Below are 144,179 nucleotides of genomic sequence, written 5' to 3'. Positions count from 1 at the left end.
GATGCATTAGTGGGTGGTAGGTATAAGAAGGTTGACTACCCCTGCTCTAAAAAGTGTTGAATTAGTGAAGAGAGAATTGACTTGGATAAATAAATGGAAAGAGTTCACAGAAGGTAAGTTCCCTGTCTCCTTCACTCCCCTGAAACTGCCTGTACCTTTCTTCCAACAAAAAAGTGCCCCTTTATGGATTTTCCCAAAGGTAGGGTGGAATGGGGAGTGCTGTTGGTGGAAGGGGGAATTCCTACAAATGGGGTGGAAGCATCTTTTGTAAATATTACAGACAGAGCCTCCAGGTTCAGCTCTGCTATGAGACAGAGCCTGGTGTCTGCCTTAGGTAGCAGATGCTGGGGAGCAACAACAGAACCCCCCCCCAGCTGTTCCTTTCAAGCCCCTCAGCTATTTTGCTCTGTTGTCACATGGGTATGGTAAACTGACCTCCTGTTTTAAGCAAAGTAGGATACAGAATCACATTACAAGTGCTGAACCAAGATTCAGTCATTGTTCAGAATGCCTGGTTTTTTGAATGAGAAAGGGATGCCATCTTGTTTTCTGTCCCAAGGGGCAAAATCCCTTGGGATGGCCCTGAGTGCCTCTGCCAAAAACCATACTGTTCAAAGTCCTCATGCTCCAGAAACATTTTTGGGGGTGTGTGGGGGGAAGTGGCAAGAAAGAGGGAAATATAAGGAGTTTCCTTAAACAAACTTCCTTCTGTTGATTTGTCTTAGGAGCCAAATTTAAGTACTGATAAGAAAGAAACTATCATAACATAATTAAAATAAAGAGCAGCAGCCCAAACAACCACATGCTTGCCAAAAAAGAAGCATTATGCATCATCTTCTGAATCCCAACAAAGATGGAGATTTGTATACCTCCCCAGGGAGTAAGTTTCAAAATTTACAGGCCTCTGCTGTAACTGCCCTTATTCCATCTGCTTGAGGCTTCCAGGCTTCCTGTTCTACTCTCTTTGCACATTAAATTAAAATTCATTTTAAAATATGCATTTATATACAAAATTCAAAACACACATTATCCAAAAGCATGCCTTTCCGAAAATGTGAACTACAGTGTGAAAGTGTGAAATCTGGTGGATAACTAAGTTCCAAATCTACACATAGTTCTTAGAGGTGCAGATCAGGTCTATTCAGATTGGAATTTGCAAAGATTGAGTTCTTCAAACATCCCTTTGATGCAAGTATGGGGAACTTTTAGCCCTCTGTATGTTGCTGAGCTACAACTACCATAACCCCTGGCCACTAGCCATGCCGGCTGGGGCTGATAGAAGCTATAGTTCAGCTGTTTCTAGGGGCCAAAGGTTCCCTGCACCACAATGATGCTACTGGGATTCTGTCAACCTGTCTTGAAAAAAACAGAAAAGGTCCTAGCTGATTTGAACTCTCAAAACTGACGCCAAATAAATTAATAACCTTATATGTTATTGTTTAAATTATTTTCAGTTATATAATTTTCAGTATGTTTATATAACTTATACTTTCTACATGCTATCAAACTAAGCCATACTTGGAGGAGATGCAACAAAAATAATGAGAGGAAGTCAAGAGATGCTAATGGGTCCAGTCTGAGTATGACTTAGCCTTGGAGATCATCTTTTGTTCTTCCCTTTATTTGCAAAATATTTTCTGGAAGAAAGCCTTCTCTACAGTTAGTATCCTCCTCTCCTTTTTTTGAAAAAAAGAAACTTTGAGAAAATCTTATAAGTTCCTGCTCAGCTGTTGTGCGGGAAAGAGAAATGTCTAAAGCAGCAATGAAAGCATTTTAATATCAGTAGATCAATAGCTCTGGGATATACCACACAAATCAATATAGTTAATAATATAACCACTTTGCTTTGCATAATTTCTGTACTGAGTACTTACATAATACATTGTTCCTTTGTGACACCCAGAAGCCACATCTGTATTTATGATGCTCCATTAAGCAATGTCCCCACCCCCACCCCCCATGCGTGCTCCACATTTTCCTTTCTGCATTACCTGTCTCTGCTGCTGCTATCTGGTATCAACGTCCTGGTCATTCATGAAGGTTATTTATTATTTCATAACATATACTGCTTCGGTTTTTCCAAAGGTGCTGAAGTTTTTCTCCTGCTCTGGAGAGTAGGACTCAAACCAATGGTTTCAAGATATGAGTAAGGAGATTCTGACTAAGCATCAGAAGAACTATCTGACAGTAAGAGCTGTTCAACAATGTAACAGACTCACTCTGGAGGTTCATTGGGAGTTTTTAAGCAGAGGTTGGATAACCATCTGTCATGAGTGCTTTATTGGGATTCCTTCATTGCAGGGGATTGGGCTTCGATGACCCTTGTGGTCCCGTCAAACTCTCTGATTCTGGGATTCTAAGTTGCCTTATAACGTTGCAATCTGCATAGCCTCTTGGGTTTAGAGTAGGGAGGGAGCAGCAGCTCACTGCTGCTGCAAGATCTCAGAACATTTTCTTTGTTTTTATGGGTCTGACTTCAACAACATTTCCCCCTCCCTCTCCTCCTACCTGCACCCTGTTCCCCCACAAATCGCTCTGATGGTTCCAACAACCCCCTGGGGCATATCTGTTGGAGTGGGGGTGGCCACAGCAAGAAGGAAATTTTGCATGAGGAGAACTTGTGTAATTATTTCCCTGGATTAAGGCCATGACAAATGACCAGTGGAGTTACTATTCTTTTTTGTCTGTTTGTTTTGTTTTCTGAGGAGCAATGCAGAAAGAAAGACATATATTCATTTGTAGGAGGTGATGGGGGAGGGAACCAGTAACTAAATATCAGGTTAGGATAAAGTTTGGAAATAAAACATGGAATTGAAAGATTTTTGCACATTTGAATCTGTGTACACTGTCAAGTGCTGCAGGGTTTTGCACCCTCTTCTGCTTTCTTTGGTTGCTAGCACCAAGGAGGAAGGGCTGTGATGTAGACAATAGAGCAGATTTGTTTTCTGTTGCTCCAGAGGGCAGGATTAGAATCAAGGAATTAGAAATTGCAAGGAAGCAGATTTCAGCTACACATTAGAAAAGCTAAGAATGGAACAGACTGCCTTGGGAGATGGTGAGAGCTTGTATTTTAGCAGTTTCATTGCAGTTTCACTGCATTGAGCAGAAAGTTGAATTAGATGACATCCAAAGTCCTTTCTAGCTCTAACTCCGTGCACATTAGAAGGTAAGAAGAGCCTGCTGGTGCAGACCAATGGCTCATCTAATGCAACATCTTTTTCTCACACTGGCCAACAGATGTCTCCAGGAATCCCACAAATATGAGGGAGTAGTAGGGATGAGTACCTATTCTGGAGTTATGGAGGAGCCTACAACACAACAGAGCAAGGCAGACAGCTGCAACACTGAGAACAGCCCTTGGGGGCCTACTTGCTTTGATAAAGGAAGGATGTGGGGCCACCAGGTGGCGCGTTGGAAGATGGCCGACAATAACATCTCTCTGACCCATACGAGGTAATTAAGGGGCTGCTATGGGAAGTATGCAGTCTTCCTACCCCCCCCCCAGGAGACGGGGGCGCTGCCTTGCCAGCGGTGTTCACAATGCACCCCCTGATCTGAGAGATGGGGGTGCCGAACACTTGGCACGAGCACCTCGGTGAAGTCAGATCTTCCTGACGCCGATTCCAATTAGCGCGTGCTGGTTCCTTCAGCTCGGAATTATAATTGGAAACATATGATTGGAATGAAGCTGAAGCACATACATCAAATAATGTTCGAGAGATAAGACTGCTGATTAATGGATCTCTGTGACCGGGAGTGACGGATGGATAAGTAAATCTTCTGATGAATCACCACTAGGAGACTGTATGTTTGGAATGAAGGGAGGGTGGAGGAAAAAACTTTTTTTTCCTTTGCACGATGTGATATTAATAACCCTTCACCCCAGATAGAAATAAGATCATTGCGTTTTTATTAATCACAAGCAGGAATTCAAGAACTGTGGGGGATGGAATATAACAGGAGAGAGGATTGGTGAACGGTGAGAAAGAGGGAAATTTTTATGACGCAGTTAAAAACTGGCGTCTCGCCAAGACAGGCTTGCCAGAGAAAGAAGGACAGGGGGAGGAGAATCAGGATCGTTTGAAAGAGAAGGAATGTTGGAACGCAAGCTTGACCCAACAGAGCCTCCTGATTCATTTGATTTATTTGACAAGCCTGAGAAAAGTAAAGGACAGACCGAAGATTAAATTTTTTTTTATGGAAGCGTTGAACAGAGGCTGTCCCTGAGCGATATGATCTTTGAAGAGTACAAAACCCACACAGAGGATGCCTGTTTTCAATCTGCTTGTGAAAATTATCAGAGATTGCAAAGAAAGGAATATACGATAACAAGAAGAAGAGAAAGAAGGTAATAAAGTACTATCTGGATTGAACTGGATAGAACTGTCTAATTAAAGCAGTAATATAAGTGATGTATGGAGTCGTTCGGAGTTTTGGACTCGTGCGGAGCTTGATGTATGGGTACCCCCAACAAAATTTAAAATTTGGCTGTATAATTTGGAACTAATGTGATTTGGATAATGTGATGTGATTGGCCTGTTAATAAAAATTATTTTTTTTTAAAAAAAAAAAGATAAAGGAAGGATGTGAAGCCCTTTTAAGCCTCTGGCAGCAGTCCGCTTTTCATAGGTTATGCGTCCTTGAGAAGAAGTAGAGTCTCAACTTCCGGGTTAGCGCCATCGACTAATGGCGGATTCCCTCCGAGCTCCGGAGGGAATCGGCTCCACAGGATTTGGGTCTTGCCGCTGCGGCGACGCGGGGACCCTCAGAAATCACAGGCGCTGAAGCCTGTGAACCTGGTGACTCGGCGGGCACCATTTGCGCCCCCCCGACCCGCGAAGGAGCCTTTTTAAAGGCTTCGGAACGGGGGACGGGGCGAGCGGCGCGGTGCTGAGAGTTGACTGCTTCTCCTGTGGAGTGAAGCCGCATGCCATGGTCGGAGAGCACTGACTTCTTCTTGTGAACAATTGGACTTTAAGAGCAACAACCCGTGAGTAGTACGGAAATTGGATTTGCAAAGAAATTTTTTTTTTGAATTAGGCACGATTGGGGAAGGCGCAAACAGGAAGTCCGTCTCCCCGTCTTGTAAATAATTTAAAGCAAGGACTAGTTAACTAAGGTCGAGAGAACTTCTTCTTCTTTATTGGGTAAAATACATTAATTTCACGATTTGGCAGTATAAGTAATTTTACTGGAGGATAAGAGCTAATTTTGAGAGCTGAAGTGCCACCCCCCCCGGACCCGGGAGTGATCCGCGAGAGAGCCTGTTGAGGAGATATAGAAGAGTTTGACAGCTGTCAAATTAGCTGTCAAGAAGGAAAAAGAGAACTTTGTTTCTGCTGTCTCTGCTGGATATATTTGTTACAATTTGGTTATATTTTGTTGAAAACAAGGAAGAACTGATACAAACTAACTTGATTTTTGGATTTGAACTGGAAGGAAGATTAAGTAACCAAAATCCCTCTAGAGGGGTTTTTGGGACATTACAAGAATGGCTGAAGGAGGAAAAATTCAAGCTAAATTGGACAGAGTTTTTCTTCTCTTGGGAAAGTTACAAGGCCAAATTGATGTTTTGGCTACCAATGTTGCAACTCTGGACTTAACAGTAAACAAATTCATTGAATTTGATAAGGATTTGACTCAGGAAGTTCATGCAGCTGGACAAGAAGAGAAACTTGAGAGATTTGAGAGTGTGGAGAAAGAGATATATGTTGTTTCTGAGGAAAAGGAAGGAGGAGATGTAATGTTGCAGATGACAAAAGAGAGCCAGAGGCCTGACATGATGGTTACAAAGGAAAATAAGTACTGGATGATGAAAATCTGGTCTGAATTGGAGATTGAAGAATGGAGAGATCTCCTTATGTGGAGATCTGAAGACCTATGGATTACAAATTTGATTAAGGTGGAAGTTGGAGCTTTTGGGACATTTGGACTTAAAAGGAGTAAGAAACAAGATTCGGGCTCCACTTTTAAGTATGGAAGTCTGGCTGGAAGAAACATGGACCCTATTGGGACAGAGCTTCTCCGAGATCTGGTGTTTAATACTAAGGACTACCAAAAAAACCGGCAGAGAGGAATTGAGAGAGAATTAAGAGCCTCGGACGTGAGGTCTCCAGGCTGATAGTAGACTAAGACTGATGGACATTTGTTGGGGATCGAAACCGGGAAAGGGTGGGGTGGGGTTTGGGAATCCAAAGGGTGTACAATTATAATCTTTTTTTATTTTGTTTTGTTATTAGTATGAAAATTGGGGAATTCGTGGAAGGGAATTTGGGCCGACTTTAGAAAAAAGTTTTAAGAATGAGCACTGATGTACAAATATTGATGTTTATAAGTTAAAATTGGTTTTTCTAAAATGAATTAAATATAAAAAGGTCAAAAATTGGGGATAAGAACTTGTTGAACTAACAATTTGAATTGGAATATAAGAAGGGGAGGTGTGGGGAAGTCAGGGAAATATGTTATTGAAAATACGGATTGTAAACTTTATGTGTTTTTAACTTGTTTTTTCTTTTTTGATTTTTTAATGTATTAAGGTGGAAAATCTCAATAAATATCTTTTTAAAAAAAAAAAAGAGAGAAGAAGTAGAGTCTCCTAAACAGTCATCCCTCTGGCCTGAAAATAGATCCTTCTGAATTATGTATCCTCCAAGTAGGTGTACTTTGTGCACCTCTGCTGAGGTAATGTAGGAGGCACTTGGTTCCTCAAGCCCATGAAGATTCTGTCTCCAATCCTGGTGCTGTGTGCCTGCTTGCCAGACAGTTTCAGGGCCAATAGTTTCCTGACCACCAGCATCAGGCTTAGAGCAGGAACTAGATTTATCTGTCTGCTCAGCTGGTAGAACTGTAGACTCCAGTTCTGTGTCCTAGTCACCACAGGACTCTGAAGTCATGACAGTGTGCACACTGGCTCTGCCACCAACCTCCCATCACCAACCTGTTGTTTTCCAACCAGTGGTGGATGGTGGGGCAGTGGCACTTGCCTAATTTCCCAGCAGGTAGGTCACTGCTGCTTACTATGTGGGATGGCGGAAGGATCAAGGTGATTGGGAGGTCAACATTGTGCAAACACACTGGCAGGATCACCACTTGCTAGGAGGTCACATAAGCATCATCACTTAACCCCATAATCCACTGGTACTTCCAATTTATGGAAGGTGACTGCTTGCATTTGAATCTATGGAACCTCATGCATGCTTTAGAACCATGGAAAATCAGGGGACTTCAGAAATGATTGCCAGAGAGTGATATCTTCCTAAATGGGATTCTTCAAAGAGCACACCACAGACGCTTCATTTCTAATTTAAAGGTAAGCTATGTAAGTAAGTGAAATCCATCCTGTATTCAGACAAAAAAACCCTCACTTTAATGTGATAGATATGGTAGAATCAATAACAGGTACAAAATACACATTCCATCACCATGATTCCTTGTTGCTTGAAGATTAAGAGAGGCATTTTGAGATTCGCAGTATGTTTTCTTCTTATGTAACAAGCAGATGAGTTTTAAAATGCTGAAGAAAAAAATTAAGTCACAACATTACCTGAGTAAATTCAATTTGCTAAATCCCATTTAGTCAACTCGGAGAGCTGTTTTCTGCCAACATCAGCTGCTTGGCTTGCAGTCAGTAATGAGATTACTACAGCAGATAATGGTTGTGACTAGTTACATTATGACTGGTGGGGTATTAGCAGCTACTGCAAATGTGTTCTTTAAGCAAAATGGCTCTTGAGTAGATTGAGGTAGCTCTTAATTCTTGAGCAAAAAGGAAGCAATGAAATGGACATGTGTCAAGAACACCCAATCTCTTTGCTCAGTTTCATTGCCACCTTTCATTCTTCTTCGCCTGTACCCTGTTAATATCATTGCCTTGAGGAACGCAAGTGAGTGTTCTTCTACATTTTGTTTGTCTGGCACATTTCTCACCCTTCTTAGCTTAAGCAGCTGGTGTAGTGTAGTGGTTAGAGTGTTGGACTAGGGCCTGTGAAAACAGGGTTCGAGTCGCACTCAGCCACAGAGCCTACTGACTGGCCTTGGAACAGCCACCAGCTCTCATCCAGACTGACTGCGTAGGGAGGGGGTTGTGAAGGTAAGATGTGGAAAGAGAGAAGCAGGCACACCACCTTAAGTTTATTGGAGAAAATATGAGATATAATAATAATAATAATAGATAAATAAGCAACAGTCCTCTAAGAATAATTTAGACACTGAAATACTGACTTGCTCAAGGCCACTCAACAAGCTGCATAACTGGATGCATATTTGGAATGCAGCTCCTAAGAACAGCACAGTGGCCCATCTAGTCCGGGATCATGTTCCTGCAGGCATCTGGTTGACCACTGTGAGATACAAGCATGACCAGAGCACAAGGGCAGTTTCCCCTGCTGCGGTATCCAGCAAGTGGTATTCAGAAGCAATACTGCCCCCAACTGTGGTGGCAGAGTGTGAGTCATAAAGGCTAGTAGCCATTGATAGCCCTATCACCCATGAATTTGTCTGATCCTATTCTAAAGCCAGAAGCAAGACTGGGAGTTCACACCTCCTATCATTATGGAAAGCCATAATTTTGTCACTCAGGGAATGTACATTTCCAGGATTGACTTTATATAAATACTCTCCTCTGCAGCAATTCTCATTTATATATAATAATATATAATAATTGTTGTAATATATATAAATGGAATATATATATATATATATATATATATATATATATATATATATATATATACACACACACACACACACACACACATATATATATATATATATATGTATATATGACAATTATTCAATCATAATTTTAAGATTTAAAACTCTAACTCTCTTCCCCCTCTTATGTGGTTCTTTACATTTCTTTTCATCTTCCTGCATACTCCAAATTACCTCTATATCTATTCCCATTTGCATCCTATATGTATATTGAAACTGCAAGTTTTTACATTATTCCTGCCAATGTCTTAATCTGTTTACAGTTTGTTTGTAAATACTCAATAAACCATTTCCATTCCTTTCTTTAAAAATTGTTATCTTGATTTCTTATTCTCCCAATAAGTTTCACCATTTCTGCATAGCCCATTAACTTCTGTATCCATTTTTTTTCTTCTTTCCATTTTTGGGCAAATAACATTCTTGCAGCTGTGGTTGCATACATAAATACATTTCTATACTGTTTAGGTGGTTCTGATCTTATAATTCCCCCCCAAAAAAAGCTTCTGGTTTTTAAAATAAATATGACCTTAAACATATTTTTCAGTTCATAATATATCATTTCCCAGTAAACTTTAACCTCATTATAAGTCATATGAAAAAAGATACCTTCTTTCTCTTTACATTTCCAGCACATATTCAATTTGGATTTATATATTTTAGCCAATCTACTAGGTGTTAGGTACCGTCTATACAACATTTCCATATAGTTTTCTCTTAAACTATAACATTCTGTAAATTTTATATTCACATTCCATAAATGTTCCCATGCATCCATTTCTATATTATGCACTGGCGGAGGAAGAGGCGTGCAGGGGGAGTGCACCACCCCCGGCAGCGCAATCCTGGTGGGGTGCCATTGCAGCTGCCCCCCCCCGCACTGGGCGCCACACCCCTACTGGGGGTGCGCCTCACCCTTGGGACACATGCCAGACCCACCCCCACATGCTCTCTGTCCCCCAGTGCTGGAGCATGAAGCTCCACCACTGATATTATGACCAATATCTATTGCCCAGTGTATCACTAAAGATTTCACATGTTCATTCTTTGTCTCCCATTCCAATAACATCTTATATATTTTAGATATCACTTTAACATTACAGTTTAACAGGTCACTTTCTAGTTGTGATGTTTGTTCCCCAAACCCTCGCTTTATATCCTTTTTAAATACTTCATTTAGATGATGATATTGTAGCCATGTTGTTAACTTCTCTGATAAATCCTTAAATTCTTTTAATTTAAATTCTCCACCTTCTTCTCTCAAGAAATTTCTATAAGTTGCCCAGTTTTCCATCATATTTTCCCCTTTCACTGCTATGGCTTCCAAAGGTCACCATCAATCTGAAGATTTTTCTGATAATGCATTTTTATTCCTCTGTCTTTAACTCTTTTTGAATTAAATGTTACCTGGCAGCTTTTTTGTTTTTGTTTTTTGCTTTTGCTTACTTTGCTTTTACTCAAAAAAATTGTTGCCACCTGTACTGATCTCATCTTCTCTCAATTCAATCAAATTAGTAGGTCCTTTTATTATTGTTGTTTCACTCAATTCTACTGTCAAATCTTCTAGAACGCCTCTCAATCAAAGAACCAGTTCCTTTGGATTTAATTCTAAAATGGCCATTGCATCCAGTGTCTGTTCATGAAGTACCTACCGCTTCCATATCTTCTTTCATGCTTTCTTGCTCTCTATTTGCTTCTCTTACCTCAATGTGTACGTTCTTAGAATATTCTTCTAAAGGTGAGGTTTCGAGCTTTAATTCTTGCACTGTTTTCTCCAATTCTAATGTTTTATGAAACAATTATTTAATATCTGTTGTTATATTTTCAACTTCTGTGGTGGTACCATCTTTTTTTATTCCAATCTCTGTATTCCAGCTTTCATTTCTTTCCTCATTTCCAATAAAATTGTTGTTAAATCAGACTTTGTGTCCCCTTCTGTAATTGAACCCTTTATCTGATCTGGAGTTGTTGTTGGACCAGAAGGTTGCTTTTTTGCTGTGTTTCCCATAATGTTTCAAATAAAATTCTTAGAATTTTACAAAATGAAGTTTTACTTCCTTTTTTATGTACTTGTAGTTTCAGCAGATAGTGGTATTACTTCCTTCTGAATATAGGATATATTAAAGGCTGAAATAAAAAAAAACACAAATTCCCCGTGTGGTTATTTTTTCCACCACACTGTGTCGTAGTTCCTTAGTTTATGACCTTTTATTTATCACTTGTTCTTTTGCTTATCTTTCCTGCTTCCTGTTATTCCTCCTTCACCCAAACACAGTCACAAGCTTTATACAGTATCTCAGAAACTTCCAGCAGATTCCACATTTTACACAAATATAAATTGTAATCCAATTAAAAGAAAAGCTGATGTAAAACCATACAAATCCACAATCATTTTATTTCTTCAGCTCCTTGCACAACTTCTTCATTATCCAATCTAGGGAGAATTAAAATGTTTGACCAACAAAACTCTCCTTCCTTCTTCAGCCCACCCATCAAATAATCCAATTAATTTAGCTTTTAACAATTGTTCACAAAGCCATATAATCCAAACCCACACAAATCCAAAAAGAGAGGGAAAACAACACAAAATGTATCCACCAAAAAGAAAAATCACAGTTTCAAAAGCTTTCTTTAGATAGTGTCAGCCCCCCCCCAAAAAAAGTTCTAATCCTGGCACTTCCCAATATTAAAGTTCTAAAATCTATATTTGTGATATCTGTCTCTTCAATCACATGGAAATGGAAAGCAAAGGGAAAGGGGGGGGAGATATTCATAAACCTCAGTTCTATAAATCATAAAATCCAGGTCGTCTTTTCATCTCCCCATTGCTCAAAATAACTTTTCCAATTGCAGTTTGGTGGACTTACAAGACGATACTTTCAAAAATAAAATGGGGGGGGGCATCAAATTTTGTACAGTCTTAACTCAGTTCATTTACTGGTATTCTTGTGTTCAAACACATTAGCGGGTAGATATTTATTCTTTATTCTTTTGTTTCCCCAGAAGATTTTATTTCATGCAGTTCTATACCCACGTCCGGGGAGGGGGGCTCCTTTTTTCCTCCCTGGTGCAGCTCAAATTATCCCATAATCAAAAAATTATATCCTTTTAACCTTTCGAATTGGTTCCTGATCCTTTTATTTTACAGAGGTCACCGCTTTGATGACGGATCTCAAAGCTTTTTGCTGTGTGGTCTCGTACTCAGCGTGTGTCTGCGTTCAATCCTGGAGCCCATTCACCTCCCTTCAGAGCTTTGAGAACTTCGTGAGAAGCTTCACCAACACTCCTGGACCCTCCAGAACCCAAACTAAAACCTTCAGGGAAGGTTTAGTAGGTGTGTTGCCTTCACCACCTTCCCTTCTCCTCACAGCAAATGGGTCGCTCGAGACAACCGATCCTTGCCGTCCACCATTGCCTGCAGCAGACCCTGAAGTCCCACTGGGGCACTTCAGACCATTGTGTGGAAATTTTGTCTAATATGTCCAAAGAATCATCAATATGTCTGCTGGTATAGCCCAAAGTTTTCTGAATGCGTTCTCTCCCTCATACACACACTCATCAACATGGCAAAATAAAAACAACAACAAAATGTGAAATGTACACTTCTCATTTAAAGATAGATAGATAAACACCCACACACCATTTTCCCCCATCTTATTTTAACTATACTGGCTGCATTGAATACTTTCTGGTTAAAGAGATAACATCAAACAAACATCAAAGTTATTCCTTTCTTTTAATAAGAAATTTTATTTCACTAGAAACAAAATGGTCAATTATCTTGCATATGAGTACAAGTTATTTTTGCACAAGACAAATGCCTTGCTTGATGAACGTTTCCCAAGATAGCAGTATATTTGTTTCCAGGAGAACAGTTGATACATGAGAAATTGCATTCCTTTTTTAAAAATAGTGTTTTATGTGATATAACAAAAAATATTACATAAAAATAACCACACCATAATCCTTATATCAACTATATATACAATCCATAACAACTCTCAAAGATGAGATTTCTAAAATTCCCTGACTTCCCTCCACTCCCCTTCTTGTTTCTTTTGTTTTACATTTGTTCATGCATGTCCATAATATCTTCAATTCACAATAATTTCCAATTTTATACCTTATTCATCATATTACAAGTGTTTTTCAAAATCCTGCTAATGTATAATAGTATACACAGTGCTTTGGAAATATGCAATAAATATTTCTCATTTTTCAAATTATTGTCCTCTTATTTTGTTGGGTTTCTAATTAATTAATCAATTCTGCATAGTCCATTAATTTGCTTTACCAATCTTCTTTATCTTCTTTGGTGGGAGCTTCTTCTCTTTCAAATTCTGGGATGATCATGGCCGAGCAGCTGCTATCAGATACAGGAGGAAATTCTTTTGCTCTATGAAAACACTTAATCCTGGATAAACCAGTGTCAAGGCTTCCATTTTTTTTAACAAAGGTTATTTTAAGCATTTTCTTCAAATCATTATATATCATTATCCAAGCTTTTAAAATAACCTTACATTGCCACCACATATAGTAAGTAGCCTCTCAAATGAGTCACCCTCCTTTTCTGTTTCATTTCCAAAATAGCCATAGCGCCCCAGAGCAATTCCCACGAGGTGTTGGTTTCATCTACCACCACCTTTTGTTCCCCCTGTATTTTCCTCAAACCTCGTACCTCTTCTTGTTCCACCTCAGTGGTTTTAACATTCAGTTCTTTAAATTGTCCCATCACCTGTGTCAGTGAATTCACATTTTTCTCCATTTGAGAGGCTGCCATACTCACAGTTTTTATTATCTGTTTAGTATGTTTTTCTTCTTCTTACACAGATGCTGTCTGCCTCATGTCAGATTTTTCTGCCTGGCTGGGACAAAAAGAGCAACCCAGAGCCTTGGAACAAGGTGGGACCCAATGACCAGCACAAGGTATGGTACAAAATTCATAACCCTAGTTAATTGTATCGTAATTTGGAATGTTTTAATGTGGTTCTTTTTGGATTATTAAAACAGAAAACTTAATAAATATTATATTCATAAATAAATAAATAAAATAAATACTCAATGACCTGCCTTTCAAATAAGTGGAAATGAAGCAGCTGGTTGCCATGGTGAAATTATGATGACACTGTCACTCTGTAGTGGCAGTGCTGAAGTCCTAAGTCAGATTCAAGGGGAAATTTCCCCCCAAGGCCCTGCCCACCAGCTAACAGTGACCTAAAGTTTTCCAGTAAAACATGAAATGGTGCACACACTACATCTTTTTCGTGCACTTAGTTCATAGCTTTTCTCTTAGTTAAATAATAACAATATTTATTACTTATCCCCATCTACTATGGGTGGCTTCCAGCAAAATATATAAAATAATGTCAAACATAAAAAACTTCCTGAAACAGGCTGCCTTCATGTATCTTCTAAAAGTTCTGTACTTCTTTATCTCATTGACATCTGACCGGGGGGGGGGGTTCCACAGGGAGGGTGCCACTACCAAGAAGGCCCTCTGCCTGGTTCCCTGTAACTTGGCTTCTTGCAGTGAAAGAACCGCCAGAAGGCCCTCGGCACTGGACTTCAGTGTCCAGGCTGAACAATAGGGGTGGAGACGCCCCTTCAGGTATACTGGGCTTAGGCCTTTTAGGGCTTTAAAGGTCAGCACCAACACTTTGAGTTGTGCTCGGAAACGTACTGGGAGCCTTTAGGACTGGTGCTATATGGTCCCGGTGGCCACTCCCAGTCACCAGTCCAGCTGTCGCATTCTGGATTAGTTGTGGTTTCCGAGTCACATTCAAAGGTAGCCCCACGTAGATCGCATGGCAGTAGTCCAAGAGGGAGATAACGCTTGTCATCCTAAGAGCTGTGTTTCCCTCTTCCAGTTCTATGTGGTGAACGCGAACTATGATAAGCTTGTAGTTTTTACACAGGTCAGTTTAATCCGGCCCCTGTGGCAGTTTATTTCCTGGGACTTCCAAGAGAGAGCCTTGAAGCACTGTTGCACTCATGTACATTGGCAGAAGCCTAAGCAGCCACGAGCTTGCTATTCAGACACAAGGATATTGTTTCAGTCATTTATTCTTATTTTTAATTACTTGGCACCACAGGCAGCTCTCTCCACCGGGACCATATAGCACCAATGTAGCGGTCCTCTTCTGGTCTCCCTACAGTGAAAGGCACACCAGCCAGTGAGCGCTTGGTAGGCAGGGCAGAGGAGTCAGACCCTTAAGTCAGGGACACTGAGAACTACGAATGTTTTTGTTCCTTCCTCAGAAAGGGAGAAATGGCTACCAAATAAAAATAAATTGGAAAAAAACATACTCAAAGAAACTGCAAGTACATAGTTCAGATAAGAGATGCAGGGGGAAAGTAAAATGACACAGGCCTGAAATGGTTTCAAAATTTCTGATTTTGGAATGCATTATTTGACTTTCTGAAACTTGCAGCATTTCTTGGAGTGCTACATTAAAAGTATTCTCTTGGAAGTCTTCCTTTGTAACATAAGAAAGCTGCCTGGATCAGGCCAGTGGCCCAGGTTCAGCATCCCATTCTCACAGATGCCTTTGCAAAAAACTGAAAGCAGAATCTGACCACAACAGCCCTCGTGATTCCCAGGAACTGATATACAGAAATATGCCGCCTCTGAACCTGGAGGTAGTATGTAGCCATCAATTGACACATCGCTGAGTTCACATGGCATCCACCTGGCTCCCCCCCCCCAAGAATCTGGGAGCCATAGTTTGGGTCATTGGGTTTGGTGCTTTTGTAACTGGATTTATAATGGGTTTTAGTCAAATACAATAAATGATTGATTGATTGATTGACTGATGAAAAAGTGTTTTTTTCCTGAGATGCTAACTTTCTCTCTGCATGTCATTCCTTGAAGAGCTTCCTGTGCAAAGATAAGGCTTGCTTTCATTGCTCTGTTCATTTGTGTATTGGACTAGTGTTGTGTGGAGGGAAATGTAACCACTGGGCTGAAAAATGTCCCCCTCCTGCCCCTTTGGGTTTCCGGTGTGGCCTTCACAGATATTGGCACAACTTGTGTGTGTGTGTGTGTGTGTGTGTGTGTGTGTTGGCTGCTGAGCTGTGCTCACCATTGTGAGGGCTGAGGGAGTGATGGTAATGCCTCCCCAGCTGCTGCCATTGTCCGTGGGTTGATTGTGATGTGACAAAAACATTTGGCTGCTGAGCGGGTATAAATGTGGGCCAAGGTGCAAGCCTCAGCAGTTGCCCTCCCCAGAGAGAAATGGGCAGCTCGGTGGCACTCAGCCCAAGTGGTCTCCTGTCCCGTGGCGGCAAGCTGGCAAGCGGAAGGAGGCAATTGCCCGGTGCTGGGATGCTGTGGCCCTGGTGGTCTCCTGCCCTGTGGTGGCAAGCTGGCAAGTGGAAGGAGGCAATCACCCGGTGCTGGGATGCTGTGGAGCAAGGAGAAGGCAAGTACAAAGATTACTTGCTGGTGGGATCGCTACTTGAAGGTGACTGACACTCAGCTCTGAAGCTGGTTGATGTCTGGCAATGGACCTGATGAGGTTGCAGCTGGTGGATGGTTGTTGGAAGAATTTGCATTCAGGCTAGTGGATGTTGCGAGGCTATGCTGGCTGAGATGGGTGCAAACTGGTTTGGAAGCCTTGTTTGTTAACAGGCAGCCAAACAGAGGAGGAATCTGGGGGGACGCTGTCGGGTGTTGGCCATCCCACTCACCTGTTTGCCTTTGCCTTACAGGGATGTCTGGAGCCGGTGAGGTTTTCCCCAAGTCCCGTCTTAAAAGTCATCAAGAGAACCGCAGGACATCCCTATTTACATCGGAGAAGTGAACGTGAAATACTGGCAGTGAGGAATGGACAAGGCCTTGGCCATACTTGAGAGAAGGAGCTTTGAAGGGAGACTGCAGGCAGACATCTGCTGCATTGCAAGTGATGGGGCAGTGGGGAGAGAGAAGAAAATGAGGGAGGGAACATTAGGCCACATTAGGTGCACCACTGGAACTGCTATGAAGTCACTTTAAACAGGCATGGCTTCCCCTCAGGGATTCTGGGAACTGTAGGTGATTAAGGGGACGGAGACTTGTTACGGTGGTTAAGTACCGTCTTTTTCGCCCTATAGGACACACTTTTTCCCCTCCAAAAAGGAAGGGGAAATCTGTGTGCGTCCTATTGGGCGAATACAGGCTTTCGCTGAAGCTTGGAGAGCGAGAGGGGTCGGTGTGCACTGACCCCTCTCGCTTTCCAGGCTTCAGGAAGCTATCAGCAAGCCTGGGGAGCCCGCGGGAGTTCCCGCAGGGCTCCCTAGGCTGCAGATAGCAGCCTGCCGTCCGGCACGTGGGAGCCCTGAAGCAGAGCGCCCCTCGCGCCGGGCAGATATCCGCAGCCTGGGGAACCCTGCGGGAGTTCCCGCAGGGCTCCCTAGGCTGCGGATAGTAGCCTGCTGCACGGAGCGCGGGGCACGCTGAAGCAGAGCGCCCCACGCTTCGGGCAGACATCGGCCAGCCCCACAAGCTCGGGGGACAGCGGGGAGGCGCAGCGCCGCCATACCGCTGTTCCCCACTCTGGTTTGGTTTCCCTGACCTGGTTTTGGGGGGGAAATAAAGGGAAAAATTTTTTCCTTTATTTCCCCCCAAAAAAACTAGGTGCGTCCTATGGGATGGAGCGTCCTATGGGACGAAAAATATGGTATTAGGATTAGGATTAGGGGTAGGGGTAGGATTAGGGGTAGGGTAGGGGTAGGGGTAGGGTAGGGGTAGGGTTCCCTTCTTGCCAGGGAACTCTGGGAATTGTAGCTCTAGTTCAGGGTTAAGGGTTAGAGTTAGGGTTAGCGTCAGGGGCAGGGGTAGGGTTGGGGTTCCCTTGGCAGGGAACTCTGGGAATGTAGCTCTAGTTAGGGGGCAGGGTTAGGGTTAGGGTTCCCTTTTTGCCAGGGAACTCTGGGAATTGTAGCTCTAGTTAGGGGGCAGGGTTAGGGTTCCCTTCTTGCCAGGGAACTCTGGGAATTGTAGCTCTAGTTAAGGCTTAAGGGTTAGCGTTAGGGGTAGAGTTAGGGTTAGCGTGAGGGGTAGGGGTGGGGGTAGGGGTAGAGGTAGGGTTCCCTTCTTGGCAGGGAACAGGGGGTCCCCTAACAACTCTTGGCACCCTTTTCCAACTATAGCTCCCAGAGTCTTTGGGGGTGTTTAAGCCATGAGTGTTTAAAGCGGCTTCATAGCGCGTTAAATGGTGTGGATGTGGCCGTGGCCTCCCTCACCCCACTGCCTCTTATTAATGAAGAATCGGAAGGATTTCCCAATTCAAATCTCTTAGAAACAGGAAACAGAAAGAAGAAAGACTTTGTATCTCAAGCCATTTTGGAAGGTCTTAACTTTCCCCAGAGAGAAATGGGCAGCTCGGTGGCACTCAGCCCAGGTGGTCTCCTGTCCCGTGGCGGCAAGCTGGCAAGTGGAAGGAGGCAATTGCCCGGTACTGGGATGCTATGGCCCTGGTGGTCTCCTGCCCCGTGGTGGCAAGCTGGCTAGCGGAAATGGGCAGCTCGGTGGCACTCAGCCCAAGTGGTCTCCTGCCCCGTGGCGGCAAGCTGGCAAGCGGAAGGAGGCAATCACCCGGTGCTGGGATGCTGTGGAGCAAGGAGAAGGCAAGTACAAAGATTACTTGCTGGTGGGATCGCTACTTGAAGGTGACTGACACTCAGCTCTGAAGCTGGTTGATGTCTGGCAATGGACTTGATGAGGTTGCAGCTGGTGGATGGTTGTCGGAAGAATTTGCATTCAGGCTAGTGGATGTTGCGAGGCTACGCTGGCTGAGATGGGTGCAAACTGGTTTGGAAGCCTTGTTTGTTAACAGGCAGCCAAACAGAGGAGGAATCTGGGGGGACGCTGTCGGGTGTTGGCCATCCCACTCACCTGTTTGCCTTTGCCTTACAGGGATGTCTGGAGCCGGTGAGGTTTCCCCCAAGTCCCGTCTTAAAAGTCATCAAGAGAACCGCAGGACATCCCTATTTACATCGGAGAAGTGAACGTGAAATACTGGCAGTGAGGAATGGACAAGGCCTTGGCCATACTTGAGAGAAGGAGCTTTGAAGGGAGACTGCAGGCAGACATCTGCTGCATTGCAAGTGATGGGGCAGTGGGGAGAGAGAAGAAAATGAGGGAGGGAACATTAGGCCACATTAGGTGCACCACTGGAACTGCTATGAAGTCACTTTAAACAGGCATGGCTTCCCCTCAGGGATTCTGGGAACTGTAGGTGGTTAAGGGGACGGAGACTTGTTACGGTGGTTAAGTACCGTCTTTTTCGCCCTATAGGACACACTTTTTCCCCTCCAAAAAGGAAGGGGAAATCTGTGTGCGTCCTATTGGGCGAATACAGGCTTTCGCTGAAGCTTGGAGAGAGAGAGGGGTCGGTGTGCACTGACCCCTCTCGCTCTCCAGGCTTCAGGAAGCTATCAGCAAGCCTGGGGAGCCCGCGGGAGTTCCCGCAGGGCTCCCTAGGCTGCAGATAGCAGCCTGCCGTCCGGCACGCGGGAGCCCTGAAGCAGAGCGCCCCTCGCGCCGGGCAGATATCTGCAGCCTGGGGAACCCTGCGGGAGTTCCCGCAGGGCTCCCTAGGCTGCGGATAGCAGCCTGCTGCACGGAGCGCGGGGCGCGCTGAAGCAGAGCGCCCCACGCTTCGGGCAGACATCGGCCAGCCCCACAAGCTCGGGGGACAGCGGGGAGGCGCAGCGCCGCCATACCGCTGTTCCCCGCCCTGGTTTGGTTTCCCCGACCTGGTTTTGGGGGGGAAATAAAGGGGGGGGGGAAATTCCTTTATTTCCCCCCAAAAAAACTAGGTGCGTCCTATGGGATGGAGCATCCTATGGGGCGAAAAATATGGTATTAGGATTAGGGGTAGGATTAGGGGTAGGGTAGGGGTAGGGGTAGGGGTAGGGTTCCCTTCTTGCCAGGGAACTCTGGGAATTGTAGCTCTAGAAGGGTTAAGGGTTAGAGTTAGGGTTAGCGTCAGGGGCAGGGGTAGGGTTGGAGTTCCCTTGGCAGGGAACTCTGGGAATGTAGCTCTAGTTAGGGGGCAGGGTTAGGGTTAGGGTTCCCTTTTTGCCAGGGAACTCTGGGAATTGTAGCTCTAGTTAGGGGGCAGGGTTAGGGTTAGGGTTCCCTTTTTGCCAGGGAACTCTGGGAATTGTAGCTCTAGTTAGGGGGCAGGGTTAGGGTTCCCTTCTTGCCAGGGAACTCTGGGAATTGTAGCTCTAGTTAAGGCTTAAGGGTTAGCGTTAGGGCTAGAGTTAGGGTTAGCGTGAGGGGTAGGGGTGGGGGTAGGGGTAGAGGTAGGGTTCCCTTCTTGGCAGGGAACAGGGACTCCCCTAACAACTCTTGGCACCCTTTTCCAACTATAGCTCCCAGAGTCTTTGGGGGTGTTTAAGCCATGCGTGTTTAAAGCGGCTTCATAGTGCGTTAAATGATGTGGATGTGGCCGTGACCTCCCTCACCCCACTGCCTCTTATTAATGAAGAATCGAAAGGATCTCCTAATTCAAATCTCTTGGAAACAGGAAACAGAAAGAAGAAAGACTTTGTATCTCAAGCCATTTTGGAAGGTCTTAACTTGAAATGCCAATAAAGGTATTTTTATTGTATTGTGTTGTATAGTGTTGTGATTAACATGGGAAGTAGGGTGGTAAAATACGTTTGTCTTTCTGCATGCGTTTATAGTAGGCATTTTGCACTCACCCGAACCCTTGCAGGGAAAGGGACAGGGCACAATGGGAAAGGGTGGGGCAACCGGGCTGCTTAAACCACACCCCTTTTCCAACGGAAGCACCATGGGGGGTGGGCCCTCCGAGAGAGAACAGCAGAACAGAACACAGAACAAAGAAGACGGAAGTGGCGCACAGTTCCTTCTGTTCCCTCGCTTCCAAAGAATGGAATGTCAACACACAGAGTATGTGATCCAGTAGTCACACACACTCTGCAGCATGGGAGAGAATAAAACTCCGGACACCCAGCACCCGCTTCTCTGCTTCTCTTGAACTCTTTGACTGTAACCCTGTCCAATCTTTTTTCAAAGAGGGCCAGATTTGATGAAGTGAAGGGCCGTGAGGGCCGCCGAAACAGCCAACCCAAGTGGTTAACCTTTTTTTAGGGTTGAATTTGTTTGGGGTTTGTTTTTTTAGGATTTTACCCCAGGAAATAAACTGCCACAGGGGCCGGATTAAACTGACCGGTGGGCTGGATTAGGCCCCCAAAATGGACTTTGGACATGCCTGATAAGCGCACAAACAAGATGTAGCGTGTGCACCATTTCATGTCTTACTGGAAAACTTAAGGTCACTGTTAGCTGGTAGGCTTGGCCTTGGGAGGAAATCCCCCCTTGAATCTGACTTAGGATGAGGCTACAGTGTCATCATAATTTCACCATGGCAACCAGCTGCTTCGTTTCCACTTATCTGAAAGGCAGGTCATTGAGTATTTATTTATTTATTTTATTTATTTATTTTTGTATATAATATTTATTAAGTTTTCCATTTTAATAATCCAAAAAGAACCACATTAAAACATACACCATTGGAAGTGCTATGAAGACGCTTTAAACAGGAATGGCTTCCCACCAAGGATTCTGGGAACTGTAGGTGGTTAAGGGAATGGAGGGTTGTTAGAGTGGTTTAGGATTAGGATTAGAGTTAGGATTAGATTTAGGGTTAGGGTTACGGTTGTGTTAGGGTTAGGCTAGGGTAGGGTAGGGGTAGGGGTAAGGGTGGGGTAGGGTTACGGGTGGGATAGGGGTAGGGTTTCCTTCTTGCCAGGGAACTCTGGGAATTGTAGCTCTAGTTAAGGGTTAAGTGTTAGGGTTAGGGGCAGGGGTAGGGGTAGGGTTTCCTTCTTTGCAGGGAACTCTGGGAATTGTAGCTCTAGTTAACGGTTAAGGGTTAGCATTAGGGTTAGAGTTAGGGTTAGGGTTAGTGTCAGGGGTAGGGGTAGGGGTAGGGTTCCCTTCTTGGCAGGGAACAGGGGGTCTCCTAACAACTCTCAGCACCCTTTTCCAACTATAGCTCCCAGATTCTTGGGGGGAAGAAGCCATGAGTGTTTAAAGCGGCTTCATAGCGCTTTAAATGGTGTGGATGTGGCCCTGGCCTCCCTCACCCCACTGCCTCTTATTCATGAAGAATCGAAAGGATTTCCCCATTCAAATCTCTCAGAAACAGGAAACAGGAAGAAGACAGACTTTGTAGCTCAAGCCATTTTGAAATGTCTTAACTTGAAATGCCAATAAAGGTATTTGTATTGTATTGTATTGTATTCTGATTAACATGGGAAGTGGAATGGTAAAATGTTAATGAGGTATACATAATACTTCTGTAAACTGGTATGCCCCTTCTTGTGGGTGTGGAAGGAGTGAAGCAACTTTATAAGATGTGTTTTTCCTGAAGAAGATGTGCCTGATCTTGGGTTACCCCACTTGGAAGTGTGTATAATAAAAAGCTTTCCTAATTTGACCCATTTTGTCCAGATCACTTTATTTAAAAATAATCCAGAGACCTTAAATCAAAGGAACCAGTTTATTTATCTCTCACAAAGGGCAAAATAAATAAATAAATAATACCAATCCTCTGCAAGGCTCTCCCCTTCCTTCTCCTGCAACATAAAAGATGGGCATGTACCCCAATAAATTCTCTTTATGCTGAAGATCAGCAAAACTATGCAAATCCTGCTATTTTCCAACCCAAGCTACACCTGAAATATGGTTTCCCTGCTCTCTAGTAAATGCATTTCAGAAAAATAGAACATGAGCGTGCTTATTTTTAACTGAGGATTTCACATCAGGCAAAGCTGCATTGTGTCTTTGTATCTGTGCTTCATACATAGCTTTTTTATTTTTTAGGCAGTGGCATACGGCTACAAGCCACAAATATTTATGATAAATTATTTCAAGTCTGCCTTCACATTGAGTTCATGCAGCTGCCCATGTCAGGAAATTCTTGCGCCACATAAAGAAAACAGTGTTGAGATTTCAAGCTTTAGGTTTTATTAGGTCCCAACAAGCTCTGTTGCAAAACATGATTTGGTGTATGCTTTTCTTACAAAGATGTACTCCTTGCTGTCTGCCTCTTGTTACGTTTCTCTGCCTGGCTGGGACAAAAAGAGCAACCCAGAGCCTTGGAACAAGCTGGGACCCAATGACCAATACAAGGATGGCTGCAATACAAGCTAATGGTGTCTTTTTGTCTGGGACTGTGGTGTATTATGGCTCCTGTTGAAAATGGAATTGCTGGAATGTGAACAACCGGGAGGAAAATATTTCACACAGAACTATGAAGACGAAAGTTTGAACAGACCAGTGGTTGTAAAAATAAATGAAAATTAAGTGAACGATTAAAATCGGAATGGTTTATTGACTAATTAAGAAATGCAATGTGATATTAGATTATTAGAAATCCATGAAATTCAGAGCTTGGGAAGCCACCCAAAGATATATAATTTGGCATTTATATTTGGTTTTTTTTGGTTGTATTGTAATCTGATATGTTTTAATGTGGTTCTTTTTGGATTATTAAAATGGAAAACTTAATAAATATTATATACAAAAATAAATAAATAAAATAAATAAATACTCAATGACCTGCCTTTCAGATAAGTGGAAATGAAGCAGCTGGTTGCCATGGTGAAATTATGATGACACTGTAGTCTCAGTGCTGAAGTCCTAAGTCAGATTCAAGGGGGGATTTCCTCCCAAGGCCAAGCCTACCAGCTAACAGTGACCTTAAGTTTTCCAGTAAAATATGAAATGGTGCACACGCTACATCTTGTTTGTGCGCTTAGTTCATAACTTTTCTGTTAGTTTGTTAGTTAAATAAATAATAATAATATTGTATTAATTATCCTCAGCTACCATGGGCAGCTTCCAGCAAAATATAAAAAATAATGTCAAACATAAAAAACTTCCTGATACAGGCTGCCTTCAAGTATCTTCTTAAAGAGACCCTCCCCCCCAAAAAATGAAGGGAGGTGGGTGTGCATCTGAGGTCCCTCCCCTGCATTTTGAGTATTCCAAATGGCAATATGGATACTTTAAACACATGCAGAAAGACAAACTTTTCCTCAATTTCAGCTGAGTTTCTTGCATTCCAGGGGGTTGGACAACCTATTTTTTAATAGGTTTAATTGGGTTTAGTGCTTTCTTTCTGCATGTCATTCCTTGAACAGCTTCCTGTGCAAAGATAAGGCTTTCTTTCATTGCTCCATTCATTTGTACATTGGACTAGTGTTGTGTGAAGGGAAATGCAGCCCCTGGGCTGAAAAATGTCCCCCTCCTGCCCTCTTGTGTTTGAAATTCTAGAATAAGAAACTGCCTCTTTCCCCTCAGCTGCTATGTCTGTTTGTGACATCACAGGAGACCATACATAGACAGGGCTGGGGAAACTAGGTCTCAAGGGGGGCATTTATTAATAAAGAAATGATGACTGACGAGCCCCTCCCCCTCGTGACACGTGTGGCATGTGGACTCCATGGCACCCTCAGAAGCCCTCCTTAGCACCCACCAAGGCCACCTGACCCTACCATTTAAAAAAAGTTTTCCCCAAATCTGTTAGTTTTACACTGCTGCAAGACCTTTGGTTTTGGTAGTTGAGGGATTGGTATTATTTATTTATTTTGCCCTTTGTGAGAGATAAATAAACTGTTTACTTTGACTTAGGTCTATGGATCCTTTTAAATAAAGTGATCTGGACAAAATGGGTGAATTAGGAAAGTTTTTTATTATACACATTTGCAAATGGGGTAAGCCAAGGTCAGGCACATCTTCATCAGGAAAAAACATATTATAAATTTGCTTGTCCAGCCGCAAGTCCCTCCTTCCACGCCCACAAGAAGGGGCGTGCCAGTTTACAGAAGTATCGTGTTCGTCTCATTAACATTTTACCATTCCACTTCCCATGTTAATCATAATATAATACAACACAGCACAACACAACACAATACCTTTATTGGCATTTCAAGTTAATGGCAATTGTGAATTCACATGATGTGAATTGTGAATTGTGAATTATGATTCACAATAATTATGAATTATGATTTACGATATATGATTCATGATATTTATGAATTATGGATTCCGATTCATGATTTACAAAGCATGATATTTATGAACTATGAATTATGAATTACAATTCATAATTTACGATTCATGATATTTATGAATTATGAATTGTGATTCATGATTATGATTCATGATATTTATGAATTACGAATCATGAATTAGGAATCACAATTTATGATTTGTGATTCATGATTCACGATTCATGATATTTATGAATTATGATTTAGGATGCATGATTTAGGATTCATGATATTTATGAATTATGAATTGTGATTTATGAATTATGAGAAAACGTCTTTTTTCTTCCTGTACTGTTTCCAAGTGATTTGAATGGGGAAATCCTTTCGATTCCTCAATAATAAGAGGCAGTGAGGTGAGGGACGCCAGGGCCACATCTACACCATTTAACGCGCTGTCAAGCCACTTTAAACACTCATGGCTTTTTCTCGCAAAGAATCTGGGAGCTATAGTTTGAAAAGGGTGCCGAGAGTTGTTAGAAGACCCCCTGTTCCCTGCCAAGGGAATACGTCCGCCTCATTAACATTTTACCATTCCACTTCCCATGTTAATCAGAATACAATACAATACAAATATCTTTATTGGCATTTCAAGTTAAGACATGGCATGAAATACGAAGTCTTTCTTCTTCCTGTTTCGTGTTTCCAAGCGATTTGAATGGGAAATCCTTTTGATTCCTCAATAATAAGAGGCAGTGGGATGAGGGAGGCCAGGGCCACATCCACACCATTTAACGTACTATGAAGCTGCTTTAAACACTCATGGCTTCTTCCCCCAAAGAATCTGGGAGCTATAGTTGGAAAAGGGTGCGGAGAGTTGTTAGGGGACCCCCTGTTCCCTGCCAAGAAGGGAACCCTACCTCTGCCCCTACCCCTACCCCCACCCCTGACGCTAACCCTAACTCTAACCCTAACACTAACCCTTAAGCCTTAACTAGAGCTACAATTCCCAGAGTTCCCTGGCAAGAAGGGAACCCTACCCCTACCCCTGACGCTAACCCTAACTCTAACCCTAACTCTAACCCTTAACCAGAGCTACAATTCCCAAACTTCCCTGGTAAGAAGGGAACCCTTCCCCCACCCCTAACTCTACCCCAACCCTACCCCTAACGCTAACTCTAGCCCTAATCCTGAACAACCCTAGCAACTCTCCATCCCCTTAACCACCTACAGTTCCCAGAATCCCTGAGGGGAAGCTATTCCTGTTCAAAGCTTCTTCATAGCACTTTCATTGGACGGTGCACATGATGTGGCCTAATGTTGCCTCCCTCATTTTCTTCTCTCTCCCCACTGCCCCATCACTTGCAATGCAGCAGTTGTCCACCTGCAGTCTCCCTTCAAAGCTCCTTCTCTCAGGTATGGCCACGGCCTTGTCCATTGCTCACTGCCATTATTTCACGTTCATTTCTCCGGTGTAAATAGGGACGTCCTGCAGTTCTCTTCATGACTTTGAAGGCTGGACTTGAGAAAAACCTCACCAGCTCCGGACATCCCTGTAAGAGAAAGGCAAACAGGTGAGTAAGATGGCCCCCACCCGACAGCGTCCCCTCAGACTCCTCCTGTTTGGCTGCCTGTTCACAAACAAGGCTTCCAAACCAGTTTGCATCCATCTCAGCCGGCGCAGCCTCATGGCATCTACTAGCCTGAATGCAAACTCTTCCGACAACCATCCACCAGCTGCTGCCTAGCCAGGTCCATTGCCAGAAGTCAACCAACTTCAGAGCTGAATATCAGTCGCCTTCAAGTAGCGATCCCACCAGCAAGTAATCTTTGTACTTGCCTTCTCCTTGCTCCACAGCATCCCAGCACCGGGCGATTGCCTCCTTCCGCTTGCCAGCTTCCCGCCATGGGGCAGGGGACCACCTGGGCTGAGTGCCACCGAGCTGCCCATTTCTCTCTGGGGAGGGCAACTGCTGAGGCTTGCGCCTTGGCCCACATTTATACCCGCTCAGCTGCCAAATGTTTTTGTCACATCACAGTCAACCCACAGACAGCAGCTGGGGAGGCATCACCATCACCCCCTCAGCCCTCACAATGGTGAGCGCAGCTCAGCAGCCAAAATACACACACACACAAGTTGTGCCAATATCTGTGAAGGCCATACAGGGGCTGAATTAAACCAAATAGCGGGCCGGAATAAGGACTTGAAATTTACTTTGTACATGCCTGCTAGTCAATTCTTTTTTAAATTCTGAGAACAAATCATGAAGTTCAAATCTCATGGCTTCTTGTATAAAGACCTTTTTGGCTTGCTTTAATATTAGAATTTTTTCCTCTGCCATTTCAAATCTATTGAAAAGAGGGGCCTATTGTACACTTCTTAAATACTTCCCCAGTTTCCCAATTTCCTGTATAGAAATTAGGTTCCAAAACAAAGTGACCTTTCCTACCAAGAACAATGTTGTTTTTACCCTTATCACCACTTTGTCAAGGCTACTTTGCTAAGCTTGGGAAAGAACAAGATTTTAGTAGCCTTCCATCACTCCCCCCCCCCATTTACTAAGGTTAGTCTCAAATACAATTTTAGGAAGGAAAAAAAATTATGTTCAAATCTTTACATCAATATAAATCAATATAGTTTTAGTGTCCAATACAAGTAAAAGTTATAACCATCAACTTAATTTAAATCTAAATTTTTGTTTTTGTTTTTGCAGACAGATATTGTAATCCTCTTCTTTCAATCTTGAAGCTTGACCAGCTAAAATATATAATCATTCCCCAATTATGTATTTTCAATGCTCTCTAAGATCAGAGGTTCTTCTTCAAGAATATAGTCTCAGAGAGTCAATCTTGTCTCTCTTACAGAGAGGGAATTCAAAGCACTCCTCTGTATATTAAAGTTGTAATCTGTCTCCAGTTCAAATTCAAGTTCAAGTCAAGTTAAAATCATATCTCAAGTTCAGTTCTAGTTCATGTCAAGTTCATTATTAAAGGGAAAATGTTGAAAATCAAGATTGGTTTTAAAGAAACCAAAAAGCTGTGTAAAGCTGTGTAGAATCATTTAATCCTTGTTACTCATTAGACTTCAGTTACACAGTAGACTTCAGTCACTTCCCTTGTAAGAGTTCGCATGCATAATACAATGCCCATAGACGGGAGCGAACTTCCTTTTTAAACTCCCATTTTTGTCAAATTGGTAAAATTGAGTATTCCTCACCTTTGCTGTCAACTTGGAATCTTTTGGAGAAGTCAACCGCTGTAAGGCTGATTCAGAGACTTCACTTTCACAGTCGCGTTGTTGTCTAATCTGCCAGCTTTCACCTCTTCCCCTCCACTCCCAGCACCTTTCAGCACTAAGGCAGGGATCGGAACTTTGAAGATGCCCTTTCATGGATAGCAGGACCCCTCAACACCTCAGATTGCCTTCCGAGTTTTTTTGGGGGGGCTGCGCTTCATCTTAGCACTTCCCCCCAATGCTCTGTGAAGTCGTATCTGATGGAGCTATCAGACCCACCATAGCGTGGCTACCCGGAAGTCCAGAAATTGCATTCCTTGTATCTATCATTTTTATATATTTCAAATAAGGCAATCTAATTGACTGCAGAAAACATCAAGGCAGTTTACAAAAAGAAAAAAAAGTACAATTATTAGTAAAAACAATTAAAACATTTTAAAAATTAAAACCAGCAATATGCTAAAAACTAAACTATGCAGTTTATTTAGTACCACCAGAAATTATGTTCTAAGCCTGACCAATCTTAGAACCCAGCTTCCCAAATATTTCCAGGCATTTCGGACACTGTCTAATCACATCATTTTTCTAAAAAAAAATGAACCAAAATTCATGAAAAGGGCCCTTGTTTTCATTGCCTCTTGAAGATCACACTGCACGTGTTATTTTCCCCCCCCCCCACACCGCCACCAATTCTGTACCCCAAGCCCTTTGTACTGCAACTTGATACTCTTTCAGTACCTTCAGATTAGGAAGTGTGGATAGCAGAGTTGGCTGCAGTTTACTGGTGAGTTGTTTAATGGAAAGAACAACATGCACAGCACTCTTGCCCATCTCTCAGTGGTAAAATAATCTCAATCCCATAAAGAGGCAACTGGTGCCCATTGGGACTGTTAGAGCAGAAGGCCAATTGCCCAACAAGATGTGGAGCCAGAACCAATGACAGCCAGAGCCAACTAATTCCAGTTTTGCCCCATCCTCCTCCCTGGTGAGTTCATAAGGGCAACACCAAGGCTAAGTAGGCAGAAGCTGGCAGGTAGTCTCATTCTCTGGATGTGGCTAGATGTAAAAATGCAAGCATTGGGGGGGGCTGGCTGGCTGAAGGTAGATTTTCTCTTTTGGACCAGCCTCCACTGATTCCACACCCACCAAAACTATAAAGAAATTCTAAAGCACCTGCAAAGAAAAATGAAGGAAGAAGGAAAATGAAGGAAAATAAAGTTGCGTTAATAGTTTGGTTGAGATTCCTGCACTGCAGCGGGTTGGACTGGGTGACCCTTGGGGTCCCTTCAAACTCTGCAATTCTATGGTTCTATGACAGGAATCCCCACCCCTACCCCAGTGGATGAAATTGTAGATAAAATTGGTGGAAAAGTTTCAGAACAACAGAGCCAGGATGTCAGGAGGCTATCCTTATGGGACAAAAGCTAACATGTATTTTACTGAGTGCTGTGCCATCTGGTGAAATAAATATTAAGTTGATTAATTGTATGAGTTTTAGCCGATTAATTGATTAAATGTGCATACATTCAAATATGCCTAAAAGCAATAGCTTTGAAGCATAAAGCACACTTCCTTCATTTTGATGATGCATGTGTGTGCTGGAGCACACATCATCTTAAGAGAGGCATTTCCTCTGATGTGAGACAGATGCTGCTTGCTATCTGCAGTTTTGTAAGTGCATGTATTAAAAATTATACGCACACAAATACACACAATCTGTCGCCTGATTAATTGAGACATTTTCTTATAGTCAGGCAGGCCTTGGACCATACCCACACCCCAGCTGTATCCACTCAGCCAGCAACCAAACACTGCAATATTCCAATAAGGTCTCTTACCTGCAGGCAGGCAGGCAGGCAGGCATTACATCAGTACAGATGGATGCAGGCAGAACACACACACTCTTGCTAGCTGGGAGAGCAGATAAAGCAGGGGCCAAAGTGGTGCAAATGGGCCCTTCTCCATTGAGTCCTCTGTAGGTCTGCTCCCTAATGTGATGTAATGTAGCCTGATGTAAAATTCATATATTTGTGCATAGCTTTTGCATACCGAAGCTGCACTGCAAAATACAAAGGCGTGTATATTCAGACTCAGAGGTGCATTCCAATCCACAAACAAGTTTGAGAGCATTGGACTGGGTTGGCCCACTGCGAAAAGTGGACCAAACACATTCCTCCCCTATCCCTAGTGCTTGTTCAAACAAGAACAATGGCAGATGCATTTATCCAGCATTAAAAATGAGCTATGCTAAAATGAAGTATCATTTCTGTTTGTAACTCAATCCACAGTGAATGAAGCAATTCCTGAGACACAGAAATGAATTTATAAAAACCAACTGTAAATAATGGTTACATTCTGTGCTCACTGATGATCATTTTAGTTAGTTAGGGTTTTTTGTTTTGTCTTAACACTTTTCATGTATCATGGTACTGGGTTGATCAGAGCCAGATGGAGCCTGTTCAAATGTTCATGACTTCTACTCATCATGAACATATGTTCTCAGAATAATGGGATGGTTTCTCAACAAACACTAATCCAGATTTAAAACAACAACAACAAAACTATGATGAGACTCATAACACAAGAGAGACATAAACAGTGAGATAAGCACAGCTGGATGAGAAGACTCCATGTACAGAAGCCCTGTAGCATGTTATGATCAGTAATTAGGACTCTATGTATCACCCAACTAGAGAAATTAGCAAAATGGGATTTTGATATGTCCCAACAGGTGCAGAAAGAGTTCCTACAGCCTAAAGCAATTAATTTTCCACAAATATTAGTTAACATCTCTCTCTCTCTCTCTCTCTCTCTCTCTCTCTCTGTGTGTGTGTGTGTGTGTAATAATGGAATACCATAGGTTCCCTTCCTCTCTGTATGCTAGACTATCATAGTGCAGTTACCCAAAAGAAAACCAAGAAGCAATCTTTCACTAAGAGCAATGCAGACCATTGTACATCTTTATAACAGCATTATGGTAATAGAGGAGCCATCTTTTTTATATCCATGATAGATGTGCTATGCATCAGGCTGCCTATGAAAAACGTTCAAAAGCTTTAGCTGGCCCACAATAAAAGAGCAAGGCTGCCAATATGTTTAAGAAAAAGTAAGCAAGGGCCACCCAGCCCGGGGGGGGGGGTGATTGCAACAGTAGAGCCAGCACCCCTGCCAGCTGCTGCAGGTCAGGGTGGGAAGACGGGGGCAGTTTTTAGGGGGGTTTTGTTGTTGTTGTTGTTTTGTTTGTTTGCTGTTGTTTTGCTGCTCTAGATCCAGACTGAGCAGCAGAAGGACACAAATAAAATCCCTCATCTGTCAATATGGCATCTTGGGAGCTAGTCGATCCTCGGTGGGCTGTGCTCTGTCCTTGAATTGCCTGGTTTCAGCTACCCGCAGGTTCAGAACAACCTTCCCTTTTTTTGCGGGAAATTCCCTTATTCCAGCGCCATTCCCCACTGCTTCCCGCTGCTATCCCGGATTGTTAGATATCCCGTAGACTGTCCCCCGGACAGGTGTGGCTGCTGATCCCTTATTTTTGAGGCTGCTGATCCCTTATTTTCAAATCTGAAAGTTGGCAGCTATGGTTCAGAACCATGCATCAGCTGCTGCTTTGGTGAACCCAGTGGGAGCTTTCACAATTGTGGAGCTCTCTACAAGTGGACCCAAGTGGGGGGACAAGTCTGTCCAATCCAATCTCTCACCAGGGGATAGATTTTTTTTCCTTTTCAAGTAATTTTTATTAAGTTTCATATTACCAAATTAAACATATCAAACCAATTAATCCAAATTATAACAATACATATCATATAATCCAATTATTTGCCAAATCATAAATTCTTTTTGTGGGGGGTACCCATGCTTCTCGATCGGCAGGAGTCTAATCCTCAACTGTTTTCTGCTGCCTTCATGTTAAGAATGATATTTCCAGTCTCCTCTTCTCAATCCTTGTCGTTACACATTTTCCGTTTCCTTCGCCTCCGAATTACTCCACAAGTGGGTTGGGAAAAAAAAGTCTTATTTGTATTTCTGTGTGGACTTTGTACTGCTCTCTCGTAAATCCCAATAATCTAGGCACCAGGGGATAGATTAAGGGTTAGGGTTGCTCCCTAAATTGAATTATATGAGTTGAATACTATTCATCACGTCCCGATTGTTCTGGTGCAGGTCTCAGGTCAGAAGAAGAAGAAGAAGAAGAAGAAGAAGAAGAAGAGAAGAAGAAGGAAGTGCATTATAAAACATTCTAAAATGCGTATTAGTAACATGTATGTCAATTCACATTTTCATATAGAAACTTTTAAATAAACAGGATGGAATAACCTAATTGAGTAAACACACACAAAAGCACCACAGACTAAAAAACAGGCAGTTTTGTCTTTAGGAACATAGGAAGCTGCCTTTTCCAAAGTCAAACTATTGGTCCATCTAGCTCATCACTGTCCATGTTGACTACCTGCAGCTGTGGACTGAACCTGACATCTTCTGCATGCAAAGCAGATACTCTGTTACTGAGCTATTTCCCTTTCTTTCTTCTACATTCCTACTGCTTATTACTCAAAATTACTTCTACTTCACACATGCCCATTTCTTACTGCCTCAAATTATGCAACTCTAGCAACAATGTGTTTTATAGACCTTTAGTTCAACTACAATTTTCATATTCAAGTAACATTCCCACTTTCAGGAGACAGGATACAACCCATCCAGAAAATTACTGTATATTTTGGAGAAGTGTATTGCCACCAAGCTGCTGCAGCACCAAGCAGATAGTAATAATAGTTGTAGCGCACTGCCAGTTCCAATGCTTGCTTATTTCCTTTCTGGCAACTGAAAATAATAATAATAAAAAACACTGAATGAGATAATAGAACATGTGTGTTTTCTGTGTGATAGCGGTAGTCCTGGTGATAATCTTGAGAATGCCCCAAATATATCCTGAACCGAAGCAGAGGAGACACAGCATTACACCTTAAACCCTGTAAAATTATGCACAAGAAACCACACGCAGATAAATAGAAAACACTTTTCAAAATAATAATTATCTGAAAGAAAGTATCCTACTGCTTCCAAGGTAACCTATGAAAAGACCTGTAGGAAAATCCTCCCCCTCCATCAAATACAACAAAGCTCCAGAAAACTGCGGCATTGTGTTCAGTGAATGGTTGTCAGAAGAAGAAAAAAAAAGATAGCATAGCATTGAATAAACTTCAAACAATGACAAAACAATGTCATAACTGACCCTGCAATTAGGTCCTTTGGAAGGGTGCCTCTGAGGCCACTGAAAGCATTGGCTCTCTTTCTCCAATGGTGGGGAGGAAGAGCTCAGATATAAGTGAGGGGAATTCAGAGGGCCATAACCAATGTTCTTTGTCTACTAGCACAACAGTCCTTTGCAGTAGCAGATAGCAGAATGTTTAATGGTTGAGCAATGAAAAAATCCAAGGGAACAGAATGTTTTGCAACAATCTTTAGCAAACGACTTGTGTTATCCCTTGTGAAACAACGTTCTGCCAGCACAAGAAGTATACTGCTAACTGAGTGCTACAGCCCAATGTCAGACTTCCTGCTTTCTGCTGCATGGAATCTTGAGGACCTACTAACACCAGAGTCCTGTCATCAATAGGGCCTAAGAGGGTGTGTACGGGTGGTGGATTGGAGACGTGCTGGAGGATGACAAATGGAAGTTTTGGATACAAAGGCTCCAACTCACCTCAAACACACCACTAAGCTGGAAATTAGGGGTAGGTGGGAGCACTGCGGCAAGAGGGAATTCAGAAAACCTGAGAAGGAATATGGATGACAGAATTCCCAGATGCATCCCTAATTTTTACTTTTTAGCTTGAAGAAAAAACACAACTTGGATCCCTGGCTAACATAAAACGATGATGATGACACCACTACTAACTCATCAGAAACCCCATAAGCAGTTTACAAAGAACAAACTACAATATCATTAAATACTGACAAAAGCAAACATTAAAAACAAACCAACATAATTTTAAACCAAAATATCATTATTGATAATAATTCAGAATGCTAAAAAAGGAGCATATGATTAAAAATTGGTCAGTTACACCTTGTACATAGTCAACAATGCATAAAGGAAGGTGCTTTGAAGAATAACAACCGATACTTTTAACTATCTTGTTTTCCATGTGACATTTGCATTCATTCAGTCACTTGCACAGCAGAAGCATGCTTTACTGCACCACTTGTCTTCTTTAATAATGTCTCAATCTAAAGTACTTGTTATATAAAACCACATTTCCCATAAAAAGAAGGAAATGGGACTGCAGGATGTTAATTAGCCTTTTGACTTTGCATTGCCACTCTGTATACAAGGCATTATTGCATTACCTGTGCTTGTTCAATTCGCATGGTCACATAGATATATGTGCATATTGTTATGAGTTGTGGGGTGGGGGTGAGGGAGAGGAAGTAGGTTGTATGTAGGCTGTATGTGTCCGCCTAACCCCCTGGACCCAACAAGTGTTAAAATATAAGCCAGGCTAGCTTTCTGTGTTGAGGTGATCACCTGGGTGATGGACCATTAAGAGAACAAAGGAAAGGGGCCACTGTGTGAGACAACAAATGGGTGGGGGCCCTCCTTCAAAAAGATAGCGTTCAAAGTGGTAGTGATGTGGCCTAGAGGTAAAGTAGCAAGCTGGAGAGAAAGTCAGAGCAATGCTTGAGAGCAATGCTTGATTTTTGTCTGAATCCAAGGCTGCAGCTATGGGAGAAATAAGATCTTTTGGAGGTGTTTAATTCTGTGAAACACTGCATCAAAGGCTCAGGTTGTTTATGTGTGTAAATAAACCATAACTCATAAAGACACCACAGTCTCTGCTGTGCCTCATTCCAAAATGAAACAGGAACTGTCTCCCTCAGGAGGTTGTGGACTTTCCTTCCTTGCAGGTTTTTAAGCAGAGGTTGGATGGCCACCTGTCATGGATGCTTTAGCTGAGATTCCTGCACTGCAGGGGGTTGGACTAGATGACCCTTGTGTCCCTTCCAACTCTACAATTCTATGATTCCATGAACCCTGGGTAAGTACCTGGAGCCCCTGGATTCTCACACCACCTAGAGATTTGGATGGCATGCAGCAATATTTTGCATGCAGCACATTAAAAGAGTGCATTGCTTTCATATAAGGGGAGAAGAGGGGGAGACTAATGCTGGGTAATAATAGCTAGAAGATAGTAACACTAAAACATTTATGCCTCATTCTTTAAATAGGCTTTTCTTGTATACTCTTTTTATTCTAATGTTTGGTAAAATAACACAAGGAATCTGCATGTCTATTTTATTTCAATAAGCTCTACTTCCCCACCTGTCGAATCCGAAGATTTTTGTTGAGCTAAAACCAGACTTGCCCCAAATAGCTTATCAGACATAGGTGCCAACTCCCTGGGGCTGTGGTTGCCCAAGCACCCACAAAATTTCCCTTGAATGGGCCAGGCACCCACAAATTTCAGTGCCAGGGCCATGCACACTGCACCCATGCCATGCACCCATGGTTAAGTTGGCACTCTTGTCATCAGGTATGGAACCATTGCCCAGGCAAGCACAAGCTGCAGCCCTGAGAAAATGGTGAATTAACTAAGCAGGACCAGCCCAAAGTGTTTTGGTACCTAAGGTACGCCCCCTCCCTGCCAGGAAAGAACGGGTGAGTGAAGATATACATCAGCAACAAGCAGGCTGGGGGGGAATAAAGATTGACATCAGGATCTGCTGCCTGTGTGGTTCCTGCTGCCTGAGGCAGCCTCCTCACCTTGCCGCATGGGTGGACTTACCCTGTAACTGAGAGATGGCACCTGTGTTGGATGAAATCAGGCATTTTTAAATTATTATTGATTACAGTGGAAAGTGGGGTTGGCATTGCAATCGGGCAAGGATTATATTCTCATTCTACTCAGTCCCTAGGGTGGAATGGCATTCCATAAGGGTTGGGGAAGCATCCAACCCCAATCCATGAGAATCACCAAGGATCTCATTGGGCAATCAGAAGCATTCCAGCCAGGTAACAGCCCTAACCCAATCTTAAGCCCTGCCTTAGCCAGTCCTCCCCTTGAGCCCTTACACGGCTCTCTTCTCTGTGCTGATCCTGCCCAGTGCCATTTCTGCCAGATTATCAGTGCTTAACATAACCGAGCCTTTTTCCACTGAAGGAAAGGCAAACACACACATCCCACCCAACAGGGGAGCCAACTGAGGTTGGGAGGGAAACAAATAATTTCCAGCCTTGTCAACCAGCAATCCAATAGCTTACAGAGGCTGGTGTGGGGCAAGCTCATGGGGCAAAATGGCCCCAGGACCTTGATACCATCCTATTTTCATGAGAACTCATGGGAGGATCCCTATCCCACAAGATCTTGCATAAGCACTATGGGGGAAGCTGTAACTCCACCTCCCTCACTGCTCTCCAGGGCCACACATTGCCAGGCAAAGTCTCCCAATATGCAGATCGTGCCCAGAATGAGGCTTGTCAACACACACTGGTGACTTGCAGTGTGTCTGGACTGCCTGGCAGTGAGCATCGCATATCAGTTGTTATCAACAAGAGATATGTTTCATCTCCAACTGCAGTGGCAGCTGGTCCCTGGGGACTGGTAGGGCAGAAGACATGGAGACCAAGAGTAGGTGGAGCCATAACCAACAACACAGAGAATTAACTGATTTTGTTCTCATCCTCTTTCCTGCTGCGTTCTACATTAGCAACACCAAAACTGAAGAGGATGAAGCACACAAGCTATATTTTGTACTAGTTGGAATATTTTGGACTAGTTGGAAGTAAGAAGATTGGCATTTGATGGGGTAGCTGAAGGAAGATTGAAGTTGGTGGGGCAGCACTGGTGAGGGCTGGAGCCAGTTTGGACTGATAGGATGGAAGGTAAGGAGACGGTTGATAAGCCAAGTCACCCACTGACCAACTATAAATAAGCAGGTAGGGAGCTGGAGCTGTTCCCCATTTGCCCTTATAGATCAGCCTCCTCTGTCAAATGATATTTTCATTTTCAATTCAATCTACTCTTTGGATTGCAGTTTGTCGCTGTAGCTGGTGAAGGAGGGGCAAATAAAGAAATAAATCTATACAGGGATTCACAGCATTTAAGCCATTCCAGAAGTCCTTAATATTGACAGATGAGCTTTAGGTACGGAGGCTAGGATTTGAAAGATAAAGGAAAACAAAACCTCTAGCACCTGATTTCCCCCAACCCCAGGCAAATAATCAGATAGAGCAAAAGGGAAAATAAAACCATGCTTCCCCCCACATCTGTCTCATGAGAGATAATAGGGACCATTTATTAACTGATAGTTTAAAGAGGATTTACTTCTATGCAAGAGGAGGAATGTGGAAATTGTTCTATATATAAAATTGTGGTGTTTTGTTTTGGTTTTTTAAAAAGGAATATCTGTAGCCAGAGTATTATGAGCTGCAAATATTTGATGTGAGTGAAATCAGAAAAAGATTAGGCATGGAACTGGTGAAACCCCACCAGAGAGTCCTGGGATTAATGTGTTGCAACAAGGATGGGGAATCTCAGGAGAGTGGACAATGCCCTCTTGGGGTTCTTTGTCTGTCTGCCCCCCCCCCCAATGGTGGTGATGAAAACTAGTCCTTGTTTTTCCTTTCTCCTCCTGCCTCATCTACTCTCCAGCCTGGCATAAAGAGCTTCAAAAGTGGCATCAGTCTGTTTTCTTTGGCTTTGTGTGTCCCCCCCTCCCCCCAATGCCTTGTGTTGCTGTTGCGACTTTAATATGAGCTGTCAATGGCATTGTCTTACCCCTCACTTCCTCCTGCCAGCAGGAAAAGGAATTAGTGTCTGGCACTGATGGCTGCCAGGGAGCCTGCTATGCAAAACATTAGAGGGTGTTTTTGTTTTGTTTTTAGCTTGGGTACCTTTTCTTTCTCCATCCACTGGAAGGAATGGCACTCATGTTCGATAAAGCAGGGTGACAGCTTGGCAGTTGCGTTTTGCTTTTTTTTAAAAAACAAAAAAACACTATTCAGTTTTGAAATGTTAAAAGACTGTTTGCCTTTGTTATTCCTACTGTAAATTTGGAAATAAAAGAGGAGGAAAGAAAAGGGAGGAAAGAATTTGCCTTCCAGATGTAACAGGAAAGAGCTTAAAATTGAATATGACAGCAGGAACAGCTTGAACTAATATCAAGAGAAAGTCAAGGTATGAAGATGCTACACTGGCTGCCCAAAGAGCTCTTCCATTGCACTTCTTCCCAGACAGGTAGCGATATGTTGGCATTCCTGGTTTCGAAGGATCCCCGCCCCTCACTATAACATAGGTTTTTATCACTCCCTATCTCTGTAATGCTTGTCAGCAAAGGTGGGCTGTTGCTGTTTTTCTTTTCCTCCCAGATATACACAAAGCAGTGTGAATTCCAGCTTGGCTGAACTCCTGCTAAATAGCAACATCCCCACAGCAATGCAGCAAGCTGGTGTGAGGACATAATGGTGCTGAAGTAATCAGATAACAGCTACTCAGAAGAATGCCCCCTGGGGTAGCTTTATGCTCCTCTTCCAACTCAAAAGGCGCCATGCTGTTGCAGCAATGACATTGATGCAACAACCCTCTTAGTCAGCATGACAGCAGATTGGAGTAAAATGAACAACCTTTCCCTCCCTCCCCCTAATTCAAGGTGTGTCCTGAGGAGAAGAGGGGGGCAGGGAAGGGACCTCACACTGACAGCAAACATCCAGAATTCTCAATTCGGTAAGGTTATATTTACAAGTGAGAAATCTGAAATCTGCTCAACAAACTGAGCAGTTGCTGCGAGGTGCCCTGCTTGTGTATGGGATAGGGTAGCGGAGCAAGGATCCCTCAGGTATCTTTTCCATTATTAATATTGCAACAGAGGTATTTTAACTCTGTCAGGCACTAGGAAACAGAGGAACTAATCGGCTCTATTTTAAGTGAGTGAATGCTTATTATTATTATTAAAAGTATTTATTTATTTATTAAAAACCAAGATAGCGCATGAAAAACTCTGAAACATCAACATGGTGTCAATAACTTCAGTCTCACACTTTATGCAGCTTGCCTTTTTCTAAATAAAAAAAGAGAGAGGAAGAAACAAAATGAAAAATAAAGTAATTAAAGAAAGGGAAAGGAAAAACTAACAAAACAACCAACATACTAAGTAGGTTCAAATTTCAAATAAGCATAAAATAAATATCCATGTAAATTTCCCATTTTGCTCATAGTACTTGTCATCAATAATAGTGCTTAATGTTAAAGCCCTGTCCTGGACATTGTATGCAATGGATAAATGTGAATATTTGTATGTAATGCTTTATTCAAGCACATGTGTGCCATAGCTCTGATGGCTTTAGTACTGTGTGGCCCAACTGTATCATCAACCTTATTACTCCCAACTCCAAAAACTAGCTCTTAAAGCCTGATTTCTAAGGATACTGTCCACTTGTAGAAAGTAGACAGGCAGGGCTGGTCTATCCATGAGGCCAAGTAAGGCAAATGTCTCAGGTGACAGGGTCCCCAAGGGCAGCAAATCCTGATGTCGATCATTCTCTCCCTTCTACCCCTGTCCCTGATGTCAATCTTCAGTCATGCCTTCGTCCCTGACAGAGAGAGGGTGGCACCCTATTTTGGTGCCAAAATGTCCCAGGCTGGAGACCAGAAAGGAGACCAGACTGGCCCTCAGCAGTGCAGATATTGGCCATTACTGATTTAGAACAAGGAAATGGAACAATAACATAGACATACTGGATGCAATTTGTAAGTCCTTTTGCATTTTTATGTTAATGATTTATATTCTTTTAATATCACAGGCCTTAATGAAGAAAGAAAATGACTTACTATTTAATTATATTTTTTATTTCCTTGAATAAAACAGGGATTGATTTTCATTATTTGATTCCACAGCCAGCGATTGCAAAGAGATGTATGTCACTTAATTCCAGGTGTCCAGCTAAATGATTTAGTTTCTTGTATCTTTAATGATCAATTTAATAAATCAATAATGTTGTAAAGTGTAAAGATAAATTATTACAAATGAGGGCAATAAAGAAGAGACTCCTCTTTAATAGGAACCAGAGTAAGAGTGAAGATGAATTGGTCATTGCTGGACCTCTGGGAGAAAAAAACAACAAGGGTACTGTATATGGCAGTGGAAATAAAAAAGACAGGGTTTTCAGGTTTATTCCACCCTGACCCACCAGTTTCCTAGATCTGCATCTGCTTTGTGTGCAAAAGGTCTCAGGTTCACTCTCTGGTGTCTCCAGATGAGAACCTTGTCCAAAAGCCTACAGAGCCACTGCCAATCAGTGTATAAAACACCAAGCTATGCTGAGACTCAGTATAAGACAGCTTCCTATGTCTCTAGGGCCTTGAGGAAGGAAGAAAAAAAATATGTGGAATATACAGACAAAAGTCTGTAAAGTGGCCTTTTTGTAGGGGCAGTGAGAAACTGGGAAATTACCCCAGAAATTTACTGCGATGAATTCTTTTCAGAATGTTTGTCTCACGCTAAAACTCAGCCACTCAAAGGTAGTTTGACAGATTTCCATAATTTGCGTCCTGAAAAATGAAATGACTGAATTTCAGCCTGACAGCTTACTACTCATCTTTTTCAGAAGTTAAAATCAAATTGCTAATACACAACATGCATACAGCAATAGATCTAGTGTAGAAGAAAAAACACATAAGAGATTATTTTATATATAAAAAAAACAGAAAAACAAAATAGAGTAATATAAAGGCCAAAATGATAGAAAGGGGGGATCTGCAAAGCTACCCTACCTGACTCGTGATTTCATAACAACTTCCAATAAAATATTAATTGAAAATCAAAGTCCTGCTTTTTATAAAGGTCACAAGCAGATGGTTCCTTTAATAAAAGGAAGAAGGAAATTGCTGTACTCCTGATACTTTTCTATCAGCATACAGATTTTCTGAGCAAAAAATATATATATTGAGGGAAATTAGTTCTCTAGGCTTAAATAATTTTTATAGAATTTTTAAACAGTTGTGTGTACTTATATACACATATATACATATACAAAAAAACCTGAAGTGAGATATTAGCATTGTATATAACACTGTTGTACATGGAAAGGAGTTATTAGAATGAAGAATAAGTCAGTGATGAATGAGAGAAAAAAGATTGAAGTATTATCACTTATCCTTAATTTACTTTGTCATTAATTTATTGTGGCAGCTGATCTAATCATGGACGAGATAATTTCAGTGAGAAGCATTCAGACTGCTCCTTGAAGCTATTGTCAAGAGTACGGAGCTCAGTTTCCCCCCAGTCTCATCAAGGCTTGGTATAATTAAATAAAAATAATAAAAATAAAGTAGCTAACAGATAAATATGCTTAAGGGTAAAAACTCTGTAGTGTCAGAGAGGCACATGCTCTAGTGTTTTCCCACATGCAGGTTCTTCCAACACTTTTTATTGCTGTAAGTGCCAAGATCTTAAAGGGACTTCTAAGCATTCCACAGAATTTGATCAATAGCCTTCTACATGATTGGGAAACTTGCCCCATATGGGTTCCCAAAGGTATGGAGGATTCTTCTATCTGTGATCAGCAGAAAGTGTGTGGACCACTTTCTGACCAATGTGCCCAATGCACAAAGGAGCTTGCATGTGGGGAGACATTGAGGAAAGAGCTTGTGTGAACACCCTCTTCCCACTAAACAATTTTAACTCTAACATCCATGGCCCTCAGAAAGGACCATCTGCATTTGCTCTGCATGCAGAAGGCCCAAGGCTCAATCCCCACCATCTCCAGGTATGGATGGGAATGTCCCTACCCATCTGAAACCCTGGTGAGCTTCTGCCAGTCAGTGTTGACAATACTCAGCTAAATGGACCAATGGCCTGGCTGAGTATAAGGCAGGGGCGTACCTGTAAATTATTCACATATCTCCCTGGTGATCCCCTCCCTTACATTTCCAGGACATTCTCCATCTTGGATGTAGGTGAATCTTTTAAAGTTCCTGCATTGAAGGGTAGCCACACCACATATAAGACTGCCTTCTATGAAAGAGACAGGGCATTCTTTCAGCCAGAACTCACCAGAACTCAGTTCCGGCACCTCTCAGGGTGGGCGCCATTGCCATGCTAAGAAGACAAGGGAGGCATTCATAGTGAGTTCAGGCACTTATTTTTCTAGAAAAATAACATTGGCAACCAATGGCTCGTGGCCTTGGACAAACCTTTTTATCTCAATGAACCTCTCAAAATCTGTTCTGTTCTTAAGGATAAGATATATAAGCAGACAACATGGAAAACAGTAGTTCTGATATCAAGCACAGCAGAAATAATCAATCCTATTGAGATCGCTCAGACCACCTTCAAGCACCACCTGTGATCCCCATGTTTCATCTGTTCTAAGCTAGCACCTATAATATAAACGGATGAAGTGTGAAGAAGTGCTTGTGAGCATAGCTATCCAAAAGTGAATCAAGATGACTGATTATCCTACTGTAATGTCACAGCTAGTGCTATGCATCTTATGCTTAGCCAAAACTCTGTAACTCATAGAAAACATGGCACTTGCATCAGTTGCTGAAAGAAGTTACCTGTTTGAGATAAACCCATGCAGTTCACAAAACACTGAAAATAAAGTCTCAGCTCCAGACACTTAAATCAGTCATCTGCTCCATGCATAGCACAATCAACAGCGATGATTATCATTATATTCAGGCTCCCTGTGTTTTGAAAACCGTTGTTTAACATTCAAAAGGAGACTTTTTTTTCCTTGAACCAACCTTGAATGCTGTCAAAGTCAATTTGAAGAATTCTGTCCCTGTCTTGCATTTCTACAAGTACATTATGTATCATTTGCATGCGGAAAGAGCTTATCTCTGCATATCATTAACACGAAGTGTCTACACACGCGAGAGGGGGAAAAGGGAAGGGAGGGGGGAGGCAACCACATAGAGAGACCTGGAAGAAAATCTCATTTTGATACTTCTAAGGCCAGGCTTGACAAAAGCAGAAACTTTCCTTCTCTCATATCTTCATAAATTTCCATACAAGTTCAAGAATGATTATGGGCTCTCCCACCCCTAATCTGTGTGAGTTTGCAAACAAGTAGAAAGGAAATTAAAGCAGTTTCATGTTAGAGTGTCTGTCTAAGACTAGGGAGATAGGAGTCGAATTCCTAAGCTATGAAGATCATTAGAGTGACCTTGGGCCAGTCACCAACACTCAAGCTAATCTACATCAGGCCTAACTCTCAACCAACCCCCTACCCCAGTGGTGACAATGGAGCTCCTATTAGCAGCTGTTTATGGACATCTACATTTTTATCCTAGGATGTCCTGGAATGATATTATCTCTGGGGTTCCTGCATGGCTGGCATTTGGTATCATAAGCTTTCTTCATGAATAAATGAATGAGTGCTTTCCAAAACTGCCTTCATTTTTGAAGTGGGGATATTTCACTTCCCACCCCAATTTTGAGTCTTTCGACTCAGCACTACTCCAGCTCTTTGGCTGAATATGCAAGGGTCCGAGAAGAGACTGGAGAGCCTGATTCTAGACCCCACCACCATGAAAGAGCTAATGTGGGAATTCCACCCAATAGAAATAACAGCAAAGGACAGGTTCTACTTCACCAAAATAGGAAGTATTTAAATGAATTTTCCCTTCCACACCTTCTGCAACTCTAATAATATCAGCCCACCACCATCACAAGCTGATGCTGTCGGCATTAAAAAAAAAATCTACATGCAAAATGCAAATAAGCATCTATCATCTTGTTCCTTGTTCTTTATTCAGTTTTTCCAGTATGCATGAGGGGTGCAGTGCTAGGGTTAAATTATTTGGAGGCAGAGCAGAATAACCTCCTTGCCAGCTTAGACAATTTCCACATAGCCAGTCCTTGTCAAGCAAGCTGACAAGCCAATTTCATATGGACAATCTCGCTTTTGCTGGTCAGCTTTCCCTCTCTATCTACTTAGCTAATTGCATGAGTATCATTGGAATGACCTGGCTCAGTGTCTCCTGTTTAGCACTAAAAACTGTGAGTTGGCAAACATGAGCTCCCTTGATAATCCCCTAGCTGTGCCATCCTTCTGGTACGGTGCTTGCGGTACAAATGCCATCACTGTCAGCTCAATTATGGAGGCATGAAGGACCGTCTTCCTCCAAACCAATTGATATAAAGTGTCACGCAGGAAAGACCACAGACTGGGCAATACTGGGGGGAAATGGGCCACTGATTAAACAAGGGCTTGAGATGTTCATTGGCTTTGACGGAGTGATGGAAACACACAGAGAAATCTTGCCCAAAAGCTACAATACTGATAATGAGCTGTGAAGACTGCCATTCAAAAAACAAAACAAAAACAAAAACCCCCTCAGAATGGACCAGTTGTGTACTACAGAAACAGATGTTGCTAAGCCCCTGCAGCCATCAACTGCCTTTTGGAAATCTTAAGTGCTGCCTGACAAAGAAACACAAGCTTTTAATAAGTGAACATTTTTGTAGATCTATCGGTACAATCCAGGTGTTGTGGCTTAGGGCAACAAAGCCAGTCAACTATCTTGAGACACACAGTTGTGCTGTGGTAAGAATCTTGTTTGTTTGTTTGTTTGTTTGTTTTATCTTTGAGAGAAGGAACTTCGATTCTCAAAGGGTTTCCTTTACTACTAAGGTCCATTTTATGAATGACTAAATAAACGGCTGGGAAACAATTATCAGCAGAGTTGGCTGCATCTAAACAAGCAGTTCACTGTAAAGTAAAACTGTTCCTGGAATGCACCACTGCAGCCATGGGACTAAATGTGTGTGTGTATATATATATATATATATATATATATATATATATCTCCATTGTATAGAAAATTAGAATGTCCTTTGGAAGGATAGGTCAGAATATTTCCCATTAACATTCTACTCCTCTGTGTAAAATTTGTTGGTCTGTTTAATATGGTGCAACATTTAGCCATGTAATCCCCCAGATGCAGTCTGAAAATAGTATGGCCCAGGAAAGGTGGACAGACCAGGCCTAACAGAGCCAAGACTGTGGAAGAAAAGATACTCTTTCAGTCCATCATACATTTGAGACAGGTCACTACAGTTATCATCTGAGTGAGTCCTAAAATGTCTACATTATAACACAGTGTGCCTACTCAGTGCCCTACAGGTTGAGTGAGAAGGCCTACGCCCCTCCAGCTGCTGTTGGATTCCATCTCCCATCACTCACAACCAGCATGCCCAGTGTTCAAGAAAGATGGAACTTATGGTCCAATGGTGCCTATATGACAACTGGTTGCCTATCCCATGCTTACAAAAATCAGATTACCTAATAAAAAACCCAGCCCACCAACCATCCCTCATCCCAACACCTTGCAAAAGACAAATAAGAAGCTTTCTTGAGGGGAACAAAAGGAAAACCACAGCCTTCTGTACTCTGCAGTTTTGTGTATAATAAAGGAATGTCTCTGCTCTTGGAAGAGCTTATTTTGCTGGACTTGATATGTTGTCAAGTTGCCTGTTTGCCTTCTGCGAGTTATTGTTTTATTTGGCTCCCAAGTCTTTCTTTCATTTTTTTTTGGTAAATATTTTATTTGGCTTCCACTTCTGAATCGTTTCCCCAGCCTGTTGGGTAAATGGATGCCGCTGGACTGTGTTTATGCGCCTCTAAATGAGAGAGAGAAACTGACTGCGTAATTTCAGAGCGTATGTAACTGCAAGATGGGCTGTGCAGTGCAGCGCATACATTAAATCTGAGGATGAATATGTGTCCAAGGCACAAGGGAGAATACCAACGACAGAGAGCAGGTGTGAGTATTAGGACGACAGTCCAGGCAGCAACTGAACTAGGACAACTGCACTGGGACTTATGTTCAGCCTCATTCCAAAGCCCCTCATCTCATCAACAATGTTGCCTGGAAGGCTCTAATATTGCATTCACAGATCAGCCATCATCTCACCCTCATTATATTTGCTTCTGACATATAAGACAGAGACCTACAGGGCAAAACAAATAAAAATTAAACAACCACCTGGCTTCCCATACAAGGTCAACATTGGGGCCTACAAAGCTATGCCAGATTTAACTCTCTAAATTTCCCAGAAACATTTTTTTAAAAATTAAAAAGGGGTGGAGGGAGCTTTTACTTCGGCCTGAAAATGTCATGTTTAATTTAAGGCCAGACGAGAATGGTTGGACAAAACTTCACATAATTCAGCCAAGTCATGTTTGGACTATAGAGTAATGTTTTTAAGGGGGTGGAAGTAGGCGTACATTTTGGAGCAGAGAGATTGAAAACTAGACTTTCATAATATGAATTGGTACTCCTAATCTTTTCTATAGTCTAGAGGTTCTTCTGTGAAAAGGACACAAGCAGCAATAAGAATAAGTTGGCTGGCTAACCGGCCCAGACTACTAAAATGAAAAGCCCTGCTTCATCTGCATAGCATTTAGAAACTGCATGGCACAAGCAAAGAAGCTTTTTAAGGGAATATAACAAACTACTGTCACATTTGGGAATCAACATAACTTTGAGGCCCATCACTGAATAAAAACAGACTGAAACAGAAGTAGGAGAAAGTATCATGAGTGAGTTGAAGCCACAAAGTTATTCTAAGATCCAGTTAATAGCTGACTTATTTCTCTCTATGGTGCCCCCCCAAAAAACAGTAAAGGTAAAAGGACTGCTGACCGTTAAGTCCAGTCGCGAACAACTCTGGGGTTGTGGCACTCATCTCGCTTTACTGGCTGAGGGAGCTTGTCCAAAGGCAGCTTCCGGGTCATGTGGCCAGCATGACTAAGCCGCTTCTGGCGAACCAGAGCAGTGCACGGAAACACCGTATACCTTCCTGCCGGAGTGGTACCTATTTATCTACTTGCACTTTGACATGCTTTTAAACTGCTAGGTTGGCAGGAGTAGGGACCGAGCAATGGGAGCTCATCCCGTTGCGGGGAATCAAACCGCCGGCCTTCTGATCGGTAAGCCCTAGGCTCTGTGGTTTAACCCACAGCGCCACCCGTAGTACTACTATTTGCCTTGCTGTACAGTGAACTCACATTAACTATACGTGCCAGTTAATTACATGAATAACATCTGTAATGGTTGACAGATGACTTTTGCAGTCATAGATGGCCAGATTTGGACCAACTCTTCTAAGTAACTTGACAGATTGATTAAGGAGTCCCTGCCATCTTGAACGATGCTTTTAAGGCTAAAGAAGTCCACTGACTTGTCACACTGCCACCCTGGCAGTGGTTAGCCCTGGTTAGCCCTAATCTCTTTCCTTTGTGAAATTCATGTACAGTCATGCCCTACCGGCTTTTCAAAAAAGACACCTATTTATGGACTTCATCATTGTTTCTGATTTATAGCAGTCACTGAATGTTCTTATATCTTCTCCCATGCTTTCCTCTTCCCTATCTGATCTGGACTCTCTGCCATTTATAACACCATCTCCACTTTCTTCCATGTTTCATAGTCACTCTTATAGCCCACAAAATGTGATCCTGCTTTCATACATGGGAGCTGCTTTCTATCAACCATTTTGTAAGCCAAAGGCCAAAGAACATGGCCATCTAGCTTGTATCAGAAACTACTGTTGTGTGCATGGCAGCCCTACATTGCATGGCACCACCCACACAAAGCAGAACTTGTAATAAGCAGTTTGTGTTTGATTGTAGGGGCATGCTGCAGTCAAAATTAACTACTGCTATAATCTTGTGTACTGGCTCTTAGCGAGCCTTTCACATGGCAATGGACTGTACACTCTGGATCTATGAAGAAAGAAAAATAAGTTTCTGGACTGTGAAGCAGACAACTCTATGAATGGTAGCAACTCAACCAGGGAGCATAAATGAGTAAAACACTACAATGGATTACACAGTTGGAATTCACATCATCTGGGGCTATACTTGGTGGCTAGCAAATGCACCTGCTGCAAAGCAGATGTCTGATGCAGGGCACACGTCATTCTCTTCCAGTCTATAAATCCCAGGTTGGAAGCAATGCTTCACAGCTGGCAAGTGGAGAGAGCAAAAGGCACAGTTGGTTCCGCTGGCATAACATCCTGCATTTTATTTGTCAACAAATGTGTTTCATGATCCATCATTAACATTCTGATTGATTGGCCTGCTATGCTGGTGTAATTCTTTTTCTTCCCTTTTACTCTCCAACCTACAATGCTGTTCTGTCTCAGAAATGTGTTTTGAAGAATGACCAGCACTACTGACTCACTGGCAAAGAGAAGTATTGGCAAAAGGATAGCAAACCAATAATGTTCATTGCTGGGCAACATAAGAATGTTCTATAGACATGACTTGGAGGACCTTGCAGTGGTGTTTTTCCATAATATTTATCCCAGCTTTGCCAAAAGCTGAATGCTCCCATTTGTCAGAAAAGAATCATAATCTCATTATGGTATAAATCAGCAACAGCACCGAGACATAATCCACAACCTCATCAGATGTCAGTTGTAGGTTTTGCAATCATAAACTAAGTTTTCTTTCATTTGTATACATTTTTCTATGCAATATCAATGCAATGCATTACAAACAAAGTCAAAATATGTTAATGTTGCAACAGATTGGGCTACATCTGTCAAGATTTCACATGTTTTAATGCAATTTGGAAATTGGAGACAGGGTATTCACACAATCCAATTACTGTGGCTCTTCCCCCATTGCAAAGAGTAAAATTGGATAAATCATTCACACATTTGCAATGCATGCATCAGGCTCACATACCACCTCCTACACATGAACACCCGAGGTCTGCTCCCATACTCAACTGTGAGTAGGTTATATCAGTTCTTGAAGCAATCCTCTGATTCATAACCCACAATTTCCTAAAGGAATGGGTTTAGAAAGGCCATATAAAATAACCACCTGAACAAACCATTTTGAAAATAGACCACTGCTATCTAAGTAGTAAGCCCCACTGAATGCAGTGGGAATATATATTCATCAAATATCCTTTATTAGGCATAGCAAACCACACATTATCAAACAGACACCGTATACAGAATATATATTCAATTGTTAAGGTAAGGTACAAATCAGCAATTCCTTAAAATGCACAAATCCATAACTGCTTCAAAACAGAAACATTTGCCTCAAGGCAGGTCATATCAAAAGCATATGCAATCACTTTATCACACACATCACTTTACTTTTGATGGCTTTTAACAAGGCATGTGAACTATAAGTACCATTGCTCTTTGTGAAGGTAGAACTTTCCACATGCAACACAACTGAATGGGATCTGAATGGGATTGTGATCAGCTATGAAGGTGCAGAACCAAAAACATCCTGAAAACATCAGGACTGAGTTGGCTGTGTGGATAGTGTCATTATATAAGATAAGTAATTAGGGCACTCTGAACTCAGTTGCAACTGTTTGGAATCAGGCAATCCTTGTTGCTTTTCTGTTCTTGTTCCAGAGAGGCCATCAGGTGATTGTCTAGCCTCCTGACTGTGGGGCTCTCTAAGATGTCCATGTCTTTGCCAATGGGCAGGACAGATCAGTGCTCTAATTACCGTATTTTTCGCTCTATAAGACGCACCAGACCATAAGACGCACCTAGTTTTTGGAGGGGGAAAACAAGAAAAAAAATATATTCTGAATCTCAGAAGCCAGAACAGCAAGAGGGATCGCTGAGCAGCGAAAGCAGCGATCCCTCTTTCTGTTCTGGCTTCTGGGATAGCTGCGCAGCCTGCATTTGCTCCATAAGACACACAAACATTTCCCCTTACTTTTTAGGAGGGAAAAGGTGAGTCTTATAGAGCAAAAAATACGGTACTTCCTCCGAGATGTTTGCGAGCTGTGAAGGATAGAGATGGGCAGTGCTTTTTTCCCTAGGGGTACACGGGTGTACACACCCCTAAACATTTTGTAAATCTAAGTTTGGCCTCATTGAGGGGCAGTATTTCAATATAAATAGGAAAATGTGAGTACCCCTAACAATTATTTTTTTTAAGCACTGGGGATGGGACATTGTTCCTATGAGCAAAAAAATCTGCCAAGATTCATGTGTGACCAGAAGCTGGGTAGATTACTACTCTAATTGCTTCCCTAAGGGAGAGATATGACATTTAGTCATTGATTGCATTTAAATCACTTATCACCTGTATTTCCTTGTGCAATTCAAGATGGTTAATAGCCAAAATAATGAAACAAAAAAGAGGATAAAAGAAAACAAAAAAAATAGCAAGCTAGCAGATTAAGACCAATAACTGCAGCCGCACAAAATGTCATAATGAATGAAAGATGGGATGGCCAAGCTGTACAGTCTATCCTCTGAAGGGCAAAAAGTCATCCTAATCAGATTTTAATACCAAGATGGTAAGTAAACAAAGAAAGAAATGACAATTAAAGAAAGAAAATGGGATAAAATGAACGTACCTAGTTAGTTCCAACGTAAAATAATAGAAGTGTAGAATTTGAAAGGGTCTGGGGGTTATCTAGTCCAACCCACCTGTGTATAGGTGAAAGGGAAGTTAGCAAGGGATTCCTGGTTCCCTGCCATGAGTGCTGCTTGCCAGCTTTCTCCAAGTATAATGTAGGGATTATAGGATTTACACTGGGTCAGCCTAGCTCAGTATTGTCTGCACAAACTGGCAGTGGCACTCTAGGTTTACAGACAGTAGTTTTTACCTCTCCATGCAAAGCATGAGCTGTGCCTGCTGTATTAGAGTCCATAAAGAAGCAGCCAGAAACCAAAAGCATTAAGCATATTTCCCCCATTGGACTAGCGGTGGGCCCTTTCGTCAATTTCAGTTTCAATCAGTGTCTCATTTTCCCACTTTTAAATTTAGTTCTCCACAGTCCCGCATCAGTTTGCAAATTTCTTTTTTTAAAATGCCCCAAGAAAATTAATCAACATTTTAGTGTTAATTTCTCTCAATGTATATATTTTTGTAAACATTTCCCCCTAATATAATGTGAGATACACACACACACGCACACACACACACACAATATGTACGTATTTTTGTACATACTATTTGGTTGGAGGACTGCATTGCAAAGTGTGAAATAAAAATAATATTGAATAATATTCATAGCTACTTCTCTTCCCAAGCAGGAAAGACACTGTGACCCCAGGTTTTAGAGTCTTTAAATTTGGCTTTTAATGTTGAAGAATGCTTGGCAACATGATGAACAACAAACAAGAAGCTGCAATGCCAAATCCCGATTTTCTTCTAAAATGCCCCCATCTAATGACATCCATTTTTGTAAAATGCATATATGCACATATATTAGAAGCATGAATATCTGACTTTGAAAACCCACCCACAAACCTTTGACAATTGTTTGACATTTGCTTGAAAAATCTCTCCCCGCTACCATCCACATTTGTTACTGTAGGGTGTGGTCCTGATCAGATCATGGCAGTCACAAGAAAATTAGATTTCCCTTTGCATCGGTGCTGGACCATGTATTCAGCCCATTAAAAGTGGCCCTTAAGTTCATTTTACAATGGCACCTGCTTGAGAATTCCATTCACATATGCATTCCTAACATGACAGTACAAATTAACTCCCTTCAAAATATTATGTTGGCACTCAGTCAGCAAATTACAGTAATGACAAGTGTCTGAGCATTCCCAAGAGTAGGTCTACGGGAGGTCATGTGCATTATTATTGTTTATCAGTGTTACAACAGTGTATATCTGTCTCATTTCTCCACCTTTGGATTGGGATATTAATTTGAGGTGACCGACCTAACACCAGGGACATCGATTTACACAATAGTGCCACTTACTGCCAAGCTAAGAGAACACAGCAGGTTTATATTCTACTTCCTCCCATATTAAAATATATAACAGTTTCTTCTGCTTAATTTAGTAGCTTTTTCTGCTTAATTTGTTTTCTTGTTTCTGACTGAACAGGCTCAGAAGCAGGCTATGTCATTTACAAAACTAATTGCAAATTCTGTTACTCTCTGGAAGTCTGATAAGAAACTAACACCACAACAAGCACCATGATAATAATTGGTCTTTAGTGTCAGTACGTGCCAATTAACTTCATGCTGAAAAGCAAAATTTAATTTAACAAAGCACCATGTGCATAGCTGGAAAGGCTCACCCATCACTGACACTTTGTTGAAATGACTACGAGGTGTAAATTTTCAGCAAGGTGCATAGCAGGCTTCGGAAATTGCTCCTATGAATCACTATGGGTATTGGGCACATAATTACCAAGAGCACCACAGAGAAGTTTAGCCTGCATAATCACTTCCAAAAGATGGGTCCAACTGTGTTGGAGTTATAGAAAATAAAATAAAAAAACCCTTACAAACAAGGTGAAATGCTGATGAAGTTGAAGAAAGCAAATAAAAACCTGTCCTATAATATCCACACTTTGAGTCTGGGTTTCATGTTAATAGTGCATGGATTGTCACTGTATTTTCTGACTTGTAAGTAATAAATCCCACTATAGTAGACAGGTGCATTTATTTTAGTTTATTGAACACAATTTGCATTTTTATTTATTTATAGAAGTATTTCTATAGCGCTCAAAGTGGTCTACAGCAATATATATATATAGATACGGTGACATCTAAACCACCATTAAAGTAGTACAACATGATTAAAATGACTACCTGTTAAAAAAAATTTAAAGAGTTACATAGGCTTGTCTAAGCAAGAAGGTCTTCAAAAAGGCTTGAAAAATCCAAATCTAGAAGACTGTTCTGCAGTATGGGACCAGTAACAATAAATACCTGACTTCTAGTGGAGGCCAATTAAGCCACTGTAATATGGGAGACGGGACGCGGGTGGCGCTGTGGGTTAAACCACAGAGGGTTAAACCACAGAGCCTAGGACTTGCCGATCAGAAGGTTGGCGGTTCAAATCCCCGCAATGGGGTGAGCTCCCGTTGCTCGGTCCCTGCTCCTGCCAACCTAGCAGTTTGAAAGCACGTCAAAGTGCAAGTAGATAAATAGGTAAGGTAAGGTAAACGCCGTTTCCGTGTGCTGCTCTGGTTCGCCAGAAGCGACTTAGTCCTGCTGGCCACATGACCCAGAAGCTGTACGCCGGCTCCCTCGGCCAATAAAGCGAGATGAGCACTGCAACCCCAGAGTTGGCCACGACTGGACCTAAAGGTCAGGGATCCTTTACCTAATATGGGAGACAATTAGTAGTGCATGATCTGGGATATGGACTTAGGCAGTCCTTAAGGAATCCTGGACCCAAGTTAATATATTGCTTAATAATAAAATCCTCTAAGCACTTTACATAAATAAATATATTGATGAAAAGAAGTTAACCTAGACATTTTTTTCAATATATATAAAAAATCAAACAGGACTGCTTGCTCTGCTCAGTCACATTGCCTACCACTGTGTCAGCTGCCCTTCCCTCACTTGTGCGGGAATATCTCTCCCACTCCACACATACACACACCACAGCTCAACCTGAACCTTACCCACTTTTAAAGCTTGCTAAACTGCTGCAAAGTCCCTCCCTCTTTAAACAGTTCACCTGGACCACCTGCCACTGGCACAGCTTCCTCACTTGACTGCCTGCCATTTGCCACACTCTGTAGATGGTGTGGTCACCTACTGGAGGACTTGTAAATTGCAAAGCATGAGGGCAGTAATTTTTTTACATAGATAGGAATACACACACAACACACAAACACACACATATGCATTTACACACACACATATAATGTGACGTCTCTCTGACCAGCTTGCTTCCTTTTACAGCCTGCAACTTTTTGCACCTTGCTTTTAGCTCACAGGCCAACTAAATGACTCTCGCCTTTTGCCTTTTTAACTAACTAAACTGGAGGAGGGAAGGGCCCCTCCCATTTGTCATCAGACGCATAGCTCCTCTCCACAGTGTTCTTAATGGGCCATTACCTTTCCTTTGAGTTATTCAAGCCCCTTCGCCACGGCAAGGCAGTGATCCATGAAGGGGTGTCCATGGAGTTTTCTTGGCAGGGATGCTGGAGTGGCTTGCCGGTTCCTACTCCAGGTGGATCACATTTGGTCAAAACTCTCCACTATGACCTGTTCATCTTGGGTGCCCTGCTTGGCATAGTTCATAGCTTCTCTGAGTTACTTTGGCCACCTTTGGCCACCTCATGAGAAGAGAAGACTCCCTGGAAAAGACCCTGATGTTGGGAAAGATGGAGGGCACAAGGAGAAGGGGATGACAGAGGATGAGATGGTTGGATAGTGTTCTCGACGCTACCAGCATGAGTCTGACCAAACTGCGGGAGGCAGTGGAAGACAGAATTGCCTGGTGTGCTCTGGTCCATGGGGTCACGAAGAGTCGGACACGACTAAATGACTAAACAACAACAACAACAACACCTTTGCTTTGTTTTCTTTTAATGGCTCATCACCCAGGTGATTACCTTATGAGGAAGTCAGCCTGGCTTACAGTTCAACATAAGATGAATCCAGAGGTTCAAAGTCTGGCACCCAGTTTAATGCTGCAAACATTGATGAAATTCTAACATTTACTGGGTCCATGAATTTAGGGGAGTCTGCTACCCTTGAACTCCTAACAATAATATTAAAGTAAGCCCACAGTTTACACAGGGGCTATGTTCCAGGGATTGTACCTAAAGCCAAAACTGCATATCATCAAAATGCATTGAGTCACTTTCCCCAGAACTTTGCCCCCTTTCTGCCCTTATTTATTTATTTATTTATTTATTTATTTTGACATGCACATAAAGCTGAATATTCACATGTTAAATCTCTGTATGTTATGGTCTCACTGTGTGTATATAAATGCATGTCAAATTTGCAAATTTGTGTAGGCTTCTCTAAACAAACAAACATGGTTTCAGCAGGCACTGGAAAACAGTACCGTTCCTGCCGAAAATCAATCGGTGGGGGGTTCCAGAACGTAGGTGCTGCTATGATAAAAGACTGATTTCTTGTGAGTACAGAACATTATATGGTACTTCTATTGGCTATTACAAGATGCAAAGCGGGGACAAAGAAAGTACAAGAATCCTGTTTGGTTGGGTCACATAGCTAGCTAGTTCCACATAAAGGAACACAGAAAAGAAGCAGCCAAGCTACAGAGAGAATTCCTTTTCATACATAAAGGTGACTTTAACCATTCCTAAAACAATTATCGTTCATCTGAAATTATGATATATGAGCCTCTCGATGCCATTGTTCTAGGTTTGTATCTTTAATTACCTCCATTATTAGAATTTATCCCAGTAAATAACACTTTGCCATTTGGTCAATACATTTATCAGACTAATCAGTAACATAGTAACTTTACACAGTGGATAGTGGTAATGGAAAATTAGATTGTTTGGAGGCCTTAATTTCCAGTCATGCACTGCATTCAAATGGGGTTCTCACACAGAATGAAAGATCAATAGCACAGTCTTATGCAAGTCAACTCAGAAGTAAGTTTCATTTAATTTAATCGGGCTTACTCTCAGGTAGGGATGGATAAAACTCACAAATTCAGTCTCTGCGCTCCCCTATCAGTTTATGGTTTTTTAAATATTTTAGTGCACATTTCCCCTAGGCTACACCTTTTTGAATACAATTTCACATTCTTTTGTAAGCAACTTGCCCTAATATAATGTTTTGTATCTTATTTTCACCATTCCGCATACTTTCCCCTAATACACATATTATTGTACCCTTTATTTGACTGAAGAACTGCATCACAGAATTAGAAAAAGTGCAAAATTTGAAGAATAGCCAGGTTTCAGTTTGAATATTGTTTCATGATTTTGAATTAGGTGAACAGCACCCCATTTCTCCCCTTCTCAATCCTTGTGTGAAGCTACAAGATGTTGCAGCTTTGCTAGGGATGGGTTATGGTTCCCCTCAGTTTTCCATAGCTCAATTCTCTACATTTCCACATCAGTTTGCTTTAATAAAATTAAGTTCTCATAAAAATTTATCTGCACTTTAGTGAGAATTTATCCTTACACACATTTTCATAGGAAATCTTCTCACCAGGCCCAAAAAAGGTTTTCCCAGAGCCATGTATTCTGTGAGAATATCTGAGGGGCAAGTTCCGACTCACTACATCCCTGATGAATGCAATTTTCAACATGAATATATATCATAAAAGCAGTGTGATGTGGAAAGAATAATTGACTTGAACTTTGATTAAAATCATCATTCAGTCATGTAGCTTATTGGATGGCCTTGTTTGGCTTACCACCACGATACTGTCATGTTCTAGGGGATACTCTCAGGGGCTAGGGTCCCAGTTACAGAAAATATAATCCTCCACCAAAAGTACTCAAAGTACTCAACAATGAGGGAAAGGTGGCAGATGCAGCACCGTGCAAACAAACCAAGATCAAGCACAGACAATCAGTCTAGATCCAGACACGATCCATAGACAAAGTCAGGCAACAGCTCAGAATCAGTATGACAGGGAATTCAGTATAACTGAAGACAGGGAGACTAGAATAAAAAACTAGGAGCCAGAGACCATTGCTCTTTCCATAAACTAGAAGACTCAAGAGGGAGGCCTTATATACTGTGGCTTCATAATGCACACCCTAACCACAGCTGGTAGTAATGACAGAGTATCAGAGATAGTTTACTCACATGTAGTCCAGCAACTCTGGGTCCATAGACCTAAACTGTGAGATCATTCTTCAGCCTCAACCTGAAACTTTGGATGCTGGTTTACCAGAGCAGCATAGAAGAAAGCCTCAGTACACATAATTGTATACACAATGTTAGAATTCAGGATTTTGACAATTGTAAAACGAATTGAACTTGTTGATTCCTCCCAACATTTGTATTCTGCCTTTCACTTCTCAGCAGACACAAGGAAGTTTACAAACCAAAACAATAAAATTATTTTTTAGAAGGTAAAAGACCAGATAATTAGAACATTGGAAAACACGGAGAAAACAATTTTTAAAAATTGCACACACTATCCTGAAGGCCTTAGCAAGTAATGAAGTTCACTGAAATGGGACTCTCAAAAGCAAGAAATGAAGAGGGTCTCTGTGGAGATGGTTCCATAATCAGGTGCCACAAAAGACAAGGCCCTACCTTTTGTTCTCACTAGCTAAAGCTCTATTTGCGGTCGGTCCAGTAGGGCCTCAGAAACAGAGTGTAGCTCTTCAAGAGGTTCATATGAGATCTTATCTTGATCCCACCATAAAGTACTTCCTTTGACGCACCTTGTTACAGAATCAACCATGTCTCCACACAGCAATTGTTCAGTCGTAAATTTATTTTGTGAAACTAACAGTTTCCGAGGTGTGGGGAGAGGAGCGTTCCTTATCGCCATCGAATTAAAATACAGGAAGTCTGCTGGAATTGGTATCATTAGATTGCTGTGATATTTCATCAGCCGCACAGCCTGGAGGTCTACTCACTGAGTCTCTTTATATTCACCAAGTGTTTTGAATAGCTAGTGAGAATGTTTTTATGCCCATTGTGTGACTTAACTCATTTTCACAACAAATAAAGATACTTTTCATGTTGTGCGCTATGTTGATCTACATGCTCAGTATATTTCTCCAAGTGACAATATTCGTCTCTCCTGAATAGTTGTTAGCTACCTAGCCATTAATTCTCTTCATTAAGCTATCCTTTAATTAGCAGGTTTCATTGAGACTTTAAAAAAGGTAACCTGGGCAGATTTGATCCACGGTGTCATTAATGATGGAGTTCAAAATGGAGCTTTCATTTTGCAAAACCAACCCATGCATCATTTCCCCTCTGGCTCCCAGAATAAACCCATGCTCCATTTTTAACAAGACATTTCAGCTCTTGATGATTTACCCAGCTTGTAAAAGAATAAAAGTCCAAAGGCAGTGTCATAAATTTCAGCCCAAGCTTCCGCATGCTAGAAACCATTCAGACACGGGACTGACATGTTTCTAAACCTGAGGCATTGGCTGCCGGGAGACCGAGAGGAAACTATTAGAGTTTCCTTCTAGGATCAATTAAAATGTACATTTAGAGAAAAAAAAGGTTAAGCAAGCGATAGCCAGGCATCTAATGAAGAGACTGAAATAAAAGGGTAATTTTTAAAAAATAGTCCACAAAGGTCCACAGAACGGTCTGTGGTAGACTGTACCAACATGGTTGGCTCCCTATGGAAGAGGAAGGTGTGGGGAGGCAGCAATTGGGGCAAATTTTATGTACAGGAGATGGAATCCATAAATTGGAGGGCCATTGTGTGAGCAGACGGAATAAGAACACAGGAAACTGCCTTATACTTAGTCAGACCAATGGTTCATTTAGTTCAGCTTTGTCCACACTGACTGGCAGCAGCTCTCCATCAGGGAGAACCCCCCACCCCATCCCACCTGGAGACGCAAAAGAACGCAGTGCAGGAATTATTCTTCCCAATGTGGGGCTTGAACCCATGACCCTGAGATTAAGAGTCTTCTGCTCTGTTGGCGGAGCTAATCCACAGAATTCCCAGGTAGAGCAGGAAATGTTCCTTGTCTGAAACTGGAGAGCGGCTGCTAGTCGGCGTAGACAATTCTGAATGAGATGGACCAATGGTCTGAGCCTGTAGGAGGTTGCTTCCTATACAGTGGTACCTCGGGTTAAGTACTTAATTCGTTCGTACTTAACCTGAAAGTGTTCTTAACCTGAAGCACCACTTTAGCTAATGGGGCCTCCCGCTGCAGCTGCGCTGCCAGCGCACAATTTCTGTTCTCATCCTGAAGCAAAGTTCTTAACCTGAGGTAATATTTCTGGGTTAGCGGAGTCTGTAACCTGAAGCGTATGTAACCTGAAGCGTATGTAACCCAAGGTACCACTGTATTACAAGAGAAAGGAGAACAGCAACCTGTAGCTGCATCACCCTCTCTCTCTGGGCAGTGATGCAAATTGGACCTAGAGGGACAGGACAGACAAATTACTGGAGGATATTGGTGCAAATGGAAAGAAACACAGGAAGCTGCCTTGAACCAAGGCAGAACTCTGGTCCGTCTAGTACAGCCTTGGTTACTCATTTCTGGCATGAACTCTGCAGGATTAGTGATGTCTTATGGGGACCTTATGCATGCAAAGCTGATTTTCAATCACTGAGCTATGACTTCTAGTATATGTTGCTCAAAGCACCCCCCAAAAAAAACCCTGGAGCCAATTGGTAGAGAATGGCTGCAGCTGCAGCCCAGGTATACCAATTTTGCCCCAGTGTTGTTAAGCAGGAACAGTGCTGTGGCTACCCTGGAATAACACGTCTAAGAGCTCATTCCCAGACCGAGGAAACAAAGAAATTGAAGTATTTCTGTACACTGCACAGAAAATGCCACAGCTTAAAATGAAGCTGATATCGATTCATTCTGAAATGCACACCGGCATCCCAATATTTCTTAGCCAAAATATATTTGCCTTTTATTAAAGGAATGTATTTAAGTTGTCAAGAAACAATAAAAAAAGGTTGAAACAACTTGTCAAATCAAGAAAAGGCAGAAAGAGACCAGATAAATAATTGCAAGAAAGGTTCTGTCAACAAGACAGCCCATAAACCAAAGCTATCATTTTATTGATAAATATAGCAGCAGTGGTATAAGCTGAAGTGCTGAGGAAAAGTTTGTTTTTATAATGTTTTCCCCGACAGTATTTACTTAAGATAATAAAACACACTTACTTGAATATTTTGAGTGTCTTAAAATGACCCATTTCCATTCAGAATTAATTCAGCAATTGCAGGGGGTGGGTTTTAAACCTATTTAGTAAAATAGAAAGGAGCTAGAATTTGTCTGGACACATAAAGCTTAGAAGAACATTCATTTACTGTACAATGGACAAATAGCCTATTACTGCACATGTGTGGGAGAAAACACTGCTTACAAAGTCCTGGGTTCAATCTACAATATCTCCAGCTAGGATTGGGAGAGAAACCTGGAAACCCAGAGGACTACTGCCAGTCAGTGCTGAGGTAGATGGACCAAGGGTCTAACTCAAAATTATGCTGATGCCTATGCTTCTCACATTAGAATTTTTGCATTTTCTTTGAAATAGCTGTTCTTTCTCTTCTTCTAGCCTGATGGTTGGCTGGGCTCTCTCCCCGCACCCACGTCCCTCCACCAAATCCATAAAATACAACAACAACAACAACAACAACAACAATTTATTACTTATACCCCGCCCATCTGTCTGTATTGCACTTTCTTCCATGGGAGCCCAGACTGATCTACACACAGAGATTAGTTCCATAGTATGGGGCATCTAAGGAGGCTGATTCAGAGAGGACCACAACCCAGATGATGATGATGATGATGATGATGATGATGATGATGATGATGGATAAATAAATAAATAAGCAAGCAAGCAAGCAATTTATTAGTTATATGCCACCCATCTGACTGGTTGCCCCAGCCACCCTGGGCAGCTTCCAACAAATTACAAACATAAAGCACAGTAAAAATATCACACATTAAAAACTTCTCTAGACAGTGTCTAGCAAACATATAAAACTGATATCCAGCCCACTCATACATTGTTGCTGCTGCTGATACTAAAGTCTGCCACTATCAGTTATTTATTGTATAGAAAACATCTAAGCAATGCACACTAGCTATAAAATATCAACATACACAAGAAAAATATAAAAGCAGAAAATATCATAAGGAAGTTCTGGCCAATCTCATATAGGTCATCCAACTGAAAAGGGCTGTTGAAACAAACAAAGAAAAAGTCTTCAAAGCATGTCTAAAAATAAGAAGTGAAGATTCCTGACAGATCTCCAACAGGAGGGCATTGATTCCACACTGTTGGACTGGCCACACTAAATGGACAATTTTCTCATGGATACCAAGTGGCAGCCATTCACACAGGGACAGTTCAAAAGCATTCCTCCAGCAAATTCTTCACTTGTATTACAGAACATTCAGCCCATAATGAATTTAACTGTTCCTTGTTCTACACACCCTACTACTCGTGAAGAGTTCTCCCTCTTCATATGTCCTTCTGCACTCACAATATCCATTCACCCTAGTAAAGTAAAGATAAAGAGACCCCTGACAGTTAAGTCCAGTTGCAGACGACTCTGGGTTGCAATGCTCATCTCGCTTTACTGGCCGAGGGAGCCGCGTTTGTCCACAGACAGTTTTTCCAGGTCATGTGGCCAGCATGACTAAGCAGCTTCTGGCGAAACCAGAGCAGCGCATGGAAACACCGTTTACCTTCCCACCAGAGCACTATCTATTTATCTACTTGCACTTTGACATGCTTTCAAACTGCCAGGTGAGCAGGAGCAGGGACCGAAAAACGGGCACTCACCCCATCGCAGGGATTCAAACCGCCAGCCTTCAGATCAGCAAGCCCTAGGCTCAGTAGTTTAACCCACAGCACCACCCACATCCCTATTCATTCTAGTACCTCCCCATATAAACAAGACAGCATCTCTGTGATGCCACCTTCCTTCTTCCATCCAATCTCACTCAAAAATCCCCCATAACTATACCTTTTCTTTGAAGCTTTTGAAACAAGCCCCTAGTCACCATAATCTATTGCAGAGCCAGGGAAATTATGGTCCTCCTGATATTACTGGACTCCAACTCACATGAGCCCCAGTCAGCATAGACAATAGCCAAGGATAATGGGAGTCCAAGACCAGAACTACCCTAACTCTGCTCTACTGTAATCAATCCTAAGTACCTAGAACTGAAATAAAGGCCTATTTTTTCCCTCATTTGTAAAGCACAATGGATGTGAATATTGTTAAAACAACAATCCAACCAGGAACAGATATTGGTCTAACATACCGGGGAGGGGGTGTGCCCTCAGTTAATAGGGTCTAAGTCCTAAGAAGACAAATTTTATACCAAAACACTTCCCCAAGAGAGCAGTGTTTAAGGTATAGCATAGACTCAACTAGCCAAGGTCAAGCACATGAATCAGCCTAGATCCAAAATATATCTGAGAAACCAGACCAAGCAACAGTCTACAGTCAAGATCACAGGGAATTCAGCAAGACAGGAGGCATTAGAAGTTACTAGAAGGGCCCAGAGATATCTGCTGTCTCAAAGGCTTGAGAGGGAGGTCTTGTATACTCTGGCTTCCCTAACCATACTCTAACCAGAACCACTGGCAGTTAAAGTATATAGAGACTGCTTACTCACAAGAGACTCACAAGAGACTGGTGAATATATGCACATACTACATCAATAGGCTATACCTGAAGCTTTTGACACTGACACTCTCGAGGACTGGGGGGGCATCTCCTTCTCTGTCAGGAGTTATTCAGAAAGTATCACCCCAAAGGACCCCTCAAGGGGATCCTCAGCATCTGATTCAGGGGCCTCTGCCTGGTCCTCAAGGTCATTGGCCTGTGGAGTGTTTGCTTTGTCCTCCAAGGACTGACACTAGATCATAGCTAGCCTTGAAAACATCACAAATGTTAACCCGACAACATGCTAAAGTGTTGAATTTCTCAAATGGGGAATTTCAGATGGGGAAAATTGTTGTGAGTTGCTGATGACAGCATAGAAATTTCTGGAAGAAAACTTTACACCACCCAATCAATCATAAGGGCCAGATTTCCTCTTACTCATCATCCTGGGCCAGGTACATTGTTTCTCCCAATATCATATTAGAGCCACCCTTTATTTAAAATGCTTCCTTTAGAGCAGGTTTAGGGATCTGTGGCTGCCTGGGTCTTGCCCCAGCAAGTATGACCAGTGATGATGGCAGTTATAGTCAACGACATCTGGAGGGCCATATCATCCTCATCTAGTTTGCCTGGAAACAATCCTATCCCATATTCCTATATCCTCTCATATTCAGAAGATTAGGGCTATAAACCCTGCATAGAACCTGTCATGTTCAATATATATTTTTCTCCATTATACTAAAACGCTCCTTTCCCCACTGAGTGACCTAATGTGTCTTCGTTAGGAAAGAAAATATTTGTCCCAAGAGATTTAGAACTTTTATTGCTGTAGGAACACGGGCTTTTTGAAGTCATTGGCCTTTCACTCAAGGAGAAAATTAACATGGTTGTCCTATTGAAGCTATCTGTTATAGCTATCTGTTATATGTAATACATCTGCCATTGAATGTTTCAAACCATATTTTCCCTCTTTACTCTTTCATTCTATCAGGCCTCCTGCCAGGTCAATTAATATTTTAAAACGGATGCTAATAACCTCCACCTAACCAGCTCTATCAATGTTTTCATTATATTTTATTTGGCCACAATACCCTGCATCAATTAAAGCTTCAATCTAGATTTATAACAAAGAACACAGCAAGGGGTTGTCAAATAAAAGACATTGATTTTTTAAATTTATTTTTTAAACTCACAAATATATTAAAAAGTGTCATGCATCAGGATGGGGGAAAGAGATAAATAGGAAGTAAGGAAGTATCCATCTGAATTATGAGAAGCAAGTTAAAGGCTGAAGAGCTCAAAGAAAAGCAAACTGACAACAGCTCAGGCCAAATTTTCATATAAGGGTTTGTGTTGGGAAATTCAATCTGCATGTAAAATATGCCATTGGATACTAATTACCGGGAAATAAACAAGAGAGTGGAGGTATCGCCTTCATACCCTGTTTGTAGGCTTCCTATCTGCAATGGTATAGAGGCTTATATAACCCCTTCCACACAGAAAAAAACCCCTTCTTGAATAATAAATAAAGCACACAGTTTCAGCGCACTTTTAATTCATATTTGCTTGGGGCAACTGCTGAATGTTAGACTGATTTATGGATAATATCAACATGATCCACTTAGTTCAATGTCAGGCCTAATTTTAAACTAAGCCCATTTCAGACACATTTTTTCCTCCCATTTCCCACATTGCCCCATGACATTCTCAGTTGCCAGGCAGATTCATAATCCATGTGGTAAACATGCCCCTACATATTTCAGCCAGAATGCAAACAATTCACCATCTCACAACTATTTACTATTCACTTTGTAGAAACCATAACAATAATCTATCATAGAAATATAGGAATCAGCCTGACAGCAAGTCAGGCCATTAGGCCATCTTGCTCAGTCTCAACTAGCCAGCATCTAAAGGCCAAAAGTCTTCCTAAAGAGGACTAGATGCTGTAATGAGGTGACAAAATGTGTCTACCTAGACAGGCAGTTTCAAAATCTGGGTGTGGCATCACTGAAAGTCCCCTGCTTATAGCTGGATTTTGAAACAGGAGGTGATCTACGAAATGGTGCCCCCCTCCCCACCAAGGAAGAAAGGGTGAGGGAAGGTCTACATCAGGATCAAAGGCGGGGAGAGAAAAAGATTGACAGCAGAACCTGCTGCCCCAGAGGTAGTTGCTTCACCTTGTCTCAAGGGTGGGCTGGCCTTGGCTGGAAGGGAAGGGAAATGGGTATCAGTTATCTGCCAGGAGTGCTAATTCTCCAAGTTTAATCTAGGGTGTGCGAATTATAGAATTTATATAGTCAATCTACTCTGATTGGCATAGGCTCTGTAGTGTTTCAGATGGGAGTCTTTTTAACCATTTCCTCTACCACTGTTTATTTCCCCCCCCCTTATCCAAATTTATACACCTCTTGGTTGTAGTAAAACCTCCAAACAGTTTATAATAAATATTAAAATAATCAATAAAAACAGCTAATTTTTTAAAATATTATTAAAATTAATAGCTAAAAGATTCAAACATGTCAAAATTTACATGTCTGGGTAAATTCTGAAAGTCCTACTAATTACCAACAAGCATCACTATGGTTTTTTAGTCTTACCAGGGATGGGGAACCTGTGGCCCTCCATAAGTTGTGAGACTCCATCTCCCATTAGTCAAAGCCAGTATGTTAGGTGGCCAGGGATGATGGGCATTGCAGTCCAACAACTTTTGATTCCCCGTTCCTGAGTTATTCTCTGTGTAGTATCAAGGCATTCTCACCATGACATGAGTTAGAATATGGAAAGTTATTAGAATGTCTGTGCATCTCATATTCATGAATTAATTGCTAACCAGGGACAAATTAGCTGACTCAGTGATGAGTTCTGAGATCTGGAGAACAATAACCAAATAAAAAACATGGGTATTAACCAAGCTGAAATGGGAGTGTGTAAGTTAAAATCGGGGGCTCAATAAATGAAGCACATCTGTGTTAATAACTATTGAAAGATACACAGAGATGAAATAAAACACATATGACATTCTGTAATTACAATATTAAAGGATCCAAAAGGAACATTAATTTGGTTTAAAAGTAACCTGGAATATACATCTGTGTAAGTTTGTTTACAATGGTAACATTTTCTCCCTTGTAAGAACAATACATAAATCTGTTCAATAAATAGTTATTTGGAAAATGATGTTAGGAAACTAATATTATTAGAAGGTTATTGGGTTACAGTTGTGAGCACTTGCCCTTGAAGAATGTTCCTTTGTCCTAAAAAACCTACCCAAACAAATTTGAAGAAGGCACACAAAGTGAGTTTTTAATGTGCCTGAAATTGAAACTTTTAAGATACTTAAATTTTAAGAAAACAATTCACAAGATTATTCAAAATAATTTGTACACTGAAACATTTTCTTTCATATTTGAGAAAGATAATCAAACATTGTTGTATTACGTATTTTTGCAATTTAAAATAAATTTAGCAGTTTCAAGTTTTGTGCGCTTTATTTTTTTTGGAGGGGGGGACTGAAGTTAGCCATTGTGGGATGGGGTATGTGTGTGCAAGTAGTTTGTCTTGCCTAGGGTGGAAAGTAGACTGGCACCAAAACTGCTTGGAGGATGATCATCTGGGATTGGAAGTCTCTTAAACGCATGGAGACTCCATAGCCTTTTATAGAACCATGGAAAATCAAGGTCCTAAGTCATGAAGTTCAAAAGTTTGTCCTCCAGTTTATAGATGGTGATGATGACAGGGGCTAACACACTCATGTCTGCTCTCCCAATACATGTGTTGGTTTTGCACGTAAGTAGAATGCCTGAAAAAGGCATTTCTGACTTTGGGGAGTAGGTCAGAGTAAAAACAAAAATAAAAAAGCTTACTACAAGTAGGAAGGTGGAATCACAACAGGAAGAAGGATGAGTTAAAAGTTACCCCAGGTTTGTGCTAGCCTTTTTTTACCTCTTGCTGGGAGCATTTACATGTCTTGATGACTCAGATTTATTAATCTGAAAGTCTATCAAGGATGGAGAAGGGGGATTTTGCATGTCAGCTGGACTTTATATTGAACGTTCTTGTTTTTCTTCTTCTTGTCCCCATTCAATGTACTTCTAACCATCCGTTGTATCTAAGCAACAGTGTACAATAGGAGAAATAGATTTCTGAAGTAGGTATCATCTCTGATATTATTAATAGAGCAGAGATTAGGAGGGGGTGGTCTCACATACTCAACTCATATACTAACAACAACAACAACTCACATACTCCCCACCATGCAGAATGCCATTAATCTACCAGATAAAATAATCCTGCTCCACTTTACAAATAAACAAAAGGTTGCATACCTGCTTGATAAAATCACAGAACCTTCAGGGGGATATAAAGTTAAAAATGAAGATCAAAAATTAATCAAGTAGAGTTGAGTCAAAACCTTTTAGAAAATGTTTTATATTTGATTTTTTTTCCTCACTCCCCGTCCTCCCAAAAATCCACTTTACAGAAATTTCTTCACCATTTCCTCCCTACAATAGCGTTGAAATGGCAGCAGTGAGTATAAGAAAAGCCTGCTGGATCAGGCCAAAGGAATATCTCATCCAGCACCCAGATCTTACCCTGGTCAATCAGATGTCTATAGGATGTACACAAACAGAACCTGAATGCCAAAACTCTCTCCCCAGCTGCCATTCCCAGCACCTTGTGGAGGCATACTACTTCCTATAGAGGAGGTGAAACAGAGCTATCATGGCTACTAGATATTGTTAGCCCTGCACTCAATGAAAATGAAGACCAACATTAAATCAAATAGAACTGAGCCAACATTTCTTTAAAGAAACTGTATTTTTCTGAGACATGTTTCTCACCTACCTCCTCCTAGAAAAGGCATCTTTGCAAATTTTTCTATAAATGTTCTCCACCATTTTTCTGTGGCTCCTACTTTTGACCCCTTAATGCCCCACTAGTGAGAGCATTACACATAAGGAAATGTAATGCCTGAATAGGGCTTTAGGCAGAATTGGTTTGCTTGGTGAAGCTGCTATGCTGGCTTCCCAGCAGGTGGGTCACTGTTGCTTACTGGTTGGGGAACCAGGGGTCAGCAAGCTTCCCACATTTACTTCTCCATCACCTTGCCCCTCTCCGTACTGGTAAGCAACAGGGACCAACCTGCTGGGAAGCTAGCATAGCACATCTGTCCCACTTGGCATCCCCTTTGGGCTTTAGTTCTCCCTCTCCTGAAGCAGAAATTTTTAAAAAAGCCTTTTCAATGTGAGACCCAATGTATCATTGTTCTCTTTTAGAGCACTTTTATCAAAAACAAAAATCTCAACTTTTTGCAGCAAGATAAGCAAACAAAATCACATAATCATCTTCTGAAACACTCTGGTTCAAATTCTTATTGCAGCACAGATAAAAATCAAAATGTTCTTTGGGGGCTATGCACATTTACAACATAATGATTGCTTGAGTTGCAAGTAATTATTAATGAATATATATATATATATATATATATATATATATATATATATATATGTATGTATATTCCTTCTACCTTGCAAGGATCCCTATGCTGCCTGCAAGATATCAGCCTGATCCTCAATGAACTCTTGCCACCACACATTCTATTGTGTAAAATGGGCTATGCATTGACAGAGTGCTTGGAGGTCTGGGCTTAATGTACAAGAATCATTCTACCCACTGCAAAAATGCAGCTTCCTCTGGGGTGGGATATAGCAGATGTTCAAGTGAGCACAGAACAGCAATGAGCACAGAGCAGATGAAAGTAAGCACAGAGGCCTGTGGACGTGCGAGAACACCGTATTTGCTCAATTACAGAGGGGAAAATGTAAGTATGCAAAAAGCAGTGACAAAATAATGGAAATGGGTCTCTTGCAACCCCATGCATATGCTTTATTTCTCCATCTGTATTACAAAAAGGCCGCAGAGTTAATTCCACCCGAAGTAATATCCAAGGTAGACAAACAGACAGATGTTCATGCATTATCAACCACCTTCATGCCTGAAAATTAGCCTCTTACTTTGAAGACAGAAGAACATTATTCTATTAGTGTCTGCAATTCCATTTGACGAGAAACCTATGAATACTAAAGAAAGTGAGAGCTGATTTCATATATCCTTTCAGTTCAGTTCTGCCCTTAGTAATGAACAGCTCAACAATTAAAAAAAAAAATGTTAGCAACTCAACTACAAGCGTCCCTAAAGTTTCTCAGCATGTGAATGAAGGGGACATGGATTAGTGGCAGACCAGATGCATTAAATGCAAATGGTTCTAAGTTCAGTTGCTAGTATCTCCAGTTAAAACGATTGCTAGTAGCAGGAGTGAAAACAGCTTTGTCAGAAACTTTGAAGATCAGCTGCTAATCAGGGAAGGTGAAGCAGAACTAAATGTACTCAGTGAAAGGCAGCTTGAAGCTGTGGAAGATGTTGTCTTGTCAGGCTTGAACTAGAAATTTTGGGGTTGATAGCCACATTTCCTTACCCCTTTACTAAATTTACTTCTCATAAGGTGTGAATTAGGTAGGCTCACTTTTTTAAAAAAGAAAAAAACAAACAAAAAAGACAAATGAACAAAATAGCTTAGATTACAATCCTGGGGCAACAGTGGGCAGTTACCGTATTTTTCACTCTATAAGATGCACCAGACCCCAAGATGAACCTAGTTTTTGGAGGAGGAAAACAAGAAAAAAAATATTCTGAATTTCAGAAGCCAGAACAGCAAGAGGGATTGCTGCGCAGTGAAAGCAGCAATCCCTCTTGCTGTTCTGGCTTCTGGGATAGCTGTGCAGCCTGCATTCACTCCATAAGACGCACACACATTTCCCCTTTTTAGGAGGGAAAAAAGGAGTCTTATAGAGCAAAAAATACGGTATCTTCATCTCGTGCTGGTGAACTTCCCAGAACCATCTGGCTAGTCACTAGTTGGCAGCAGATTATACTTGACTGATCCAGCAGAACTCATCATATTCTGAAGTATTTTTCAATTTCCTCCAAACTCTCAAATGTTTGTCAGGCAATGTAGGGCACTAGGTTCTGCAGGGTTCTCCCCAGATTTAATGGCACACAGTAAAACAAAACTGCATATGTATAGGCACTTTGTTTTAGATGTTGTTCTCTCTGTGCTGCAGTGTTCCATCAAATTAGTGCATAAAAGTTAATCTTGCATAGGTTGGGGAAAGGAGAAAAGAAACCATGTTTTGTTCTAGCCATCAGCAACATCGTGCTGTTGCAGCTGATGTTATTATCACCTACTTGCCTTTCACATTATGGGTGGCAAAAAAAATTATTGATGTCCCATTTGAAACTACATAAAGCTAAAATTTACACCTATTAGGGGAAAGAAATTTCTCTCACACACATGGACCTTTTCATTCAAGGAAATTATTTCCTTCTGTCTCATGTCTACAGGAATCTGCTGATGTTTTCCAGGTACCAAAATACATACTAGATTTCATCGTTTTAAATCCAAAATGCATGACTCTGCAGAAGCTGGAGTGTAAAACATTTTTTCAGCCATGTTGCCAAAGGTTGCAGGCAGCTTTACCTGCAGCAATTGCATGTTGATTACCCTCTTAGAAGACAAAGTCCAGCAACTGGAGGAACGTGTAGCTACGCTCCAAAGAATTAGAGAGCTGGAGCTCTTCTTGGAAGCAACAGAGCACACCGTCTCCACCAAGGAGGAGACAGGAGACTCCCCTGAGAAGGAGGCTAGTTCACCAACACAGGAGCCAGATATATGGAGAAACGTGACTCAAAGAAGCAGGAGGCCCAGGGTTCGCTCTGATTGTTTAGAAATACACAATTGCTTTGAGGTCCTCTCCCCTAGCATGGAAGACGAAGAGCAGACTCCATTTGAGGATCTCTCCCTCATTACAGTTAATCAGGTATATGAAGACGAGCAACAAAGTCAGTCCTCAGGGAATGTGCAGGCGACCTTGGAACGGACAGCTCACGGAAGAACCCCGACCAAACCTAAGAGGAGGCGTGTAGTGATGATAGGTGATTCCCTACTGAGGGGAACAGAAGCAGTGATCTGTGGGCCTGACAAGATGTCTTGGGAAGTGTGCTGTCTCCCCGTGGCTAAGATCCAAGATGTAACTGAACGACTGCAAGGAATCATAAAACCCACTGACAAATACCCCTTCCTCTTGGTTCATGTGGGAACCAATGACACTGCAAGCAATAGCCTCCAGAAGATCAAAAGAGACTACGGGGCTCTGGGCAGGAAATTGAAGCAATTAAATGCACAAATTGTCATCTCATCTGTCCTCCCAGTTGAACGACGTGGCCCAGGGAGAGAGGGAAAAATAGTGGAAGTGAACAGCTGGCTTCGCAAATGGTGTAAATAGGAACAGTTTGGATTCTTAGATCACAGACTGCAGTTTCTTGAAGATGGACTTCTGGCAAGCGATGGGCTGCACCTCACAACGGTTGGGAGGAATGTTTTTGCCAAAAATCTCAGAAACCTCATCAGGAGGGCTTTAAACTGACTGATGTGTGTGTGGGGGGGAGACAGTGCTCCTGAAGGTAGGAGTCTATCAATTGATGATGATCATCCAAATGTCATAGACCAAATGGAGCAAACAGCACGCAGACCTAGTGGTGGGAGGAAAAAATCCTTAAATAAGAGACACGGGGGAATGATTAATGGACTTCAATGTCTGTACACTAATGCACAAAGCATGGGAAATAAACAAGATGAGCTTGAGCTCTTGGTACAGCAAACTAAATATGACATAATAGGCATCACTGAAACCTGGTGGGATAAGTCCCACGATTGGAATGTAATAATGGAGGGATACAATCTATTTCAGAGAAACAGACCAGACAAGAAAGGAGGAGGAGTGGCATTATATGTCAGGGATGTGTATACCTGTGAAGAGATCCAAGATTTAGAACCTCAAAGCCAAAGTGAGAGCATTTGGGTCAAAATTAAGGGAGAGAAGAATAACAGTGACCTCATTGTGGGTATCTGAAGAAGTGTGCATGCACACGAAAGCTCATACCAAGAACTAACTTAGTTGGTCTTTAAGGTGCTACTGGAAGGAAAAAAAAATTTTGTTTTGACTATGGCAGACCAACACGGCTACCTTTCTGTAACTCATTGTAGGAGTTTACTATAGATCCCCAAGCCAAACAGAGAACATAGATGATGCCTTCATGGAACAGATGGCCAAGCATGCAAAAGGAAGGGAGATAGTAGTAATGGGGGACTTCAATTACCCGGATATTTGTTGGATGTCAAACTCAGCAAAGAGCATAAGGTCAAACAGATTCCTCACTGGCCTTGCAGACAACTTCATTGTCCAGAAAGTGGGAGACGCAACAAGAGGAACAGCCATTTTAGATCTGGTCCTAACCAATGTTGCTGACCTGGTTAGTGGGGTAGAAGTAGAAGGATCATTAGACGCGAGTGATCATGCTCTTCTGAAGTTTACTATACAGCGGAAAGGAGCAGCCAAGCATACTAGGACTCAATTTCTTGACTTTAAGAAAGCCGACTTCATAAAACTTAGGGAAGTGTTGGGTGAGATCCCATGGACAGTAATACTAAAAGGAAAGGGAGTTCATGATGGCTGGGAGTTTGTTAAGAGGGAGATAGTAAAAACACAACTTCAGGCAATACCAATGAGACGGAAACATGGAAGGTGCCTAAAGAAGCCAGGGTGGCTATCTAACCACCAAAGAGGAATTCAAACAAGTAGCCAGCACGTGTAGACACAAAGTCAGAAAAGCTAAAGCACAGAATGAACTCAGGCTTGCTAGAGAGGTTAAAAGCAACAAAAAAGGCTTTTATGGGTATGTTCGTAGCAAAAGGAAGAACAAAGAAACCGTGGGGTCACTCAGAGGAGAAGATGGTGAAATGCAAACAGGGGACACAGAAAGGGCTGAAGTCCTCAATGCCGTCTTTGCCTCAGTCTTCTCCGATAAAGAAAACAATGCCCGACCTGAAGAATTTGGAGCAAATGATTCAGCAGAGGAAACACAGCCCAGAATAACTAAGGAGATAGTACAAGAATACTTGGCTAGTTTAGATGTATTCAAGTCTCCAGGGCCAGATGAACTGCATCCAAGAGTATTAAAAGAACTGGCAGATGTGATCTCAGAACCACTGGCAGTCATCTTTGAGAATTCCTGGAGAACAGGCGAAGTCCCGGCAGACTGGAGGAGGGAAAATGTTGTCCCTATTTTCAAAAAGGGGAAAAGAGAGGACCCAAATAATTACCGCCCAGTCAGTCTGGCATCAATACCAGGGAAGATTCTGGAGCAGATCATTAAGCAAACAGTCTGTGAGCACCTAGAAAGGAATGCTGTGATCACCAATAGTCAGCATGGATTTCTGAAAAATAAGTCATGTCAGACGAACCTGATCTCGTTTTTTGACAGAATTACAAGTCTGGTAGATGAAGGGAACGCTGTGGATGTAGCCTACCTTGATTTCAGCAAGGCATTTGACAAGGTGCCCCATGATATTCTTGTAAAGAAGCTGGTAAAATGCGGTCTTGACTATGCTACCACTCAGTGGATTTGTAACTGGCTGACTGACCGAACCCAAAGGGTGCTCATCAATGGTTCCTCTTCATCCTGGAGAAGAGTGACTAGTGGGGTGCCACAGGGTTCTGTCTTGGGCCCGGTCTTATTCAACATCTTCATCAACGACTTGGACTCAAGGGCATCCTGATCAAATTTGCAGATGACACCAAACTGGGAGGGGTGGCTAACACCCCAGAGGACAGGATCACACTTCAAAACGACCTTGACAGATTAGAGAACTGGGCCAAAACAAGCAAGATGAATTTTAACAGGGAGAAATGTAAAGTATTGCACTTGGGCAAAAAAAATGAGAGGCACAAATACAAGATGGGTGACACCTGGCTTGAGAGCAGTACATGTGAAAAGGATCTAGGAGTCTTGGTTGACCACAAACTTGACATGAGCCAACAGTGTGACGCGGCAGCTAAAAAAGCCAATGCAATTCTGGGCTGCATCAATAGGAGTATAGCATCTAGATCAAGGGAAGTAATAGTGCCACTGTATTCTGCTCTGGTCAGACCTCACCTGGAGTACTGTGTCCAGTCCTGGGCGCCACAGTTCAAGAAGGACACTGACAAACTGGAACGTGTCCAGAGGAGGGCAACCAAAATGATTAAAGGCCTGGAAACGATGCCTTATGAGGAACGGCTAAGGGAGCTGGGCATGTTTAGCCTGGAGAAGAGGAGGTTAAGGGTGATATGATAGCCATGTTCAAATATATAAAAGGATGTCACATAGAGGAGGGAGAAAGGTTGTTTTCTGCTGCTCCAGAGAAGCGGACACGGAGCAATGGATCCAAACTGCAGGAAAGAAGATTCCACCTAAACATTAGGAAGAACTTCCTGACAGTAAGAGCTGTTCGACAGTGGAATTTGCTGCCAAGGAGTGTGGTGGAGTCTCCTTCTTTGGAGGTCTTTAAGCAGAGGCTTGACAACCATATGTCAGGAGTGCTCTGATGGTGTTTCCTGCTTGGCAGGGGGTTGGGTTCGATGGCCCTTGTGGTCGCTTCCAACTCTATGATTCTATGATTCTATAAATCTGTGAAATTTTCTGGGAACCACATACCAGTAGTAGGCAGGGCCAGAGGCAAAAGTGGGTGGAACAATAAATGTAAATTTTATTGGTCTGTCTCTACACACACCTTTCTCTATCCTCCATGCAGACATAGAATTCAAGGACACATTTCAGACAGGCAAAAATGTATGAAGCCAGGTCAGCGAGGGGTATGGCCTGCAGAAAGGGGTGTGACCCAGAGAGAATTCTGAGAGTCAGATATGGAGGGGTGTATATGGCTCCTGGGATTGAGGTTCTCCACGCCTGGTCTAGAATGTGTTTAGCAAGGGAGATGGGTTTCATACTGGAAAGCTTCATAGCTACTTAACTATGAAGGTGGCATATCTACATATCTATCTGTCTGCCTATCTATCTATATCTATCTATCTATCTATCTATCATCTATCTATCTATCTATCTATCTATCTATCTATCTATCTATCATCTATCTATCATCTATGGAAGAATGTTCAATATAAACATCATGTCATATAGGGTTCATAGTGAGTCGAAGGGATGCACTGGCATCCCATTTCTTGACTCAAAAATAATGTGGCCCTGCAAGTCTTCCATTCAAATGCATGAAATTTCTTAATGAGTTTTTCAGCATCAAAAGCTGATCTAATCAAGCCAGAGATGTGTGGAATAACCAGGCTCTTGTAACCAATATGAATATATGAAGGGGTTAGTGCCATAGAATAAGCTGTCCTGCCAGGCTTAGCTAAGTCACTCCCTTTCATTTTTGGAGGAAGGTAATCAAGCCTATTGCTCTCCTTCAGTCTACCCAAGAAGTTCACCATGTGAGGAGGTCTGAGCTGGTTGCTCCAAGCTCAGGCAGCATGGCTCTTACAAGCCATTTTTGTGTTCCTATACCAATAATAACTTTGAAGGGCAAATTTTAAATGCCTAATGTCAGGGAACTGCCATCGGAGCCTAGAGTGGAGGTAAGGCTCCCCAACGATGCAAGAGAAGGGACCAGCAGGGAGAGAGAGAACACTTCCTTTGAGGAAGGAAATAGGAGTGACACCAGGAAGCAAGGGGGAACTGCGGAGAGAGGGCTCCAAGACTCTTCCACAGAGACCAGCGGGGAGAGCCCAGGACCTCCGTTGGGCACGCCCACTCTGCGCAGGAGGCTTCCACGCAGGGAGGCTAGGTGGAGACTTGGCGTCAAAGAGCTTCTAGGTTGGAAGAAGTTCAGGAAACTCCCACTGACGGATTCTGCCAGCGACTGACACAGCCATGGAGAAAGGGCTGTCCAGCCAGGGAAAGGTTCAGCCAGGCAACGTTGCCTAGAGCGGCAGCACCCTTTACGCACAAGCAACCCCCAATTCCCTTTACACCTAACTGCCAATATTTCCACACTGTACTTTGCTGCATATTTTGTGATATTTTGCTGGGGTTCTCTCAGCAAAGAGTACTTGACCCAAACATGGATATTGACATCCAGGGAATTTTTCTTTATATAAATTATATTTTTTTCCTTACTAACTAACAAGATGTGGCCTTACTGGCTATACAGAGTGCTTTTGTGCCAGCCAATGCCTGCATCTTCACAGGAGTCTGACAATAAACCATTCAAATCTATTAAGAATGTGGAAGGGTTTGCCAAAAACATAGGAAGCTTGGATGTTTGTCTTGCTACATGCTGAAAAGGCTTTTATATTTGTGTTTTGTGGAACAACAACACAAGTAGGAATTATTATTTCGTAGGATTTTAAGTCAATTTCTATTTACATTGATACAAGCTACAAGCTGCTGCATAAATCTCTATCTATTGATTGTCGAACAAACTAACGATGTGTAAAAAATGCATTGACTTACACAAGATTACAAAGTCTGTACAGAAAGAAGAACTCCTCTGAAGTTAAAAGACTCTAAAACATAGAGTATCCTACTCTCTGTACACTACAAGATGTCCCATAAATTCCTCACTTTGTGAGCAACAGGACTACAGGTTTATTCAGTAGTGGGGTCACTAACGCTTACTGGAAGGGAAAGTGGGAACCATAGTTAGAAGGCGCTCCCAAAGACTATCTAGTCTAACCCCCTGCAATGCAGGAATCTCAACTAAGGATGGGAAAGATGATGGAAAGTACAGAATCATTCAAATACACCAGCAGAAGCATTGTATCGGCTCTATCAGAGTATCTGTATATTGTGACATCTCCACTGCCTCCCCCACACTCCATCCTGGTGAGCACTTGCCAGAAGGTTAGGTAAGTGTTGTTGTCCCGCTTCACCATCCACTCCTGGTTGCATTGCCTCTGAGTCTTCTGCAATCATGCTTAGTAGAATTGTGGGTGGTGGTGGGGTTGTTAACACTTCAGCCATGCAGTCTGGACAGTTACCTTTTATCGTGTATTTTGTTTGCTTCCAAGAAAGGACAAGGATCTTGGGCAACAATAAGAAAGCACTGCTGTGATAGAAGCATTTTTAAGATGAAAAATTCATTCACATTCAACAAGGCTGAAAATAAACAATCACCCACTGAGTGCAAGATTATTTGCAGCGAATCTCCCCTCCCCCACAGATTATCGGCTGTTGTGCTTGAAATCTTTCAACCTCTTATTTCTCTTCAGAACCTGCTCCTGCCAATGTATGAAGCAACTTAGCTGGAGGGCATATGATAGGAGAATAGCAAATGGAATGCTTCAAACACTAGCCTTTGGAAAGGAGGCAATGGTGAGGATAATTAGTTGTATAAAGGGCAGTTGCAAGTAAGCTAGCAAGGACCATTCTGGGAGGTAAAGAGCTGAGGATGGGTCAAATGGAGCATTAAGAGACAAACAGGCTCTCAAGAACAAAGGCTGTGAAGATGATGCTTGGTAGTAGGATCCTGTGGGACAATGCAGCTTCTGTCTGTTGGGATATGGCTATATTTGAAAATAAAAGTGTTAAAAGAGATGGGGAGAAATTTGATTCTCATTGTTTCATAATAAGGATGGATTTGATTCATATTTTTTAAGCAAATATGTGAACCACAACACTGCTATCTTTCAAGATTTGTAGGTCTTCAAATTTAGCAATGCAGCTGTCCAAAGAAATACTGTTTACAAATATATAGGGGAAAGTGTGCAGAAAATTGTGTGTATGACTATCAAAACATAAAAGATGCATATTAGGATAAATTGCTTGGGGGGGATGAACATCAGGCAACAATGTATACAAAAAGTTTGGTAGGGCAAATATGCACTAAACTCATTGCGGATTTTTGGTGGTGGTGGTGGTTTTAATGCAAATCTCTGTGGAAATGTGATGACCTTAAAACTGGAAAAAATGAGAAACTGAAAGAAACTGAAATTGACTGATACATTCATCCCTACTCTTTAACATAAGAAGGACCCTGCTGGTTCAGGCCAAGAACCTATCTAGTCCAACATTGTTTTAGTAATGATAACGGAGGCTGCCCTTCCATTGCCTTTCGCTTGGTGGATCCTTGCACATGTGCAGGAGGGTGGAGTGGTATGTTCAGCCCTAATGCTGAACTGTGGGGTTGGTGTGTGTTAGGTTCACATACCAAAGGCTCACCTTACATGGAGAGAGGAACTGATTCCAGACCATGGTTGGGGAGTCACAGACTGCACCTGTAAACTTGCCCATAGAGCCAGAGAGATGATGATGATGATCATCATCATCATCATCATCATAAATTTCTACCCCACCATCTGGCTGGGTTGCCCAGCCACTCTGGGCAGCTTCCAACACATATAAGAACATAATAAAACATCAAATATTAATAGTAACAATCTGCTCCAATATAGAAGTCACAATGACCTTAAAATAAACAACTTGTATCAAACAAAGCAACATTCAACAAGCCATCAGAATCTAATAGTAAACAGTAAAATTAAACATCAGGAAATAGTAATCAAACAGTTTTCACTTACCAACCATAATAAAGAATTACCAATCTATAATCAATAAAAAACAGCAAATCGCAAAGCATTAAATACTACGAAACCATACCATACAAAACCATGTAAAAGGATCAAATTGAGAAACAAGGACACGCAACTTAGTTGCTACCAGATTTTCACAGAACCTCACCAGTGCATATATTCTGAATTTGGGTAATCAGGTTGAAGAAGTTAAGTTTAACAAATATAACTTTTGTACCACTTCCTGAAGCCAGTTCCCTGTAGAGCATGCCCTTGGCAATCCTGCCATATTCCATTCTTTGGACATGACAGGTTCAAATGAAAATGTGCATTGAACTGAATCTATCTCCATTCTTAGAATCAACACATTGAGAGCTGTGAGTGCATTCGTGAATCTGATAACAGTAATTTTGCCACTCCCATCTCAGCTGAATTTTATGTTTGGTAGTCATGTAACATTTGCTTTGTATAGCATTATCTTCTGCATTAGCAGAAATTATCTCAACTAAGTGCAGAGTCAATGCCATTATTCACAGTTGTCCAGATGTCCAAGCCCTACTTCGACATCAGTATCATTCTTTTCTAGACCTATATATTGCCTTGTAATGGAAACATCACAAGAAACTACTGAAAATAAGGGCTGTTTCAGACACTGAAACTGATTGATGAACCCTTGCCTAAATCATAAATAACCTGACTGTAATGGCTGATTTATGGATTTTACAGAACAAACCTTACTGCTCATTTAAGGAATTAAAGGAGAAGAGAGGAAAGTGCACTAGCAGTTGAACAAAAGAGTATTTAGAATGATCAAAAGTCACCCAGTTTGCTTCATGCCTGTGGCAATTTATATACTGCTATTTTGTTCCTTAAAGCAGAGGTAGCTAATATGGTGCCCTCCAGAACTTTAATTCCCATCAGCCGCAACCAAGGGAGCCAGTGCTCAAAGATAATGAGTCCTGGAGTCAAACAATATCTGGACAGCACTACGTTGGCTCCTACTGCCTTGGCTGGCATCCATCTGTCTCAGGAAACAATGGAAGTGTGCACCTTCAGGAGTGAAGTTAAACCATTAGAGAGTTATAGTGCCTGCTGTGGCTGTAGAGACTGATATGGGAGAAACATGTTTTGTTGCAGTTGGGGTAGATGAAGGTGCCTGGTTATGCTGATGCAGATGCAACATGGCAATTCTTCTTTCTGTGCTCCTCCCAGCTGTCATTCCTCCTCTGGTCACTGCTGTGGATACATGACCTGACTGATTGTCTCCAGGCACTGTGATCATCTCCAAGGGATCCCCACATGTTACTAGCGTTCATGTCAGGCTTGCAGGCATATTTGTAGTACAGAGTTGGTTTGCTACCAGGCCTGGTACATGAAGCCAGCTCCCTGTAGAGCATGTCCTTGGGGACCCTGCCATCTTCCATTCTGTGGACATGGCCAAGTCAGCATAGAAATCCCTGAAACAGGAGTGCATTGTAATATGAAAATGTGGACTTGGGCAAGCACATCTTTGTTTGAGATTCTGGCAGGCTATGTAATGCCCAAAGTCTTTCTAACACAAGGCATGGACACAGTGCTCCCGGCAGGTGTAAGTTGCCCACATCTCACTTCCATAAAGCAGCATACTCAATACACAAGCCTTGTAGGCCTTCATCTTAGTATTGGTCATTAGCATCACATTCTCTCATACTCTTCTGGAGAAGTGAGCCATTGCTGTAGCTGTCTTGCTAATACGTTTGTCCAACTCAGCGTCCATGGAGAGGTTGCTGGTTATAGTGGAGCCCAGGTAGACAAAACTACCTACCACCTCAAGCATGTGGTCACCAGTGCTGATGTGTGGATTGCTGGCAAAGTCCTGACAATACTCCATGCAGGCTTGGGCAAAATGGTTGCTGAGACTCTATAGAGCTCCTTCAGTGTGTGCTGTCAAGGCTTTGTCTACTGCAAACAACATGTTTCAGATAAGCACCAGCCATATTTTTGCCTTGGCATGGAGGTGTGCCAAGTTGAACAAGCCCCCGTCTCTCCTGAAATGGATATGCACACTGTTTTAAGGCTGAAGGCATATGAGAGCAAAAGGAAGAAGAAGAGTATGCCAAAGAGAGTTGGTTAGAGGACAAAGCCCTGTTTCATACTGTTCTTTATATTGGAAGGTTGAGCTACCATACTGGATGGTGCCACACTTGTTCTCATGGAAGGATGCAATCATATGGTGGAGTTTAGGTAGGCTATCTTATAGAGCAGTATGAAGAGTCCCTTTGGGCTGATGAGGTTGAGCTTATAACTCATAACTGCTGCCTCCCACAGTGGATTTGTGTAGAATTTATTCCTGAGACGTCCCCCTCCCCCAAAGATGTCCTGCAAGGCACAAGGTACACCTTGTTCCTGAGGGGTTATTCCCGAAGCCTATTGCATGAATGACTATGCAGGGCAGTGGATGTTTAGGATCCGAGTTTTCCTTCTCCATTATGCATATGTTTGTTGTGAAAAAAGTCATCTTATGACACAGAACTAAGCCTCTATTTTATTTTAATTAACACGATTTATCTACTGCCTAGTTATCAAAACCTCTAAACAAAATATTGTTATGAGTCATGGGGTACCAGTCTCCCCTAAATTCCTGGATGCAGTAAATGTTAGAATTTAATCAATGATTGCAGTAATTATGCCAATGAAGGCTGAATGAATGAATATTGCAGTATTAAAGTGGGTGTTGGACACAAAACCCCTGGATTCAGCTTATGTTAAATATAAGTCAGGCCAGCTTCCTCAAGAGATCACCTGAGATATGGGTCATTATAGGGGAACAAAGGGAAGGTAATAGGTTATTAAGAAAGCAAAGACTCTGTGCCAATTGGCAGAGAGGTGGGGCCCTTCCTTGAGCATAGAAATAGTTAGCAGAGGCAAAGCAGAGTAGAGTTTAGGATTGCAGTTGGGATGATGTGAGCTGGAGGGAAATGGTTGCAGGCTGCAGCAAACTGCAGAAAGTCAGAGCCATGGTTGATGTCTGTTTTGGAATCCATGTGTAAATAAACCATATATCATTAAGACACTACAGTCTCTGGTGTGCCTCATTTTCCAAAAGGAAACATGAATCCTGGGTAAGCCTCCTGGAACCCCTGGAATCTCAGACCACTTGGAGATTGAGGTAGTGCATAACAATGTAAATTTAAAACCCTGATAAAATCATATGTTAAAAGCAAGCCGACAACCAACATTTAAAGGAAATCACTACTTTGTAGAATATATATTAGGAAATAAAATTACATATTAAAATGCATGCCAAGTTTCCTAGCTGGGTAGACTTTCCTATGTAAAGAGAAAAAAGGATTTTGCAAACACCAAGAACAATCTCTACTCAAAGGAATGTCCCAGCATGCTCAAATAACCCTACTCCCAGGTAAATGTTTACAAGATGCCTGCCTAAGTCTGGAAAGAGGTTCAACAAAGTAAATGTATCATACTAAAGGGAATTGCTGTGAATGGGGACTAATGGATTGTAGAAAAACTAGTCTGCCAAAATGCACTGCCTGTATGTGAAAAGGTGGATTGGATACATTGTCTTTTTAATTCTAGTCTTTCAACCTTTAAGAAATTTTGGAATACAACAAGAAAAGGAGATGGCTTTCTGCATTATGTAGACCCTCACCTATATACAAAGTAGTGGCACTTTAAAAAAACAAAAATGGAATGTGTTTTAATTTGTCAGTTATTTTATTGTCTCTCTCTCATAATTTATTCTAAAATAGAACTAAGACACAAGGGAACAGCAGAGTGTGGGAGCTTTCCCTCCTCTTCTATTAAACACTCATTCTTTTCAATTTCTTTTTTTCCTTCAGAATAATAGATTTTAATAAGTCAGAAATTCATTATTAATTTTCCACTTCCCTTATACGCAACTGGCATATTTATTAGAAGTTTCACCACTGGAAAGGCAGTTTATTGCTTGCTTAAATACATTCTGTAGATACCTTTTGTTGAAAACACAAAATCCTACACTTTGGGATGTAATTACCTTATTGAGCAAATATTTACTGGAAGGACACAAAAAAAAGGTGAAAATAATTACCATTTTGAACACATACCACAAGGCTCGAAACCGTGCACAGAATTTCCATATTGAAGTGACAATTCAAACGTTCTCTGCCTTTATTCCCTCTGCCATCTTTGCGCAAAATGGCGATTGGACCTTGTTAATCCTCTTCAGAACAAGTAATCAATGAACTGCATGGTAGCCATGTAGCAGAGGGAGTTAGTCAATGCGGTGCCCTCCAGATGCTGCTGAACTGCAACTCCCATCAATCCAAGCCAGGATGGCAAATGACGAAAGATTGTGGGAGATACAGTCTACCTATATCTGGAGGATACCATGCTGGCTCCCCAGCCACATAGTAATATAAAGTTCCATATGAGTCTACTCTGCAAAGTTGAGATTTTCACTTTTAAGTACTTGTTTATGTTTTCTTCTTTTCATTTGGAAAGTCCACCACAAGGTAACTTCCTGTCACATCCATAGGGTTAAACCTCACTACCTCCACAGTCTGGAGGAAAATCAGACTTCCTCATCCTCCAACGAAGCTGTTACATGGCTTGAGGGGGGAATGCCCATTGATGCAATGGAATCTCCTACCCAACAAAAATATATATTGTACCCTGGATGTTGGAGTTGTCATTGTCTTTTCCATATCAAAGCCTGCCCATAATTCTGAAGTTATAAAATCATCTGCCAGGGCTCTAAGTTACAGTGTGTGTGTGGGAAGTATTTGATCCCCTGCTAAATTTGCCCATTTGCCCTCTGACGAAGAAATGACCAGTCCATAATTTTAATGGTAGGCTTATTGTAGCTGTGAGAGACAGAATTAACAACAGGAAAACCCCCAGAAGACAAAAGTCAGAGATTGATGTGCATCATAATGAGTGAAATAAGTATTTGATCCCTTTGCCAAAGGTGACTTAGTACTTGGTGGCAAAACCCTTGTTAGCAATTACAGAGGTCATACGTTTCTTGTAGGTGGCCACCAGGTTTGCACACATCTCAGGAGGTATTTTGTCCCACTCATCTTTGCAGATCCTTTCCAACTCAGTAAGATTTCGAGGCTGATGTGTAGCTACTCGAAAGTGGGTGCAGAAAAGTTTTTCTCCCTCTCTCATGATGCTAGAACTCGTAGACATCCAATGATATTGAATGTTGGAAGACAGATAAAATAAAGCACTTCTACATGCAGCACATAGCTAAACTATGGAACTTGTTCCCACATGAAACTGTGATGGCCACCTGGGTGGCTTTAAAAGAGGATTAGACAAGTTAATGGAGAATAAGATTATCAAGCACTGCTAGCCATGAGAGCTCTGACTCTACAGTCAGAGGCAGTAATGCTTCTGAACACCAGTTGCTAGAAACCTATGGACAGAGGAGGGCTCTTGTGCTTGAGTCCTGGTTGCAGACATCTGGTTGGCTACTGTGATAACAGGATGCTGGACTAGATAGTCCAGTGGCCTGATTCAGCAGACTCTTATATTCCAGGTGCAATTTGCCAGTGATGGTTTGGGCCAGAGCCAGAAATGGGTAAAGCAATGGATGTGAGTCTTCTCTTTGTACAGTAGGTTACATTCCAGCCATGCAAAAGCCAGATGCATTTGGCTGGTGATTTCCCACTCTTAAACTACAGCAGTTCCCAATGGATGGCTACCCAGCCTCTGTTTAATTGATTCCAGTGAAGAAAAGTCCACCACCTACCAAGCCAATCTGTTCCACTATCAGCTAGTGCTTATCATTGTCTCCTGATGCTTAGCCAAAACCTGCTTCCCCGCAGTTTTCAGCAATTGGTTCTATCTAGTTCTGCCTACAGGAACAACAGAGAACAAGTCTGATCCATCTTATGCATGGGAATCCTTCAAATATTAGGAGACCACTATCATGTCCCTGCTTAATTTTCTCTTTTCAAAGATAAACATAACCAACTCTTTTGGCCATTCTGCACAGGATTATGGTTTCTAGACCTTTCACCATCTGGCTGCTGTCCTCCAGACACATTCTGCTTGATCTTCAGTTTGCAAACTAGGCCTTCAGTTCCTCCAAATTAGTGAGCCACACTTAGATAAAATATATGGTAAGGTGGGGGGGTTACAGTTTAAAAACAAAAATAGGCAATCTGAGCCAAACTATACTTCATTTAGATGACTGATTAGGCTAAAATATCTTGTTTTTAAGTTTAATTAACATCTATGTTGAATGCTACAACATCACTTGAGAAACCCGAGGTTGGTAGAACTGGCAGAGACTCAATGGAACACTGCCATTAACAATTAATGGATAACAAAGAATCAACCTGCTGAGGCGCCTGAGATAAATTTAGTTTCCTTACAGCATTATTATTCCACTTGAGCGAAATAATAGATTATAATTTCAGAGGGAAATGACATATTGTTTATGAAATGTTTGTAATCAATTGGAACCAATCTTGGAATTTATTTATTTATTTTTTGTTTGGTATTTGGTGAGCTGTGTACTATGTGCTAAAAACAAACCAAATGATTAAAAATAATATTACATTTGAGCAATAGGAAAGTATATGGGAAGCTGTTACCATTGGTCTACCTATATCAGTATTTTTCTTCCCCCAGCCCATCTCCAGGATCTTCAGAAAGGGATTATTCTCAGATTTACCTATAGATACCAGGTGCTGAACATGGGAACTTCTGCTTATGCTACCACTAAGCCCTACCACTGAGCTACGCACCTTCCTTTTAATATTTGATCAAGCTCTCAAAGGCAGATATTGCTGGCAGATATTGCCCACTACAGACACAGACCAATTCTCATGCAGCAAAGCCACCACTGACTTTTAAAAATAATTATTGACATCAATACATTTTCTCTTGATGTTGCTTGGTCCAAATTTTACCCGTCAAGGAATGTGAACAAAAGCTAGAGATCAGATCAGAATGAAGCCAGTAAAGTAGTGGCCTTACTCTGATCTGGCTTCAGCTAGCTAGAGTCTCACCTGATATAAGGCAGCTTCCTCTGCCCCTGTTAGTCCCCACATGTCATCTGTCAATTGCTAAAGAAGGTGTAGACTGTACGGATGGCATTCAAGGCTCTCAGAGATTTATGGCGGCAAATCCATGTTTTCATAACCCACCACAATTTGTTCAGACAGTTTGGTGCCCAAGACTGGTTGCTGGATTGCCTTCTTTGAGACAATGGGTGCCTTACAGTTGTCAGTTAATTCCTTTTTTTTTTAGAATTTAGACAGCTTGCAGATTTGCAATTTCCTATTTGCCGTTTGACTCTCTGAAATGAACAAAATGAGTGTTTGCATTCCTCTGCTCTCTTGCCGCTTTTCTCTTATGTGCACCTCACTTAGACAATGAAAACTCAACAAAAGGAAAAATATAAAATCATTGTTCTGCTTTGGCTTCACATTCCCCAGGGTAGTCTCCTACCCACAAGTGCTGCTCTATTCTTTTCATACCAATTATCATTTTAACCATCAAATCAACTGACGAGCAAAGTTCTGAAAGTACAGGATTTGGTTGCATTTACAGGGGCCAGCTGCCAAAGGGGAAGGGGGGGAAAGAGGCAATTAATGTCAAATTGATTACTTTTTTGCCTGTACAAGAAAATATTTGTGTAATTAGAGCACTCTATTTTTTTATTTTAAAAAAAAGAGATGGAAACTGGAGTCTCTGGCTCCAGCTTGTGAAATTTGTAGCTGCAAGTAGGAACATTTTGCAATGCTTATACTAGGGGTTTGCAATTGCTCTGTGTGAATGCTGCACAACAATGTGAATTGGGGGTTGTTTGTGGGGGTCTGTCCCCCACTTTCAAGCTGAAAGGCAATGTAAATAATCTCCACCCCCTCCAAGTCAGATCATGGGTCCAACAAAGAATTGTTTAGCTGTGTTTTCCTACGTACTTTTTTATGTTTCTCTAGGTCCATGGGCTTTGCAGGAAGTGAGGCTGCCCACAAAATTTCCCAAGGAGCACTGATCAGTTCTGGGGTTGTTGTTTTTGGTAAAGCACAGCTGTGATTGGGGATGGGGGAGAATTCCAACTCAGTTTCCATTTAAAGGCAAGCTTATCCAATTCACGCTTTCTAGAACAACATGCAAACCAAAACAAAGCTATCTTTTGAAATCTGCATTTACCCAAATTTTGGATTGAAAATCTCCTGCCAAGTAATAAGCACAAAAATCTCTATATTAGGGAATTTTGATCTGCAAAAAAATGTGCATATTGAATGGAAATTGTAAATAAAAAAGTGATTAGTAGCAGAAATACACACTAAAATGCTGATAAATTTTCATGCATTTTTTTTTTTAAGAATTGCAAACTGGTGTAGAAATGGGAAGAACGGAATTTAACACTGGGGAAAAATGAGAAATGGAGAGAAATTGAAATTGTAAAATTCACTGATCCCTACATAGCTATATAGTGCCAGGGTGGGGGCTTGGGCTCCAAATATCTGAAAGAGCACCTCCTCCCAAGCATATATGTCTGAGATTGGCAGGGGAGGTTCTATTAGCAGTGTTGGTGCCCTCTGAGGTCTGTAGGATGCTTGCACATGAAAGGACCTTCTCTATGGTGGCCCCCAGGCTTTGAAACTTCCTCCCCTCCAAAGTGTACTTGGCACTATTGTTGTACATTAACACCAGCAGGTTAAGAAAACACATCTCTTTGCTCATGCCTTTGAAGGTAGATGACAAATATAAGTTCCTGGTGTCACCGTCCCTTCTGCAATGTAGTAGTGTGGCTGATGTTTTTAATTGTTTATTTAACTGTAACTTAAAGACTCTCCTCCCTGGAAGAGAGGGGAGTGGTTGTGGGCGGGAGCCCGAGCTCTGCCCCTGGCCGGGGGCCTTAGCCCCCGCCCCTCCTCACCTGCCTGGCGCCCACGCCCACCGGAGGCAGCCAACCAGGTGTCTCCAGGGGGCGTGTTTAGCAGCTTAATGCTGCGGCTCCAGCTCCGCCTCCTCCTCAGTCGTCGTCCCCCCGCAGCGAGTCACCCACCCTCCACTCCCATTTAGCTCAGGGTCTAGGTTTTTTGGCCTTGCTATGGACCTTAGGTTGGCCGCCCCGGTTGTCTGGGGGGCCTGGTAGGAATTTTTCCATTTGGCATTAGGCTTTTTGGTTTTTTTGCCTACCTCGTAGCAATCGTCACAACTTTTGTGGTATTGGTGGGTAGGTTAGGCATTGGATTCATGTGTGTCAAGGGCTAGGTGTGGCCATCGCCTATGCTATCTACCGTGGGTTATTCTGTTAAAGGAATCTGGCGGTCGTGTATTCCGTCCGATGCCTGCTTGGCGGGAGGCCATGGCACGACCCTCGGTGACATCAGGGGTGAGCCTATAGTTGGATTAGTATCAACAGGCTCCACCTACTGTTGAATAAACCCACCTCCTATAGTCATCCAATGCCTAAGCCAATACCTTTTCACTGCTGTAATCAATAAAGTTGTGGCCTTTTCTTGCCCATTAACCTTATATCACGTGTCCTTGTGTGTTTATTTCACATAGCGGGGGTCGGGCCCTCGATCCACAAATTAAATCTATGGAACGCATTCTGGGTCTCAGAGGTGAAGGATGGACTATTATTCGAAGAACAAAAGAAATAATAAAAATCCCTATACCTTCTGAATGGCAGGACAGTAGGATAAGAAGGATTCCTCCTCCTCCTCCTCCTCCTCTTTAAAAAAGTATAGCAAAGCTATAACTAATTTCATGATAAGCCTCACTATTCTTGCGTGCTGAAAGACTAGAACATTAAGCTTGATTTAATGCTGGGAATTGGTTTTCTAAATACAGTTGTGGTCATTAAATTTCACAAAGGCCTCTTTCAAAAACACGCTGCAGTATTGATTGCCAAACTCCCCAATTTAAAATCTTACTATGTGCACAAGAATCTGAGTGCAGTTAGCCTTCTGCAGTCAAATAATATAATACCCACAAATCAGAAGCACTATTTAAGAGCTGGTTAGATTACAAAATGCAGCTGTTCTCGGCAAATTCCATCATTTGAATAATAAAATCACTGTGCAATTAAAAGCGTTGGGCATTTCTGCTTTCCTACTGATAAACATTTAACAAAAGCTTTCCTAACAATTACCACCTTTCTCTGCTTATATACGCAATCACAGCAATGCTATAATGTGGGAGTCAGTCTGAAGGTAGGAAAAGACAGATGGATGCACTTAACACTACACTAGGAGTTTACTACCAGAATATTTGTGGGTTCTTCTGAAAGTCAATTATAAATGATGCAACACAAGTTACTGGGACATAGCTTTTCCTGGAGCTACCATTCTCCCTTGCATGGGTATAAACACTACTGCTGGTCAAATCCAAGTATCAAGGAGCAGGTATGGACCAAAAGGTCAACAGATCCACAAAAGCAAAAGCAAAGACAGTTAAGAAAAACTACCTGGCTTCTGGGGTAGCTCGGTGCTAGAGCACCTTCTTTTCATACAGAAGGTCCCAGGTTCGATCCCTGATGTCTCTAGGTAGGGCTGAGAGGGATCTCTGATACCTTGGAGAACCACTGATTGGCAGTGGCAACAGCTCTAACTGGATGACTCAATATAAGAAAGCTTTCTATCCTTCTATGTGCTCATGAGTGAACATCATATGATAATCACCTGCCTCCTTGCAATGTGGGAGAATGTTGTAAAACCAGCTGGAGTTTTGTCAGAAGGCTTTTTCTATGTCACAATGGACAGAAAGCTTTCTGGGACAAACTGTTCATTTAGCAGAGTAGCTTGCTCACCAGACTTCTTTTTCTTGCTGCTTTTGAGGGAGGAATAAAGAAGCATACAGATACAGCCGCCTCATGTCTCACAGTTGCACAGTGCTTCATCCCCCAAGAGAAAGTGGTGGTGGCAATGAAAATTGCACCCAGCCAAGTAACTGCAATCTTCTTCTTGTTGTTGTTTAGTCGTTTAGTTGTGTCTGAGTCTTCATAACCCCATGGACCAGAGCACGCCAGGCACCCCTGTCTTTCACTGCCTCCTGCAGTTTGGTCAAGCTCATGTCAGTAGCTTCGAGAACACCATCCAACCATCTTGTCCTCTGCTGCCCCCTTCTCCTTGTGCCCTCAATCTTTCCCAACATCAGGCTCTTTTCCAAGGAGTCTTCTCTTCTCATGAGGTGGCCAAAGTATTGGAGCCTCAGCTTCACGATCTGTCCTTCCAGTGAGCACTCAGGGCTGATTTCCTTAAGAATGGATGTGTTTGATCTTCTTGCAGTCCATGGGACTCTCAAGAGTCTCCTCCAGCACCATAGTTCAAAAGCATCAATTCTTCGGTGATCAGCCTTCTTTATGGTCCAGCTCTCGCTTCCATACATCACTACTAAAACAACTGCAGTCTGGGTGCTTTCTATTTGCTGCTTTGCCAGTGCATTCATGCAATGTTTTGAGTCTCTCTTTGAATTAATTAGATTTTATAGAGAATAGGCTGCATAGAGATTAGTCTACATGTCATTTCATTATTTTTATTATGCATTTTGTGTTTTTTATATTGTTATTTTATTATTATTATTATTATCATCACCATCATCATCATGATTATTATTATTATTTATACCCCGCCTATCTGGCTGGGTTTCCCCAGCTACTCTGGGCGGCTTCCAGCAGAATATTAAAATACAATGATTTATCAAATGCTAAAAGCTTCCCTAAACAGGGCTGCCTTCAGATGTCTTCTAAAAGTCTGATAGTTGCTTATTTCTTTGAAATCTGATGGGAGGGAATTCCACAGGGCGAGTGCCACTACCGAGAAGGCCTCTGCCTGGTTCCCTGTAATTTCACTTCTCACAGTGAGGGAACCACCAGAAGGTCCTCGGCGCTGGACTTCAGTGTCTGGGCAGAAAGATTTTATGTTGTAAGCTGTCCTGAAATCTCCAGGTATATGGCAGTATACAAATTTAATACATAAAAATGCATTATTTATGGTCCAACTGAAGATCCCAATATATAACAAATGGTTGCCATTTCAGAACGAAACTGTTCCTTTTCTAAATCTGATCTGCCAGTTTGTCAATATGTCCCAGTTCCAGTACCTTTAATTCATGGTTCCAACTTGGACCCACAAAGAAATTCTAGCCTATAGTTAGTCATTGTGGTACCCTCCAGATGCTGCAGACCTAAAATCCCTATCATTCATTACCAATTGCACATGCTGGCCAGGGCTGATGGGATTTGGAGTCCAACAACATATGGCAAACACTATTCTAGCCCTAGCCTCTTATATATGTTTGTATCTGCTCACCTTTTGGGAGAAAATTTCAAGAAAATCAGTGGGGAGGCGAAGGAGGGCCCTGTATGTACAGTTCTCCATCTGCACACTGCTACAACCAACAACTTTGGAATATGAGACAAATGACAGCATGATTCCATCTCCCTCCAAATGCCCTCCATACAACAAAGAGATACACTTTCTGAAATATTTCTGTAACTTCAAGGTGAAGCACCAAGAAGGGAGCTCTCAAACTTTATCAGCTCTAACCCATTTATTCTTGTATGTTTCTCGATCCCTCTCCAATAGCACTTCATGCCTCAGGGTTGATGTTTTCATTTCTAGCACTTACCGCACTCTTCATTTTCATTTTCCTGGCAACTTCTTAATATCTCAGAGGGAGAAAAAAGAAGTTTATTCCCCAGTTCTTTGAGACAAACACTATCTACAACATCTGGGTGGAATTTGATAGGACATTCTTCAATAAAGATATTCATCTTGATTTTGTTTTGTGCAATGACACTTATCACCCAATTACCCCAAAAGGCCTCTATTACACACTTGAGGAATCTTGTACAGCAGTTCCATTCTCCTCTCACAAGTGTCTCTCTGAATTCAGGACTTTGATTCCAGCAAGGCACCAAAAAATGGTAGGGATATTTGATCTCTACAATATGTCTGCTTGCCAATGGAAGCCTTAGATTTTTAAATATGCAAATAGGAGGGAGAGGAGTGCTTTACCAGCTGCTACTGTATCTAAATTATACATCGCTATACGCATTTTCCCTAAAATACACATCTGTATAAGCAGAAGATAGGTTGTTGAAAATGCATCACATAATTCAGAGATGTGCACAATTTGAAGAATAATCATGTTCTGATTTTTGCATTAGTCCAGGAAGTGCAAATTGCATCAGTTTTCTTTGAAATGCAATCCAATTCTCTAGTTGCAACCTTGGTATTGAAAGAGATTCTACTACTGTTCATATGGTGATGGTGTATTCTTAGAAGAGAGTAATAGGTTTCCCAAATACAGCGTATTATCTTTCCTCCCTCAGCTTTGTGACTCTACTTCTGCCTTTGCCCATGGAGCAAGGAGGGATAAAAGACATAGGGCACTAAGACATGATGCACTCACTGCTGGATGGAGAACTCAAACTTTCATCTCAGTTTCTGCCAAAGGCGTCAATGCATAAATCCAACTGGTAGATAAGGCAAATTACAGATTACAGGGTGCAGCAGGTACATAAGAGGTATAGATACACAACTTAGTGTAAGTGAATACATTGATCCAACGAACAATATGCCTCTTGCACATTCTAGGACTGGACAAGCAAATGGGCACTCCTATTAGTGGGTTGGGACTGCACTGGCATCTCCATGTTCTTGGAGACAAAGAGAGTGTTACCACTTGCTCAACATTTGCTTTACTCTTAGTCACCTCCACTGAAGGAGGAGACTCCTCATTGACAACACAAGGTATTTGACAAGGGGTGTCTGATGTCAAAGACTCTTCTATCAACCCATTTGTACCTCCTAGGATCCCGCTCTCCGTTCCCGAAGCCCCAGATTCAAACAATTATTGGGGCCCAATGTCACCTCCCTTGTCCTGCTATGACTCTCCCAGGATCATCCAGCTCCAAATACCTGAATTTCTCCCATTCCTCCTCAGGATCCAACTACTCCCTCCATGACACGTCTACAGGACTCATGGCATCTAATAGGAAAATAGCTCCAGAGTATTCATAGTAGCCTAGAATCATGTTAACATTCATGTAGCACAACTGGCAAGTAACCCACTATTAGAATCAATTTGTGATATATATGCTGTTGTGTTGGAGTTTAAAAGATATAACCAGATTTTCTAGAGTGTACAATAGTTTTGCAGGCACCCATTGTAAGAGGGTTAGAACTTCATTCGAACCAGAGCAGAACCTCTTGCCTCTTGCTTGGGTTTCCTCATTGGGAAAGACACAAGTAGCTGGATTGCAGTCTTAATCCCTGGAAGTAAAATATCGCCCATTGGGTTTTGGGATTGCTTATTGCCACCTTCTAAGGTCCCAAAGTTAAGTTTACAGGAGCAAGCTGAGGTTACCTTGAAGTTTTGAGCAGGAGCACTTCCACTTCCATAGCAAGCTTTCAGGAACCACTGACCACTACCTCATGTGATTAAGTGTCTAACTACAGCGAAGAATATTCCAAGTTCTGGCCTGCTTTTGCCATCCTTGCTGTGGACCCTTAACAGAAGATCTAGGTGTTTGCAGATGTGTGTCAGTGTCTGTGTGGTTGCCTATAACATTAACATAGTGGCAATGACCAGCTTTGGTTTCTCCCTGCTCATAGCCTGCTGTCAACCCTTGATTGTGTTATGCACTTTGGTCCCTTAGAAAGGAAAGATGAAACAAACACTAACAGCTCATTCACACTTAGCTTTTGCCCACACTTTCTAAACACAGGTCCTCACTGTATCCAAGCATTGTTGTTGTTTGGGGTGGGGTGGGGGGTTGTCCTGGCACTTTCCCCACTACAATCGCGCCTTGGTTTTCGAACAGCTTAGTTCTCAAACGTTTTGGTTCCTGAATGCTGAAAACCTGGAAGTGACTTTTCTGGTTTGTGAACTATTTTTGGAACCCGAACGTCTGACGGGGCTTCCACAGCTTCCAATTGGCTGCAGGAGCTTCCTGCAGCCAATCAGAAGCTACGCTTTGGCTTTCTGAATGTTTCCAGAAGTCGAATGGACTTCTGGAATGGATTCTGTCCAACTTCCAGGGTACGATTGTACTTGCTACTGAATTGAAACAAATGTCAAATCAGGCTAGGATCAGGAAAACATAGGGTATAAAAATCAAACAGGTATAAAAATCAAATGTGATTTCTACAGTTTAACCTGTTGCAGCCCTAAGCATCTGTGAATATAATTTACACATATTTCAAAACTCAGCTTTTTCTTAATGCAGAACATGGATTGCCTGGATGTAGGGATTTCTATTTCTTTTTTCTTTTTCTTTTTTTAAATTAAAAAGTGAAGAGACACAGCCCTGAATTTATTTCCAAGTAAATGCTTTAAAACTGGCACGGCTTATAGGCATAAGTGCACATGCTCTAGAAGGTACTCCTCTTGGGAAATGGCAGTGACTAGGTAAACTTTTCACTCCAGCTGCTAAATGCCTTTTGAACAGCATCCATCTCTGATTAAAGGCTCTAATACAGCCTTGTGAAAGGCTCTATTTCCTTTTGAGACTGAAAAACCCAGATACTCTACCAACGACATTAATGATCAACTGCACTCTGCACTTAAATGTGTATTGTAGCGCTTGCACATTAGTGTCAACCACTTTTCTTCCCTTATTTGCAAGGTTATTAGGAAATGTGTTCTGATTCATCTTTTCCTAAGTCACTTTTAGTGTTGGCCTACAGAGGTAGAGAAGCACTTAGTTTAAAGTGAAAGGAGGATGAATTATGTAATAAAAAGGTGAGGCTATTAAAACAGATGTTTTTCAAACACTAGATTTTGTTGTGTGTGTCAGTGCAATATGAGCAGGCGAGAATGAACAGACCATTATTTCTATTCAACAACTCAGCAGTCTTAGGCTCCCCAAGAAATATATATTTGACAAGTCATGAAGGTTTGCTGGGTATTTCAAGGAACACACTCATCACCCTGTGCTAGGCTGATGTGGGTAATTTGCTACAGACCAGTAATTCTCTAAACAGGTGCAACCTGTAAATGTGCTCAGGAGTATGGAGGGAGCTATATTTTCATACAGCTAATTATGTTTATTTGGTTGTTTGCAGATAAAATGTGTTGTTATATTTGAATAAACATAGTCCCTTACACCACAACTAGGGTTTCTTGAGTCATCTTTGAAGATGCACTGGTAATCTAGTCATCTCTCCACCCAGTTGGAGGCATGCCAAAAAAGAGACATGCTCTAAGACAAGATTGGGGAAGTTGTGATCCTTCGGATGATGCTGGATTACAACTCCCCATCACCAATTTTAGCCATGTTAGTTATGACTGGTAAGAGTTGGGATTCAACCACTCCTGAAGTGCCACAGTTCCCCCATACCTGCCTAAAGAAATCATTTTTGTGTGTATAAGTTTAAGTGTGCTTCCAGTTTCAATTCAGCAGGTGGAGGAGGTTTCAATAATACCATAGGTTTTATAAATATTTCAATAGGTGTTGAGGGACAACTGTAGACAAAAAGTTGGAAGAGTTAGCATGCAATTTCCTGTCCCATGTAGGGATACTAGCAGCTACAACATTTGCCTCTAGTATCCCTTTTTGAAAGGAAGCTTCCCAGTATCTACTCATTCAAGTCCATCTCCATTTTAACAAGAATCCTGCCATGAGTGTATGGCAGCCTCAACATCACCCAGTGGTCTTCATGGCTTAGTGGAGATATGAACATCTCTTCCAAGCCCTAGTCTGACACCTGAACACCCTTACCACACTGGCAACTCAGCATGACTTCTGAATTATCAGTTGTGGGTTTTGAGCTGGAGTAGAAATTTCCCTTATTTGTCTGTTTTATATTTCTATTTTATATATATATAGAGAGAGAGAGTGAGAGTGTGTTATATATGCAGTTCTTCAGAGCTTTCCATTATTATTATTTATTTTCCCCCCTTCCTCTCCTCTGATACCAATCTGCATATATGCACTAACAGAACACTGCAAAGTGCAATCTTGTTGTGATGGTTGTCATAAGATTCTTTTTCTGCAGTCATGCATATGAACATGTTTGAAAGGGTGTCCTGGGGCCACCACAATTCCACAAGTTCAGTAGTTTGCCAGCTACATTCTGGAATCAGTATTTTCAATTATCATTGAATTGGAGAACTAACTTGGTGTCAGAATTTCAGGAAAGAAAATAAAGAAAAGAACTGCTCCACTGGCTTCATCTGTAGTTAAAATCTTTTCATTCCTAGTTACAACTAGCCAACACTTTGAAAAAAAAATCCTAGAAACAAATACTAATCTTCAGTTACCAAATACAGATGTTAGTAAAACAGTGACTACTCACCTCTCCTCAGGTGGGTGGCAGGTGCAGACCTTGCCTCTGATCACCATCCACAGCAGTTAGGACCAGCCATTAGGGGAATTCTGGGATTCCCTGCCAAAATGCTAGCTTCAAATGGGCCAATAAGAGGCAATGCATAAAAGCTCAGCTGGCCAAAGAGCAAACCTTCCCACCCTTTATTAGCATTTTGTTATTTTTAGGACTATTCTGTATTATACATTCTAATCATAATTTTCCTTTGAGGTGCCTCCTTTAATCTCTATTCCTGAGGTTTTATTCCATTTATCCAGTTTTTATTATTTGTGCATCCTGACCTTGCTAGGGTTGCTAATAGTTGCCATATTTGGAGCCAGGTAGGAATTTGCCTGTAGACAAATTGGCTGGTCTAGAGGTTTTGCCTTTCCCATAGCAAATCATCACAACTTTGGGCAGTTAAGCCATTGGGTGGATGCCTAGACTTTAAGCTTTTGGGTGAAGTGGTACATTACCATGAATTGAACCAGTGTCATAACCAGGGTACCCTATTAGAGGGGTATCAGTGGAACTCTCTGTCCTGAAGCCAGGTATAGGGCAGATGAGCCATAGCACTTTCAGTGAAGGCCTTAGGACAGGGGTCAGCAAACTTTTTTTGGAGGGGGCCAGTTCACCATCCCCCAGACCTTGTGGCGGGCTGGACCACACATGCGTACCCAGAGGAGGGGGCTTCTCTCTCCCCCCCCTCTATATCCCAGCCCCTCCCCCTGTCTACCTATGGTGCTGCCGGCGCAAGGGCTGGCTGACTCCAGAGAGGTGCTGCCCAAAATGGCGCTCAGCCAGCTCAACCCTTCCTCCTTTATGCAGGGCGGGGAGAAGGGTGGGGAGAAGCCAGGAGGTGGGAGGGAGGAGACACGGTGTGTGAGAGGGAGGGGGGAAATGGCACCCCCCAAAAAAATGGCAGCACAGGGAACAAAATTAATGAAAAAAAATTAACAAAGGAATCCACATGATTCAAGGACCGTCCATGGGCTGGATACTGAGAGTAATTGGGCCGGATCCGGCCCACAGGCTGTAGTTTGCCGACCCCTGCCCTAGGACAACCACCTCAATAGATCAACATCTTGGGGCAGGCCTTATTCCCTGGCACGACCCTGAAGTGGTTTCAGCCCTCTGGCAGAAGGGTGAAATGGATATACACCCAAAGCTTGAGCCAAAATTCCTCCTACACCTGTAATCAATAAAGTTGTGGCCATTTTTAATTCAGATCATTGTTTGTTTCGAGTTTGTTCTATCACACCTCCCAGTACTCACTGCATAGGAAAGGGTGGCACTGAGACTGATACCACAATGGTTTACTGTACTTTAAGAGGTCATTATTAAAATGGCATGTCCTTGAGCATGCACCATAAAGACAACTGGGCATCAAAAGACAGGAAGGTTAGCAGTGCTATATCCAAAAAAAGGGCAAATATTCTTAAATCACAAAAGAGTAATGCAGATAACACTTTACAAACTAAGGTAGTCTCCAGGTGATTGAATGGCTCATGAAAGTGTTCAAATCCCAATAGCTTTCTCTATTAAGGGTTTCTTTTGGGGGATGGTGGCATCGGAAACTTTTAAAATCCTGTTAGAAATGCTAATACCACAAATCCCTCCTGCCCCCAAATTCCCTTGGGGACCACTTTCAATATCTGGCTTATCCTAGGCATCCTTCTCTCTCTTCTTAATGAGCTACAGACTTCTCAGCATCTTGAAATTCATAAAAGGATTTAGAATTTGCCTGATGAGATAGATCCCAATGTGAATATGCAGTTCTTTAAAACATTCAATGAGTAGTGGGAGGAAAAGTAGCTTCACCCAAGTTCAGCTTCAACCCCCCCCCCAACCACCTTTCATGTAAACTCTGCATTGCTGATGACAGACAATCTATCCTAAGGAGTTCAAATCTTTAATACTGGACAAGCCTTTATATAACCCTTTTTAGCCCAAAGACTGCATTTCCTTCCGGGCAACCTTCCAGGGGCCACATGCTAGTGGTGAGTGGGGCCAGAGGCAAGGGCAAATGGAGCAATGAATGCAAAAGTTATCTTTAGTGTAGCAGACTAATTTATGCACATAACTACACACACCTTTCTATCCTCCATCCAGGCAAGCAAAACGCCTTATCAGAGTTCATGTAAGCCAGGCAAAAACACCCAAGGGAGGTGCAAAGCTAAAGGTATAATACCCTCAGGAGGGGGTGTGGGTGCCACATTCAACCATTTCAGAGGAGCCTATGAGGATCCCTGATTGGGTGGGGGATTCTCATGTGCATAAAGTTGCACCCACGTACAGGGCTCCTTTCTTACTAACACCCAGTATAGTGACCATTGGAGAGTGTGAACAATTTGGCACTGAGGGCATGGTAAGAAGGCATGATGCCACTCTGCCTCCCACACTCATTCACTGTGTGTGAGAGATGTTGACAAGAAGACCCCCTTTGTCCATTTTCCTTGAGCCCCACCTTGCATCTGCTGACATACTTTATTGATGGTCCCTAAGATCCATCTTCGTTATCTCGATAGACAAATATTGCATATTTGCCCTGCACTCCCAAGGAACCAAAGCATGCTTCACCTTAAGAACAGGTAAGAATGCTATTTGTCAGTGGTTTGCCTCTGGACATCAAGTCCTGGGAGATCTATCTGTTGTTCAGACCATTCAAGACTTAAGAAGGTTTTCTTATTAAACTCACATCTAAGCAGGTAAGCCTAATACACAGTGAAATCCTTAACATAAATGTCAGCAATGTATAGATAATGTAAGAAATTCTAAACTGTAGAGATGGTGTAGAATTTTGGTACAAAGTTTCAAGCGCCAGCAGTTTCCTGAATCCAGTCTAGATTCACCTCGGCTGTCTTGTGGGCTATTAAACATTATTTGGGTTTATGTGGAGTTCAGCAAAGATTTTCAAATGCATCATACAGTAATATTACAGAGCTGTCAACAGATTAAAGACGATAGATTAAGTATCTGCCTTTTAACCGATTAAAGGAAAACCAAGCTTTAATGTGTTCATTGCCTTTTAACGCAAAATAGTCTTACAAAACAAGCAATTGTAACTTGTACTTCCAAGCCCACTTAAAATTGATAATCACCAATGCTCTATTTGATTAATCTTTTTAATTGATGGATTACAGTAGTTGCTGCAGCAGCAATGTACAACTTTTTTATAAGTGAAGTGTGAATATTCCTAACCCTGAATTCTGTGCTAATCCTTCAACAATGATATAATAATAATAACAATTTATTACTTGTAGCCCACCCCATTGACTGGGTTGGCCCAGCCACTCTGGGCAGCTTCCAACAAAATATGAAAAACACAATACATCAGGCATTAAATGCTTCCTGTCTTCAGATGTCTATGGAAGGTTGGATAATTATTTATTTATTTGACATCATATGGGAGGATATTCCACAGAGCAGGTGCCACTACCAAGAAGTCTCTCTGTCTGGTTCCCTATAACTTCACTTCTTGAATGTGGGAACCATCAGAAAACCCTTGGAGCTGGACCTCTACCAATTGGACCTCCACCAATTGGACCTCTACATGTATCCTTCAGGTATACAGGGCTGAAGCCATTTAGGGCTTTAGAGGTCAATTCCCCATCCCAGAAGCAGAATCTGCTAAGAATGCTTTGAATACAAGTAACTGGATTTTGTTAGAGCAGACACCATAGCTACAGAACCATGCAGTGCACCTTCTGATGACCCTGTAGCACTTGAGACTGTAGGTGGGGGTCCTTAAACGCTCACTGAATATCAAAAGGTTTGAGTGCTGGGGAGAACAAATAGAACCCAGGGCAAGGCTGGGTAGAGATTTGTTACAAAGCACAATAAACTCAAACCACATTTTAAAATCCAAAACACAAATAAATAATCTAAAATAATCAGCATAAACAACTAGAGTTCAGGCAATCCTGAAACCCAGAGCAAGCTTAACCCAATGCTTCCAAAACTCTGGGAGGACAGATGTGTTTTAATTACATGACAGAAGCCCATCAATATTGTGACCATCTGTGTCTCCAGGAAGAAGGAATTCCATATTCAGAGGTTTCTGAGTTAGTTTGTGTCTTATGTGTCTGGGAGGAGAGCAGGGAAGCCCCAGCTGCAGTATAGTTTAAGAAGCGTGGTAGGCCAGATAAGGGGCACATGCCACAGGCAGTTAGTGACTGCGTTGTGTGCCAGCCCCTCCTCCTACCTGGGGAATTGTGGTTGTCCTATCAGTCAGCCCTTGGGTCTGCAGCTGCTGTTGCTGAATGCCAGGTTGGCTCTGAATAAGACCTCCCTCATCCATGACCTGATTGTGGATGAGGGGGCTGATCTGGTCTGTATCACTGAGACCTGGGTGGGTGAGCAGGGTGGAGTTGGAGCTGTGCCCCCCTGGGTATTTGGTGCAGCATCAGGGTAGACTTGAGAGTTGGGGGTGGGGAGTTGCCCACCTCTCTCTCCTGGCTCTCTGTCCAGCTGGAGGGTGGGGAACAAATATATGTTCCTGGCATTGGGCAATTGGAACAGATTAGGGATTTTGCTGGTTTACTGCCCACCTCATTGCTCAGCAGTCTCCCTGCATAAGCTGACAGAGCTGGTCTCAGAGGCAGTGTTGAGCACTCCCAGTGCTACTTCTGGGAGACTTCAACATAACGTGTTCTCCCTAACAGAGAGCACATGTTGCGGTGGGGGCCTGCAGGCCACCCCACTGTTACTGGGCGGATGTTTGGAGGGGACTCAGGCAGTGAATGGGTAAATTGAGTCTCCAGGGGGATTTCATTGTTGGCAATTTGGAAGAGGGGTTAGAGGTTTTAAATGCTGGACACCCAGCCTCTTGGGCTGCTTGCACCGGATCACCCGCCCACCCTCCCTGAATTGAGGGGGTTCTTTGCATTTGACATTGCTATGCCTGTTACGGGGTCGTTTGATCTTGAGGCAGGGGTCTGGTAGGAATTTTGTCCATTTGGCTGATTGGCTGGTGCCATTTGGTTTTTGCCTACTGCGTAGCAAACTGTCACAACTTGTAAGGTTGGCGGTTAGGCATTGGTTAAAATTGGTTGGGAGGGGTAAGTGCCTACCCCTCCAATGGTGGTGCTGTGAGGGAATTCCGTTAAAGGAATCCAGGGGATTGCTATCCTTTTCGTCCTTCTCCCTGGCATCAGACTTGGGCCGGGCAAGCCACCAGGAGCATGCGGGTGAGAAGTGAGGGACTGATGCCCAGCTTCATTTCTCCCCAATATTGTTTCCCTGACTGGCTTCCGCTGGAATCCAGAAGTCAGTTCTGTCCCTGGGGCAAGGACAAATAGTCGTAACCAATGCCTAAGTATTTAAATACACGTGTGTGTATTTAAATAAAGTTGTGGCCAAAATCATGCCAAAAACCTTAAACAAAATTTGATGTGTGAGTTATTGGGGTGGCTTGGGGACCTCGACATGCAAATGATTTTCTAGATCCATTTCAATCAGGGTTTAGCTCTGATTTTGGCACAGAAAATATTTTTGTTGCCCTGTATGATGACCTCTGCTGGGAGGGACACTGGGGAAAGGTGTCCCTGTAAAATCTCCTCAACCTCTCAGTGACTTTTAATAGGATCCCCTCTCCCTATATGAACTGATACGATGCCTGCAATCATCATCTGAGGCCTTTCTTTGTGTGCCACTTCTGTGAGAGCTCCAGAGGGCAGCAACATTAGAACGGGCCTGTTCTGTGGTGGCTCCAAGGTTGTGGAATGCTCTCCCCAAGAAGGCTCACCTGCTGCCTTCTTTATATACCTTTAGGCAGCAGGCAAAAATATTCTTCTTCTCCCAAGCCTTTCACTTATTATACAAGCCATTGCCTTTTAAACTGGGAGGAGGGCTATTGTTTTTGTTTCTTACTCTGTTATGTATTTTTTTGTGTTTCTATATTGTATCCTCGAGTGAAGGGCAGGATAGAAATTTATTAAGCAATAATAGTAACTAATAATGCTGAATGGTCAAGCCTCTCTTTTTGCTTCATAGCGCAACCTCTGTGAAGTGTGTGAAATTAGATTTGCCACTTGGCCAGAAGCTCGTGTTTCTGTTCTTTTTCCTTTAACATCCTCTTAACCTGTAGAAAATGAGGTGATCCAACTGCTTTTAAAGTTATCCAAGCAATGGTCATCTCCACTACTTGTAGCATTGAATTCTGTTAAGATAATTATGTACTGCAGGAATTGCTTTCCTTTGTCTGTTTTGATTCTACTGCCGATCAATTTCTTTGGATGACACTGAATTCAAGTGTTCAGAAAAGGAGAAAACACTTCTGAATCCACTTTCTCCATCATGCATAATGTGATATACCTCTGGAACATTTTGCCTCCCCTAGGGCTTCCAAAACACATTTTTAATGGAAGAAAAGAAACATCTGCACCAAAGTGTGTGTGATTTCTCAACACACTCCAGAAAATTAAAAATTGGTCACTGTTTCATAATTCAAATAATCAAAATTCAGTTATAATGACAATATCCCTTTGCACAGAAAGACAAAGGAATCAACCCAAATCATTTGGAAACTGCATAATCATTTGGAAATTCCTAACTCTACTTGATTAATACATTGGATTCCACCCCCCTTTGAAGATAGCATTGTTCTGACTTCCATCAAAATGCCCATCTACCAAAATGGAAATGGGGGAAAAAAAGTTCTCAACAACACACCTTAACAAATCTTAAAAACCAAATCATTGGAGCTAAAGACTTAGTCCCTGGCATCTCCAACATATCCACAGTTCCAAATTACAGAAAGTTCATGTAAATATTTCCCGGGTGGTCAAATGGTTGAGCTCAGAGGATAAGATATTGCACTGATCACATTGTAAACTGCATTTATTTGCTGGATGACACAGTGAACTTTCCTTGGAACTCTGCTTATTTTCCATCACAACTATGGAGGGGTCCAGTAAATGCACAGTGCCACACAGCCTGAAATATATGGCACAGCATTTCTGAACCTCTTAAGAAGGGGAAGGGCTATAGCTTAGTTACAGAGCACCTGCTTAGCATACAGAAAGTCCCAAGTTCAATCACCAGCATTTCCAGGTAACAATGGAAGACAGACCTGATACTGTAAAGAGCTACAGTCAGATAATGTAGACAATAAAAGGTAAAGGTAAAGGACCCCTGACAGTTAAGTCCAATCATGAACGACTCTGGGGTTGCAGCGCTCATCTCGCTTTACAGGCCAAGGGAGCCGACGTTTGTCCGCAGACAGTTTTTCCGGGTCATGTGGCCAGCATAACTAAGTTGCTTCTGGCAAAACCAGAGCAGCACACGGAAATGCTGTTTACCTTCCCTCCAGAGCAGTATCTACTTGCACTTTTTGGCTTGCTTTCGAACTGCTAGGTTGGCAGGAGCTGGGACCAAGCAACAGGAGCTCACCCCATCGCGGGAATTCGACCCACCGACTTCCTGATCAGCAAGCCCGAGAGGCTTAGTGGTTTAGACCACAGTGCCACCCATATAGACAATGCTGAGCTACATAGGCCAATGGTCTGACTCACTGATGAAATGTTGGTTTCCAATGATGGTTCCAGACAGATTGTTCAGCATCACCATCTCTCCTCCTTCCTCCCTTAAAATAATTGGACACTTGCTATAGCTTTTACTATTCCTGTGTAGACTGAAGAGTTATGCCAACCTATGCAAATTAATTTCACCTTGACTTTTTTATGTTCCATTTCTAAATTCAACTTGAAACAATTTGTTTTCAATGCTAATTGTTTCATAGTGTTGCACACCACTTCAGTCTCAGAGTGGCATGAGATTCCAGGCATTTACTCAGGGTTCACACAGCACAGACTGTGGTAACTTCACAATATACTGTTTATTTACACATATGTGCAACTTGAGCATATGATGGACGGGTTTCCAGTATTACACTCCAAGAGGGTCCTGCTTCTCTCATAGCTGAAACCTTGGATTCAGACAGACTTCAAACATCATTCTCTGCCTCCCTGGCTTTCCATCTTGCTGCTTTTGCCTCCATCTTCTCGCTCAAACAGCAGCTAACTCTCAACTCTCTCTTTATTTGCTGAGGGAGGGGAGGCACCTATTTTCCATCTCACAGGAGCCCTTTGATTCTTTGTTCTTTTAATGGCTCATCACCCAGGCACTCATCTCAACACAGGAAACTAGCCTGGCTTAATTAGCTTTTAACACTTGCTGGATCCAGGGATTAGAGAAGTCTGGCAACCATCGTAACATCCCAGACCTTGATTAAATTCTAACACTTGCAGGATCCAGGAATAGAGTCAAAAAGATAGTGTGAAATAGATTGAGACCCACAATAATGCCCACAATAGGGAAAGCTAAACACTAAACAGCAAGGAAAGTGAATACTAACACAAACACACACACCTAATATCTACAGGGATAACTTTTTTTCCCCTAAGGAGGTTTATAACTTTAAGAATGTGTCCTTTGAAGATTCATTTCATACTGCAGGAATGAAAGAAACATGCCTTCCATGATACCTAATTGCTGCTTGGTAGATAATTACTTGTTCAAATATTGCCTACCAGGCTCTGGACTGTAAGCTTCTACTGCCATCTTTTGGCAAGTGGAGAGACAGCATTAAAAAATAATCTCTATCATAGCAACTGTGCCAAATCCAGCCTCTATCGAGTTATACTCTGCAGACCACATACATCAAATACAGTGTAGGGTTATCAAGACAACCATGGCAAACAAATGAAAAGGCTAAATATATATGCAGAACATTTACCTTCTGAAAAGAGAGCATAACAAAATGTGTAAACAACCAGAAACAAGTAAAAATGCAGACAATTTTGACACAGAACTTATCTTTCCTTTAATAATTGTGACCTAGTTTTGATGGCTACAGCAAAGAATTTGGCTATATTTTTGTGTTCTTAGAGTTGGAATCTGCCATTAACACTGAAACATCAAATTCATCTGAGTTCTCCAAGTTTAGAAAAAATGGTGGGGAGATAAAATAGGGTCTTATATCCCTATAAAAATTACGGTACAGGAGAACATGAGCAACTGAGCCACTTTTGTAAGAAATTTTTTTTGGGTGCTAAGGCAGCCTAGTAAATCAGCCCTCTGTAACTGCTGAGGGCAAAATATTTCAGGCAGCCATTGCATATGCTCTCCTGTATTCACAAATATTTAATGATGTTAAATACCAAAGTGTGTGTGGGGGGGAGAGAAGATAAAATTAAAATGGGCAATAAAATGGATAATGCCATTTGATTAGATACTTAACCCCTCAGAGGAATGTGTGATTCATCCAAAACTACAGGAATAAGTTCATTGCCTCTGACACAAGCAAAAAATGAAAGATAAAATCCGTCTTTCAAATTTAATTTATGAGAAAATAAATTCTGCATAATTGTCACTTGGCTTGGATTAATTGCATGATGGGGTGATGGTTCTGAACTGTACCTGGAGATCATATTATTTCCATGGTTCCTTACAACACACACAACTTCCTGAACAAAGAAAACAAGCACCTCAGAATGAAGGATACTAGGCTAATATTTCCCCCTATCTACTAATTTTCTATGTGCAATAATTTTCTTTTTCCTACCTGAAAAAAAAAACCAAATGTATAATCTACTCATACAGACAGATTCAGTAGAATTCCAATTTCAATACAGTTATTTTCCCTATGTAACCCAACATTCAAGATAACTACACAAATAGGCTCAGGCATAGGCAAACTCAGCCCTCCAGATGTTTTTGGCCTATAACTCCCACCATCCCTAGCTAACAGGACCAGTGGTCAGGGATGATGGGAACTGCAAAACATCTGGAGGGCTGAGTTTGCCTATGCCTGCTCTACACCTTACCAGTAAGTGGTGATGGAAGCGATACATGAATTGGCCCTTCATATTTTATCTAGAAGTAAGGAGGGGGAGAACACATAAATCATCTGCAAATCCTTTGTTGCTGCTTTCTGACACTACAGATGGAAATCTACATGCTCAGCATGACTTCTGAGTTCCTTCTTCCACATAAGCAAGCCCTCCAACCACAAGAAAAACTACTTGAGAATTAGCAGGCTGCCTGATCCAGTTCTGGGATCAATTCAGCACTTCAGAGTGATTCAGGGGCCTTGCACAGTCCATACTGTTAGGTGGCGGAGAATGAGATGTGCCTCTCCTTCCATCCCACCTTCCTGACTAGATGTTTAATCAGGGTTTGAAAATGAGTATCTGTTTTGGACCCAAGTGAATCACTGATTGTGACATCTAGGGAATCAAAGTCCACTGTGGACTGAACAAGTTCCATCTGCTTGGTCCCACATGCTTGCCTCGGAGATCTTCTTTGGGAACTGTTGCCAGGCAGCTGACAGAAAGGGGAAATTTGATTTCAGCACAGGCCGAGTGGGATCCAACTATTCAGCCCCACTATCTTGCCTTTAGTGGGCTCTGCTGCCTAGTTGGTGGAGGCTGAGGGTGAGACCAGTGACGGCTGAGGGCAGGAAATGAATCACTCTTATATCACAGGGCCACCATGTTTTTCTCTGTTCCTGAAACTAAACTTGAATGCTATTTTTATTGCAAGACTCTTTTGTAAGCTGCACTGAGAGCACCCTGAGACTATAAAATAGAATGTAAGCAGCCACAAACAAACAGTATGGTCTGTGGAGAATGCAGAGTGCACACAATCTTTTTTTTCAAGACAATACTAGGATCCAGGATTTTATTTGTATAATGCCATTTAAAAGAAAAGGTTACTTTTATATTCTGGTATGCTGCTGTGAGCAAAGTCTGTGGGAAACTGAGCCAGTAACACTATGGGCTCAAAAATTTAATCTCTGGGAGCATGTAAAATCTGTGCCTCAAAGATAACTAAAGATCTCAGCACAAGTCCGCTCACCGTTTCCTGTTGGGCAGCTTTGTGGCTGGGCAGCCAGGTCAAAACAGCTTACTGGCCTAAGGGGTGGAGCAATGCTGCCTCTCCCCTGTGTCATGCTGGCCGCGTCATTGTTGCTGGGGTTCTTCCCTCTGTGGGACAGCCCCAGGCAATCGGCTTTCAGGGTGAGTGTGGCCGCGGGTGATTTAACCATGGCACGGCTGGCCAGCACCCAAGCAATCATTCAAGACTGACAAAACCAGCCCTATTCTGCATGACAACTCTAGGTGGAGAGCTCACTTTTTTAAATAAAAAGAGGGTGGATGAAAAAGCATGATCTACTGCCCCACATATGCACCACTCCCCCTCCTTTCTGAGTCAACTTGCAAATTTCTGAAATCATTTTCAGAATTTGCACATGAACAGTTTGCTACAGATTTCAATTTGACTGTGTGCACTGGTTATACCACAATGCAGAAGGCCAGACCCTCCAAGTGTCCCTATTTTCCAAGGACAGTCCCGTATTTACATAAGTTGTCTTAGTTTCTGATTTGATCCTGGAATGTCCCACTTTAACTTAGGACATCCCTATTTTCATTGGAGAAATGGTGGAGTGTATGCAAGGCATTTTCCTGTAAAATTCCCCCCACCTTAAAGCTGCTATTTGCTCCTGGTACATGGTTTTACAGTAAATGGCAGCACTGTGAGCAAACAGCAGCTTGTGGAGACCTTAGGAAGAAGGTGCCTTTCACACAATGGGAAAATATTGCAGGGGAAAGGGGGTTATAAAATCCCTTCCCCAAATAGCATTCTCAGTCTAGATCAGGTCTCCTCACATATACTATTCATTAAAAAAAAATAAAAGAGGAAGACAAACATCAGTATGAGAACCAAAGATTCTAATATAATATTCTAACCTGAACATCACCATACAATGTGGAACAGACAACATGGGATAGTGCCCAAGTTTTAGGATTTTCCACAAAGCTCATTCTGCTCAGTGAATACCCACTGAAGCTAACAGGCCTCAGTAAGTGATGTCTATTAATTTCAAAGGGTTTACTTTGATTAGGGCTAGAATTGGATACAACTCCTATGGTGGTGGTGTTTTTTTAAGCCGGCAATTTGAAGATGATGAAAATGGTAACAGGAGCTGCAATCTGTGCCCTACTTATGTGAAAGACAACCCCACTGAATTTGCTACATCTGAGTACACATAGCTAGACATGTGCAGCTGGAATCTAATGTGTGCTTGTGAAAGCAGTGAAGGGAGTGTTAGGGCAGCCAGAGGCCACACTTTCAGACTCCTGCTGAAAACTTACTTTGTGTCAGCAATCCTACCCAGCCACATAATATAGCTACCTTTTTTTTTTTTTAACTGACATTATAATTCATTCACTCTACAGGGGTGGTGGCCAAAGGTCTGGGAGATAGTGTTAATGGGAAAACTGACAGCAGCAAATGGATTTTGAGGAGGAGACAAATTCAAAGACAATTCCATGGCCATCTGGCATCCTATGCACTAAGACAAAGGCCCCATCTGTGCTATAGGTTTAAGGCAATGCCATATCACTTTGACACTATGATACACTTATTTCACTCTGGCTTCCCTCAAAGAATCCTGGGAAATATATTAAGGATGTTAATAATTGTTAGGATATGGTTTTCATCCCTCACAGAGCTACAGTTCTGAGAGTTCCATTAAATCAATCTGGGAGTTGCTCATCTGCAAGGGGAATAGGGTTCTAACAACTCTTTGTTCTTAGAATTAATAAATTACAATTTCCAGGATTCACTGAGGGAAGCCATGTCTGTTTAAGGTAGTATGATACTGCTTTAAATTTATGGTGCAGATGAGGTCCAATCTGGATAGTGAGGCTTCCAGAAGCCCCAAAATAATTTTTGTTTGATCTCTTGCCAAAATGTTTGGGGTCCTAACCTTGTTACACTGGTCTTTGTTAAAACCTGTATTTGTAAACATTTCTGGTAATTTCCTTGGAAGTGGGGGCATGCACTACACTATGGTGTTATCTTGGTTTTGTGTTGCTGTTGTTATGAATGTGTTACATGCCTATAAAAAAATACTGCAAAACTCAGTAAAATGTAATTCGGAGGAAAATAGATTTTATATTGATATTTTATTATTATTATTTGTGTATATTTGTTTCTAATTGGTTTGTGGATTTTAGCTGTATTTTATCTACAATATTGTTAGTATGCTGCTTGCATAACTCTTTGATCAAGCTGTTTAAAATTCTTCAAAATAAATCACTATCTTCTAAACAAAGAGGGACAGGATTCCTGCACCTTTAATATCTGTATAGGAAGAGGGTAAAGATAAAGGGACCCCTGACCGTTAGGTCCAGTCATGGCCGACTCTGGGGTTGAGGCGTTCATCTCGCTTTACTGGCTGAGGGAGTCGGCATACAGCTTCCAGGTCATGTGGCCAGCATGACAAAGCCACTTCTGGCGAATCAGAGCAGCGCACGGAAACGCTGTTTACTTTCCCGCCAGAGTGGTACCTATTTATTTACTTGCACTTTGAGGTGCTTCTGAACTGCTAGGTTGGCAGGAGCAGGGACCGAGCAATTGGAGCTCACCCCGTCACGGGGATTCGAACCGCCGACCTTCTGATCAGCAAGTCCTAGGCTCTGTGGTTTAACCCACAGCACCACCCGCATCCGTAGGAAGAGGGTACACAGTGACTAAAGGTACAGGAGCCCTGCTGTCTTTTGCATCTGGCTGCCATATGGCCGAAAGGGTGCAGGTAGAAAGAGAAAGGAGGGCGGTAAGTGACACCAAAAGTATTTACATCATGTGCATGATGTTGCGACACATTGTCGCAACATCGTGAAAATTGTTGTGACACATTGCGCTACATGCAGTGGCAGTAGTAAAATTCTTATTACACTTGCAACTGAAATAAAAAAGTGCTTACATGCAGATTAGCCTTTGGCAATTTTCTAGTCAATATCACTCAGCTAACCAGTTTTCTTATTTTCTTCTGCTGAACATAAGGGAACTTGTTATTTGTATTTCAGGCACAAGGTGGCACTTTCTTTTTCTGTAATTAATCTAGGAAGGAAGAAAGAAAACATGGCAATGGAAGCGGCCTTGATGTGTTGCTGTTACATAGGAAGCCTTATACAGTGGTACCTTGGGTTACAGAGGCTTCAAGTTACAGACGCTTCAGGTTACAGACTCCGCTAACCCAGAAATAGTACCTCGGGTTAAGAACTTTGCTTCAGGATGAGAACAGAAATCACGCATCAGCAGCGCGGTGGCAGCTGGAGGCCCCATTAGCTAAAGTGGTACCTCAGGTTAAGAACAGTTTCAGGTTAAGAATGGACCTCCAGAACGAATTAAGTTCTTAACCTGAGGTACCACTGTACTGAGTTGAGTCTTTGATCTATCTAGCTCAGTAGACTGGGACTTAAAACAGGGACTTGTGTCTAGTAACATGATACAAAAGGAAGTCTGGATAAGCCTCCAATGAAACATGATCAGTACAGAATGATGGTACCTGTGATTTGTTTCATTTCTCATAATCCTAAACCTTAGAACAGCTCCAGTCATCTTCTCAGGCCTTGCGACATCGGGCGGAGAGGAGGAGGAGGCAGAGTGCAGAGAGTGATCTTTACCCTTGCTCATACCAGCCCCCTCCTGGTTCCTGATTCAAAATATTGAGGGGGCTGAAGCCTCTTGCACCCCATAAACCCGACGCTAGTCATTCTATAGATGAACAAAATGATGAAAGAAGATTCTCATCATTCAGTGCACCAGTGATCCAAAGAGATGTGTGTTTTCTGGCTTGGAAATATAAAGTCAGTGGGCTCATAATTCTTCCTCTACATAGGAGATGGGCATTATGCACCCATAATTAGAACCCCATAAAAGTGTGATTTTGTGTGTGTGTGTACCTTCCCTGTTCTCTTCCCTTGGTTAAACAGTTTTTAGTATTGTCTTTTAAAACTGCCATAGCCTACCTGGGCACTTCATAGTGAAGGGCAGGTAAGATTTTTAATAATAATAATAATAATAATAATAATAATAATAATAATAGCCATCATTATTCAAATTCAGTTTAAATCCAGCTAGAAGTAGTATTCCACATAATTTCCCATCATCCACCCAGAAAGTGGCTATAACAGTTATTCGGTTTGGACTGAATAAGGCAAAGTATATCCTTATTTGGAGGAAAGACCATTTGGAATAATCCAAGCCAATCTGCCTAGAATCTAGTGGTGCTCACCTAGCACTAATTTAATCAGAATAGGTTTGTGTTTGCTATATGTTCTCCTAGGGATTTTTTTATTATTATTCCAGTAAAGAAATGAATTAACATTTTCTGCTCATGCCCCTCTCACCTTGTGATTTATTTTTAAATAGACTGTAATAAAGAATGTGACCTTTGCATATATGCTCATGTTTCCCCAGGTATAACTAGAAGATTCCCCCCTCCCCTTTTCTGGAGAACATTGGCGTTCCAGCAACACCATATGCATTTGAATTAACACAATCATTGCAAAGTAGATTCTCAAACATATCAATTTATTGCCGTCACATCAGAGAATGCCTATTTTTGAGGTCTTGTTCAACAGCCTGGTCTATATTAAGGATGCCTGAAAAATGTTTGTAACCTTTCCTCTGCTAAACTGAAGATGCGAAAAAAGAAATGACAGCTTCCTGTTAAGTTACAGATCATTGGCTGCTAATTCTTAAGACTTTTGGAGATAATGTTGCAAATAATGTGGCAAAATAGCTTTCTTAACAGTGCAGTCTTAAACAGGTCTTTTAAAAAAATCCACTGAGTACAATGGGGTTTACTCACAGATAAAGAACTGAAACTCACTTTAACAAACTCACGTAACACCAGCCAGTAAAAACATTAAAGACTTTGCTGTCTAGATGACTAAAGGTCCATATAGAGTCTTCCAAAGGTGGTCAGATCTCAGAAATCCCAGCCTGCACGGCCAATAGTGAGGGATGATGGGGGCTGCAGTAAAGTAACACTAGTAGGGGCACAAGTTCTCAGTTCCTCTTCTATATACACTGGTTCAGATATAAGGAACCTGTGGTCAGCCACATATTGTTGGACTTCAACTCCCACCATCCATGACCACAGATGACCAACTCCCACCATCCATGACCAACCATATATGGAGGATACCACATTGGCTGCCTCCAATGTAATGTATAAATGTGACTAACCAGATGCTCTGAGAAGCTCACAAACAGGGTGTAATGGAAACAGCACTTGTCTGTTGTCTCCTCCTGCCACCTAATGTGTAGAGGTTACTGTATATACAGCCTCCATATAGCTATATAATTCTTACTCCAAAAAGTCATAGCTAGACCTGATAGCATAGGCACAGATCAATTTTTGCTATCAGTGTCATACAAAATATCAAAAAAAATGTTGCCTCTTATTCTTTTGACCTTGGAAAGTCAGTGGTTATGCCCTTTTTGCCATCCATAGTCCATAAAAAAAAACACTATTAAATTATCTCTTCTATGTCCATGAAGATTCATGGGAATTGTGTTAATTCATGACCCAATACTGCTCTCCTGCAGATAGGGCAAGGCTAGGTCTTGGTGGCAAAAGAACCAACAATGTCTGCCAACATCAAATGGCTGAGAATGCATTTGCAAATGGAAAGGTTGCAAAATATTCTGTTGAGCAATTGGTTTGGAGGAGTGGAGGAGAGACATGTTCACTTTGCTGCAGTTCTCTAACTTGGGCAGATACACTTGACTTGTGTATCAAATCCCACAGTGAGAATGAATCCTGATAAATAGATTGTTCTTTTATATGAGACAGATTTGTACTGTAAATGTGCAGGACTTCGAGGTAGCAAAAAACAAAAAGCGTATTCTATCTGTGCTAAGAGCTCTTGGAGTACAGATCAAACTACAGCTGTTAACCATGCTAGCTAAATGGAACATGCATGTCCAGAAGTGGTGTATCTTCAGGTACTAGATAAGCTAGAACAGATGGGCAGCACCTTCTCTTCCTGTGAACTTATGAACAAAGAGTCCTACTGGATTAGGTCAATGGCCCATCCCCGTCCAGCATTCTCACAGTGGCAACAAAGTTGTCTGTGGGAAGTCCAAAAGGCAGGTATTTTCACATTTACTTTATGCTTATTGAGCCTGAATTTGAGGTGACTGACCAAAGCGAGATATTGGGGTCATCGTGGATAGCTCAGCAAAGCTGCCAACCCAATGTGTGGCAGCTGTGAAAAGGATGAATTTCCATGGTAGGTTTCATTAGGAAAGGAACTGAAAATAAAACTGCCTTTATCACTGTGACATTGTACAAACCTGCTTCTTGGGAGAAAAACAATGACAAACCTAGACAGCATCTTAAAAAGTAGAGACATCACCTTGCCAACAAAGGTCCGTATAGTAAAAGCTATGGTTTTCCCAGTAGTGATGTATGGAAGTGAGAGCTGGAACGTAAAGAAGGCTGATCGCCGAAGAATTGATGCTTTTGAATTATGGTGCTGGAGGAGACACTTGAGAGTCCCATGGACTGCAAGAAGATCAAACCTATCCATTCTGAAGGAAATCAGCCCTGAGTGCTCACGGGAATGACAGATCCTGAAGCTGAGGCTCCAATACTTTGGCCACCTCATGAGAAGAGAAGACTCCTTGGAAAACACCCTGATGTTGGGAAAGATGGAGGGCACAAGGAGAAGGGGATGACAGAGGACGAGATGGTTGGATAGTGTTTTCGAAGCTGCCAGCATGAGTTTGACCAAACTGCAGGAGGCAGTGAAAGACAGAAGTGCCTGGTGTGTTCTGGTCCATGGGGTCACAAAGAGTCGGATACAACTAAATGACTAAACAACAACAACAACAACATGGTGCAACAACACTTGGAAAACTCTGCACAATTCTAATCAACACACGTCTAAGAGGATATCATAGATCTGGAAAAAGTTCAGAAAAGAAACAGCCCAAATGATGAAGAGAATGGAGTGACTCACCTAGGAGGATATGTTACAACCCTTGGATCTTTTTAGTTTAGAGTAAATATGAGTAAAAGGAAACATGACAGGCTGTATAGAATTAGGACAGACAAAATATATATTTTTTATGCAGTGTATGGTTAACTTTGGAATTTGCTCTTGCAAGTAGTAATAACGGCCATGAACTTGGATGATTTTTAAAAATGATTAAGGAAATTCATGGAAGGTAAGTCTATCAATGTCTACTAGCCATGATGGCTAGGTTCTACCTCTACTGTCAAAGGCAGTATGTCCCTTAATGTCAGCGTTAATACTTAAGAATTTCCATTACCTTCTAGTTGGCTGTTGCTTGAAGTGGAATAGGAACATTTGAGCCTGATCCAGAATCATCCAGCATGTAGACATCACTTTTCTCAGCCGTGTATACTGAGACTTACAATGCCCATTTCAGACCAACATAGATTCATGCTTGTGCAGAGATAAAGCTGCAGGAAAAGGGTAGGCGATGAATAAAAAATAAAAACCAGGCAAAATTTGTGAGGGCACAAATCACACAATTGAAAGGAAGCATACAGAGGGTGGATACCTCTTTATCCAGGGCTCTGTTTGTACAGCTGTGTCTATTACAATAAATGCTGTTACATTTACAGGCCTTTTTAGAAGCAATGGTTTAGACAAGACTGATGAGGCCATCTGAAAACAATGAAAATATCCCCGATTTGAAATATTCCCTGAGATTTATTTATTACTTCCTTGAACAGAAAGGCAAACATGGACACTGAATATATTCCAGACAGAAGGTCTGCTACCTGGAGATACATAACAGACTTATTCAAGCAGGGTAGATAATAGATTCCTTGTCTGTATCTCATGAAACACTAGGAGGTTATGCCCATCCCGGTCTTCCAAAAAAGTAAGATATTGTGCAACAATTAGCAATTGGTGATTGGTGAACTTCCTCAATCCTGATCAGATTGGCATGGATTAAACCAAACTATCCCCCCTACCCCCCAAAGATTGGGAAATAGAACATGGTTCATTATACCTTAGTGGCACAGGGCAGGCTCATTTAGGGGCTCGGGGAAATGCTTCCCTGTCCTCTAGCATCTGTGTCACATTAGCCTGTTGCCTCACTCTTTCTGACAGTAGGGTTGGCTCTTCTAAGGCAGGGAGAGTATTTGATGTGTTATTGCCATGCTTTCAGATCATGTGGTCAAGGTGAGGCCCAATAGACTTGACCAGTATTCCATGGTAAATGGACTATGCATTCTAAAATATTCTCCAGAATCCTCTGCAATGCAGAGAGCAGGACAGATTCCAAAAGAGGTGTGCGTCTTTAGCTAATGAAAAGCATACCCGAAGATATAAAGTTTTCAAAACAACTGATCTGGTTCAATTAAAGTCCTTTGATCTAGTTCAATTAAAGTCCTTTGATTGTCCCCCCCCCCAATAAAATTTGTTCTCTGAGAAGGAATACACACACACACACACACTTGCTTGGTCTGTCTTTAGAGGAATATAAGCAATTCATTAAATTAACTTCTCCTTTAATAATTTTTATCCTTCTCGGTCTTTCTGAATGAGCACATAAAGCTTTGAATGTGTCCCTGTGATTCTTTCAATTTGCTTTTCTATAGGCTGGAAGGCATAGTAGATTGGTGTGATATTAATGGGCTTAATTGATATATAAGTCTAATTTGCCTTCCACGCTTCATCATTAGGGCCACCAGCACGTACTGCGGTCATTTTTTCTCTGTGGCCGTCTTATTACCAGGTCCTAATTATAATTAAAGCATGTGAAGTCTGGTGTGGAAGAATTTCCTTTGCTGGGCTGCAGACAACTTTCTCCTTTTATTAACATCTTATTCATATTTATATAGCACAATTAAAGTACATAGTGATTCGCAGAACAAGACACTGGTAGCCAACGTGGTGACCTCCAAATATTGCTGGGATAAGATTCCCACAATCCTTAACTATTGGCCATGCTGGCTGGGGCTGATGAGTGTTGGACTCCAACAGCATATCTCTCTCACACACTGTGTGTGTGTGTGTGTGTGTGTGCGTGCGTGCACAAGAGAGAGATAACACACTAGCTACTGGTGGAGTAAGATCAAGCACAACAGCATTTCAAAGAAGCAAATAAATCTCTGTTCTGATGAGTCTACAATGTAAATTTGGTAGAGGGGAAGGATAGGTTGTATTCAGAGTTCACACAAAGCTGCCTTATACCAAGAGAGGGCATGGGGGAGATAAGTAGGAGTATGGAGGGCGGTTTAACTCTGTCTTATTTTCACAACTCGAACACTTTTCCAAACTTCTGTTTGCACAACTATCAGTTACCAGGGTGTGGTGGGGAGGGAGATAGTCAGTGAGCAGTCAGGAGTACCAACTTGGCCCCTTGACCATGGGTGCCATGCAGTGTGCATGGCCCTGGCACCAAAATTTGTGGGTGCCTGGCCCCTTCATGGCAAATTGTGAGTGGGGGGAGATAAAGTTATTTCCCCATGCTACTCTTTCAATATGGATCACCAACTACCCAGAGCTGCTGTTAGTTGTTCTGTTATCTTTGAAACAGGGAGAGGAAAATCGGAAGCATGAGATTGAAATAAATGTTTCATGTCTAGACTAGCACTCACTGATACGTTTCCTTTGCAGATTGTCAGATACTTTGCTCTAAGTTTGAGGCAACTCAAACTTTGCTTTAGGCAGAATTCCACGACAATTCAATATTGAACAGAACCACCTATCTTCCCAAGAATTTTCACCTATCTTACAAAATTCTTATGACTTCCTTTAAAATGTTTCAGCCATGTTGCTAGAGGATGAACTTCCAAAATACACTGTAGACCAAAAAAGGGGTTAGTCTGTGATAGCCAACACGGTGCCCTCCAGATGTTATTGGACTCCAGCTCCCATCAGCCCCAGCCATCATGGTCAATAGTCAGGGGTACTAGGGGTTTAGTCCTATGACAACCAGAGTACACTATGCTGGCTACTGCACTCCTAGTCTACTCTAGTCCGTAGTGAAAAGGTTTGATTTCATATTAAACAGCAACATAAATTATGCAAACAAACTAAAAAGTTTGCTTGCAATTTACTCATATTGCAGCTATGTGTTACACCCAGACAAACTTTGCTTAGGTGTTGTGTTCACACCAAACAATGGCAGAACACTGGAAAATGACATATTAGCTGAGATAAAGACAGGGGGTCCATCTTTCCCTCTAAATTCTTAATAAAGGTAGGTGCAGTCAAGTGAAAGCTTTTCATATTCTTTGCTAGAAAATTTTAAAAACCACTAAGTCTACCACTGCTCTTCACATCTTACAAAACATTGCCATCTATGCTGTGCAGACAGCTTGTAATTTTGACTCTGATTTGAGAGGATTTAACATTAAAGAAGAGCAGAATATTCAGGCCTGTGATATATCCTAAAAGAAGAAATGTATGGTGTCTTATTTGTATTCTATTCTTCAAGAAGCAATACTTGGTCTAATTTAATATTGGAGCACGTTGCTTGTATATTTTGCCATTTTGTTATGGAAGTAATAACTGCTTTATTTATTCAGAGCCCCCATGCCAATTGATGCTTGAGGCAATTTACATTAACGCACTGCATTAAATTTTCAGACCAATCTTAACAAGGGAGAAATAGGAAAAAGGGGTAGTGGTAGGGAGATAGTTACAGCAAGAAACAAAGGACTTCCCCACTTTTTTAAGGTTGGGAGGGATAAATAATCCAAAGTACTTAAATGTATTGCTTTGCCAACAAATTAAGAGCCACACACATATCCCCACAATGTGGCTTGACAGTACCAGCTCCAGTCTTTGAAAGAGTCATTTGGGCAAGATGCTCTTAGTGCTTCCACCTTTTCCATTCTCAGTGTTGTCACTTCCTGTGGGCCCAGGGAGATGCCTCTGGGAAATAGTGGCTGGTGCCCATTGGGTCTGGTAGCACAGAAGACAGGATGGCAAACAGTAGGTGGAGGTGGAGCCAACTAATGCTGCATGCATGCAACAATGTATTCCAGTGTCAATTGAGAATGAGTATGTTCCCCCATCCCACATGGTCTACAAAGTTTAAATCTATTGCTTGCATATATTTTGCCTCAATAGGTGCTTAATGAGAAACTACTTTCATGTTGTAAATAAAAGCTAATTGTAGATTGATTCTGCATTATCCTGCAATGTGTCATTTGAGAGGAGTTGAAAAAAGATGTAGGCAATCTCAACAACTGGGTCATGGGTGGTGTATCCACACCTGCCCAATATCACATTTTTCACTTCCCTCTTCCCTCGTGAGGGGCATGTGTAGGGAGGAAAAGGCATGGATAATGATAAAAGGGGAGGCTTTTCAAACACATCTCAAGCAGTCAACCACACCCACCTTTTTTAGACAACATGTTCCAGAACCAATCTAAATTGAAAGCAGCATGTTTGAGGATGAGCATGGATGATTCTGGATTGAGGAAAAACTACATTATTGTGCCATGAACAGATTAGCGTGTATGAAGCCTAATTCTAATTGTACCATCCCCTTCCTTCCCTCTTGAATTCTACAAGCACCACACTAAGACCATGGAGGAGGAAGCTGACAAGCAGAACCACTGTAAATAAGTAAGGCAAATAGGTGTGGGCCAACTGATGGCAGACTGAGATTGGTGGGCAGAACTCCATTCACACGAATGGAGCAGCCTAGCAGGCAGGTTCATGTGGGAAAAAGGTGGTCCTTGAGATGCATTGTGTGAGACACTATAACGGATTACAATTTTCTTCCACATGCAGTAGCTTGTGGTGTTGAACCAGATAGTACAGCAGCACAGTACAGTACCATGCAGTAGTTGTGATCTGTTGAATCAGATAGTACAGCAGCACTAAATGCATCGGCAGGGGCCACAACCAGCACTGAAGAGCCACCTACTTCTCCCCCTGTTGAGCTGAAAATTCATACTGTGTGTGTCATGAAAGCCAATGCACAGCTGTCCTGAACAAAGCTAGCCACTGCAGAAACACACAGGGCACCTCCAACCAATCAGTCTTTTGCAAGAGGGATTCATATGCATACTGGGAAATTTAGGTTTGAGCAATTAAAGTGCTTTGAAAGCTCTAGCCGGAAAAAATCCACTTTAAAAATAAAATAAAATATTGTTTTATGGTTAGAAAAGTGATGGGGAACATGTACTGAAATAATTCCCTACAAGCACATCAGTATGAATGCAGGATGGGTGTTGATTGCTTTTTAACCTCACCACAAACCAGGGGGATGCTAAATAAAGACCACCCCTTGTGCAAGCAAATCAGGATAAATGCTCAATAAATACGATTATCTGGAGGAGCTCAATAAATAGATAATCTGGAAGAGACCACAGAGAAGCCCAGTATTTGTTTTGCAACAATTCCTAGGGACCCTGGACCACCCCAGCAGTTTTCCTGTGCATGTTACAAGGTGCATGCATTTCTCTCCAGTAGCTTAAATCATTCAATCTACCCCCATACATTAGACTTTCACCAGGTTGGCTTCCTCACCTGACAGAGAGCAAACAGGTGAATTCTCCTGAGTAATCTGAAGGCAGACAGATGATCAGGAAAGGAGATGGCATCAGCAAGCTCAGGAGGGGGAAAAGGAGAGATAGCAATTATGTATATTTCTGTAAGCCATCGTTTGTATTGCACACAGAGTGAAAATTGAAGGGGCTACTTCGGCTCCTTTAAAATATGCAAGCAAAGGAAAGCAAATAGAGAGGGCAGGCAGCTATTGATTGCCAGACAGCACTTTGCTGGATTTGGAGATTACCAGGATGTGCCTGCACTGCCTGATAGGAGCCAGCAAGCAGAGAGCAGCTCAAAAATTGATGATCTACAAACAACAGGACTGAAGGGGCTTCAGGCAGGGAGAAGTAAAGAACACCTGAACAATCCCTGAAAAGTTATAAGACTAAGAAAGGTGACAAAGACTTTGGGAGAAGTTTGAATAGAAGATCCTCCCTCATTCCAAGCACTTAATTAGTATTGAAAGGAATTGGAGCACAAACTGGACATGAAACAACCCCCTTTGCTGTGGGGAAGTATTTCTGTTGCAGCATCCACAGTATGCATTTAAAGCACTATGCTGAGTGAAGTCATATAGAGGGTGGTTTTTTGTTTTGTTTTCAATAGCATGCTGTTATCAGTACACTGATTAAATACAGCTCTATTTCTTCTTTTCATTTATAGCATGGCAAGGCAGTGGATGTGGTGAATCAGTGCCTTGCCATGATAATACCCTTATTTGTTCCAAGAAAACTGAAACTTAGCCCAGGAATGACAAAGAAGTTCTTTTGACTGGACAAGTAATAGGTGACCAGTTCAGAATGGGTCTTCATTCCCCCTGAAGGAACAGGTCCATAGTCTGGGGTTTCTCCTGGATCCCTTACTGTCACTTGAGCACAAGTGCCCTCATTGGTGTGGCATGCCTTCTACCAGCTTATGCTCACAGCACAGGCACACCCTTACCTACCCAAGTCTGAGAACCTCTAGTCTAGAGCATTGCGGTAGTTCCTAATTTATCCTAGTTTCTAATCCTAGTTTATAATGATAAACACAGTGACTGTTAAGTATAATTGTTTAATTCACACTGAAATGGAGAATGCCTGTATGTATTGCTGAAAATGTTTAACTGGAAGATTCGACTGAAACTAAAGCAAAGCAAGAAAAGCTCTCTGAGCTGCTTCATGGGTTGATAATTAACTGTTATTGTTGTTTGCTAGCTAACACATGAGTGTTTAACTTTAGATCATATAGGAGGCTATTGAATTGCTAATTAATCCTCTTGGAAGGGTGGTGGCTGGAGGCTGTTTTCCCAGGTTCTGTGGGAGTAAGGATGTGTAGATGGCTCTCCAGGAGCACACAGTCTCAAGGTGGAAGAGAGGCTGGAATGTGGGAGAGCCTGAGTTTTGAGCTCAATCCTGTATAAAATAATAATAATAATAATAATAATACCCCGCCTATCTGTCTGGGTTTCCCCATTCATTTTTAAGAATATGTTTTGATAAGCATATGTCTTATGGAACTGTTTGGATGTATCTTTGATTGTTGTGTACCTGTTTTTAAAGAAAGTTCTGCAAGTAAAGTTTTGACTAATCTAATTGGTCTGGACAATGTTTCATTCCAAAATGGGTCAATTTTTATGCATCCACTTGCTTCAAGTGGTGCAGAATTAATATCTGCAATAGTGACTGATAATGCTTGCTTCCTATCCAAGATCAGACACGTCATCTTATTGTCCTTCCCCAGTTTTGCCTAATCTAAGCCTGTAAACAACCATTCTCCATGGTCACCCAACATGGCTTTAATAGCCATGGTACCACATCCTTCCTCATGCTAGCATTCTGGGTGCAAAGCACCATGAAAAATCAGGGTACAAAGCCCACCAGGCATTTCTGTCAAGCCCTTGGAACCATCCCTAGGCTATACATGCTCTCCCTAGGCACATCTCTTGCCAACCCTTTTCTGGTCCCTTGTCAAGTGCTTTTGCCAAAAAAAACAAAATGCATCCTGCTTAACTGAATGGAGATATGTGATTGCATAGACTTTGCATTGATGCATTCCTTTTTATGGCTGGAATGTAGCTTTGTGTAAGAGTCAAATTCATGGCTCCACCCACTTTTGCCTCTGGCATGGGTCCCACAGATGGTTCCCCACAGTGCTATTTTCCTAGAAATAGAAAATAATGGTAATGGTGTCTACCAGAGAGGTGCTGGAACTGGGTTCTGGTGAGTTCCAGCTGAAAAAAGCCCTGGTTCTCCATGAAGGAATGTGGCCCTTGGGTGGCAAACATTTTTGCCCCTCTGGTATACAGGATAGAATGAGGAGGACTTGAACTGGTTAAAAAGTAACTGAGCTAATGTTCAAGTCTGAGAGGAAATCACTCAGCAAAACTGAGCCCAAATGCAAATCAAGAGCAGAAGGTTTGCTCATCACCACTTTGGTACAATCCAAAAGGGCTCTCCTTACTCCTTCAAATGTCATGGTAGATTCTGGGGCTAAGAGACAACGTAAAGCTTGTGTCCTCCAAATGCATGTGTGTGTCAATCCCAGGATTGACTATCTAAATATTAAAGGCAAAGCACTTGTCATTTGACTTTTAGCTATGCATTATGGTAAAAAGTACCTATCAAGCAGAATTATTGTCTCCCTTTTCTCTCTTCTTTTTAAGATGTACATCTACTGTTCAGCTCAATTTGCCAGAGATTATTATATGTATTTTTAAGCAATTCAGTCACCTTCCTCACACAAAACCCCTAAAGGAAAATAAAATTCATATTACTGCATATTAAAGTGATGACTGCTGTTATAGGCAGATTGGAACATAATGTACTTTAGGAAAGCGTACATCCAGGTGCTCTGCAGTCCTTGTATTGGACAAGATGATCTGTAATAACAATAGAGACAGACTGAGTAGTTAACACATTTGTTGCATCTTCACAAGTTGAGTGTGTGTGTGTGTGTGTGTGTGTGTGTGTGTGTGTGTGTGTCCTAGCACTAACCCATATGCAACCCATATGCAAAGTGCTTTTGAACTGGTATTATCATTCAGCCTCCCATCATTCCCATGCAAACCTGTTTGCCATTAGCCATTTTCAAAAGAAAAATGTACAAATTTTCGAAACTGATTAAGTACATGCATGTGTCAGAATCACAGTGGCAAGTCTCACACATGTAGTTTACTATATGTTTAGACTAAGGGTGTAGATTATATTTATGAATCCTTTGGGGTGTCCCTGAGGGATCTAGGGCTTTTTAGAAAAAGTGGAATATTTATGAGACAACAGAAGTCTCAACAGGGTTTCCTGAACTACATTGAGGTGTCTTGATGATCCAGATTTTTTTAAAAAAACAAATCTATATGCTGCAGACAGGTGCTGTCATGGGCCAGGAGTCAGCTTTAGCTGCTAAACAGCAACCTGAAGGGGGAGAAAGAAAATTGACTGCACCTAAACCTGATCAGCCTTCAAGGTCACAGAGCAAAAGGCATCAATGAGAACCAGCTATCTCTGGGTTTCTTAAACAGAGCTCTCAGCAGCAGTCAGATGCTGGGAACAATGCCTGTGGTTTCTGGACCCACCTTGCTGCTTCCTGCTCTCCATCTTGACCCTTGGCTCTGTAATCATCTGGATTCTTAGTCTCTGGACTGTCTGACTTCGTATGTGGATTCTGCTCTCAGGAAAATGTCCTTTTTAGACTCCTAGCCCCTGCTTGCTCATCAATGGGACTCAGATGTGGCTGCAACTGTGATTAGTTTCCTAGTCTTGCAGCACACTAATGCCTCTTAAGGTCCGAAAAGAAAAGCAGGCATCACACACCACCTGGCTTGTACAGGTTCAAGGAGCCAATTGTACAATACCAGGAATGTCTGGATAAGTTGCTGTGAAGTATACAGCTGGAACACCAATTAAAAAACAACATTTCTCTCTCTCTTCAAATGAACATGATAATTTATTTTTAAAAAACTCTTCTTAAGAAGGGAGAAAGTCTCACTTTGAGAGCTTGGCGAATAAGTGGTGCACTCACAATCTCTTCCCTCATGGTCAGTGGCAGAGGAGGAATAGATCAGGATGTCATTAAGGTAGATGATGACAAACAGATCAACGTGGTCACGGAACACATTGATAATGAAATGTTGGAAGACAGTGGGCACATCGGTCAATATGAAGGGCATCACAGAATACTTGAAGTGAACATATCGTGCCCAAAATGCTATCTTCCACTCAGCCCCTTCATGGATGCGCACCACGTTATAGGCACCCCACAAGTCCTGTGAAGAATTTGGCCCCTAACAGTCTCTCCAAAATCTCATAAATGAGGGGTAGTTAATCAAAGACTGGGTCCAAGAGACCCTCCTGAAACTGGTCCATGAGAGCTGCCTGATTCCAGGCCAGGTTCTGTGCCAGCAGCTGGAACTCACTGGCATACTCCCTCACCAAGAAGAAGAAGAAGAAGAAGAGGAAGAGTTTGGATTTGATATCCCGCCTTTCACTCCCTTTCAGGAGTCTCAAAGCGGCTAACATTCTCCTTTCCCTTCCTCCCCCACAACAAACACTCTGTGAAGTCTCTCAGCCCCACTCACCTCAAAGAAGTGTGACTAGCTCAAGGTCACCCAGCAGCTGCATGTGGAGGAGCCGAGACGCGAACCCGGTTCCCCAGATTATGAGACTACCACTCTTAACCACTACACCACACTGGCTCTCAACTGATTTCCTTTTTTCAGCTCCCGTATCAGGCAGTTGGTGGTTTGGATCTTGACTGGGTTTGCATACATGGCCTTGAGCAAAAGGCAGCAAAATTGGCCAGCAGGGGGCTCTGTTGTTGCAGCAAGGATGTTGCCCATTAGGCAGCGCTCTCAGAAAGCAGGGTAATGACAAACCCCACTTTATGTATGTTTGTTGGAAAGTCCTTTGCTCAAAAAATAATAACTGGCACTGCCCCCCAAAGGCGGGAAAGTTTGTCGGGGAGCTATAATACTTCTTTGGGCAGGCTAAGGGGCACTTCTGGTGTGGGAGTCCAGCCACCTGGATGGCCTGCACCTGAGCAGTTAAGTCAGCCAGTTGTTGGGCCAGCTGATTCCTCTCAGCCAGTAGCTGCTCATGTCCAGATGCTGGCTGCATGTTTAGTTAGCTGCGTTGGTTCCAGGCAAGCAGGAGTTAAAGGGGCTGGAAACAAACTGTTGTAGCCCTGTCCAAGCTGCCTGTGGGGAACCAGTAATCCAAATCTGACCACAAGAGCACTCTCCCCTCCTTTGGTTTCCAACTGATATTCAAAGCATTGATGCCTCAAACTGTGGAGGCAGAGCGGAGCCATCGTGACTAACATTGCATACAACCCTATAATACATGTCATGACTATGCACATGTATTGTTCTGCAATTTTAAAGAGTAAAGAAAGTGAAATGGTAAGTAAACTTTCTAAGGGAGTAAAGCCCCATTGGACAGACTGGAGCTTCCTTCTGAGTAAACACGGATGGGATTGTGCCACATGAATTCAGCTTGGACAAATATTAGTTCTTTGACAAATAACTTATTATTCCAAGAGAAGTTAAGTTCAGACATTTCTACATTTCCCCATGGGTTCCAATATAGAGTCAAAAGGGGGAAAGAACAATTTAGATCTGCTGTGGATTTAATTATGCTATGGATAGAGAGACTCTTATGTCAGCAGGTTACTGAACCATGGGCATCAGAAACAATAAAGAGCAGCAGACTCTTTTAAACTCCCTGTGTCATTCTGTTGACTACCTAATGAGGAATAAATGTTAAATGCCATAACATTGGTGAAAAACCACAGAGGCTTCTAACCAATTCAACAGGCTTGATTTTTAATGCAGGACCAAGAATTGTAAAGAGAGAGAGAAATATCCAGTATAAACAAATACGCACACAGAGGAGTAATAACCCGCAAGCTAGAGGAGCAAAATGAATAGGGATTTTACTCTCTCTCTCTCTCTCTCTCTCTCTCTCTCTCTCTCTCCAATTTTGAGGGAAAATGCGAAACACCAAGTGGTTTGCCCAGTGCTAAAGCAAAGCTGGCCAAAAGCATTTGGGCCCATCAAAAGTTATCTTCCTCAACATTTAAGCCCAGGCCTACCAGGAAACAAAGAGAGGAAGATATTTGAGAGCCACAGCAGTTGACTGTTTCTCATAACCCGTCTGGGCATCCCCCTCTGCTGGTGGACAGAGCTGTGCATTTCCCCTAAATACTAGCCTGCTGCTTCAAGTGTTGTGTAGGTCACACTCCTATTACCAATGCTGAAATGGGATTCAAATGCCAGTTGTGTCAAATGGCGGATGCTTATAGAAGCTTTGTCAATGTTCCTTCTGTTTGTGGTGGCAACAACTTATATTTTAAAATAATGGTGGAGATCCTTTTTTCATTGAAGGTAGGAGCAGCTCCATCATTAGACGTAGTGAGGGACGTAAGTATGGCGGCAGATGCTGGGGGGCAGCAGGTAGCAGTCCTCCTGGGCCTTCTGAATGTAGCCTTCTGTTCCAGGACAGAGCTGTATATACCACATGGCCTGCCTTTAACTCCAACTAGCTTGCTGTCTTCAGGCACACTGGAGGATTCTGTCTCTTTCCCACGATTAAAAAATGATCCAAAAGCTAATCAACTCAGCTGCTTTATATGGAAGGAAGAAGTTCTTGTGATGTTTTCAGACTTGTACAGAAAGTGTGGGCAGGGGTGGTTTAGGATGGTTAGACCAAACTCAGCTGAAAAAAAGTGAAGTGTATGCCACCTGACTCTATCACCACTTTGAGCACAGGTTCAGACATTAAACACACCATCACTTTGAAATAACCCATACTTTCTCATTATGCAAGAATCCAGCCAATGTTATGGAGAATGCAAAACTGATGCAATACAACAAGCCAGTCAGTCGAGAATTTTTCCTGAGAATATATTGGATATGATACCTGTAACATTTCATTTTAAAATCAAATCTCAAATTAGTATTTTTAAAAAATACAAAAAAAAACCCCTGTTTCATGAAGTACCCTTTTCATAAGTCTTAGGTAAGAAGTAAAGGAAAGTTATTACCCTAGATATTTCCTGCACAGAGATCTTTTTTATGCTAAGTACAACACTCATGCTTTAAAAGATCATGAAATTAAGAAGCTGGTAAAGTGCACACAATGGGTAAATTTGAGAAAATTGAGCAATTCTGAGATGTTCTCAAATGCAAGGAAAACTGTCTACCAGACTGATAATATTAAAAGGTATTCTGTACTGGAAGGAGATTACAACAATTAAGGAACAATAAATGGGATGCCTGTTGAAGGAATTAGCTTTATTGTGCACTCTGTTTAATCCCCTTAAATGAAAAAAAAGTATCCCATGTCCATATAGCCCACTACTGAATTCTCTGATTGGCAGTGACACTCCAGGGTCTCAGTCAGAGGAGTCTTTCCCATCATCTGCTAACCAATTCTTCTAAACTGGAAATCTGAGAGATTGAAGTGTGACATTCTGAGTGCTCTACCACTAACCTATCGTCACTCCAGAACACTTCTCTGACCAAGTATCTGCATCTATATAAATATATGAAACTGCTGTGCATCAAGTCAGGCCACTGGTCTACTTAGTGCGCTCTCTCTCTCGCACTCTCTTTCTTTCTTTCTCTCTCTCTCTCTCTCTCTCCCATTAACTGTCTGGCTTCCTTGTTAATCTGGGGTGCCAAAAACAAAAAACACCAAGGTTTTCTGAGTAATCAATGGATTGACATCATTTTCTAGGGATTAAAAAGCCAGAGCAGGGTCAAGTAGCAGAAATCCGGATCCATAAGGTTTGGCTCACACTGCATTCCCACCACATATGGAGGAATGTACCTAGAATCATAGAATCATAGAATCATAGAGTTGGAAGAGATCACAAGGGCCACCGAGTCCAACCCCCTGCCAAGCAGGAAACACCATCAGAGCACTCCTGACATATGGTTGTCAAGCCTCTGCTTAAAGACCTCCAAAGAAGGTCTCAAAGGCTACACCCATGCAAGTGGTTAATCTTGGAAAGGCAAGATGGGAGTCCAGTACCACCCCAGAAGAAATTTAAGCATTTTTGGATGCAGCTCAAAAAATATTTCAAAGGGGGCTGAGATCATGCTAATCCACTTGTGCTCATCAATTTGCATATTCAGTCCCTTCCCATGCTAAACACAGACTATGTGTGTTATCCATAATTCTATCAATTTACAGCTTACAGATATACAATTGATGTTTTACATCAGAGCAAGTACAGGGAGATTCAAAAAGTGTTAAAGAACATGTGCCTAACCCCTAGCAAATAAGATGACTGATAAAGGAATGCTCTTGCAAAATCTGGAACCAATTGGAGGGGAGGTCCTGCAGCTGCTCCCAGAGTGCCTCTTGAACATTTCTATCAGTAGACAGCTTTCAAGCAATTCTGCCCTCCCTTCCGCCACCAAGTTTTGGATGTTCTCTTCTAAGAATCTACAAAGAAAATAAACTAGTCAGAATACACGCATGCTATATTCAGGCTGGAATAAGTTCTGTAAGAGACAGCATGCATATAGAAATGCTTGCAAACAGCTTGCTGAGTTATAATTCAATGTGCATCTGTGCTTTCAAAACAGTTTTAATGTGTTTTCCAATGAATTACCGTATATACTCGAGTATAAGCCGACCCAAATATAAGCCGGGACACCTAATTTTAGCACAAAAACCTAGCAAAACTTATTGACTCGAGTATAAGCTGGTTCACCACACCACAAACCGCTGTGGCGGCAGCGGTGGAGGAAGAACAAGCAGCCCGAAAGGGCTGATTTCTGGCTGCTCGGTCCTCTGCCACCACCGCCCGCCTCACTCGAGTATAAGCCGAGTGGGGCTTTTTCAGCATAAAAAATGTGCTGGAAAAGTCGGCTTATACTTGAGTATATACGGTACTTCACAATTACTAAAGAGATTTGTTGCATTGCAACATACTGTGTATCCTCAGTGTGGTAAGGAACCTGACATGTCCCTTAACTAGTGTTGCTTGTGCTCCAACATTGCACAGATAAATATAGAGACACCGTTGCGTGCTGCTAACACTCAATTCTCGCACCAGAACATCAGCATCCCTTTGCCAGTGTTAATACACATTGCTAAAGGCTCTTCGTGGCTTGCTGTATTCATTTTCTCTGTGACAGCCTGTCTTAATGCTGATTTAAAAAACAAGAAGGTCTGAATTATTTTGCTTAAAATGATATGCTATTGATAGGGAATAGGGGAGAAATTCAATTTTGTACACATTTTAACGGGGAACTACCTAATTTGCACATCCTGGAACACTGTGAAAACCAGAATATGGATATCCCTTGAAATTTGCACTTATCCAAATCTTGCAATGCAGTTTTCTAACCAAACAATGTTTACAAAGATGAACCTATTAGAGGAAAAATTTACATAAAAATGAAGATATTCGAGAAAATAACATACAAAAATATATCCTATTAGGGGATTTTGCTTGCAAAAGCACAATACTGCTTTTGTGTTTACTATGAGAAATTCACACTAATATGCTGACAACTTTTTATGAGGATACTGCCTCCCTTCAAATAAAAAATAAAGAAATGCTGCAGAAACATGAAAAATTGGATTTAAGATTGGAAAAATGAAAAATGGAGAGAACTGAAATTGACGGATCCTTTCATCGCTACCAACCCATTAGCCCTAACAAGTGAACCTCACCATCTACAATATGTACATAACAGGGTGACTTGGTTTTCATGATAATGCATTTACACACATTCAAGTTATAGTCAAGCTGCTTCTCACCTTATTCAGAGATTTAATTTATGTTTTATGGGATCTGGAAAATAACATATGAACATTTGTAGCCACTTTATTCCAGCTCAGACTATATAGCCAAGTGCTGTCTGCTCTGACTAGCAGTGATTCTCAAAGATCTTGGACAGAGGTATGTTTGCATCATATCCTACTGTGGAGAAGGGGATTCTCAGGAAAGTGGAATAATCAGCCTCATAAAATCGATATGCTTAAGTCTACATTTTGCATGAAGGGATTAAGACCATAATGTAAGCCATAGCTGTCAACCTTCCCTTTTTTTGCGGGAAATTCCCTTATTACAGTGCCGTTTCCCGCTGCTTCCCACTGCTATCCCAGATTGTTAGATATCCCATAAAAAAACAAAAAAATTAAAAACTACATAACCAAACTGAACAATTTCCACATAAAAATAAGATACAAAAAGTTAATATCGGTAATATCAGTTTATATCAGTAGCAACAGCAAAAGCTCCCAACAAAACTTCCCCAAAAATATCCCAGTCCTTGCTGGGCAGCAGTCGCAACATCATTCCTTATGAGGCCTGTCAGGCCCCGCCCTGGGCCAGGTGGAGAGAGGCAGGAACAGGACCCTCAGGCACTCAGCAGGGGAGTCCTCCCTGGGCAGCAGCAACAGCAGTCCTTATAAGGCCAGTTATGACAGGGCTGGCCTTGAATAACTATATAAGACTGCTGGTTTGAAGACTGTCATTAGATAATTAGAGTGAAATACAGCAAACACAGAAGACAAAATATTTATATGGGATGTGTGCAGTGTTTGGCCTTGAAGTGGCAGCTTGACCTTGCAGAAACTTTGGCTTCCAAAACAGAAGCTGCTTGGAAACATTTCATCAAAAATTGGAACTGCATTAGAAATGCAACAATCTATCGTGGCTGGGAAGTGTGTATTAAGTTGAATTTATGAACTTTCCCCAAATGTAAGCTTTTAGACCTAGGTGCACAATATGATTGAAATGGGAATTACAGCTTTTTCTTCTTTAACAAGAGAGGTTTTAGAAACATTTCAGTTCTTGGAGACTTCGTTAACAAATGTTCAGTCCACCATACAGCCCAGCTCCTGTAAAAACCATAGAGAGTATTTTAAATGGTGGTATTTTAATAAAGAGAGTGGTGATTTAAAACTGCTTATGTCTTGCATCTGTTTAAAAAGAGAAAATTCAGATACTGCAAATGGTTTTTCTGCTGTTTCTGGTCCTCTCCCCACCCCACCACCACCCTCAAAACCCACAATGCATTTCTACTTAGAATCTGCCTGGCAATATCTCTTTCCACCCAAGGGCTCTCCCTACTTCCCAGCTGTATTTTCTTTTTTAAAAAACCTGCTCCTCCTAAGACTGGGTGTTCCTTAACTCCTTGCCTTGTCCGGCCACAGTATATTATTCTAGACACTGCAGAAAGTGACGTGGAATTGCTGTAAGCCCTGCAGTCCTTTTACTTTCTAAATAATAAACTAATCTTAGAGGAAAAGTCTAGATCCTTCCAACCAGCTATGTCCCCTGACCCTGCAAAATGCTGTCCTCTGTTCAGGTATGGAACACAACCCAGCTCATGGGACTATTTTTTTAATCCCTTACTTTGGCGATGGACAGGATGATGATATAAACAAATCTACTTCTTCTGTACTGGAATTGTGTGCCTGAATGGTTCTCCTTGCCAGCAAGGAGTTTATGGACCAGTTCCCCACCCCCACCCCAGTCCCCAGAGTTATGGTGGCCCCAGTTTTGTTTTGTTTTTTACCTCTGTGGTGCTTTGGCCTAGCAACTTCTGCATAGCAAACTATCCAAAGGACTGCTTCTCTGTTTACAACATGCTTTGTCGAACTGGAAGTGCGGTGTGACCAGGAATGGTCCCGAATTGATGCTGAGAAAGGTTATCATGTCATTTGCAACAACATGATGTAGTGGCTAGAATTTGGGGCAAGGGCCATAACTCAGTGGTGTTTTGCACCCAGAAGCCACCAGGCTCCTGTCATCTCCAGGTAGGACTGAGAATGTCCCCTGTCTGAAATGCTGGTGAGTCGCTGCAATTCAGTGCAGAAAATACTTAGCTAGATGGACCAGTTGTCTGACTCAATATAAGTCAGCTTCCTAAGTTCTCCTATCGGTTTAGGGCAAAGAGACCCAGGTTCAAATTCCTGCTCAGTGGCACAGCTGAATGGCATATGTTTGGGCCAATCACGCTGTCTCATCCTAACCTACTGTGATGAGTTGCTGTGATGATTAAAGGGTAGATCATTCCCAGGGATGGGAATGTGGCCTTCAGGCTCCCCCCTCCCCTTTTAAAAAAGTTTTCCTTCCTCTGATTTACACTATCTGTAGTTCTCCTGGGAAAACTGGAATTAAAAAAATAAGTAACATAAAATACCCAATTGCATATTGAATTTTACTTATTGTGCAGCTACATTCTACACATGGACTTTCTCCTTCTCTAGGCAATCCGTGGTGGGCACTAGTTGCAAATCAAATCCAGTTCAGCAAAGTGTCCTAATCTAGAGGAGAGGGAGGACTTGGTAAGAGGAAAGGAGCTACTGCAGAGCAGCAGCTAAGAGACTAAGCTATGGTTCAGGAGCTCCGCAGCTCTTATCTTGCTTTTGTCCTGAACTCACTCAATGGCCACAAACTCCCACGCATTCCCCACATTTGAAATATGAGAGATAATACACACCAGTGCTTCTCCCCACCCGGGTATGCAGGGGTACGCATGCCCCTAAATATTTTTGTGAATCTAAGCGTGGCCTCATTGAGGAGCTGTATTTCAATATCAGTAGGAAAATGAGAGAACCCCTAAACTTTTTTTTTTAAAAAAAGCACTGAAACTTACCTTATGTGCTGTAAAGATTACAATGAGATACATGTTTAGGAAGCACTTTCAACACTTGCAAGAACTATACAATTTAAGGATAATGATGATGATGTTAAATTCTGCAGCCTTTACTGGATTGTTGTGTTGTGCATTTGGCCCAAAATCTTGTTCGGCTGTATCCAGGTAAGTTACACTCAGAGTACACCCATTGAAATTAGTAGGCCAAAGTTAGTTTATTTCAAAGGTGGTTTTTGACCTATTGCAAGTCAAATCCATTGTTAAGCAGAAAATGAAAGATGCTGATGTGCGAGAGGTGCTTGCATCAGTCAATGGCCAATATTCAAAACACTCACTGGGCCTGATTTGGTCTGCTTCTAACAGATATGTATGGCATATCTATATTTTCTAACAATACCCAATAGCAGTTTTGTTGACAGGTTTTAACGTTTTATCTTCCAAGATCCTAGATGGGAGGTTTGTTGTAGTTCCCCTCAAGGGTAGGTGCTGACCATATATCCACTTGGAGCTTGAAATAGTTGTGTGCGCGCGCATGTGTTTTACTGCAGATTCTATCAAGGGACCAGATAATTTACCCCCTTATGAGACAGTTTCCAAGTTGATCCTTAGAGACCCTTGGTCTAATTAACCTATTATTGAAAAGGCAGCAATCTAAATGTTGTAATAGCTCTCAGACCTGCTGTGTATACCTTTGTTCTTCTGTGACTGTGAATATGTATCTGTATAGTTTGTACTTTATTTTAGGGTTGCTTCATAGTACAGTGGTACCTCGGGTTAAGAACTTAATTTGTTCCGGAGGTATGTTCTTAACCTGAAACTGTTCTTAACATGAGGTACCACTTTAGCTAATGGGCCTCCCGCTGCTGCTGCTGCGCCGCTGCACAATTTCTGTTCTCATTCTGAAGCAAAGTTCTTAACCCAAGGTACTATTTCTGGGTTAGTGGAGTCTGTAACCTGAAGCGTCTGTAACCTGAAGTGTCTGTAACCCGAGGTACCACTGTAAAAAATATTTGGTTGGTTGGTTGATTTCAGTGAGTCTACTTTGAATAAGACTAACAATCGAGATAAGCTGTAGACCACTATATTACATCTCAGTAGCCCTAGAATATTGGCAGTAACAGAACTCCTCCAAGAAAGGAAGAAAAAGAAGCCAAGTTTGCAAGTGCCTCATTCTGCAGTGTCTTCCTTCTCCCAGTTTTAAAACTGTCTGGGTCAACTGACCCTTTGCAATACTGCCATAACTGTTCTGTATGGCTTTAACCCTTTTTTTTTTTTCAGGGGGACGTAATCTCCTACCCAACAAACTGATTCAAACACCAAGTCTTCCTGAACAACCAAGAACTTTGAGATTTAGATCTGTCAGTGTTCACTGGAGGATAAATTACCATTGTTTGTTGCAGGGGGGAAAACTTTTGATGCAATAAAAAGAAGGAGGCTAATTAACCCATTTATTACAAAACACCAAACAGGCCACTGGTTTCTATAATTATCAAAACAACTCAATTTTTTGCTTTGGTACGCAAGCTTGTTTGAGCAATTGAATTGAAAATCATCAAAATTACTTACAATACACTGGCTACCAAAGCATGACAAAATTAGACTGTTACAACCAATTAATTGAACTTAATAAAGTTTTTAAATTATTTTTGTTTATTAGCATTCCTGTGGGGTTAATGATGTAGTCCTTCTCTAGCTAGGAGGAACAATTAGAAAAAAGACCAAAATTTAAGGCAAATTACATTTACTATGTGTTAGGAAGTCCAATAAGGCTTTGTAATGGCTAAATAATAAATCATTCTTAAGAGTTGTCCCTTAGCACCATTACAGTCATTTATGCACATTTCATCATAAATGTGTAGGTTTTTTATAAAAAAAAACAGAATTTAAGATGTATTGTGATATAAAAATAGATAAGACACCACAAATTACCAAAAGCATACCTTCAACAAATCTAACCAGGCCTTGAATAAGTCGTCTGATGTGAATGGGGACATACATTTTCATCAACAGTCACACATTGTAATGCAGCTCTAGCTAAACTGAGACAGTGAGTTGGCCAAAGTTATTCAGTTGACTCAGGAGTTTGAAATCTAGATTTGTTTATGTTCCCCACTGGTTTTGCATTGACTTATTGATTGTTTCCATCATTATCACTGGGCACAAGTTTGTTGATTGTAATCTCAGACTCTCCTATCCACTGAAATGGTTTCACCATTTGGTAGAAATGATTGACAGTAATGTTTGGCGCACCAGGTGGGAACTGACAAGTGTTCTTTACCGTTTTTGCACTGTATCTGCTCACATTATGCATAGCTGCAAACATGATTTGTCACTTTGGGGGGGGGGACATAGAGTCATACAAACACAAGGTTCTCACCTTCTATCAACATATTTCACAAAATAAATGTTGAAGTTTCTGAATTTTAATGGCCAGCCTTGCTGAACTTCCAATAGGTAGAAGCTGTTTTTCACCAGGGTTGCGCATGGGCCTCTTGTCCAATATGGGAGCCCAACTGAATGTTTTACAGCAGTCCGAATTTGACCCAGGCTGATCCAGGGCTGGTCTGGCCCAGATCCAGGGCCCCATATTGATTGTGACTTTGCACAGTCATATGGGTGAGAGAGGGGAGAAGATGACAGATGCAGGCTGCCTTCATGTGCCTCCTTCTGTCCCCCTTCTTGCACCAGTCTGATATCCTCCTTTTTACAGAGCCCCAAACTGAATCCTACTTGGGGCAATCCAGGGCTGTCTAAACCTGATCTGATTGAGCAGAATCATTTCAATTCAGTTCTTTATTTGAGATCTGGCCAGATCTGGTACACCATCCTGGTTTTAACATAGACCCCGTCTACCTGCTCCATCTGGTATGCCACCTGAGACTCTATCTGCCTAGTATATGTTCTGGTTTTCTCTGGCTTAGACTACTGCAATGCACTCTACGTGGGGCTACCTTTGAAGGTGACTCAGAAACTACAACTAATCCAGAATGCAGCAGTTAGACTGGTGACTGGGAATGGCCACTGGGACCATATAACACTGGTCCTAAAGGATCTTCCCTGGCTCCCAGTACATTTCTGGGCACAATTCAATGTGTTGGTGCTGACCTTTAAAGCCCTAAATGGCCTTGGCCCAGTATACCCAAAGAAGTGTCTCTGCTCTCTGCCCCCATCTTCCAGCCCAGACACTGAGGTCCTCCTCCAAGGGTCTTCTAGCAGTTCCCTCACTGCAGGAAGTGAAATTACGGGGAACCAGGCAGAGGGCCTTCTAGGCAGTGCCAAAATATCTTGTGTTGGCCTTGCTTCCACCACTTTTAGTGACTCTCATAGCCATTTCACTGGAGGTTTGCATGAAGCTACAGGCACACTCCTCCGAAAGATGCATGTTCAGTGCCGCCCTTCAATAAAAAAAATAAAATAGAACAACTTAGCCCAGAGCTCTAAAGTCTAGTGTTTGGCTGTGACTTACTTTTTCAGTTTGTTAATGGAATATCTGCAGTAGGATTTCATAAAATACAACTGAATACCTTTGAGCCAGTAATGATAATGAATGGGAAGGCAGGCTGCTGAAATATTCATCCCATTCTTCAAAGCCGTTACAATTAATCAGCTATGCATACACCTTCCTATAGTAACAATCTATTTGCACAGCAAGTCTTTGTTATGTATTTTCCTCACAGAAATTCTGCACACATCCTGATGTTTTATAATGCTCTGAAGGAAGGCTGTCGTGACTGATGCTTAAGTAAATATTTTGCTGGCCTAGAACATTATGTGCACTGTCTAATCCATGCTGAGGAATATTGATTTCCTGTACAAAATAAGAGGAAGTCACATTGAGATTTGAACATGAAACAAATACATAAATGCAAAACTAAATCAGCAAGGGAAGGAGAGTTGATGAGTTGATATTCCAAATTTAATGGTCATCTGCAGGGCAATAGGTCAACCAGCTGCTTCCAAACTGTTTTCCAGGGAACCCTAGGATTCCTTAGAAGTTTACCAAGAGTTCCTTAATGAGATCTATAATGTCAAGCACATCTCTCTAAAGCAGGGGTCAGCAACCTTTTTCAGCCATGGGCCGGTCCACTGTCCCTCAGACCATGTGGTGGGCCAGACTATTTTTTTGGGGGGGGGATGAACAAATTCCTTCGCCCCACAAATAACCCAGAGATGCATTTTAAATAAAAGGACACATTCTACTCATGTAAAAACACACTGATTCCCAGACTGTCAGCAGGCCAGATTGAGAAGGAGAATGGGCAACATCCAGCCCCCGGGCCTTAGTTTGCCTACCCCTGCTCTAAAGGACCATGGGTGATCCCCACCCCTTGCAAATGGCAGCTAAAACAAGAGCTGGGGATCTTTTCAGTCCTAGTTATGCATTACTATATGGGTAACCTACAGACCTGGCAGGGGGTGCATGTCAGTGGTGGGTGGGCACAGGGGAAAAACTGGGCAGAGCAAAGGATGTGACTCTTACAATTGAACAGCAAGCTACATTCCAGTCATGTGTAAGTTAAGAGATTTCTACATATACAGAGAGACATCATTCTAACTGCAATCTAGGCAAGTCTGAGCAGCACATTACAAGGAACCATTCCAGCCGACTGAAGGAGAGCATGGATCACATATGGAGAGAGACATGGTCTTCTGGATGGTCATGAGGGTTTAATAGGAAACTTGGAGGGCCTAGTTTGGGCTCCAAGACTGATCTGGAGGGCCCAGAGCTAGTATGGACTAAGATAGCTTTGCCACAGGAATCCATGTACCAGTAACCTCTCAATTAGACTACTGCAATGCATGCTGCATATGGCCTCTTTTGAATTTGTCCTGAAGCTGCAATATGGCCACCAGAGCATTAAGGCTAACCAAAATCATAAAACACTGGTTTTGGTATATCTGCACCAGCCTTCAGCAGTTAGTGTGTGTGTGTGTGTGTGTGTGTGTGTGTGTGTGTGTGTGTAGAACCAACTCTATTACAGTGATACCTTGGTTTACAACCATAATCCGTTCCGGAGGTCCGGCTGTAAACCAAAACAGGTTGTAACCCAAGACTCACTTTCGCCAATGGTGCTTCCCCCCCAAAATTGGTTGTAATCCAAAAAAAAGGGACACACACTTCAGGGTTTGACATGGTTGTAATCCAAAAGGGTTGCAAACCAAGGTACCACTGTATCTGATGTACATCTTTTTTAAATTTTTTAACTGTTTCATTGGATTTTAATACATATGATTATATGGTAGTAAACTACCCTGGGATCTTATGGTAAAGAGAGGGTAAGGAATCTCGTAAATAAATAAAATATTTATGATCTCCTTGAAAAGTGTGGCTGATTTAATCTCAGGAGATTTGTTTGGTATTCGTGTTTCCCCATGGAAGATTTATATCCCTGCATCACCTTCTACACACTTGGCTTTTTGTTTTAGGGGAACAGCTGAATCTTAAGACTCGAAGGGAATAAATCCACTACAGAAGCTTCCAGCTGGCTTCAATGAGTTGTGTGGGAGTTGCGAGGTTACACAACATGTCTCCAAGATGTATCACTTCACAGTAATAATTCACCCTGTGCTAAGTGCTCCCCCTCCTATATTTTCAGAAGCTCTCCACAGGACCCAAAGCTGTCTAGACACCTTTACTCCTGCAGAGGAAGCAAGGAAACATTTTCACCAACCAAGGATCATCTTTCCTTTTTCTCTCTAAATAACATGCTGGTTACACACTCCACCTTCCCATTATTTGCTTTTATGCTAAATCAAAATCTGTTACATACAAACTCACAATATATTGCAGTTCAGTTAGTATCCACACATATGTGCCTTCAGATCAAAGTTAGTTCTTACAAGAGAGAGCAGAAATATGTCTCTAACAGCACAATCTGAATTCTAGATCTGCCAGGTTAAAGAAGGCTGAATAAGGCTCAGCCACTGTAATCCCTGCAACCCAGTTTAGCTGAGCTCTGCTAGCTCAGTTAAGCTCAGCCACTGATGAAACATAGTCTGGCATAAGTCCAGAGCCTCCAAGTGTCCCTGTTTTCCAGGGACGTCCCTGGTTTAGAGAAGCTGTTCCAGTTTCTGATTTGATCCCTGAATGTCCCACTTTCCCTTAGTAAAGGTAAAGGGACCCCTGACCATTAGGTCCAGTCGTGACTGACTCTGGGGTTGCGGCACTCATCTCGCTTTATTGGCCGAGGGAGCTGGCGTACAGCTTCCGGTTCATGTGGCCAGCATGACTAAGCTGCTTCTGGTGAACCAGATCAGCGCACGGAAATGCCGTTTACCTTCTCACCAGAGTGGGACCTATTTACCTACTTGCACTTTGACGTGCTTTCGAACTGCTAGGTTGGCAGGAGCAGGGACCGAGCAATGGGAGCTCACCCCATCGCGGGGATTCGAACCCTAGGCTCTGTGGTTTAACCCACAGCGCCACCCACGTCCATCCCCTAGGATGTCCCTATTTTCATTGGAGAGATGTTGGAAGGTATGGAGTTATCCGACCCCAAGCCATCTGAAGGCAATCCTGTATAGGTTTGTTTAATGTTTAATGTTTTATTATGTTTTTATATATGTTGGAAGCTGCCCAGAGTGGCTGGGGCAACCCAGTAGGATGAGTGGGGTATAAATAGTAAAATAGTAAAATTATCTTCTCCCAAGAAGCAGGCGTCTTTTAATTTCATGGCTACTGTCACCATCTGCAGTGATCATGGAGCCCAAGAAAGTAAAATCTCTCACTGCCTCCATTTCTTCCCCTTCTATTTGCCAGGAGGTGATGGGCCCAGTGGCCATGTTTCACACATTAGATTGGGAAGTCTGCATCAGATCCATTCATACTACAAATCAAAAAGATAAAATCATTGCTTTGTGCAATATTTTTATAAGAAAGGTGCAATATCTGCTTGTGTGTCCATAGTGACATACACATGAAGTGATAACTTGCATACATTTTTATGGGAAGATTACTTTGGGGTTCTTTACTGGGGGCAATTGAACACCACGGAAGTTACTGCAATACTCTTACTTTAGAAACACCAATATGTTAGTTTACTTAAGGGAATTTAGGAAGAACAACACAATTACTTTGATTGAAGTATTTACATAAAATAGCAGACAGTAAAATGGCTTTGTCGCTTGATGTGCCAAATGAGAACTATCATTTTCTCATTTTAAGTTGTCAGAACTCCCAAAATAATTCATTTTTTGGTTTTTGTTTTTGTTTTTGTTTTTTAAATCCCCATGGCAAATGACTCTGTTATGAGTAAATTTAAAAGAGTGACCCTAAAATTATTTGTGCACTGTAGGTAACAAAGTTTTCTATACCAGAGCTGGTATAGAATCCATTTCATTTTAAAATAATCCGATCTCCCAGAAAATGCTAAAATGAATAGAAGAAACTATTTCTAGGTGAGTTGCATAAAGGGCAATAAACTTATAGTGCACAGCATCTGAAAGGAGCAGGTTCAGAGTTTGGGGGTGTTCATGGATTCAGCACTATCACTGGGGGCTCAAGTGGCCTTGGTGGATAGGAGTGCCTTTTTCAGTTACAGTTGGTTTACCAGCTATGGTGTCTGTTGGACGGAGATGACTTGGCCACTGTACTTTGTGCTCTGGTAACTTCCAGATCAGATTATTGTAATGTGCTGTATCTGGAGATGCCCTTGAAGATGGAAACTTCAATTGGTCCCAAATAAAGTCACCAGTGGCTGTCTGAGGTTCCCTTCAGATCTCAGATGACCCCTGTATTAAACCAGCTGCACTGGCTGCCAGTTTGTTTCCAGGCCAGATTCAAGGCACTCATGTTCGTGTTTAAATCCCTGAATAACTCAAGCCACAAATACCTGAAAGTCCATCTCCTTTCCCTCAGCACTCCTTTCTCTGCTGAAATTGGCAGAGGGAGCCCTCTTGGTTGTTCCACTGCTCTCAGAAGCTCAGGGTAGTGGTGGCCAGGGAGAGGGCGTTTTCTCTGGCAGTCCCCCCCCAAGTTGAGATATAATAATATTGTACCACTTAATGCCAAAATAGGCTTCTAAGCATCTTACAAAGTATAAAAACCAGTTATACAAACTTTGAAATATAAACACCCATACTAATATGCGACAATTTCACTAAAAAACTCCCACACAAAAAAACAAAACACCAATTAAAACAGAAGGCTTCAGCTTGGAGATCAAGTGGATGCTTATGTAAGCATGTGCCTATTCAAAAGCTGGCAGGATGCCAGTACAGATGTGGCAGAGAGTGCATTCCATAAAACTGTGGTCACCAGTATATATATTAAAAAGCCTGCCTCCATGTCACCATCTTTCCAGCTATCTCTGTGGAATAGGAGAGATAAGGTAAGAAATGTCCTAAGGTGACATTACAGGGGAGCCTAAAAAATATAGGATAGCAGATGGTAAGCTTTAAATCAGAAAGTCTGCCTAAACCTACACTGAGTGTCCAAAAGCTATTACTGGTGGAAAGATGGCTTTATATGAAGTGGAGGAGACTGCCTAAGTGCACTTGAGGCCTTAACACACCAGGAGGAAAGGCTTAACTGGGTTTTCGACTAGCACAAGGATGCAGAAATGTAGAGAATAGGAAGCTGAGAAAGGTAAAGGTAAATGAGTTTCACCATCATGGGCTCAGTAGCAGCTGAATTCTAGCAAAATCTATGGTGGGAAAATTTACCTGGCTGAAGAAGGTTGCCTCTTACAGCAAACTGGTGTCCAAGTTCAAGTGATGATGAGGGGGTGGGAGTGTGAGTGAGAGAGAGAACAAAGAAACATAGCTGAGGAGAAGGGAGGAGAAGGCAAATGTAAGGATCAGGCAAAGCTGAAGACAAGGTCTTGTTCCTGCAAGCATCCACTGCTTTTGAGAAAGCTTGAAGAAGCATGTGTGAAGTGGAGAAGACTGAAAAAGTTGGGGCCTGAGAGGTTTCCAGGTATTAGAGAGAAACTTCCTGCTGGGTGTGTGCTTCTAATCCATTACATGATCTCATTAAGGGAAGTACTCGCAGAAAGACATATCTAATGATAAAAGGCACAGGAAGAAAGCTGTCAATAGAGAGGTCACAAAGGGTCTCTGATCAGTCAGAACTCGCAGCCAGGTGACTGAGAAGAAGAAGAGTTTGATATCCCACTTTATCACTACCCTAAGGAACCTCAAAGCGGCTAACATTCTCCTTTCCCTTCCTCCCCCACAACAAACACTCTGTGAGGTGAGTGGGGCTGAGAGACTTCAGAGAAGTGTGACTGGCCCAAGGTCACCCAGCAGCTGCATGTGGAGGAGCAGCGACACAAACCCGGTTCACCAGATTACAAGACTACCACTCTTAACCACTACACCACCACTGAGATGCCCCTCATGAGGAATGGTGGAGATATTTCCAGGAATTGTATATTTAGATTTAATCCCTTCACTGGTGAAAATTCCTTGCTGTAGTACGCCCTGTTGTGATATCCCTTTGGGGTGTGCAAGGGTTCAGGCATGTATTCATGTTAATGCTGCCATAGCGGGGAAATCCCCCACCCAACATCTACTGTTTAGTAGGAACTACTACTTAGAGCATCCTGCTGATCAGAGGATACCAAGCTTGAACTACTGTAGCTCCCTCTGAGTCTTTGTCATAGTGCTGTGCTCACTGCTTAGAGCAAAGCACACAAAGACACAGAATTCCAGTCACCTCTAGATTCTTGGTAATAATGTACTAATGACTGCCAGCTTGGGCAGGTTTATAAAGGAGTTAGACAAATTCATGGAATATAAGGCTATCTATGGCTGCTAATCACAATATTACCCACGATGAGGGTTTCCCATCAGCAGCTGGGTAGTCACTATGGGAATAAAAAGGTAAAGGTACCCCTGCCCGTACAGGCCAGTCTTGACAGACTCTAGGGTTGTGCGCCCATCTCACTCAAGAGGCCGGGGGCCAGCGCTGTCCGGAGACACTTCCGGGTCACGTGGCCAGCGTGACATCGCTGCTCTGGCGAGCCAGAGCCACACACGGAAACGCCGTTTACCTTCCCGCTAGTAAGCGGTCCCTATTTATCTACTTGCACCCGGGGGTGCTTTCAAACTGCTAGGTTGGCAGGCGCTGGGATCGAGCAACGGGAGCGCACCCCGCCGCGGGGATTCGAACCGCCAACCTTTCGATCGGCAAGCCCTAGGCACTGAGGCTTTTACCCACAGCGCCACCCGCGTCACTATGGGAATAGAAAGCTGAAAAAGATCAATCCTTTGGTTTGCTGCATCAGGGTCTTCTTCTTCTTCTTCTTCTTCTTCTTCTTCTTCTTCTTCTTCTTCTTCTTCTTCTTCCCATCGACATGTGCATGGCAGAAGATGCTTACTAACCAGAGGATGCTTTTCTACCAAGAGCTTACAGTTTATGATTCAACTTGGAGGAGACAAGTTGTAAGGGGTGCGTGAAGTCCCACCACCATATTATTCCTTAATTCTTAGGCAACCATTTTTGGAGAGGGGAAACTATTTGCAAGTTTTGCAAATAGTAGATAGTGTTGGCAGTGGCTCTTTTTCCTATCCCCCCGACCCCCCCTTTGCTAAAATCATGACATAGCACCAGTCCTTTTCAGGGATTATAAGTACAGGGAAGTCAGGATATCTGCTTGTAGCAGAAAGCCTTGTGTATGCATGGTTCCAGAGCATCCAGAGAGCGTCCATGTATGCAAAAGGGCCTTCAGGCAGGGCCTTCCAAGAGTTTGAAGGCAATAAAAATGGGGAGGGAGGGGCATGAAGCATACTCAACCCTGCTGCCAACAGCTCGGTGCTAGATACAATGGGAGGGGAGAAATTGGGTATAGGTTTAAGTGGGAAAGAATATGGATTTATTTTAGTTACACATACTTAGGCACAGTTATGGAAAGAGGGCATGGAGATCAGATAGATAGATAGATGATAGATAGATAGATAGATAGATAGATAGATAGATAGATGATAGATAGATAGATAGATAGATAGATAGATAGATAGATGATAGATAGATAGATAGATAGATAGATAGATAGATGATAGATAATGTTGGTTTCAGGCTATGAAAATACTTTGCTATTCATTCAACTTGCCCATCAAAATAGTTTGCAAGGCTAGGAGAGATATATGTTCCAATGCAAGCAAGCTATTGATTTCTAGTGACTATAATGAGATATAATGTAGGCAATTTGTTTCTTCCACAAATGTGAGGCGTATCAGGGAGGCCCGCTGCAGATTTGATCCAAACTTTTTCAAGTTCTAAATCAATAGCATTCTATTGTTTCATTGCATTTCATTAAGTATAAATGATCACCTGAAATATCACAAAGCGGGAAACTGCTGAGGCTTACACCCAAAGTAATTTCAATTATCCCTTTACTTCAGACATTTAGACTGCTAAGTTATTCTTTCTGATTGTATTAAGATGTTATTGCCTCTTTATTGCCAGTAAAACAGTATGTTTTCCAAGGCTCTTTATTATAATCTGCCAAAGGGACATCTGAATATGGAACAAGCAGTTTAGCACTTACCCAAGAGACTTTTGAATAGTGCTGAGCCTGGTAAAATGCAACACATCTGTATATGAAAGCATAAAATGTTTGAAGCAGCGTATACAGTTGTGAAGCCTTATAATGCAGGCATAAATATTCATCTCTTCCATGCAATAGACATATCTGAAAGACCTAAATAACTCTCCATCTATTTAGATATAGATAATACGGTTGTAAAGAGCAGTTATTTGGACACTGTTGATAGACATGCTCCCAAGGGCTCATTTTGCATGTATGGGAAATCTATGTCCCTCCAAATGCTGTTGCAGTTTGCATCATCCTATTGGTTGTGCTGACTGGGGCTGGTGAAAGTTACATACTAGGATAATCTGAACAGCCACAGGTCTCTACTCCCTATTTCCCTTGGCTTGCAAATAAACTGAGTTACTCCCTACTCCCTATTCCCCACCCAAATGAAGAACTATATGAGATTCTTTCCAAAACAATCCACCACCACCCAAGCTCTGGATGTGTCATTGACATCTGGAGATCACACAGGCTTGAAGGGTTCTACAATTACAGGTGCAAATGACAGCCTGGTGGCCATGGAGTGGTCCTTCTAGTGGGATGTCTTTCAGTAGGCCTACTTCACACTGGCTTAGCACTGTGTTGAAATCTGCACTGCAATTTCTCAAAAGCAATGATTTGCAGTAGTATAAAGTGTTTGAAATCTGTGCGAGCTTCCATACATGTCAGGCATCAGTGCAGGAGTAGGAAACCTCGGCCCTGGGATCCTGAGGACTCTCTCAATATATATTAGGAGAAATGAATTTTCATGAAGGTTTTAATAAAAATCACCAACAGATACAGAAATGTGGTGAACTGAATTTAAGATTGGAAGAAACTGAGCAAAACAAAAATTGACACATTCACCCACCCCTATGCAAAAACAATCTAAGCTAATGGTCAACACAGCACATCCTGTGACAATTAATTACATAAATAAATTATGTATTTTATATTTTCTTTTACATGTGGTTAATTTATGGCCCATCAATTTCACTGTATGAAGCTGAGTCCGGATAGTGATATCTATATCTATATTTAGAATATAGCTTTTGACAGGTTACATATAAACCATGTTGAGACCTTCACTGCATGAAATTTGCCTGTGAAACCCAGATTTTAAATTACCAGAAAAGTTCACAGATACATTTTAATAAAGCCTACCTGCATCTATTCTTTCTTTCCTTTGTAGCTTTAGAATGTCATTACATTCTACAAGCATTTGTAAAATTAACAACCTCCACTAGACTGTAATCTTGGTTACAAGGTTTCATAGCCTCTTGCGATTTAAAGGCCATGATACTACATAAAACCCTATAAAAACATAGTGCATAACATAAAAATAGCTTTAGAAGGTCAAACATTGATTTGTGATGGGATGTTTCGTCATGAATGATGCTGCATGAGGCATATAACCATTTTTCAAATATACTAATAGAAGCAATGACGACTATATTTAGAGTTATATTGAATCATTGTAACATTTCTGTATCTTACCACTTGAGAATTGTTGCTGACATCCACTGCTTCTATGCAAGGCAATCACACAGATTAATTGATGCCCAGAGCCCATTCTTGTTTTATACTGGATGCATTGTTGCCACCACTTACACAAACATATGCTCCTTACTAACTGGGAAGCCATATGTGCAAAATCACTCTCCTAAATGGGCAGGGTGATTTCCTACACATCACAAAGCCATCTTTCTGCACAGCTGGAAGCATATGCAGTTTTGACATCTATATTATGAATATGAGACCCACATCTAAATACCACCCAAGGAAAATTTCATTTGCTGTATCAAAACTTTTTTTTTAGTTTCCATCTAAATTCCTCAGATGTTCAACTTGAAGAGTTTGCAGAACTATCTCTGACACATATGTGGGTGACCCACAGTGAGTCCAGTCCAGACTATGAAACAGCCTACTTTCTGGTTGTGCAGTCCAGGTTGTGAAACAGCCTTCCCAAGGCAGGAATGCTGCGCCCTAACTCATATAC

Source organism: Podarcis raffonei, chromosome Z, assembly GCF_027172205.1.
Source record: "Podarcis raffonei isolate rPodRaf1 chromosome Z, rPodRaf1.pri, whole genome shotgun sequence".
NCBI classification, from domain to species: Eukaryota; Metazoa; Chordata; class Lepidosauria; order Squamata; family Lacertidae; genus Podarcis; species Podarcis raffonei.
The sequence above is the reverse complement of the archived record's forward strand: the minus strand, read 5'-3'. Positions refer to the sequence as shown.